Source organism: Vulpes vulpes, chromosome 9, assembly GCF_048418805.1.
Source record: "Vulpes vulpes isolate BD-2025 chromosome 9, VulVul3, whole genome shotgun sequence".
NCBI lineage: Eukaryota > Metazoa > Chordata > Mammalia > Carnivora > Canidae > Vulpes > Vulpes vulpes.
This window is the reverse complement of record NC_132788.1, coordinates 53,508,117-53,652,295: the sequence shown is the minus strand read 5'-3', so window position 1 is coordinate 53,652,295 and position 144,179 is coordinate 53,508,117. Positions and strand designations below refer to the sequence as shown.

Below are 144,179 nucleotides of genomic sequence, written 5' to 3'. Positions count from 1 at the left end.
AGTTGCTGGTCTTAAAAGTTGTGTTCCCAATGTGGGTACAAACCCTTTACTCCTCAGGGAGAAGCTTCAGGGAAATTCTTTCCTGATTGTGGGTCACCATGCTGAGGTTGGGACTTCTGGCAAGATTGTGTCTCAGCTTTTCCTATTCATCTTGATGTGGTTTCCCTCTTCTTGCCTGATGTAAAGAAGTTGCTTGCTTGCAGGTTTTCTTCTGAGGAAATTGCTCCACATATCGCTGATGATTTGATGTGTTAGTGGAAGATGAGTTCAGGATCTTCTTAAGTCGTCATCTTAAACTAGAGCCCTAAAGTCACTTTTATTATTTTTTATAAAATATTTTTAAATAATCTAAGGTGAAATTCACAACTATTAAATTATAAAGAAATGTTTATTTTATTTATTTTTATTTAAAAAATTAGTCGTTTTAAAGTGATCATTTCAGTGGCGTTTAGTACATTCACAATGCTGTGCGACCACCATCTCTCTTTTTTCAAGAAATACCATGGAAATTTTGATAGGGAGTACATTGAATCTGCACACAGTTTTAGGTAGTATCAACATTGTGTCAATATCAAGTCTTTTATCCCATGAACACTAGATATTTTCCCACTTATTTAGGTCTCATTTAATATCTTTCAGCAATGTCTTGTAGTTTTACTGTACAAGTCTTACATCTCCTTTGCTAAATTTATTACTAGGTATTTTATTCTTTTAAATACTCAGTAAATTATTCTATTAATTTCCTTTTTAGATTATTCATTGTTAGTTTATTGAAACACAACTGTATACGTTTGGGTGATGCTCTTGTATACACTACAACTTTGTTGAATTTGTTTATTAGTTCTTGCAGGGTTTTTTTGTGGATTCTTTGGAATTTTCTATATGTAATTTTCTATATGTGAGATCATGGCATCTGTAAATAGAAACATCTTCCTTTTCAGTATGGATAACCTTTCTTTTTCTTCTTTTCCTTTTTCTTGCATATTGCTCTGCCTAGAACTTCCAGTACAGTGTTGAATAGCAGTATTGCTTTCAAGTGAGAGTGTAAGTCAGGTTTATCTGGAGAAATAACCCCATCCAGATATATATGGAATTGGCAATTTGCTGTCTGTAAGTTGGAGACCTAAAAAAAGCTAGTAGTGTAATTCCAGTTTGAGTCCAAAGGCCTGAGAACCCAATGGTGCAAATTCCAGTCCAAGGGCAGGAGGAAACCAATATGCTGACTCACTAGGCAGATGAGAGGAAATGAATCCCTCTGTACTCCAAAGGTTCTATTTAGACCCTGAATGGATTGGATGATGCCCACCAACATCGGGTAGGGCAATCTACTTTATGGAGCTCACTGATTCAAATGCTAATTCTGTCTAAAAGCACAGATGAGAAGTGATGTTTAATCTGGCACCCTGTGGCCTAGTTAAGTTGACACATAAAATCAACTATCACAGCAGGCATCTTTATCTTGTTCCTGATTTTAAGGAGGAGTCTAATGGTCTCTTGAGTATGATGTTAGCTTTGTTTTTTCCTAAATTTCCTTTATTATGCTGTGGAAGTTCCCTTATGTTTCTAATTCTCTTACTATTTTTATCATGAAAGGGTATTGGATTTTGTCAAATGCATTTTCTGCACCAATTGAGATGTTCTTGTGAGTTTTTTTTCCTTTATTCTTTTATGTGGTGAATTACGTTGACTGATTTTGTTATACTGAACCACAGTTCAACATAAATCCCAATTGGTTATGATGTGTAATCCTTTTATTATGTTGTTGGATTTGGTTTGCTAGTATTTTGCAAATATATTTTGCATTTATATTCATAAAAGATATTGCTCTGTAATTTTCCTTTCCTGTGATGTCTTTCTGCACCTTTCTGCACCTTTGTTGTCAGAGAAACATTGGCAACAGAATGAGCTTAGAGGTGCCCCTCTGTCTTCAGTTTTTTGGAAGAGCTTGAGAAGGATTTAAATATTGATAGAATTCACCAGTGAAAGCATTCGGTCCTGGATTTTTCTTTGTTGGGAGGTTGTTTTTTTTTTTTTTATAAATTTATTTTTTATTGCTGTTCAATTTGCCAACATATAGAATAACACCCAGTGCTCATCCCATCAAGTGTGTTGGGAGGTTTTTGACTACTGATTCAGTCTCTTTACTTGTGATTTATGTTGGTCGATATAAAATTATGTTCTCAAATAAGCCATTTAAAAAATCTATGGAACCAGGAAAGGAAAATTAACACTTCGTGATTGCATCAGTTTTTTTTTTTTTTTTCACTATCTTGTTAAATGCGAGGTGAGGAGTCTGTTGAACAAGGTCTGTATCTATCTAGCTTTTGGGTTGGAATAATGACATAATGCATGTCTCCCTTGACAAGGATGAAGCCACAAAGATCCTATAAAAGGAAGCTCATCTTTATATACCAGCACCTCCAGGAAGTTTTTGATGTCCAACAAGCCAGGGAGGCAGCTGGAATGAAGGACTGGCAAAAGCAGTTTAACAGAATATTTAAGAGAATAGATGCTCAAAAATAGGGGCCAAGAAGAGATCTGATTGGGGCGCTTGGGTAGCTCAGCTGGTTGGGCGTCTGCCTTCGGCTAGGTCATGTTCCCAGGGTCCTGGGATTGAGCCCCATGTCAGGCTTCCTGCTCAGTGGAAAGTAAGCTTTCCTTCTGCCCCTCCCCTCCACTTGTGCTCTCTCTCTCTCTCTCTCTCTCTCTCTCTCAAATAAATAAATAAATAAATAAATCTTAAAAAAAAAAAGAAGAGATCTGATGGATAAGTGGTAAAAATTGATGTGGGTTTTATACTAAAGTTACCTTGTTACCAGGTTCTGATTCTGTTAACTGACCTTCAGTCCTTCTCCAGATAATCCCAATCCCTAGAGCTTTCATCTTGCTTTGGAGCTATTTCTGTATTACATTCATAGTTACCTTACCATTTTGCCTTTACTTTCTTGTTATAGAAGCATGCCTACATCACTGACTCACACTACAAGTCTCTGTTTCAGGTTCTTCTGTGATCAATCACCTAAAATGTAGGGCTTTTCTCAGCTTGCTGAATTCAAGGCTTTGCTCATCCCCAACTATCTCTTGATCACTTTGACCTACCATGTCTAACATTTGGAATGGAATGTGGTTGGTGAGATGGATGTCTTTTTTTTTCTTTAAGATTTTATTTATTTATTCCTGAGAGACATAGAGAGGCATAGAGAGAGACATAGGCAGAGGGAGAAGCAGACTCCCTGTGGGGAGGTCAATGCAGGATTTGATCCCAGGACCCTGGGATCACGACCTGAGGCAAGGCAGACATATGCTCAACCACTGAGCCACCCAGGTGCCCTGAGGTGGATCTGTTTTACAGGTATGTAGGTCCTGGGGATCTGCCACCATGTTTACTTTTCTGGAAAATAAGAAGAAATAATGTATCCCATTTTGAAACTTAAAGACCATTTTTCAGAACTGGGAACAGATTTTCAGGTCTATCTATAGCTTATTTCTTAAAAATGCACTGCACTTCATATATATGATTTAGTACACTTGCCATGCCAACCCTACGAATGAGGAAGCTGAAGTCCTGAGAGGCTGAATAACTTGGCAATGTTTCATCATTAGCCAACAAAGGCACTGGGCTTTGAGCTCAGGCAGTCTACTCTTAACCTCTTCACCTCTCCACCACACTGTGTCTGGTTGTACACTTCAACATAGGACTCAATCAAAACTTTTGGACCATTTTTCTACTTCCTGTGTTCTGGTAAACCTAAAATGCTGGGCAGACTGAGTATTTACCCCAAAGATGCAATGAAATGACAGGACACCTGCACCCCAATGTTCATAGCAGCAGTGTCCACAATGGCCAAACTGAAAGGAGCCATGATGTCCTTCAACACATGAGTGGATAGAGAAGATGTGGTCTATGTATACAGTGGAATATAACTCAGCCATCAGAAAGGATGAATACATACCATGTATTTTGACGTAGATGGAATTGGAGTGAATTATGCCTAGTGAAATAAGTCAGTCGGAGAAGGACAATCATCGTATGCTTTCACTCATACATAGACTATAAGCAATAGTGAAAAGGGTTATCAGGGAAAGGAGGGGAACCTGAGTGGGAAAAATTAGAGAGGGAGAGAAACCATGAGAGACTCCTAACTCTGGGAAACAAACCAAGGGTTGCAGAGGGGAGGAGGGTGGGTGGATAGGGTAACTGAGTGACAGGCACTAAAGATGGCACCTGATGGGATGAGCACTAGGTAGTATATATACTATATGTTGGCAAATTGAATTTAAATAAAATATTTTTTAAAATGCTGGCTAGATTCTGCTCCTGAGAAACAAGAGTTCAATGTAGTAAAGCAAGCAGCCCAGAAAAAGAGCTTAGTAGTCCTGACCATGACCAATGGAGGTTGTCAGACTTGGGCAGTGGACAAACATCTGTACAAATGTTGGTATCTCAGGGAGGCTTGAGAGGGAACAGCATGCCAAAAAGCCTTGCTCCAAGTGTGTTGGAGACCATGCTTCACCTCTGCTGTAACACCACTCCAGGGACCACCACAACGTGTCCTGTCAAATCTAGACATGGGGCTTTCAGTGATCTAATGCTGGATGTGTTACCTGACCAAGATGAAGAACAAACTCAGCAGACCTGAAAGACTATTGTTCCTACGTCAAGCTCCTTAACATCCTTATATTAGTTAGGATAGGCTAGGTTAGGCTGTGGTAACAAACAACCTCGAAGCAACATTGGTTTAACACAATAAGGCAGTGTTCTTCCCCATCCAGAGTCCACTGCAGGTGCAGGCAACTCTCCACACAAGGATCAGCTGTCTTGACCACCTTGATCATAGGATTTCATTGGGATTGCTGCTGTGGGGGGTCCTACAGAGGGACTGTTTGCCAAAAATGCAGGTACCGGAATGCTCATAGCTGGGTTATCCTTGATAGCCGTAGACAGATGTTCCTCGGTGGTTTAATGGGTAAATAAACTGTGGTTTATTTATGCAGTGGAATACTGTACAGTGGTGAGGTGCATGAATGGAAGTCAGACACAAGGGATATCTACCAGGTGATTCCATGGACATAAGGCCCCAAAGCAGGCAAAATGAACCTATGATGTGAGAAATCAGGAAAGGGTTTTCCCTTGGTGGTGGTAGGACGAGGACTAGGAGGGCTCTGGGGGCTTGTAAAGTTTGATTTGTTGACCTGGGTGATGGTTACATGGGAATGTTCATGTAAGAACCATCTAGCCATACACTTAAGGGATGCTTGTTTTCTGTATGCATATTGGATACCAAAAAGTAAAAAAAAGAAAAAAGATCTGGGCCTGGGGAGGCCCTCAGGGTGGGAGATGGTACCTTCCAAAGATAAGCCTCCTGGCTTCCTTCATGCCCTCTAATTATGCAAGCACTGGTGTGTGTGTGGGGGGGGGGGGGGGGGCGGGGAGAGTGGATGGAATCTTCCCAAGAACCACAAAGGCATTTTTCCCCCACTGTTGTCTTTAGACTCTGGGGCTCCCGGCAGGAAGGACCACATCCTGAGAGACAGCTCTTTTGAGTTCTGGACAAAATGCTTTTGGCTGCACTTCTGGAGACCTCTCTGGAATCATGGGCTGCATTGTCCACAGGCAGACATGAGAGAGAGGAGAGAGCAAAACTCATGGTGAGGATGATATGGGCAAACAAGACAGGGCTGTGTGGGGGACAGAGCTGTGGTCAGAAGCAGGGAGCAGCACTCTGGTCCCTCAAGCCACCCTCGATGGACAGGAGAGTGGGGGCCTACTTTGGCCCTCCATAACAATCTGGGCTCTGGCAGGCAGGCCAGGGTGGCAGCTGGGGGCACTGGCCGAGCCCCTCTCTGGAGCCAACTCCAGGTTTCCGGGCTTCTGTGTCCCCATTTGCAGCAGGACAAAGCTTGCTGTCCTCTCCTTCTCTGGGAGGGTGGCCATGGCCAGGCCTTCTGCCAGGAAAGCAGGATGCTCTTACCATACAAATTAGATGAGGCAGCATGGCCAAGGGCTGCTCTAAGTCTTCACGACCCCCACCCCAAGTGTGATTCCAGCCAGGAAAAGCAGAGTGCTCTGTGAAGTGCCAGAGGTGTGGGAGGAAAGCTGGGGTCGGGTGATGGCAGGTGTCCGTGGTCTCAAAGATTCATGGTCTGTGCTGGGGCATAGCTCTGTGCACTCTCATTTTTTCTAGTTAATTCATTTTTTAAAATCAGGTAATACGTTTATATGGTTCAAAAATCAAAATGAGAAAAAGCTTGCTTCTAAAGCTTGCTCTTCCATCCCGGTCTACCCTGCTTTTCTGTGCCCCCTGCAGGCATTTGATGAGTCTCTGTGTATTTAGTACAGTTCATGGGTATGTGAAATGCAAGAAAATAGAACATATAATCTATTCCACACTTTTCCCATTGTTCTTAAAAATAATAATAATAGGACGCCTGGGTGGCTCAGCGGTTGAGATTCTGCCTTTAGCCCCAGGCGTGATCCCAGGATCCAGGATCAAGTCCCACATCAGGCTTCTGGCAGGGAGCCTGCTTCTCCCTCAGCCTGTGTCTCTGCCTCTCTCTCTCTCATGAATAAATAAAATCTTTAAAAAAAAATAATAACAGCATGTACTAGAGCTCTCTCTCTATGCATGCATAGAGAGCTTCTTTTTTCTTTTTGAGAACTGTGCTGTGCTCTATTGTCTTTTTAACAAGAACTCAGTTGATAGGAAATTGTTGTGCATGTGTGCCATTTTCCATCCATGCAGTCATGTCTATAGGAATCTTTCTGGTTTCTGCCATCCAGACCTAAGACCCTACTGACCCCTGAGGCCCATGTGGTTGTGTACCAGTCCCAGGTACCCAAGACTGTGAGTCATCTGATCTTGATTCCTAAGCTCCTCTATTGTCTTTGCCTCTACCTTTATAAGACTCCAGTTGAGGGAAGATTTGACATGGCCCGATCCACCTCTATGGACATTCCCTTGCTTGGGACCCAACGTGAGCCCCTGGTTCCCAAGGACCAAGCCAGAGGAGGCTTAGAGCAACTGCTCCAGTCCTATTGATGCCCAGGCACTGTGAGAGCTTTCTGAAAGCCTTGGCAGTGAGCACAATGATGTGATAAGCCCCTTGGCCTGGTGCATTGCCCCTGAGGCCCCACAGACTGGGCTCTGATGTGGGAGCTTAGCTATGATCTAGAGGCCCAGGCCAGAATGGAGAGAGGGGGGCAAAAGGGGCTCAGAAGGTGGACCTGCCCACAGCACCACAGGCCTTCAGCCTTTTTGGACACAGAGGAGGAGTGAGGCAGGGTACCAGTGAGCTTGGGCAAGGACATGGAGGGGAAACAAAGTGACTTCTGGCTCCAGGACAGATCTGAGAAAGGAGGTGGGCTTTCTGGGTAGACCCCAGAGCGGGTTCCCAGGGGCAGTCAGGATGGGTGCTTGCTTGGCCTTTCCCACTGGCTTCTGGAAGGTCTATGGCTCAAGTAAGAACAACAGAGAAGCCAAGAGCTTACTCAGGGGTCTTTGTCATGGGACAAGTGATGAGGCTAGGGGGACTGAGCCAACAAGAAGGCTATAACAGGTGCCAGGAGGACTCATGATTTTAAGTTAACGATGACCATGGAAGAGAGGATGACCACTTCCTACACTGTGCTTTGCCTTAAAGCTGAGACTGAGAATTTTGTCTCAGGCTCATGTCGAGGCCAGCAGAGGGGCTGCTGCTTCAAACTTGGTGTTGGAATGAAGGTTACATAGAGTCCCAGCTAAGCTGAGAAAGAATAAGTATGCATGAGAAATAAACCTTTGTTGTCCCAAGTCACTAGGATTTGGAGTCATTTGTTACTGTCTATAGCCTGACAGCTTCAGCTGACCAATACAAGTGTCTACTCTGTGCCAGGCCATGCATTGTATGTTTTGGGGGGTACAGCTATGAACAGGACCTTGAGAGAGAGGATAACTCTGCCCTGACAGCCAAGGTTGGGGAAAAGCAGGTTTATGGCAGAGATCAAGAGTTCTGTTTTCAGTATAAATTGAATATCTATAAGATATCCAAGTGTAATTACCAAGCATGTAGCTGGATGTAGGAATCTGCACCTCAGAAAAAAAGTTTGGGATGTAAATTTGGGCCTCATTTGAACCTAGATTACCAGTTAGGAGCCAAACGCTGTCAAGAAAGCAGGTAGTCACACAGGCTTGGGAAATTGAAGCATTTTGGAGAGTAATTAAAGTATTGGTAGGGTAATGGTGAGAGCACAGGAGGAGTCTTGCCTTAATGCATGGAATGGGGATTCAGGCTGGATTTTCTCTCTTTCTCTCTTTCAATTAACAAAAGAGAGACCCTTAATAATTAAAGACTTCAATCGGAGAAGGACAAACATTATATGTTCTCATTCATTTGGGGAATATAAATAATAGTGAAAGGGAATAGAAGGGAAGGGAGAAGAAATGTGTGGGAAATATCAGAAAGGGAGATAGAACATAAAGACTCCTAACTCTGGGAAAGGAACTAGGGGTGGTGGAAGGGGAGGAGGGCGGGGGGTGGGGGTCAGTAGTTTTCCATCTTTGCATTACTCTGCTCAAGATTCAGATTCCCGGGTGACTCAGAGTCTTGTTCACTTGTGCTATGGATCTTTGGCCAGGAAATGTCTTGGTTGATTTCTCACCATATGGCATATGGGGGTGAGTGGGTGACGGGCACTGAGGGGGGCACTTGACGGGATGAGCACTGGGTGTTATTCTGTATGTTGGTAAATTGAACACCAATAAAAAATAAATTTATTAAAAAAAATAATTAGAAGACTTGGGCACATCCACACTGGAGACATTTAAGGTCATATCTCACATACCTTAGAGCAGTGTTTCCAAACCCAGGCCTGCATATCACTGGTGCTACAGAAGCTGGTGTTAGAGAAGATTACATTATATATTGTATTATATTTGTTATTTTATAGGTACGGTTTTTTTTTTTTCAGGTATGTTCTATTTATAGCATCTAATGCTGGTTTTCCATTTTCAGTGACGGCATACATCTATTTTTTGAAAACAGATTTAAACAAAGATATAATTTCATTCAAAGAAAACTTTTAATCATTGTACACATATAGTATACAAATATGCCACAAACACCGAGTAAGTCTGGGTTAGAGGAACACATGACAGATGAGAAAGGGACGTCAGCAAAGTGAAGTAGCTCAGCGGATCTCCCAGCTAGGCAGTGGTGCAGCTGGGTCTCATGCAAACTCTGGCATGATGGGCCGCCCCTCTGAGGAGGCCAGGAGGGGAGGGACAGAGGGCCCAGATCCCAGGGCTCCCCCCAGTGGCTGGTACTGCTCAACCCTCATGTCTCTGTCAGCCCCACATCTGCTGAGGGGGACATCCTCTAGGCCTGTGCCCTCCTCCTGGGCAGGATAGCCCTTAGAGTCCTCTAGCAGCTCATTTTCCAACACAGCCAACAAGCTCTTTGGCCTCCCTTGGAAATGTCTCTCGCCTACCTGACTTTAATTATCAGCAAAGAGCTGTGTTTGAGTCCTCTAGTTGGGAGGGCAGGGGTGGGAGTTGTGGCTTAAAAGTCAGACTTCCAAGTAGGAAACCATGCCACGGGAATCTGCTTAGGAAAGATAACAATCAGAAAGGAGAGATGTATGAAAATGAAACCATGGCCAAATTGTTTTTTGTCAAAATGCTGAATGATAAAATTCTTTCAAGAATAAGACCTGGCCAAGATTTTATGAAAACCAGATGCCCAAGGGCCTTCCAAGCTCTCTCTACAACACAGACCTTGTACCAGTGTGAGGGCAGGGTGGGGCTTGGCAGAGGATGGAGAAAGCCTGAACCAGCAGAGAAAGTCCAGTTGGTGAACAAGCATCTGCCTTCTTCTGGTGGCCTGGAGACCTGGTGATTTGGTGGTTCATGAGCACATGAGGCAGGATCTAGAGAACCTTGACTCAGACCTAGATTACAACTTTCTGTCACTTGCTGTGACATCGATTAATCAGTTTCTTCTCTGAGACTCAGTTTTCTCATCTGCAAAATACAGGCAACAATCCCTGCTTCATAGGGTTGTTGTGTAAAGGCAGTGGGATATATCTAGTCTATGGGCCACAGGCCTGGCATATGTTGTTCCCCATCTTTCCAGGACCCTTACCTCTCTGCTAACATTGACAGTTTTTTGCAAGCAACCAAAACAGTGTTTGGTTGACCAGAACAAGAGTTAAATAGGGACTTGGGTAACTCACAAAATCAAAGAAAAAGTGAAAAATCAATTATTCAGGACCAGAGTGAGGATTGTTCCCACAGAAGAACTTAAGAATACTTATCTCAGGGAGCAGCAACTGTGGGTCAGTAGTTTTCCATCTTTGCATTACTCTGCTCAAGATTCAGATTCCCAGGTGACTCAGAGTCTTGTTCACCTGTGCTATGGATCTTTGGCCAGGAAATGTCTTGGTTGATTTCTCACCATATGGCATGCAATATGGACTTGTGTTTTCCCAAAGCAAAATCAATAAATGCTATGAGAAGTGAGACTGGGTATCAAGAATGCAGGAGAAAAGGTGTGGAATGGGGAAGGGACACAACCATAAGTTCCTTCCACTGAGTGTCATACGTCTCAGCCCCATCTTCTCTTCTGACTGAATCCCTCTCTCCATCCTGTGTCTTTCCATCCCAGGCATTCTTTAAGGCCTAAGGCACCTACTTGATAGTGTTCACAGTGTCAAAGGCACATTAACTCCCCACCTTTACATTCCCCATATCCTCTCTCTCCCTGGATGTTCACAGCACATTTTTGACAAGGCAGGGGATCCCCCATTTTCAGAAGTCTCTGCAGAGATTCAGAAGGGAGAAGTGAGAGTGGCTGTTCCTAGGTCATAAAGCTTATGTCACTTAATAATAGTTTTTCTGTTTATTCTCTTGGTTGTTCTGTGGATCAAAATCACTATATCTGAAAATAGTAATAATTTCTCTCTTCTAATACATACATACTCTATTTTGTTATTTCTTTACACTATGCCAAATTTTACAATAAAAATAACAACTGATACTCCTATTTATTTCCTAAACTTAATGAACATGCCGTTTATCTCCATTAAGCATGATATTGGTTGACATGTAAAGTGCTTAAAATAGTGTTTGGCATGCAGTAAGTGCTACATAAGTATTATAGAGTAACTATCATTACTCTTTAATAAGATCACTACAAATTCTGTCTCCATCTGCCTCACATGCATAGGCAATATCCCCCTTACCCCATCATGCCTTAGATTTGGGTGTAGCTGAAGAGTGCCTTGGGTTGTGAGGCCATGCTCACATACATAGTGGGGATTCCATGAATATTTATTGGCTTAAAATGCATATCTAGTGAATCAGTTGAAGGAGTTCTAGTAACTTTTATCTGGGACATGCTGGCCTCATGAGAGAAGGGAGAGAGCATAGTGGAACCACATGATGATCCTTAAAGTTTGAAGTACAAATGGTCACCATCAAATCCTTCCCCCCTGCATGCATCCAATGCTTCTTACACCATGAGTGGATTATTACCTTATTCCTAGAATCTGGACTAGCCTTAGTGAATGGCTTGACCAATAGATTGTGGTAGAAGTAACTTTCAGAGGACTTCTGAGGCTAGGCCTATCATTGGTTTAGCAGCTTCCACCTGGATCTCTTAATGCACTCACTCTTGGAATATGCATCCTTGGAATGGTCCTTTGTGGAATTGAACTTCTCTTGGTGGCCTAAAGACCTGGTGATCTAGTGACAGTGCCCTGCACTGTCATTCTGTGAGAAGCCCAGGCCTCATGGAGATGCCATATGTGAATGTCCAGTCAAGAGCCCTAGGTGGGGTTCCAGGTGACAGCATTAACTGCCATCTCAGGTGTCCTGCCCACATGATCCCAGACAACAGCTGACCTTGGCCACATAAGAAACACCAAGAAAGAACTGCTGAACCCAGGCAATGAACAGGGCACATCCTAATGAAATGGAGCACACACCGCTTCCCTCTCAGTATCCAGCAATGAACCAATTCATTGACCAAGAACTGATGTTCACAGGGTAGAGAAGTGTAGTCCTTCCTCAAAAAGGGTAGCAAGTATTCAGGAGCAATAGTAAAAAAACAAAGGAAAGTGGCTGGATATAAGATAAACACAATTATAGCTTGCATTTGTATATACTAGCAAATAACCCTTTACAGTGTAAGCAAGGGCCCCATTCATAGCCACAGTAACAAAAACAAAATATATAGAAACAACAATAATGCCTTGGATACATCTGGTTTCTGGTATAAATCCCCAGGAACACTGTGAGAGGTTTTGTAATGAGCTCATTAGCAGAGATTGCATAATGGAAAATTTCCAGAGAATGTGCAAATAGGCATAATGCCTCTGCCAAATGACTAAAAATGTTCTTCTGAACTGTTAAAATTTTACTGTGTATGTGCTGAGGTTGGGATAAAATGGTAAAGTAGGATAGCTGGTCTGATTGGACTATAATTGAGAAATTCTTTCAAGTATGAGCCAACATAGAAAAGCATGATGTCAGCTGCAAGTGTGGGACTCATTAGGCCTGCATATCAGCTCCCATGAGTACAGTTGACCTGGCTGAGTGAGACCTCTCCCTCTCTGGGTGCCCAGTTGAGATCTGGGTAGATAACCCTCCAGGAAGTTGCAGGCAGCCCTCAGGGCAGAGTTCCTGACATAAGGTTTGGCAAGTGCTTCTGACCACCCCTTCCTCTAGAAAGGGATATTGTTTAACAAACCATTAGATATTCTTAGATATTCTTTGATAGACCATTGCATACATAAGTAACATGGAGTAAACACCCCAAGATTCTTAACCTTTCAGGGTGAGACTGTAACTAAAACTTCAAATGCTCTCTCTAGAAGAAAATCCCACTGTGCACAGTACACATAAAGTCCTGCATAGTACTCTAATGGTTGCTGCTTATATGAATCTTACCCCACAGCCTCAAGATGAGAAGAGCTTGTACTCTAGTAGTTTGTGTGATAAAGGGAAGAAAGTGATAGGTAGTAAGACAAAGGTAAAAGAGGAATTTTTGGCATAGAGGAAATCTAAACACCTATATGGTGTTGGACAATAATCACTGGAGGACGGTGAAGTGGAAAAAGGGTAAACAATGAAGGAAGGAGGCCCCTGAGGCTTCCAAGAGAATGGGATCCAGAGCCCTGGGAACTGGGAGCCCCTGAGAGGTGAAGGACACCTCTCCTCCAGAACAAAAGGAGAGAAGGAGGGAGAGAATCAGGGCTTCCTTGGTCTAGCCACAGTCAATCTTGTGTCTACACCAACCCTTACACACATAGGTTCTTAGGAATGAGTGTCAAAGTATAATACATCATTCCTTCCACATGTATTTACTGAACATTTACTGTGTGCCAAGTACTATTCCAGGACATAGTCCTTGATCTCATAGAGCTTGAATGGGACAAATAAGTGAGTAAAATTATGTTAATAAACAGTACAATTTCAGGCACTGCTCAGGGCTGGAAGGAACTGTTTCAGGAATGGGAAAGAAGATGACCGGAAAGCATTTCCAATCAGTACTTGGATGAAGGAGTTACTGAGGATAAGAGCACCACATGGGGGAGGGGGCAGTGAGTACAAAGGCCCTGCAAGGGGTTGTGCTTCAGGTATCCAGAGACAGGAGTTCTGTGCCTGCCTATGGCTGGACATTAGTGAATAAATGAATGAAAAAGGATAGTGTTCGCTCCGTGACCCCCCATGATCTGGGCCCTGGGGGCACCATGATTCTCATTTATCCCATGTGCCCCCTTGCTCACTCAGAAGCTAGACAGATGCAAATCCTCCCCAGATCCTATGTTCAGTGTGCCCTTCCCATTGGTATACTCTTCCACGAGGTGTGTCTTTCCTCTGGGGTGGTGGGGGGGTGGCTGCGAAGGGTGTGCGCAGAACTGCCCATGGCTCCCTCATGGACTTTGGGCCTCTGCTCAGTCATCACTGTATCATGAAGCTCCCCTCAACCCTGACCCTGCTTAAAAGACAACCTCTCCAACTCTCTTCTTCCTTTACTTAATTTTTCTCCAACTCACATACCCTACAATTCCCATGTTTATTTTGTTTATTGTCCATTCCCAATCACCTGATCTAAGCACCATGATGTCTGGTGTATTTTTAAGAACTGTTCTTTGCTGTATCCCCAGTCTGACTGATGCATAAATGGTGTTCAGTGTATACGTATCAAGAAAAAGAATGGATTTTAACATATCCATCTCCCTTCCCTGACTTTGAATTCCAGTAGTGAAGGGAACTTACCTTTTTTTTTTCTTTCTTTCTTTTAAATCAGGGCCAACAGGGATCCCTGGATGGCTCAGCCTTTTAGCGCCTGCCCTTGGCCCAGGACGTGATCCTGGAGTCCCGGGATCGATTCCCGCATCAAGCTCCCTACCTTGAGCCTGCTTCTCTCCTCCCTCTGCCTGTGCCTCTGCCTCTCTCTATATCTCTCATGAATAAATAAATAAAATATTTTAAAAATAATAAAAAATAAAAAAAATCAGGGCCAACACACAGTGAGCACTTGTTTAAATATTGGTTGAAGTCAGTGGCCCATCTGCCACAGTATGGAGACACCAATAATTTCATGAAACTTCAGAAAAACTCTTATAGGAAAGCTTCTTGTGCTGATTGTGAAGCCTTATGGCCCACTAGTAAGCATTTCATTAGAAGGTGACCTCACTGGGGCTTACTCAGGCTAATCACCAAAGAAATTTCATAAGCACACAATGTCACTACCATGGGGAACCTAAGAATACAGAAAATCAGGATCAGCCCTTCCTTGTCCAAACTCCAGCAACAAGGAACTAACTGCTTTAATCTAACTCGCCAGTAACCCTAGAAAAGCAGTGATAGCTGTCTGTGAGCTTAACTGGATCTGGCCTGACAAAGCAGCTTCCCAGAGGACTTGGGAGACCAGGGAAACAGTACCCAAGTGCTTATTTGCAGTGGGACTTTGTATGTGCAATAGTAGTTGCTTCAGAAAGGTCACTGGGGCCCCCACCTGGGATTGAAACCAGAGCCTGCATTCCCTGGGTCTCCTTCCTTCCCTTCCTGAGCCCATGTCCCTGATACCTGAGCTAGCAGCGCCTTCTAAGAGTGGCTGGCCTGGCCCTGCCTGACCTGGCCCTTCTGTGGTCTGAATGCCCCATTCACCTTCTGGTGTGCATGGCTGTCTTCAGGGCCTGGCAGGGTGGTCCAGCCTGGGTGCAGATGAAGACTGCAGCCAAACCACCTAGAGGTAGGATCTGAGTGTACAGATTCCTGTGCACCTAGGGTCCCAGAGGGATAACTCAGGGTCTATTAATTAGTTTACTCTAGAACTTATTTGAGTACTTCCTACTGCAGGCATGTGTTAGGTGCTAGAGATACAACAGTGAGCCAGCCGACATCCATTTTTAGACCTCACACTGGGGAGGGAGACTTGTTAACCAATATGCCTGCAAGTGCATGCTATTGTTCAAGTGGGTCCCTGCTACTGCCTGCATCTCCCTTCTAGTTCCTTCTGATCTTCCATGGTCCTCCGTTGCTCTCAAGAAGAGTAGAACTCAGCAAAGCTGTTGGTTTCTTGGCTTTTTAATTCAAAACCCTTATTTCAGATTTTGTCAGTTGGGAAGGGCTAGATTATGCAACACTGACATATTAACCCTCAAATTTCAGTGACTTGGTGCAGCAAAGGTTTATTTCCTCTTATTCTAAACATGCCAATAGCCTATGGCTCTCAGGACAGCCCTCTTGCAAGCAAAAGCTCAGGGACCCTATTGCTATGACCTGTGACTCCATCATTGCTCTCCTGGAGGACAAGGAGCTACAGAGTTGTGTATTCAAGAATAAATTCTTTAGTCTCCAAGTGATGTTTCTGTTCACAGTCATTGGCCAGAAGAGTGGGGCATACATGGGAGGTGGGAATTGCAAATGGGGTGGGGGGGGGCACACATGGATATTTGGAGTGTAGCACATGTCTCAGCCGCCACTTCCTCCTACAAAATAAATATTCCACAGCATGAGGGTGGGTGAGGAAGATGGGTAGAATTACACCGACCAGAGAAGTTCTCAAAGGTGACAATGAGCTGCCCCCAAACAGCACCTGAATCATCAGCCCCAGGGTGCCTCTGAGGAAGAGCCCAAGGAGAGACACTGTTGTTAGCCTTTGCGCTGTCCAGGAGCCATCCCCTGGCATGGCCAGCATGCTGTCCATAGATCTCCTAGCCAAGTAACTTCTTTGTGTGGGATCAGGCCCCCCCACCTGACCCCATACAACTGGCCAGTTCCTTTCAGCCTCCCAATTCTCCATGGATGGAAGTGTTGGCGGGTGGTAGGGAGCGCTCAGCACCTGAGTAAGGTGAGTCTGTGCTGAACCAACCTGAGGTGAGTTACTCTGCCTGGAGCAGACAGTGGTGGCAAACAGTTGCTGAGTGGGAATTGGGTGCATTGAGCCCAGCTCTGCAAAGGTAGGGGACATGGTGCTGTGAGAGGGAGAGTTCAAAGAAGGCCGCTGGAACCTGAAGGATGAGTAGGAGTTTAACAGAAAAAGTGGGCGAGGTGGTGGGAGAGTACACTCAAAGTTTGTGAGTGACATTCAAGGGACCAAGAGGAATATAAATTGAGGTTGACCATTCAACCAGAGCAAGTGCATTGTTGCCACACCCTGGACACAGACTCATGCATGAGTCCTTGATTTAGGAATGTGCTACTTGGAGTGGGACTGACAAACAAGGAGATAACAAGAAGGAGAGAAAGCATCAGAGCCTGCCCCACAGAACTGGCTTCTGGCTGCTTGATCCCAGGGAACTTTTGACAATGCATCTCAGATCTGTCTTTCAGAGGAGGGGAAGTCAAGAGTTGTCTCATGGGGCATGGAGATCTTTCACTTTTGGACTGCCCACCAACCCTAAGCCAGGTGTCTGGGAGCTCCCAAGGAGGCAGGAGGTGTTGACAGCCTTCCCTGGCTGTAACCCTGCCAGCACCCACAGAGACAAGTGGAGGCCAAGTTCACACAGGCAAATATTTCAACACTAGCTAAACAAAGCATTTTCTATTTCCTACCCTGACAAATATATTTCCAGAATAACCTGGAGGGCCAGGTTTGAGTGCAAGATCTGAGGCACTTGCTGGGCTAGCTTTGGCTTCCACAGGGACAGGGAGCTCCTGGGAGAAGTGTGGAGGTGATCTGCATGGAGCTGGGGCATTTCTGTGTGGACCTTTATTTTTGTTTTCCTTTATTTTAACTTTCAAAAGAAGTTGCAGAATACTTTGGTTGAAAGACATCCTTCCAATCCTCCATCCTTACTTGAGACCCTCTTTCACTGTTCTGGACTCAGTGTTCTGTGCCAGGCACCCATCTGGTTAAAGCATTCTCTGTTACTGTTACTATTTGGACATAATTTGGCTGTTTACATTTGTCAGTTATGTAAATTTATTCTGACTCATTAATTATTTTTAATCTCTTTCTCTTTATCCAACTTTAATTACTGGACAATACCTTAATTCTCCAATAGTTTCAGAATCCTCCTTGATTGCACATTGAATTGGAATGTTCTTGCCACCACGGTCTCCCCCATTGCTCTGCATGGGATTGAATAAATCTGCCAGGATCCCAGCCCACCCTCATGGCACCTGCAGTGCTCCAGTGGGTGATGTGGGGTTCACAGGGTCTGACGGAAGCTTGCTCCCACTAGCCCAGGTAGGGTCTCCTGTGACCAGAAAACACCATCTTTTCCCAACATGTGTCCACTCTGTTCTGCAAATACAAAAACTCATCTTCGTGAGTGTGTTACTACAAAGGAAATTTAGTGTAGGGAATGATGCACGTCATATATAGTGTTTGGGGCAAAACTGGAGACCTTAGGGTAGGGAAGGAGAGTGTCTTGGGGATACCTTCTGCTCAAAGGGCTACTTCTGCAAGAGCTTCCACCCCTATGTGTGGGGTAAGGAAACACCAAAAATAGCTCAAATCTGCTTTTGGAGATTTTCCGGGTCCTCAGTAAAGAGCAGATTCAGAACTGTCCCGCCTGCCTCTCTCAGCATTCCTGCTGAGGAACTGGCAACTGGCAAGGCTACGAATAATGCCCTTGGTTGCTGCAGCAACAGAGATTGGCCAGAAACAGAATCTTCAAGAGCCAGCATGGGTTTGCTTTGCTGCCCAAAACAGGTGACCGAACACCCAGCTTCTGCTGTACACTAGGTCACACCTAGCTGGTGGCCTCATTTCAGCTCCTGCCTGGACCCTGTCCTAGCCTTCCTTGCATCTTCACCTGCATGAGGCTGCAGATAACTTGAAAACATTGCAACTGCTGCTAAACTAAGGGATTTCTCTACCCCAGTCAGGACAAGGCCGGCCAGACAGCCCAGAGCTCACCATCATGGTCAGGAATCCTGCTCTGGCACCCCAAGCAGGCGCTCTGTCCTTCCTGGTGGACAGACAGCAATGATATCTGCAGGTGTAAGCCAGGGTCTGGGGCAGAATGTAGAGGAGCAGCCCTCTCCAAGGACATCTGTCACACCCCACCTGAATGGGCCACCTGAATGGCAAGATAGATGGGAAATCCTGTATTTTACTTTGGTCCCTGTAGAAGAGAAAAGGCAGAAAGAAGTAAGATTGAATGTTAGGTGAGCCGCTTAGAGTTTCTGCCACAATTATTAATGCTTGCTTTTACAAAAACAGTACATGCACAGAATTAAACATTCAAATAGCACTAAAAGCATAAGACAAAAAAGACCAGCTCCTCACACTGCACCTGTCCACTTGCTGACTCTGTGGTCCATAGGCAATCACATCTACTTCTTCAGGTGCCAGCTTTGCTCATCTGCATGTCCCCATTGCCTAGAACAGTGCCTGTCACATGGTAGGCATTTCACAACTATGAGCTGAATACCAAGCTGATCAATATTTCTAAATAATATGCTTATACTGTTATTGTTCAAGGAGCCATTTTTGACGTGAGCTATCAAGAGTCTGTTATGACAGATAAGGATTTAATCCTCATCAGTGACCCCCTTTCTCTGTAATGTTTCCTCTCCCTCAACAACCTCCCCTATCTCCCCTTATGGGTATAGAAAAATGTGGGTAAAGCAAATAGTCTGTTATAAAATTCATAACCCACTACGGTTATGTAATGCTGTGCACTGCAGAGGCAATGGCAGTATACTATGATGTTTTCCTGGTCCAACTTTTGTTCATCTTAGAGTTGGTTTAAAAATTTTCCCTAATTTCAGTGTATGGTAGTCCCTGCCTATCTTCGATGTTGCTTACCAGGATTTCAGTCACCCATGGTCAATGGTGGTCCAGGAAGTCCCAGTAACCTAGTGTTCCATCACAATGCATTCCCCTCACCTCATCTTATCACATGGATATTTTATCATCTCACATCATCACATATATATATATATATATATATATATATATATATATATATATATATATATATTGTTTTTAAAGATTTATTTATTTATTCATTCAGAGAGAGCGAGAGAGAGGCAGAGACACAGGCAGAGGGAGAAGCAGGCTCCATGCAGGAAGACCCATGTGGGACTCGATCCCGAGTCCCCAGGATCACACCCCGGGCTGCAGACGGCGCTAAACCGCTGCGCCACTGGGGCTGCCGGAGCATAGTATATTTTGAGAGAGAAAACATACTTAACTTTTATGATGGTACATTGTTATATTTGTTCTATTTTATTATTAGTTACTGTTGTCAGTCTGTTAAGGTTTATCAGAGGTATGCATGTATCGGAAAAACAAAGTATATGTAGGGCCCTATAGGGTCCCCTAGTGTCTGCGGTTTCAGGCATCCACTGGGAGACCTGGAACATATCTTGCCCTAGAGGGGAGTACTCTATACCTTATTTTTTGGCTTTTTAAAAATGCCTCATTGGACCTGTCATGTGCAGACAGACGTTCTTTCTAAGGTGCGTCATCCCCTTGGACGGTCCGTCAGTTCCTATCCTGGCGTCCCTAGCTCCCACTCTACGTGGACTCAGTGTTATCCAAGTTGGCCTGCCATCTGAGACCACCTTTAAGGTTAAGGGTGTACTGGGCCTCTGTTTCTGTGATCCAAATCTTACTGTTTCTTGCTTTATTTTGTTTGTTTTCCTGGCTTATGTACATCAATGACTTCTAGGAAAGAACCTGGTATGTTTGTGTGTAAATTTACTGCTTGTTTGTGTTCAAAGTGCTCCTTTCACTCTCTGTGTACTTCACTTGATTTAGGAATAAAATATGTGATTGAAATACATTTCCCCTCCTAATATTGAGCACGTTATTCTTGTTTGGGGGAAGATTACTCTATTTGCACCCCCATTTCTTTGTATCTGACCTGTTTGGACTTGGTTTTTAGTATCTCCTCTTTTTCCTGTGCTCTGAGGCTGCATGGACATGTGCTTTCCATCTGGATGTCATCGTCTTTCCATTCCTACATGAAAGCAGGCTGAACTTAACTTCTGAGGGCAAGAGGAGGGGTCATGGTTAAGAAGGCACACAGTTATCTGAGATGGTTTCAAGTTATTTTTTCATAGGAATCTTGTTTCAAAACATAAAAGCCTTTCTTATTTCTTGGCTGGTATTAATTTATGAATTGGAACTTTTTTGTCCTCTACAATGTCTCTAACTTCCTTGAGGTGTGTGTGCGTGCATTCACCTGTCTCCAAGTAAAAGACACAAAGCAGGGATGCCTGGGTGGCTCAGCGGTTAAGCGCCTGCTTTTGGCCCAGGGCATGATCCTGGAAGCCCTGGGATCAAGTCCCACATCAGGCTCCCTGCATGGAGTTTGCTTCTCTCTCTGCCTCTCTGTGTGTCTCTCATGAATAAATAAATAAAATCTTAAAAAAGTAAAAGACACAAAGCAAGCATAAGGTTCAACTTTTTTAAAAAGTATTTATTTATTTATTTGAGAGAGAGAGAAAGAGAGTGTGAGGAGAGGCAGAAGGAAAAGGAGAGACAGAATTTCAAGCAGACTCCCCAACGCAGGGTTCTATCCCAGGACCCTGAGATCATGACCTGAGCAGAAGGCAGATGCTTAACTGACTGAGCCACCCAGGTGCCCAAATGTTATATTTTTAAAAAGCTAATTTGTTAATATCTATGAAGATCAAAACTATCCATATCTTTTAACTCAGTAATTCAACTTTTGGAAAGCTATCCTGCAGAAACATTTTTAGCATATCAGGATATTTACTGCAATGTTATTGGTTGTTAGGAGGGTGGAATACTGCACCAGGGTGATGTGCATTACATTGGCTGACTACATCATTGCATGCCCATATGCATTCCTTGCCAAATGAGCTCAGGTCTCTCAGCTGTGAACTTGTATGTAAGTGATGGTGCACATGCTCAATGGAGTCTATGCAGATACACAGAATAGTAAAAGAAAGCATTTTAAAGATTTTCAGTCATCAGATCATCAGATGTAGAGTCAGTGCAGTTATTTGTACAGTGTTTTATGGTGTTGTGGGATAAAGAAAGTGGTTATGATGATTGGTATCCTCGGGATCAGGGATTTTCAGCACAGGAGGAAAGTGATACAGATATGAGATCAAAAGGGCTAAATAAAATGCTGCGAACCTAAATTTGAATGGAAAGTTTCAGTATGAACTTTTGATAAATTTTATCTTATTGAAAGTATTTCCTATGACTGCACAATAGGAAAGTATTGAAAGTATTTCCTATTTAATAAGTACATACTAATTTTGTAATTTCAGGGTGCAAGTCTTTGAGAAATAACTAATTCCTGGCCTGTGGTAGGAAATGCACAAAATGAACCTGCCACATCCTCTCAGATCAGAAAGCAAGGAACTTTCAAACACCATGGGAGGTATGGCAACAGTACTCAGGAGCCTCTCTGAATTGGTTCCACTGGCTGAAGATAGGACATTTGAACAATAGGAAATAATGAAAAGTAATCGCAAGAATAGGAGTACAGGAAATATACCAAATTCAATGAAGCTGTAATAGTGCCTAAGAAAAATTGTTGGTCATCATTAGAGATACTACTGAACCTCATAAAATGAAATAGTGGATCCTGGCTATCAACACTGATGACAACTCACATAAAAAAAGAGACACAATTAGCTATCACATGCCTCTTGATGAAAGTAACAATACTACTTAAGAAGTGTTCTCACCAACAAACACAGAAACAAATCAAACCTGAGTTTGACAATGCCTTTACCTCCAGCTGCAGATATACAGCAAAAGGATGCAACTTCAAGATCCAGTAAAAAACTCTACAGGACAATCCACTCTGTTTTTTCAACAATTAAATTGCAAAGAATTGACAGGATGGGGTTGGGGGAGAAACAGAGAGAAGAGGGAGAAAGAGGGAGAGGAGAAGGGAAGAGAGGGGAAGAGGAAAGGAAAAGAGGAAGGAGGGGCACTTGACGGGATGAGCACCAGGTGTTGTTCTGTGTGTTGGCAAATTGAACACCAATAAAAAATTTATTATTAAAAGAAAAAAAGAGGAAGGAGGAGGGGGAGGGGAACAGGAAGGGAGAGTTGAAAGGGACTTAAGAAACATACAAATGACAGTGTGTGTGGACCTGACCCAGACCTACTAAATGTACTGTATTTGATAAGTGGGGGGATTTTTTCACATATTAAATGTTTGATGATATTGAAAAAATTATTAAATTTTAGATATAATATGATGTGGCTGTTTCTTCAAAATAATTTTATCTTTCAGAGATGCATGTTGAATATGACAAATGGGATGACATGATATTTGGGTTTTGCTTTGAAATAAGCTAATGTTGGGGAAGATAAAATGGGTGCAAATACACAAGACTGGCCATGAACTGATTATTTTGAAGTGGGACAATAGGAACATGATATTTTATTATACTATTTTCTCTAATTTTGTATATATTTAAAATATTCCATTAAAAAATTTAACCAAAAGGAGGCAAATACATGTAATACACATTTAGTAAATATTGCTGAGGCCAATATTTTTTTAACTATTGAATCTCCTCAAAAGTAAGACTATTAAAGGGCCCTTGAAAAAGCAATACAATAAGCAGTAGCATTCTACAATATTTTCCTACAACTTATGAAAGTACACTTGCAGAAGGATTTTTTAAAAACCCATCAACGTGATGCAATGGATTCTTGTGGCTTAGGATAAATTTTCTAGTGACATCACAGATTTCAAGCCTGCGGTATTTCCCTTTGATTTGAAGATAATGAGCTCTGGAAAAATGTGTTAAGTATTTGACAATGGTGTTGTAATGATAATAAAGATACTCACATAGTTTTTATAAAATTGTTCTATGGGATAAAAATCAGTTAGATTCCCTATCTGCTTTCTAGGGGCATCTGTAAAACATTTTTAAATGAGACAAGGCATTGCAGAGTAACACATATAGTTATGGGACTGTGATTTTGTAAAATCAATGATAGTAATATTGGCTACATCGGAAAACTCCAAAGAGGATAGATGTGTGCATATGTGTGTGTGTGTGTATTATCGTTTAACCATCTTTGAGTTGTTTTGCATTTGAAACTGAGCCCACATTAATTTTGTGTTTTAGCCTTTTAAGAATTTCCTATGCACATATTTCATGTGTTCAGTTTAATAAGTTTTGGTAACTGCATGACTTGTGCAGCTGCCATTTACTATATCCCAGAGAGTTTCCTGGTGCCCCTTTCTAGTCAACTCCCCTCCCCCAACCCAGTCATCCTCTGTTGAACATGTACCACCAGACACTGGCTGTGTACATCTCAGACATCCAGCATGTACTTCTGTGACTCTGACTTTTTCCACTTAATATAAAATTGCTTCACATATTTCTTCCCTTTCATTGATCAGCCATGTACTACTGCACCAATATATCACTTACTCTTCCTCCTGTAGGTGGGCATTTGAGTTGTGTCCTGTTTGTTCTTAGCTATCAGGAATCAGGTAGCTGTGAACCTCTGAGTCTGTGTGGATGTATGTTTTCCTTCTCTTGGGCAAAATACCTAGGGGTGAAATGGCTGGGCCACAGGGTTGGTTTGTGATTAATTTTTAATAAAATAATCCAAATAATAAAGATAGAAAATGAAGGCAATTAGAAAGCTTGGCTGTTGACCCAGGAATAGGCAAACATCAATTACAGGGAATACAAAAATGGTGCTCTTTCAATTGCCAGCTTCAAATGGGCCTTCACTGCCATAACCTGTTCATGACACTTCGTAGAACTATGGTGCCCTGGGACCCCTCCACTTCAGGCCTCCCTCTCTTCCCATTCTCTGTCCACATGTTCTCTCACTCAGTTTCTGGTTTACCTGCTCCAGGACAACCATTCATTGACTTTAATGGGACCTCCAGTTCTCTGACCTCTTTAATTTCCTGCACCCACCAGCATTTTCTTTGTTCAGTGTAGACTCTGAAGTTCACTACTGCCCTTTGCTTTTCACTAAAACCATCTGGGCAAATTTCCAGCCCAGACAGATGGCCCTAAGGACCTGTTTTCTTTTCTTTAGTGCTTGCTCTTTAAGTAGCCTGGTGCTGCTGGCAGAGTGTCTCAAATAGTACTGATTGGTTCCTACTCATGACCACTAATATCAAATGAGCCTTCAGTACTGCCTGGGCTACTTACATTTGCCCAGACCCACCCCCTTTCCTCTAACCCACCTCAACAGATAGTTTCATCTTGTTCTTTAGAGAAAGAAAGAAAGCCATGAGGTGAGATCTACCATCTGATACCAATATGAAACAGTCAAATCCACCATCCATCTACTTACCCACCCATCCATCATCTATCCAGCTACATATCTGTCCTTCCCCTCTCCCTCCATCCATTTGTCTACCATCCATCCATCCAATCCATCCTGTCTACCTGCCTTGTTTCCCTCTGGTTACAGCATCACTGAAGGCCACCTCCAAATCTGTTTTTGGATGCCTTTCCTTCCCACCTTTTCAGGAAATTCAGACAATAATAATTCTTTTCTTTCTTTCTTTCTTTCTTTCTTTCTTTCTTTCTTTCTTTCCTATTTATTTATTTGAGACAGAGAGAGATAGAGAGATAGAGTGAGAGATACATGTCTCCTCTCCCAGGTGGCAGAGAGAGAGGTAGAAGCAGGCTCCCCACTGAGCAAGGAGTCCCACATGGGGCTCTATCCCAGGACCCAGGGCATGACCTGAGCTGAAGACAGATGCTTAACCTACTGAGCCACCCAGGTACCTCTCTCTTTCTTTTTACTCAATATTTCCTTCTTATCTGAATCCTTCCCTGGCCTTTTCCAATCTTAAGTCCCTCTCATTAAATACCTTTCCCTTGACTTCAGGTCTTTGTCAATCATGCGATCTCTCATTATCTTTCCCTTTATCTCATTATCTTTCCCATTATCTTTCCCTTTCCCTAACACTTAAAAAGTGCGTGTGTCTATGTCTTCACTGCACTCTAACTTCTTGTTCCCTCCATGCTGGCTCTGTCCTGCACTCTACGCAGTGCTCACTAAGGTCACCAATGACTTTTATGCTGTCAAACTTTATGCACATGCTTTCTTCCCCACTCTGACCTCTCCATAGCAGTCAATATCCTTGCCCCCCCATGTGTCAGCATGTGCCTGGTTGCTCTCAGGTCTGCTGCTTTTCTCTTCCTCCCTGCTCCACAGTGCAAGTGCCCAGCCCCCACAAAAACACATTTCTCAGGCCCTTACCAAGTGAGAGGCTTCCAGGTCATTCAGGCACTGAGAAGCTCTAGTGTGAGATAGGAAGAGAATGAGCTGAAGCCAAGGTATTTCCTTTCCTCCCCCTTCTCTCTGCTTCAGGCAGCATCTCCAGGAGTAGTTGTGTCTCCTCCTCGATCCCACTCCTCTAGGACAGCCCTACCAGTACCAGTTTCTGAGTGGTCCTCTTTTATGTTTTTTTCTTCTGCTGAGTGACTCCAACCTCAGAAGTCTACCATACAGAGCAGAACAGGACAAGGATTTGAGTGACCGAGGCCAGGACTGACATGGGCCAGCACTGTTGACTATAGTGAAGGGGTCAAGATGGGGACAAAGTGTGTGCATTAGGTTTGTCAACATAAAAGGCATTGGTGGCCACATCTGCCCTCTGTGGGTCCATCTGGCTTTGGGGTGGTGTCAGCTTCTTGTCTGCTGCTAATCTCTGGATTGCCTCACTATTTCTTGTTGGCACTCTCAGCTCTTCCAATGCTTTTGGTAACCATATATTAAGTTCCTGCCATTGAACTTGAGTAGGCTGTCTCCTAGCTGGACGGTACCAGCTCTTTCTAGGTCTACTCTCTGCCCTTCCTGACTGTTTGCTGCCCAGTGGAATGCATCCACTGGGTTCTTTGTCTTTGACTAAAAATGGATTTAACCATTAGAGGGTCCTGGAAGGAGATGGAGAAGAGAGGGAAGAGATTGAAACAGGTGCTTATTCCCTGGGCTCTGTTGGTGGTTGGCTGTGTCCTTGCCCAAGGTCACTGCTCTCAAACAGTCCTCTCTCCACAGCACCCTCCTCTGGATACAGCAAATGCTCCCTGGCCCTCTCTCTTAACACCTTAGGCCCTAGAGATGGTAACACCTCTGCTGTCACTGGCCCTGGGCACCACCCATGCTCCCTGGGACCAGAGTCATGTTATTCTCATTGATATCCTACCTTCTAGTCTCTCTTTCTCATGTTTCTTGAACATGGACACTGCTGCTCCTATAGTCAGAGGCTGCTTCCCAAATGCCAGGCCCAGGACCAGCATGAGCTGGGCAGTTTCCAACAAGGCCCATTATTCCTTTAAGCTTTTTGATCCTGAATGGGCTTTTTAATGAAATTAAGATGAAGGCCCATGGAAATTGACTTTTAAAAAATTAAAAGTTTACCATTTCAAGCATTTTTAAGTGTCATATTCAGTGGCATTAAGTACATTAATGTTGTTGTGCAACCATCCCCACCATCCATCTCTGGAACTCTTTGTTTTCCCAAACTGAAATACTATCCCCGTTAAACACTAATTCCAAAAAAAAAAAAAAAAAACAAAAAAAAACACTAATTCCCTGCTCCCCTCCCCCCAGCCCCTGCAATCACTACCCTATTTTCTTTATCTAGGAATCTGTTGACTCTAGGGACTTCAGATAAGTGGAATCACACAGTATTTGTCCTTTTGGGTCTGGCTTAACCAGCTGCATGGTGAGTAATGCTTTCTCATTGTTTCTTAGCAACTACTTACACTCAAACTTCCACTTCCACAATCCCTGCATTCACTCTTACTCTTCTCTCTAGCTGGAATCTTTCTCATTTTTTCCTAATTAAATTCATCCTAGCTGCCAGTCCATATCGTCACATCATTTTCTTACCTTTGATTTCTGCTGTGTCTGCACATTCATGTCTCTCACTAGGCTACAAGCACCTGCCTGTCCTCCATTCTCATTGTGCCATGAGCTCCTGGGGCTATCTTCAGGGTAGGGACTGTCCTGGGCACTGGGACACAACCACAAACCAACCCCAAGGTTTGATTTAACACAGGGACCCATAGGCTTTGCTGGAGGCTGGCAAGGTCCTCACAGTAGATAGCTATGAACCTCCTGACCATCAGCTTAGCTCTTCAGAAACATTTTTGTTTGTAATTCCGGGTTCTTAGTTTGGTCTTTATTAAAGGCTTAGAAATGTAGTAAAGCTAACTCATATTTTTGCCTCTATATAGTCTATGGTTTGTGTCCCTCCTGCAGATTCATATGTTGAAATTAAACACCCAAAGATGATAGGATTAGAAGGTAGGGCTTTGGGGGCCATTAGGTAATGAAGGTGGAGCACTCACCAAGGGGATTAGTGCCTTCATGAAAGAGATTCCACAGAACTCTCTGGCCCCTTCCACTATGTGAGGACACAGTGAGAAGTCCCTCAGAGGAAGGCCCTCACCTGATCATGCTGCCATGATCTCGGACTTCCAGCCTCCAGAACTGTGAGAAATATATTTTTTGTTGTTTATAAGCCATCTGGTTTGGCATTGTGTTATAGCAGCTGAAACAGACTAAGACAATATGTAAAATCACGGGTTGGCCATTTTAAGGGGGAATATCGAGGAAAATCCTCTTAAATTCTCAGTTCCCACTGGGGATAGATTCTAGGAGACAGGATACCAAGTGACACCATGAGCTATTCATAAGATGGAGTAGAAGTGTGGGATGGTCTCAGTTTGCATCTGAACAGTATACCTCAGGAGTTCAGCAAAGGGGAGCACTAGCCCCAGATTTGAAAAGACAGTTCAGGCCATGAACCCTGTCAGCTTCAATTTCCAAAAGGCTGCAGACCTTGGCAAGTTAATGTTTCCTTTGCAGTGTACACACAGCACTGAGTTACTGAGTTCCCAGAGGATAAGCTGAATCATCCTTACACAACAGAAAGAGAATCCATCTCATTATCCATCTGGTCACCTGTCCATGTGGCCCAGACTTATCTTCTAAATTGCCCCTGGATTAGAACAGTAGCTCCCATCCCTTTACCCTCAGTGTAAGGCGTGCAAACATCTTCTGTGTTCCCTGTCCCTCAGGGAACAACAGAAAGCTCAGGGAGAGGGTGTCTCTGTTGGGACACCCTCCATCCACACTCACACACTGGTGCCTTTTCTGAGTGAGGTCCTGTGCAAGGCTCTGGAGTACACAGATGAAGTAGACCCTGCCCCTGCTCTCAGAGGTCTTACAGTTGAGAGACAGAGACAGAGACAGACAGACAAACATAAGGGAAATTATATTAGAGTGTGACCTGGGCTACGAATGTGGGAATTCCCAAAGGGAAGAGGGCTAGGGAAGCCTTCCCAAAAGAGATAATGCACAGACCAATCCCCACCGGCTAAGAGAGATGAAGTGAAGGGGCATTCCTGGCACAGTAAACAGAACTGGCAGTGGTGGGCTCAGTATGACTCCTTCAGAGAATACCATCATTCTAGGACATAGAAGATCTGGCTCTGCCACTCTGAACTCAGGCCTCACTTCACTCTCTGGGAAAGGATAGATTTACAAGTCACATGCTATCACTTCCACTGTGCATTTTGCTTGTTAGAAGCAAGTCATTGAGTCCAGCCCACATTCCAGGGTTCAAGGAATTGCAGTCCTGTTGAATGCAGGGAGTGTCAAAGAGCTTTTAAACTATCACAGCCCCCCCAGTGGCCACAGATTATTTACAGACCTCCCACATGCAAAACATATGCGCCCTTCGAAACATCCCCCACCAAAAGTCCCATCCTACTACAGAATCAGCTCAGAGCCCAGACTCTGATCTAAATCAGATCCTGATGTGGAAGAAGCTCCTTGGGTGTATTTCCTTCCATGGAGCTCCTTGAGTACAGTACAATCAAAGCACAAGCTGTCTGCACCCTTTCCCCCCTGCCCACACCCAACATATGATGGTGGGACAGGCACAGCGTGACCACCATAGACATCCTTGTTCAAAGGGGATGGGGACAGGAGGCACACAGTTCTGAACCCCTGCGGGGCAGATGCTGGAAGCTCCCTGATTAGCACTCAAGCTGATTTGGCCTGGATGTGATTCTCTGTGCTCTTGCTTCTACCCTGTGGACTCTTCATTCTTCTGAGTTTCCTTTTGTTTCCATGAAATGTATCCTGTGTTTGCATCTGAGTGCTTTCTTCTTGCCAGTAGAATTTGAGAGGAGGGGGATCTAGAAGTTTCTTTTCATGTAGTACTATCTCTGATCCTTTTAGTCCGAGCTGGCACTATTTTATCAATGTGATTCTTTTGAAAACTTTGTGTCCTCTGTGAATCTTGTCGAGGTTTATTACTTTCGTCGACCGGCTGACCCACACATGTCTTTGAGATAAACCCTGCTCTACCTTGGGCTTCTGCTGAATGGCAACTTCAAATTTCTTGGAAGTCCTACTGTTTCACCAAATACTCTGAAGTACCACTTTTGATCTTTTTAAGGACTTAGCAAAGGATTTTATAGCCCCTGCCTTGCCTTATCTTTTCTTGGCATGGCCCTGCATTACATCTTTGCCTGGAAACTATTTGTTAATTTTAACATCATTTGACACCTGAAGAGATAGGGAATTTTCAAAATCAGCAAGTTCTGGTTCCTTTTTTAAAAAAACATTTTATTTATTTATTCATGAGAGACACACAGAGAGGCAGAGACACAGGCAGAGGGAGAAGCAGGTTCCATGAGGGGAAGGACTCCATCCCAGGACCCTGGGGTCACGCCCTGAGCCAAAGGGAGATGCTCCACCCCTGAGCCGCCTGGGTACCCCCTGGTTCCTTTTTATTTAATATTCTATCTTTTGGCTTATTTCTCTTCTCTCACATTTTAATATGAGCAGCGATAAAAAGCCAGGAAGCACCTTCAACATTCTGCCTGGAAATCCTAGCCAGACCATCCAGTTCATCTGGTACATTTTCTATTTTCCATGTGACTGTGTAAAATTTCTGTGTACACTTCCCTCCTCTCCAGCTCCATACACTGCTAATGCTATGGGTTCTTCTCTGACTTCCTCACACTCTTGGGGGTGTCCCATCTCCAAGCCATTTTTTTTTCCCCAGGAGTTCCTGTCACCTATCCTTCTGCATTCTCTGTTCTAGCCTCAAAGTTCCACTCGTGCTAGTTTCCCATCCCAGGCCTCTGACAACAGTGAATACATCATACAAGTTTCCTGCCCTCAGAGAGTTGGAGTAGCAGGATTAATAACAGATTAATAACCAAATAATGAACTAAAAAGATATCAGATATGCTGTAAGAGCTGTGAAGGAAATAAAACAGTGAAGTGATGGGACTCACTGAGAGGCTTCTTCAGATTATGCGACTGGGAAAAGCTTCTCTAGTAATAATGGGTATGTCAAGTACCATGTGAAGGCAAGAGAGGGGCATGCCTCGCTAGTATTTGAGAGAGGAATGTTCTGGCAGGGGCCAGTGTAGAGTTCCCGAGGCCCGGCACACTTGGGGTGTTCAGGCACTGGGCAGAGGTCCGCTGGCTGGCGCGCGGGTAGAGGGAACCTGAGAGGAAGGGAGTCCAGCAGCGGGAATGGCAGGCGGGCTTTTGGGTGGCTTGTCCAGAAGCCGCCGGACACAGGCTCACAGTCGGGACACAATGTGCAGATTTGTTTTCCTCTGTATTCTCTTTTCTGGACGTTGTCCCAGAGTGGGACAGATACCCCGGCCTGAGACAGAGGAGGCATCCGTGGCACCCGGACTGAGCGGAAAGAAGCAGGGAGAAGAGGACTTGTCTGCAGGGAAGCCTGTGGCTGTGCAAGGTGGGAAGGGCACTGGGCAGGCGGGAACCCCGATATTCACGCGTACACCCAGGTACTGTCTCTGCCAGGAGACTGCAAGTTTACAGGGGGCAGGTCTTGTTTGGCTGTGCCCGGTCCATGGCATAGGGTAGGAACTTGGCACGTTTTTCTTGAATGAGGGAGGGAGGGAGGGAGGGAATGGGTGAAGTTACCAGGGATGAGTCTCCTCCCACCAGCAGCCTTGCAGGCACCCCAATCACCCAACACTCGCGCCTTGGCAAAGCCCCGTGACTTGCGAAGGGTCCTTGGCACGTCTTCCGGCCAGGTGCAGGCCAGCCCAGGGAGGGTGAGTGCGCGGGGCCTGCCCGCACAGCCGCAGGGCACCCCCCCCCCGCCCCCCGCCTCGGCTGGCGCCCCTCCCCTCCGCGGCTCCGGCCGCAAACACGCCGCCCCGCCCCACGCTCCCGCGGCCTCGCCTGGCCCGCGGCTCCTCGCCTCCTCCCGCGCGTGGTGAGTGCCCCGGGCCCCGACCCCCGACCCCCGACGGAGGGAGGCTGTCCCAGCTCTCGCCTCCAGGGTCCAGGGGTTCTGGGCTCGGGTCCCCGACGGGGGCTCCTGGTGGACGCGCGCGTCTCCGCGGGGACGCCGGGCCTCGGGTCCGGGGCGGGGATGCTCCGGGCGGGGGTGCTCCGTGGGGCGGCGGCCCCTCCAGCCTAGCGGGGCGCGGGGAGACTGGGACAAAGCGAAGGTGACACCGCGGTCCTCCGCGGCGCCCCCCGCGCCAAGCCCCTCACCCCATGTCAGGGAGTGGACGAGGTTCCCCGGGATTGGCCGCCTCTGGGGCCAGGGCGCGGGCGCCTCTGCTGCTTGGACAGCTGTGCACGGGCGCGCGCACCCCGGGGCCCCCGGGGACCCCAACACGTGGTTCTTGGGGTCGCGCGACCTAGAACCCAGGGTCCGCTCCCCTCCCTGCACCTGTGCGGGCCCCTCATTTGTCACCTCCCTAGGAGAGGCAGGGAGGCACCTCCCTTAGGTGCAGATGGAGACAGAATTTTAAGGGGCATTCTCAGACGCGGGGTTCGGGGTGGGGGGCGTCGGCTTCAGGTGCCGCTTTTCTCCCGCCTCCCACGCTTCTCAGTGACCTTGAGCAAGTCTCTCAAACTTTGACTCTCTGAATGTTGGCTGCTGTCCCTCCTACGACTGTTAACCTTCAGGACAATGTTGGGAACAAACCCTGCGACGTGTCTCTTGGAGACCAGCGAACTGAGCCTTAGAAATGAGAGCGATTTACCCAGGTTGAAGACGGGTCTACAGGGCCAGGTGGTCTAGGGGGCCTGCCCCGCGTCCTGCGCCCGCGCAGCACAGTGGGACAGACAGCGGGTGACACCTGACCCCCCAGGGACCCGGGCGGTGGGAGGGACGCGGTATCCTCCCTGCCAGGTGCCAGACGGAGCCGACCGCTTGCAGCAGACGAGTCCGCTCTGCTTCCCGCCCGGCCCGGGCAGCGGGCGGAACGGGCAGCCTCGTGGCTGTGCCCCCCTCCCCCCAGCTGCATTCTTCCGGGGGTCCCAAGACCTCAGCTTGAGAACAGACGGTCCGGAGCTGCTGCTCCCGCACCTTGCCGCCCCCAGCGTGGGCGGGGTCGGGACTGTGAGGTTCTTGCCTCAGCCGAGAAGGAGTCTGGCAGACAAAGGAGAGTGAGGAAAGCAAGAGAGTTTTATTAAGCAGGGATACATCGGAGCTCTCGGAGTTAGAGTGGCTCCCACAGGGTTGCCCCTGAAGGCTTTTAGGGTTGGGTTTTTATGGAAGGCCAACCAGGGAACTTGAATCCTTTTAACATCTCTGCTGATAGCACTATTGAGTAAGGACTAGTGATAGCACCTTTAGTGGCTTACTGCCTTCTTAGACACTGGTAATTCTCCTCATTTTGGGGATTTCTGTGAGCTAATGCTGCAGCCCCCTACCTGTCTCTCCCTACCTAGCCCCGCCTGGCCCCTATTCCATGAGCTCCTTCAGATGTATATTGCTGGGTATACTTGGGGAATGATTGTCAACATGTATCTTGGTGGGGGGTGGTAGAGATAAAGGAAGTTTCCAAAGGAATTTTTATATGTTAAAGTAGACTTTACAGCATCCTGGAGGGCAGGCTAAGAATGCCTTTTGCCCTCAGCAAAGTGTCAGCATCCAGGCAGTTAAGTCCCTAGGGGGAAGGTCACTCTGCCTTTCTCAAGGACCTGTCAGTGGGCTACAAGTAGTAAGGAGATTTTATCATTTTTCTTTTGCCTTCGTTTCATGTCACTAGGGAGCCGGGTCTGAGCTGGGTGCTTGGGGTAGGAGGCCTGGGAAGCCCTGACAGTCCTGCTGCTGCCAGGGCAGCCCTAGAGTGGACTTAAGCACTGCTGGGGGCAAGGACGCTGAGCCGATTCAGAAAGGAGGTAGAGGCTTGCTGGCTGCCCAGGCAGCCGGCCCAGCTGCACACACTCTGGCTCTCCTTCCTTCCCTGGCTCCGCCCCCTGGCAGCTCCTGATCTTTTCTTAAGCCAAAGGTCAAGATTGGCTGAGGCCCCTCCCAGTGCACCTGTCCCTGCCACACTCAGTTTCCCTGAACTGTGACCACAGACCTACAGGTGGTTATGCTGACTCTGCTTCCCTGCTTCCAGAAGGATCTTGTTTTGTGCTGCTTTACTTTTCCACAAGTAATATATGCTTAGTATACAAAAAGCCAGAACATTCTGTTAAAGAAAAGATAATTACTGTCATCAAAAATCCCCCACACCCAAAACACTCTACCCAGTGACTTAACGTCTCTGAATCCTCCCAAGTTTTTATGCTGCAAGTACACAAACATCCATACACATAGCAGTTTTAAAAATTAGAGTGATTTATTGTCTGTTGGGGGGTTCTGGCCTACATATTCCAGGTGGTGAGACCAACTCTGTAGCCATTTCTGACTGGCTGCATGGTTTACACAGTGGGAATCATAATTTTACAGTACTCATGCTTTTATTTGCTCACCCAAACATAATTTAGAAGAGAAAATGCTGCGTCAGAAGAAAAGAAGCATTTCTAGGATTTTGATCTTTATTGCCAAATTTTCCTCCAGAGAATTTGCACCAGCATTATCCTTTAGTGCCACAGGAGAGTGTCCATTTTTCCATGACCTAGACAGCATCAGATATTTATATCATCTTAAGTGCCTTCCAATTTTATAGGAGAAAAACAGTCTCTTGTTTTAGTAGGCATTTATTCAATTAATTGTAATATGAACATGTTTTTATTCCTCTATTGGCAATAAGCTTTTATTCTTTTGGCAAATTGCTTCAGATACCTATAAAATCTTCCTGCATGAAAATTTATCATATGCTTTCTTTTACATATCTCCTTTAGTGTTAAGTCTCTAAAGCCCAATACTTACTGTTTTTTTCTCATATTTTGATGTTTTCTTCCTATATTTGATTTTTTAAGTATTTATTTTAATCCAATTGAACTGCATTTTGAAGTAAGATGTGAATAGACGTGGATTTATTTGTTGTTTGTTTAACTTAGTTTTTAGAACTTGAGTTTACAGAACAATTGGGCAGAATACCAAGAGTTCCCATTTACTCCCTCAGCCTCCACTCCCCTCTACTGTCCTGAATGCATTAAAAACTCCTTGCATTAGCACTAGTGTGGCACATTTGTTACTCCTGATGAGTGGATATTGATACAATATTCTTAATTAAAGTCCATACTTTAGGTTACTGTTTGTGTTACATATTCAGTGGGTTTTGACAAGTGACCCGCATCTGCCATTACAGTGGATAACTGAAAACAAATCTGTTACACCCATTCGTCCCTCTTTCCTTCTCCAAGCCCCTCTCAAATACTGATTTTGTTCTCTGTCTTTCTAGTTTTGAGATTGTCATTATAGTTAGAATAAAATACTATAGCTTAGCAATATGCATTAAAATTCCTCTGTATCTTTTCATGGCTCGATAGCTCATTTCTTCTTAGCATGGAATAAAATCCTGTTGTCCAGATTGACCGTTTATTTACCTAGTCACCTACTGAAAGATATCTTGGTGGCTTCCAAGTTTAGGTAATTATGAATAAAGCTGCTATAAACTTCTGTGTGCTGGTTTTTGTGTGGACCCAAACTGTCAGCTCACTTAGGTAAATACCATGGAGTGTGATTACTGAATCGTATGGTAAGAGTGTGGTTAGTTTTATAAGAAACTACTAACCTATTTTCCAAAGTGACTGTACCATTTTGCATTCCCACCAGCAATGAATGAGAGTCCCGATTGCTTCACCTCTTCACCAACATTTTGTGTTGTTAGTGTTTTGGACTTTAGTCATTCTAATAGATTTGCAGTGGTATCTCACTGTTGTTTTAATCTGCAATCCCTAGTGACTTGAGATGTTGAGCATCTTTTCATATATTCATTTCCCATTGGTATATCTTCTTTGCTAAGGTGTCTGTTCAGGTCTTTCCCCCATTTTTAAATTGAGTTGTTTTCTTACTGTTGAGTTGTAAGAATCCTTTGTATGTTTGGATATTGGTCCTTTATCAGATGTGTGTTTTGCAGATCTCCTCCCTGTCTGTGACTTGTCTTTTGCAGAGCAGAAGTTTTTAATTCTAATAAAATTAAGTTTATCACTTTTTTTTCTTCCATGGTTTTGTTGTATATAAAAAGTCAGACCCAAGGTTATCTGGATTTTCTCCTGTGTTCTAGGAGTTTTATAGTTTTATCTAAATGTAGATTTTACATAGGTCTGTGATTGATTTTTTTGAAGTTTTTTGTTTTGTTTTTTTTTCAGTGTGGATATCCAATTATTCAAGAATCATTTGTTGAAAAGTCTGTCTTTATTGCATTGCCTTTACTACTTTGTCAAAGATCAGGTGACTGTTTTTGTGTGAGTCTGTCTTCAATTTGTCTGCTCTTTTGCCAACATCATGCTGTCTTGAATACTGTAGTGTCATAGTACGTCCTGAAGTTGGGTAATATTAGTCCAGTATTTGGACTTTGGTCCTCTCCTTCAAAATTGTGTTGGATATTTCAAGTCTTTTGCCTTTAGTATAATCTTTAGAATCGGTTTGTTGATATCCACAAAATAACTTGCTGGGATTTTCATTGGGGTTATGTTGAATCCAAAGGTCAAATTGGAAAGAACTGATATCTTGACAATATTGAGTTTTCCTGGGACACCTGGGTGGCTCAGTGGTTGAGCATCTGCCTTTGGCTCAGGGTGTGATCCTGGGGTCCTGGGATTGAGTCCCACATTGGGCTCCCTGAAGGAAGCCTGCTTCTCCCTCTGCCTGCGTCTCTGCCTCTCTCCCTGTGTCTTTCATGAATGAATAAATAAAATCTTAAAAAAATATATTGAGTTTTCCTAACCATGTATATGGGATATCTCTACTTATTGAAGTTTTATTTGATTTTCTTCATTAGTCTTGGGGTTTTCCTCACCTAGGTCTTTTACATATTTTGTTATATGTACACACAAATAATTTTATTTTGGGGTGATAATGTAAATGGTACTGTGTTTTTAATTTCAAATTCCAATTGTTTATTACTGGCATATTAGAAGCAATTGATTTTTGCATATTAATCTTCTCTCCTATAACCTTCCTATAATTACTTATTAGTTTCCACAGTTTTTTGCTGATTGAGACTTTCTACATGGACAATCATGTTATCTATGAACACAAGATGGTTTTATTTCTTCCTTTCTAATCTGTATTTCTTTCCTTTTCTTGTCTTACTGCCTTGCTAGAATTTCCAATAGGCTGTTGAATAGAAGTAATGAAAGGGAACACCCTTGATTTGTTCCTGATCTTAGCTGGAAAGAAAGTTTTTAGTTTCTTACCATTAAGTGTGATATTAGTTATAGGATTTGTTTATTTGTAGATATTCTTTATCAGGTTAACTTCCTCTCCATTCCTAGTTTGCTGAGAATTTTTATTATGAATGGGTGTTGGATTTTGTCAAATACTTTTTTTGCATCTATTTATGTGTTTATATGATTTTCCTTTTTTGTCCTATTGGTGTCGTCTATTACATTAATTGATTTTTGAATGTTGAATCTGGAAATTCATTCTTTTGCCTGTGGCTGTCCAGTTTACTGACATTGTTTATCGAAGAAACTGTCCTTTTTCCACTGTATGTTCTTGGCTCTTTTGTTGTAAATTAATTGATCTTATATATGTGGGTTTATTTCTGAGCTGTCCTGTTCTTTTGAGCCAAGTGTCTACTTTGTGCCAATACCAAACTGCTTTGACTATGATAGCCGTGTAATATAGTTTCGTATCAGGGAATGTGATGCCTCTAGCTTTATTCTCTTTTTCAAGATTGTTTTAACTCTTTGTGGTTTCTTATGGTTCCATATAAATTATAGGATTGTTTGTTTTATTTCTGTGAAAAAGTGCCGTTGGAATTTTGCTAGGGATTTCATTGAATCTGATAAATTTTGGGGATAGTATGAACATTTTAACAATATTAATTCTTCCAATTCATGAGCATGGAACAGCTTTCCATTTATTTGTGTCTTCCTCAATTTCTTTTATTAATGTCTTACAGGTTTTAGTATACAGGTCTTTCACCTCTGTGGTGAAATTTATTCCTATATACTTTATTCTTTTTGACATAATCATAAATAGGATTATTTTCTTAGCTTCTTGTTCTGGAAGGTTATTATTAGAAACACAACAGATTTTTAAATTAATTTTGTACCCTGGAGCTTTACTGAATTTATTAGTTCTAATTTTTGCTTTTGGTGAAGTCTTTATAATACATATCCATACATATATTATACATATACATATATATATATAATATGTCATCTGCAAATAGTGACAGTTTTACTCCTTTCTTTTCAATCTGGATGGCCTTTATTTCTTTTTCTTGCCTAACTGCTATGGCTAGGACTTCCAATACTATGTTGAATAAAAGTCACAAAAGTGGACATCCTGTCTTGCTCCTGATTTTAGAGGAAAATCTTTTCAGTTTTTCATTATTGAGTATGGTGTTAGCTTGGGCTTGTCATATATGACCTTCATTATGTTGAAGTATGCTCCCTTACCCATTTTATTGAGGATTTTTTTTATCATAAATGGATGTTGATTTTTTTCAAATTATTTTTCTGTGTCTGTTGAGATGATTGTATACTTATCCTTCATTTTGTTAACATAGTGTAACGTGTTGATTGACTTGAAGATTTTGAACCATTTTTTATATCCCTGGAATAAATCCCACTTGATCATGGTATATGACCCTTTTAATATATTGTAGAATTCAGTTTGTTGAGGATTTCTGCATCTATGTTCATCCAGGTTATTTGCTTATTGTTTTATTTTCTTGTATTGTTCTTGTCTGATTTGGTACTAGGGTAATGCTAGCTTGCAAAATGCATTTGGGACTATTCTCACCTCTTCTATTTTTGGAAGATTTTGAGACAGATTGGTCTTAATTTTTCTTTGAATGTTGGGTAGAACTCACCAGTGAAGTCCTCTGTTTCTGGACTTTAGTTGTTGGGAGGCTTTTATTACTGATTTAGTCTTCTTACTAGTAATTGGTGTGTTCAGATATTCTATTTCTTCATGATCCAGTATTGGTAGGTTGTATGATCCTAGGAATTTACCATTTCTTCTAGGTTGTCAAATTCATTGATTTATAATTGTTCACAGTAGTCTTTTATAATATTTTGTAATTTTGTAATATCAGTTGTCATGTATCTTTTCATTTCTGATTTTGTCTACTTGAGCCTTCTTTCCTGTTTTCTTGGTGAGCCTAGCTAAAGGTTTGTCAATTTTTATTTATCTTTTCAAAGAACCAATTCTTAGGTTCATTGATCTTTTCTATTGTCTTTTAAATTTCTATTTAATTTACTTCTGCTCTGATTTGTTATTTCCTTTCCTTCTTTCTACTAATTTTGGTTTGCTCTTTTTCTAGTTGTTTGCTCTTTTTTCTAGTTCCTTGAGGTGTAATGTTACAATGTTTATTTATTTATTTTTTTAATAATAAATTTATTTTTTATTGGTGTTCAATTTGCCAACATACAGAATAACACCCAGTGCTCATCCCGTCAAGTGCCCCCCTCAGTACCCGTCACCCATTCACCCCCACACCCCGCCCTCCTCCCCTTCCACCACCCCTAGTTCATTTCCCAGAGTTAGGAGTCTTCATGTTCTGTCTCCCTTTCTGATATTTCCTACCGATTTCTTCTCCCTTCCCTTCTATTCCCTTTCACTATTTTTTATATTCCCCAAATGAATGAGAACATATAATGTTTGTCCTTCTCCTTCTGACTTACTTCACTCAGCATAATACCCTCCAGTTCCATCCACGTTGAAGCAAATGCTAGGTATTTGTCATTTCTAATGGCTGAGTGTTACAACGTTTACTTCAGATTTCTTCTTTTTTTTTCCATGTAGGTCTTTATCACCGAATTTCCTTTTTAGAATTGCTTTTGCTGTATCCCATACATTTGTTGTATGTTTTGTTTCCATTTTAATTTATCTCAAGGATTTTTAACATTTCTGTTTTGATTTCTTCTTTGAGTCATTGGTTATTCAGTAGTATGTGGTTCAATTTCCACATATTTGTGAATTTTCCAGTTTTCTTTTTGCAATTGACTTCTGGTTTTGTACCATTGTGGCCAGAAATAATGAATATGATTTCAGCCTTACCATTATTAAGACTTGTTTTGTGGCCTAACATGTGATCTATCCTGGAGAATGTTCTATGTGCACTTGAGAAGAATGTGTATTCTGTTCCTTGGATGGAATGTTCTGTATACGTCTGTTAAGTCTACCTGGTCTAGTGCGTTGTTTAATACTAATGTTTCCTTATTGATTTTCTGTCTGGATGATCTGTCCATTGATGAAAATGGGGTATTAAAGTCCTCTACTATTATCTTTTTACTCTCTATTTCTCCCTTTTAGTATGTTAATATTTGCTCTATATATTTTAGGTACTCCTATGTTGAGGGCATAAATATTTCCAATATATTATATCTTCTTGTTGGATTGACCCCTTTATCATTATGTAATGTTCTTCTTTGTCTCTTGCTACAATCTTTGTTTTAAAATCTATTTGGTCTGATGTAAGTATAGCTCCTCAGTTTTCTTTTGGTTTCCATTTGCATTAAATATATTTTCTATCCCTTTACTTACTGTATGTGTCCTTAGACGTGAAGTGAGTCTTTTGTAGGCATCATATACCTGTCTTTTTTATTTTTTATTTTTTATTCTTATTTACTTATATATATTATTATATATTATTTATATATTTTTTAAAAAGATTTTATTTATTCATGAAAGACAGAGAAAGAGAGAGAGAGAGAGAGAGAAACATAGACAGAGGGAAAAGCAGGCTCCATGCAGGGACCCCATGTGGGACTGAATCCTGGGACTGCAGGATCATGCCCTGAGCCTAAGGCAGATAGTCAACAGCTAAGCCTTTAAAAGTCTTTAAAAAGCCTTTAAGTCTTAAAAAAAATTTTTTTTTTGTTCAGCCACTGTATGTCTTTTGATTAAAGAATTCAATTCATTTACAGTTACCAATAACTACAAATAATTATTGATAAGAATGTACTCATTGCCATTTTGTTGATTATTTTCTGGTTGTTTTATAATTCATCTCTGTTTCTTTCTTCCTTTTTTGTTCTTTTCCTTTGTGGTTTGATGACTATCTCTAGTGGTATACTTAGATTCCTTTCTCTTTATCTTTTGTATATCTATTATAGGTTTTTGCTTTGTGATTATCATAAGATTTACATATAACAGTTGATATTCATAACAATCTTTTAAAAAGTTGATAACTTAGGGGCAGCCCCGGTAGTCCAGCGGTTTAACGCCGCCTTCAGCCCAGAGTGTGATCCTGGAGACCCAGGATCAAGTCCCACGTCGGGCTCCCTGCATGAAGCCTGCTTCTCCCTCTGCCTGTGTCTCTGCCTCTCTTTCTGTGTGTCTGTCATGAATAAATAAATAAAATCTTTTTTAAAAAGTTGATAACTAGGTTTGAATACATATTAATGCTCTACATTTTTACTCCTCCAACTCATTTTATGTTTTTGATATCACATTTTACATTGTTTTTTAGAGAGAGAGAGAGATTGAGAAAGAGAGAAAGAATGAGCACAAGACAGGGAGGAGTAGAGGGAGAGGGATAGAGAGATCCTAAGCAGACTCCATGCAGAGCATGGAGCCTGACACCAAGCTCTGTCTTATAACCCTGAGATCATGGCCTGAGCTGAAATCAAGATTCAGATACTCAACCAACTGAGCCATCAAGGCACTCTTCACATTTTACATTTTTTTGTCATGTATCCTTTAACTAACTGTGTAGTTATAGTTATTTTTACTGATTTTGTCTTTTAACCTTTATGCTGTCTTTAGAAGTGATTAATCCACTACCTTTACTGTATATTCACCTGTACAAGATTTATACTTTTATATATTTGTTCTTACTTTAGTTTTAGGTTGATGGGATTTTTCTTTTAATAAATACTTCATTTCACTCATTTTGCTTGCATGGTTTCTAAGCAGAAGTTTGTTGTAATTCTTATCCTTGTCTTTCTATAGGTAAGGTTTCTATTCCCTCTGACTTTCAAGATTTTTCTCTTTTATTTTCTGCAGCTTGAAATTGATATGCTAAGTGTAGACTTTTTGCAGGGTTATTATTTATCCTGCTTGGTTTTCTCTTTGTTTCCCAGATGTGTGTTTTGATATTTGTCTTTAATTTTAAGGAATTTTCAGTTATCATTACTTAATATATTTGTTCTATTCATTTCTCTCTTTCTTCTCCTTCTAATTTTTTTTTTTAATTTATTTATGATAGTCACAGAGAGAGAGAGAGAGAGGCAGAGACATAGGCAGAGGGAGAAGCAGGCTCCATGCACTGGGAGCCCGACGTGGGATTCGATCCCGGGTCTCCAGGATCGCGCCCTGGGCCAAAGGCAGGCGCCAAACCGCTGCGCCACTCAGGGATCCCTCTTTCTTCTCCTTCTAGTATTTCCAATACAAGTTTGTTAAGTTGTTGTAATAGTCCTACAGTTCTTTCATATTCTGTTCTTTTTCATTTTTTTCTCTTTGGATTTTTGTTTGGAAAATTTCTGTTGACCTATCTTCCAGCTCATTGATTGATCAGCCATGTCTAATCTATTGAACCTATTGAAGGTATTGTTCATATTTGTTACAGAGTTTTTTGTTTCTAGAATTTCCTTTTGATTTTTTTCTTAGCGTTTCCATCTCTCCTTTTACATAATCCATTTGTTTTTGTATGTTGTCCACTGTTTTCATTAGCCCTTAACAATTTGATCACAACTGTTTTAAATTCCTTGTCTGATAGTTCCAATGTTTTTGCCATATCTGGGTCTGGTTGGGATACTTTATTTGTCTCTTCAAAATGTGTTTTTTGCCTTTGAGTATGGCTTGTATTATTTTTGTTGAAAGTTAGACATGATGTGCTGGGTAAAAGAAACTGAGGTAGGTATGTTTTTAGTGTGTAGTTTTATATTCATATGACTAGGGGTTAGGATAAAGGAGTCAGAGTTCACTTGGATTCCCAGTTTTCATTCTTCTGTTGTCTTAGGGTTTTCCCAGAGACTACATAAATAGTCATAAATAGTCTACATAATAGACTACATAAATAATCTAACTCCTTGTAGTTTTTTTATGTAATCCTCTATTGTTTTAAAGGAGCCCCATTGATGTGGTGCTAAGGTATATGGGGAAAGAAAGTCTACTAAAGTACTATGGTTAGGTCTCAGTCTTTTAATAATCTTATATCCCCCAGACTGTGAGCTTTGCATGTGCTCCTCAATTCCTCACTCTCCACTAGGCATAACAAACATTGACCATTCTATCAAACGATAGCAGAATATACCTTCTCGAGTGCTCATGGGACATTCTCCAGGACAGACCAATGGTAAGTAGGCTTCAGGACCTAGTTTTAATAGATCTTTAAAAACTGAAATCATACCACATAATTTCTCTGACCACAGTGGAATCTAACTAGAAATCAATAATACAGGAAAACTGGAAAATTCACAAATATGTGGAAATTAAACAACACATCTTAAACAATGACTCAAAGACGGAATTACAAGGGAAATTGGCAACTTAGAGATGAATGAAAATGAAAAGACAACATACCAAAATTCATGGGATGCAGCAAAGGTAGTGCTCAGAGGGAAATTTATAGCCATAACTACCTACATTAAAAATAGAATTACCACAAATCAATAAACTAAATTTGCACCCTGAGAAACTAGACAAAAAAGAGCAAACTGAGCTAAAAACTATCAAAAGTAAGAAAATAATAAATATTGGAGTGGGTGTACATAAAATAAAGAATAGAAAAGCAGTAGAGAAAATGAAACAACATATTGGTTCTCTGAAAACAATGATATTGACAAACCTTTAGCTAGACTGGCAAAGAGAAATAGAAGATGCAAATCACTAAAATGAGAAATTAAAATGGGGATATTAGTACCAGTCTTATAGAAATAAGGATTATAAGAGTATACTATAAAAAATTGTATCCTAGATTAAATGAACAGATTCCTATGAACATATAAATTACATAAGCTGACTCAAGATGTAGAAAATCCAAACATAACTATAACAAGTAAAGAGATTGAATCAGTAATCAAAAATCTCCCAAGAGAAGTTCTGGACCAGATGGCTTCACTGTTGAATTCTACCAAATATTTTAAAAATTAACAATTATCTTCACACTTCCAAAAAATAGAAATGGAGGGAAGTCATTCTATGATTCTGTCATTTATCTGATACCAAAGACAGATAAAGACATCATGAGAAAAAAGTTATAGACAAATATCCCCTATGAGTATAGTTGTAAAAGTTCTCAACAAACTGCTAGCATACCGAACCTAATAACATAACATAACACTATAACTGAGTGAGATTTTTCTCGGAAATTCAAGAGTGGTTCAAGATAAAAAAATCAATCAGTGTAACATATTGCATTAATAGAATAAAGGAAAAAACCCACATGAATAACTCAATTGATGCAGAAAAGCATGTGACAAAATCCAATACCCATCCTTGATTTTTTAAAAAAATGTGAAAACTATAAGAAAAAAATACTAAGAAAAATGTAAGAACTTTTTCAATACAATAAAGAAAATTTATGAAATTTTATGAAAATTTATGAAGAACATAGCTAACCCCATACTCAATGTTGAGAGGCTGAACGTTCCTTCTAAGGTCAGGAATAAGACAATGATGTCCACTTTTATTAATGCTATTCAACATTGTACTGGAAGTCCTAGCCAGACCCAGGAAAAGAAATAAATGGCATCTAAATTGGAAAGGCCATGTAAAACTATTTCTATTCATAGATGACATGACCCTATATATAGATAATCCCAAATAATCTACTAAAAATTTTACTGGAGCTAATAAGTGAATCATCAGAGTTTCTGGGTATGAGATCAACATGAAAAAAACTCAGTTGTATTTCTATATATCAGCAATGAACACTCCAAAAGGGAAATTTAGAAAGCAGTTCTTTTTCCAGTAGTATCTAAAAGTAGAAATATCAATCTACTGAAAATGGCAGGAGAGTAGAAGGACCCTAGGCTTGTTTCATTCTACTAACACAACTAGGTAACTATCAAATCATCCTAAATGCCCCAGAAATTGATCTGAGAACAGATTTGGGGAAGTCAGTGACTCCATGAAATGTAATAACATTTGTACTATAGGAGCTCCAGAAGAAGATAGAGAAAAGGGAACTAATTTACTTGAGAAAATTATAGCTGAAAACTTCCCTAATCTGGGGAAGGAAACAGACATCCAGATCCAGAAGGCACAGAGAACCCCCATCAAAATCAACAAAAGCAGGCCAACACCAAAACATATTGTAATTAAATTTGCAAAGTACAGTGATACAGAAAAAAATAACAGCAGTAAGACAAAAAGAAGTCCTTAACTTGTAAGGAAAGACCCATAGGCTAGCTGCAGATTTCTCAGCAGAAACTCAGAAGCCAATAGTCAATGTGCTGATTGGGAAAAATCTGCAGCCAAGGATACTCTTAACCAGCAAGGCTATCATTCAGAAAGAAGGACAAAGAGTTTCCTAGACAAATAAAAACTAAAGGAGTTCGTGACCACTAAACCAGCCCTACAAGAAATAACAAAGAGGACTTTTTGAGTGTTGAAGAGGCATTCTTTTCCCATTGGATATTCTCTCCTCCTTTGTTGAAGACTAACTGATCATATACTTATGGGATCATTTCTGCGTTTCCTAATCTGTTCCATGGATTTAGGTGTCTAGTTTTGTGTCTCTACCATACTGTCTTGATCACTACAGCTTTGTAATATAAGTCAAAGCTCAGAAGTGTGATGCCTCCAGGTTTCCTCTCTTCTTCAAGGCTGCTTTGGCTATTCCGGGTCTTTTGTGGTCCATACAAATTTTAAGATTGTTTGTTCCAGCTCTGTGAAAAATGGTGATATTTTGATAGGATAGATTGCTTTGGGTAGCATGGATATTTTAATAATACTTTTTCTTCTAATCCATGAGCATGGAATATTTTTCCATTTATTTGTGTCATCTTCAAATTCTTTCTTATGAAAGAATTCTATAGTATGAAAGTATTCTATAATTTTTGGAGTACAAATATTTTACTCATTTGGTTAGAGTTATCTTATTATTTTTGGTGCAATTGTCAATGGGATTCCTGAATTTCTCTTTTTGCTGCTTCATTATTGGTGTAAGAAATGCAACAGATCCCTGTACATTGATTTTACATCCTGCAACTTTATTGAATTAGTGTATTAGTTCTAGCAATTTTTTGGTGGAGTCTTTTGGGTTTTCTACATAGAATATCATGTTGTCTGTAAGTAGTGAAAGTTTGACTTCTTCCTTGCCAATTTGGAGCCTTTTGTCTCTTTTTATTGTTTGATTGCTGAGGCTAGAACTTCCAGTACAATGTTAAATGCCCACCCATGGGCATTAGTGATTAGAGTGGGTATCCTTGTCTTGTTCCTGACTATAGAGGAAAAGCTCTCAGTTATTCCCTGTTGGGGATGATACTAGCTATGGGCCTTTCCTATGTGGCCTTGATGATGTTGAGGTATATTCCCTCTATCCCTGATTGTTCAGAGTTTTTATCAAGAATGGATGTTGAACTTTGTCACATGCTTTTTCTGCCTGTATTGAAATGATTATATGGTTCTTTTTCTTTCTTTCATTAATTTAAAGGGATACATGCATCCTGGTGTTTATAGTAGCATTTATCTACAATAGCCAAAATTATGGAAGCAGCCCAAGAATCCATTGATTGATGAATGGATAAAGAAGATGTGGCATATATATACAATGGAATATTATTCAGCCATAAAAGAGAATGAAATCTTGCCATTTGCAATGGTGTGGATGGAGCTAGCAAATGTTATCCTAAGCAATATAAGTCATTCAGAGAAAGACAAATACCATATAATTTCACTCATATGTGGAATTTAAGAAACAAAACAAATGACTATGGCAGAGGGAAGGAGAGGAAAACCATGAAACAGAGTCTTAACTATAGAGAACATAGTGAGGATTGCTGGAGAGGAGGTTGGTGGGGGGGATGGGTTAAAAAGGTGATGGGGATTAAGGAAAGCATTTGTTGTAATGAGTACTGGGTGTAGTATATATATAAGCAATGAATCACTAAATTCTACACCTGAAAGTAATATTACACTGTATGCTAACTAACTAGAATTTAAATAAAAACTTATAAAAATGTAGGAAATATCTAGGAATTAGAGAGACAAGACTTAAATGAATAAAGACATGCTCTGTTCATGGGTAGGAAGCTTTGATACATTGACAATACTACTCAAAGTGATCTAGTGATACAACACAATCCTTATCAAAATTTCAAGAGCCTTTTATGCAGAAATAGGAAAGCCAATCCTAAAACTCCTATGTAATTGCAAGAGGCCCTAACTAGTCAAAACAATCTTGAAAAAGAATACATTTGGAGAACTCACTTTCTAATTTCAAAACTTATTACGAAGCTATGGTAATCAAAAGGACATGATCCTGATCAATGGGTAGAATTGGGAATCCAGAAATAAATCCATACTTATCTGGCCAATTGATTCTTAACAAAGTCACTAAATGGGGAAAGATTAGTGTCTTCAATAAATGTTGCTAGGATAATTGTATTTCCACATGTAAAAGAATGAAGTGGGACCCCGTTCATAGAACACAGCATGTAGAAAAAGTAACTTAAAATTGGTCACTTAAATGTAAGAGCTAAAATCACAAAACCCCTAGAAGAAAGGATAGGGGTAAATTTTCATGATGTTGTATTTGACATTGGAATTCTAGATATATACCAAAAGTGACAAAAGAGAAATAGGTAAATTTGACTTCACCAAAATTAAAAACTTTTGTGCAGCAAAGGACATTATCCAGAAAATGAAAAGACCACTTTCAGAATGGGAGAAAATATTTGCAAATTATGTATGTGATAAGGTATTAATATTCAAAATTTATAAAGGGATATAATTCCTACAACTCAATGACAAAAAGACAACCCAATTATATAATGTACCTAGGAGTGGAATTGCTGAGGAATATGGTAATTTTATGTTTAGATTTTTGAAGATCTCCAAACTGTTTTCCACAATTACTGCACCATTTTACATTCTTACCAGTAATATAATAGTTCTGTATTTCATATCTTTGCCATCACTTGTTTTCCTTTATTAAAAAATTGTAGATGATATTATTCACACCAATAGTAGGTATGAAGTGTTATTTATTTTTTTCTTTTTTAAAGATTTTTAATTTATTCATTCATGAGAGACACCGAGAGAGAGGCAGAGACACAGGCAGAGGGAGAAGCAGGCTCCCTGTGGGAGCCTGATGTGGGACTCAATCGCAGGACCCCAAGATCATGGCCTGAGCCAAAGGCAGACGCTCAACCACTGAGCCACCCAGGCATCCCTGAAGGGATATTTCATTATAGTTTTGTTTTTTGTTTTTTGTAAAGATTTTATTTATCTATTCATGAGAGTCACAGAGAGAGAGGCAGAGAGACACAGGCGGAGGGAAAAGCAGGCTCCATGCAGGGAGCCCGATGTGGGACTCCAGGATCACACTCTGGGCTGAAGGCAGGTGCTAAACTGCTGAACCACCCAGGGATCCCCTTTTAAAAAAATTTTTATCGGGATCCCTGGGTGGCGCAGTGGTTTGGCGCCTGCCTTTGGCCCAGGGCGCGATCCTGGAGACCCGGGATCGAATCCCACGTCGGGCTCCCGGTGCATGGAGCCTGCTTCTCCCTCTGCCTGTGTCTCTGCCTCTCTCTCTCTCTCTGTGACTATCATAAATAAATAAAAATTTAAAAAAAAAAAAATTAAAAAAAAAATTTTTTTATCGTTTTTAAATTTTTATTTAAATTCAATTTAATTAATAGATACTGTAGTATTAGATTCAGAGGTAGAATTCATTGATTCATCAGTTGCTCACAACACCCAGTGCTCATTACTTCAAGTGCCCTCCTTAATGCCCATCACCCATTTACCCTATCCCTTCACCCACCTCCCCTTCAGCAACCCTCAGTTTGTTCCCTATAGTTAAGAGTCTTATGGTTTGCCTCCTTCTGTTTTCATCTTATTTTTCCTTCATTTTCCCTATGTTCATCTGTTTTGTTTCTTAAATTCCACATATGAGTGAAATCAGTGGTATTTGTCTTTTTTTGACTAACCTATTTCACTTAGCACAATACCCTCTAGTTCTGTCCACATCCTTGCAGATGGCAAGATTTCATTGTTTTTGATGGCTGAGTAATATTCCACTATATATATCCCATGTCTTCTTTATCCATTCATCTGTTGATGGACATCCAGACTCTCCATATTTTGTCAATTGTGGACATTGCTGCTATAAACACTGGAGTGCATGTACCCTTTTGGATCACTATGTTTGCATCTTTCAGATAAATACCCAGAAGTGCAATTGCTGGGCTGTAGAGTAGTTCTATTTTTTTGAGGAACTTTTTGAGGAACGTCTGTACAGTTTTCCAGAGAGGCTGCCCCAGTTTGCATTCCTACCAACAGTGTAAGTAAGAGGGTTCCCCTTTCTCCACATCCTTGCCAACATCTGTTGTTTCCTGAGTTCAAACAGAGATTTGTATACCAGTGTTCATTCCAGCATTATTCACAATAGCCAAAAGGTAGAAGCAGCCCAGTGTGCATCAACAGATGAATGGATATATACAGACAGACAGACACACACACACAGATAAAATTCCTTCATAAAAAGAAGTAAAGTTTGGATACATGCTACAACATGTTTAAACCTTGAGGACATTGCACTGAGTGGAATAAGCCAGATACAAAAGGACAAATATTTTTTATTTTTTATTGGTGTTCAATTTGCCAACATATAGAATAACACCCAGTGCTCATCCCATCAAGTGCCCCCCTCAGTGCCTGTCACCCAGTCACCCCCACCCCCTGCCCACCTCCCTTTCCACCACCCCTTGTTCGTTTCCCGGAGTTAGGAGTCTCTCATGTTCTGTCTCCCTTTCTGATATTTCTCACTCATTTTTTCTCCTTTCCCCTTTATTTCCTTTTACTATTTTTTACATTCCCCGAATGAATGAGACCATATAATGTTTGTCCTTCTCCGATTGACTTATTTCACTCAGCATAATACCCTCCAGTTCCACAAAAGGACAAATATTGTATGATTCCACTTATATGTGATACCAAGAATAGGCAAATTTATAGAGACAGAAAATAGATTAGAAGTTAACAGGGGCTACTTGGCTACTTGTAGTGGTTGGGAATGGGAAGTTATTGCTTAATGAACATAGAGTTTGGGGTGATGAAATAGTTGAGATGCTTACACAATACTGTGAATGTAAAAAAATGTTTTTGAACTGCACACTTAGAAATGATTAAAATGGCAAGTTCTATATTACATATCTTTTACCATTATAACAATTTTTTAAAACTATAATAAACACAAAGACAAACTAACAGTGAAACAGAACACAGGTCCAGAGACAGATTTACCCATATATAGTACTGGAAAAAATATTTCTGGACTTCTATGTCATAGACAAGTGTCAATTCCAGAAAGATTGCATGCAATGAAATATAAAAAGCAAAACAATAAAGTTTTTTCTAATATCTCTCTTTTCAAAATTAAGACTTTATTTTTTAGAGCAGTTTTAAGTGCATAGTAAAATTAAGGGGCAGGTACAGTGATTTCTTACATACCCAGTGCCTCCTGCCACACACAACATCCCTTGTTACCAACTACCCCCACCACAGTGATATATTTGTTACGACTGATGAATGTGCGCCAATACTTTGGTGAATGCATCACTCAGAGTCTATAGTTTACATTAGGGTTTACTCTTGGTGTTGTACCTTATATGGGTTTGGACAAAGCATAATATGTATCCATCATTCTGGTATCACAGAGTGTTTTCATTGCCTAAAAATCCTGTGCTCCATCTATCCGTCTATTTCTCTTCTCCAACGCTTGAGGCCACTGATCTTTTTACTGTCTCCATAGTTTTGCCTTTTCCAGAACATCATATAGTTAGAATTATACATCATATAGCCTTTCAAGATTGGCTTCTTTCACTTAATATGCATTTAAGCATAAGCCATTTTAATGGCTTGATAGCTCATTTCTTTTTAGGGCTAGTCTCTGAATGTACCACAGTTTAACAATCCATTCACCTACTGGAAGACGCCTTAGTTGCTTCCAAGTTTTGGTAATTATGAATAAAGGTGCTATAAACAGCCATGTGCAAATTTTTGTGTGCATGTAAGTTTTCAACCCCTTTGAGCAAATACCAAGAAATATGATTGTTAGATCATATGGTAACAATATGTTTAGTTTTGTAAGAAGCTGCCAAAATGTCTTCCAAAGTGACTGTCATTTTGCATTCCTATCAGCAATGTTTGAGAGTTCTCATTGCTCCACATTCTTAACAGCACTGGACATTGTCAGTGCTCTAGACTTCAGTCATTCTAATAGGTGTGTAGTAGTGATATTCCCCTGTTGTTTTAAGTTGAATTACTTAGTTACCATGATGTGGAGCATCTTTTCATATGCTTATTTGTCATCTGCATATCTTATTTGCTGAGTTGTCCATTCAGAAATTCAGCCTCCTTTTTATTCAGGTTCTTTGTTTTCTAATTGTTGAGTCTGCAGACTTCTTTGCGTGTTTTGGATAATAGTCCTTTATCAGATGCAAATGTTTTCTCCCAATCTGCAGTTTGTCTCCTCATTCTCTTGACTATGTCTTTTGCTGAATGGAAGTTTTAAATCTTAACGAAGTCCAGATTATCAATTTTTTTCTTTCATGAATTGTACTTTGATGTTGTATCAAAAGGTCACTGCATACCCACAGTCATTAAATTTTGTCCTGTGTTATCTTCTAGGAGTTATAATTTTGCATTTTACATTTAAATCTGTAAAGTATTCTGAGTAAACTTTTGAAACGGGTATAAAGTCTGTGACTAGATTCACATTTTTGCATGTGGATGTTCAGTTGTCTCAGCACCATTTGTTGAAAACCTGTCTTTGCTCCATTGTACACTTTGTTCCTCTGTCAAACAATAAAGATTTTAGAAGACAAGGGCATCTTCATGAATTAGCATAGTTAGCAATTTCTTAAATAGCTTATGAAAACCACTAACCATAAAGGCAAATTTTGATAAGTATACTATGTTAAGTTTAAGAACTTGCATTTATTAAAAAAACACCATAAGATAGTGAAAAAGTCAAGCCATGGAGTTTCATAAGCATGTGTGACAAATGATTCATAGTCTAGATCGTTAAAAAACAAAACAAAATAAACCAAAACAAACGAACTCCTGCAAATCAGTAAGGAAAAGACCGCCCAATGAAAAAAATAGACAAAAGGCTTAAAGAGGCAGTTCCCACAAACAGATGGTCAAGTGGCCAAGAAACATAGGAAAAGGTTCTCAATTTCAATAGTCATCAAGGAATTGCAAATTAAACCCCAGTGACGTGGCTAACATTTCATGTTAGCAAAATAGCTGAAAGGAAAAAGTCACAAGGCCTCGTGCTGAGTTCATGGGAGTGGAAATTGGTACACCCACGTTGGAAAACTGACAATCTGTTAAAGCCGAACGTTTTCATGCCTCTGACCCTAAAATTCCACAACTAGATACATGCCCAACAAAAATGTGTACCTATATGCAGTAAGAACCGTGTGCTCAAATCTTGATAGCATCCCTATCACAAAACTGGAAACTACCCAAATGCCCATCGACAGTAGAATGGATGAATAAATGTATTTATTTATATTCATGAAGTGAAATACCATGCAGCAATGAGAATGAGCACAGTACAACTACACGCGACAACGTGGATAATGTTGGTAGAAAAAGTCCACAGAACCTTATGCCATATGATTCTATTTGTATGAATACGAACATACATATATGGGAGCTGCTGGAATATTTCTTTCTCTGAGTCCCGATTACAGGGATGTGCTTGTTTGTGGAATTCACAGAGCTACATACCTATAATTTTGCATTTATCCATAAGTATGAAACATGTTAATACTTCAATAAAGTTTTCCAAAAGACATGTATATTTTTATAAATCGATAATTTAAAGAAATAAATCAAGTGAACAATATATGTTAGAGATGTGAGCATGGTGAATCAATAACCAAACTTTGTAGACATTTGCATGGTGTAACTACTCATTATTTCACATATCTTCCCTCTACTAGGCCAGACCAATTGCACCATTTCATTCTGCCTGGGTCCCGCCTTCAGTCCTCAGGGCCTGTATACCCAGGCATTTTTTTCTGTGGGGCTGAGATAAGCAGGCCCTCAGGCCCAGACACCCTTGCTGTTTCCTGGCTCAGGGAAAGAAGCCTGACACGCAGGCTGAAAGCTGTTTGAGGAACATAGCATCTGAGGAAACTGAGGCTTGATGTGGGTTGACTGAGGTAACAGAACTGGTTAGTTACAGAAATATGCTCAGATATATCTCAGAGGACTTGGCTTTCATTGTTCTGTGCCAATCTGGAGGGTTTCAAGGAGGAATCCCTAATTCCATAATCTCCATATGAATCACCCACAGTGGCATCTAAAATCCTCTCTTGCAGAACCTTCTCTAGCCCGTTCATGTTAGTGGCTCTGGGCAGAGGTGTGATGCTCAGGGAACCCCAGGGGTGAACACAAGTGGTTGAGGGGGCAGAGTAGGCAAGGTGCTATGCAGCTGGGGGCCGGTGAGCCCTGCCTAACGCTATGGTCTTATTCCATCCCCAGATCCTTCTGACCCATCCCTTCTGCCATGAAGATTGCGGTGATTGGGCAGAGCCTGTTCGGCCAGGAAGTTTACTGCCACCTGAGGAAAGAGGGCCATGAGGTCGTGGGTGTGTTCACTGTTCCAGACAAGGATGGAAAGGCAGATCCCCTGGGTGAGTGGGTGCCCCGGAACAGGAAAGGGGCCCAGGCAGGCAGGTAGCAGTGGGCACGGGGTGGTCACGGGCATCCCTGGCACCTTGAATCCTCAGGTGCCAACCAGCTGCCAGGAGCAAAATAGAGACCCCTTGCCCACATGATCATGGGGTGGGGTTGTGTCCTAGAGAAATGCAGTCTGCCCCCAGGGCCCTGCTATGTGACCATTTCAGGCTTCACTGACCCCAGCATCAGGCTCTGAAAGGGCTGCCAGGTGGGGGACACCACAGGTCAGTGTTCTCAGATGTGGAACGTGCAAGCTATCCCCATCAGTGGGAGTGCCTGTAGCACAAGGTGTTGAGCCCTGCCTTGGGAGTTTGTGTTCAGAGCGATGGGGTGCTTGACCTATGTCACTTAGCATAATACCCTCCAGGTCCATTCATATGTGGAATTTAAGAAGCAAAACAGAGTTCCATAGAGGAAGGGAGGGAAAAATAAGATCAGATGGAATCAGAGAGGGAGACAAACCATAAGAGACTCTTAGCTCTGGGAAACCAGCTGAGTGTTGCTGGAGGGGAGGTGGGGGGGAGATGGGGTAAAGGGGTGATGGGCATTAAGGAGGGCATGTGATGTGATGAGTGCTTGATATTATAAGCAACTATGGATAACTGAACTCTACACTAATGATATATGTTAATTGAATTTAAATAAAATAAGATGAAAAAAGAATGAAGGGATGGGGTGGAGTCTGAGAGTTTACATTTCTGATGAGCTCCCAGGTGATGGTGATACCTCTGGCTCTAGGAGGAGCACTAGCTCCTCTAGGCTCTAGGAGTTTAAGAATCACTAGCCCCTGGGCAGGGGCCCTCTGCTCAAGTGAACAGACCCTCCAGGGACATGCAGGTCCTCCTCAGGCCAGATGGAGGCAGAAAATAGAGCAGGGCTTAGAAATGGAAGGCCAGAGTGAGAAAGGAGCCTTGTGGGGCTAGCCAGGTGCCGGGCATAGGTCACAGGAGTAACGATCTCTCTAGACTGGGAAGCACAGCTGACCCCTGGATCCAGTTTCAGCACTGCTGAGATGCTAACCAGGCCTCAGTCTAGACTTGGTCCAGGTGTGACCCGTGACACAGCCTGACCTTTCCACAGCCTGAGCCCTGCCCTCAGCCACTGAGTGACCACTGATGCTAGTCTCTGGGACTAGACCCCAGATGGAGCTGCTGGGCCTTGACCCTGACCTTGGATGTGTTGCAGAGACATAATCCTTTGATCACAGTGTGGACAGCATTTGCAGGCACAGTGGAATCTGCTCAGTTTGATCCCATCCTCCCTCAACACCCCCAAACTCAGGGCAGAGGCAGAGGGGGTGAGAGAGCGGGTCGGGGCCACTCAGGGGCCAGCCATCATGCTGGCTGTGCTACCAGAATCCCATACAGGCATGTACTTGTTAGGTGCTGAAGATGGAAGGCAGAGGGAACTCCCAGCCACGGGGTAGTGGCTGCGGGTGGCGGCTGGGGAAACAGAAGCAGCTGTGACTCCCAACACGTGGAAGCTTGGGGCTGTGATCCAGACCTGTGGGGACTGAGCATGCTGCTCATCGGGGCTGGAACTGGGCGGAGTGGGGGGTGCCTGCAAGCCGGGCCCCAATCCTGGAGGGCAGACCTGGCAGGGGAAAGGTGAACCCTGGGTCTCCTTCTGCAGATACTGGGAAAACGCTACTCTGGGAAGGGGGAAGACTCTGCTGCCACTAGGGGGAGGAAACTGGGGGTGGGAGGGGGTGAGGGGGTGGTTTCAGTGGCTCAGGCCAGGAACCCTACAGAAAGGAGCGCATCCCCGCTTTCCCCTTACACTCAGTCTGTCGGTCTCCTCAGGCAGCCCTTACCAGCAGCCCTTGACAATAACCTGGGGACAGCACCATGAGGCAGCGGAAGGGGGTGGATGAGGAGCAAAGTCTGGGTGAGGGGTGAGCTCGGACGTCTTGGTGGTCAGCTGTAGCCAGTGCACACAGAGTGGTCCCCTGGGTGCTGTCCCTGGGTGCTGTCCCCTGTCTGCCATCCCCTGGGTGCTCTCCCCTGGGTCCTCTCCCCAGTGTACCGTCCCCTGGGTGCTGTCCCCTGTGTGCCGTCTGCTCTGTGCCACCTGGGAGAGTCCCGCTGTGCTTGGGGCAGGCCGGGAGGGACAGGCTGTGGGGATGATGCTGGAGCCACTTTCCTGGGAAGGCCGTGGTGGCTGTGGGTGAGTGCCTGCAGGGAAGGCCCGTTTCTCACCTGCTGTCCCACAGGCCTGGAAGCCGAGAAGGATGGAGTGCCGGTGTTCAAGTTCCCCCGCTGGCGGGTGAAAGGACAGGCTCTGCCTGAGGTGGTGGCGACATACCAGGCTTTGGGTGCAGAGCTCAACGTCCTGCCCTTCTGCAGCCAGTTCATCCCCATGGAGGTCATCAGAGCCCCCAGCCACGGCTCCATCATCTACCACCCAAGTCTGCTCCCCCGGCACCGAGGGGCCTCGGCCATCAACTGGTGAGACAGGGAGAGACACCCCGTCTGCCAGGAAGTCATCCTGCCCTAGCCCAGAGTTTGGCCCTGGGGCGCAGAGTAGGCGTCAGGCAAGGGTCTCTCCGGGGCTACCAGCTGGCATCCACACAGCAGACTGGTGAGGCGTGATTGTAGTCAAGTGTGCCAGAGAGGACTGGGGACAGGCCTTGGCAAGCACGCTGCCTTCCCACTGTAAACTGTGAAGTGGGCAGCAGTCTCACTGGGACACAGAGGGCTAAGATGCTCACCCCAGGGTACAAAGCCAGGCAGGATGGCCAGAGGCCACACCCACTGCCAGGACACAGTGGCACCCCACTCAGAAAGGAGAGACATGAAGTAAAGGGTTACCTGAATGAGATGGCTTGACATGATAAGTGCTCAGACGAAAGGGAAGCTCTGATGGATGCGTGGTGCAGTTTGGTTGGGTGGTAGCAAGGAGAAACATCTGAGCTGGGCAGAGTGGGGTTCAGGCTCCCTGACTTCTGGGTACACCTCTTCCCTTCTCTGGGTCTCCGTTTCCTCATCTGTAAAGAGACACCTATTGGGTGTCACATCACATCAGGGTGTCTACCATGACACCTAGCACGTGGTTGGTGTCAGTAAATACCTTCCCCTTCCAGGTCTCACCAGAGCAGGGTGGGGCATGAAGGGGGTTGTCAGAGGCTGACTGGGGGCACAGGAGCTGCCCTCAGTTTGCCCTTGTCCCTGGTCCTTCCTCCTGGACTCAGGCTTTCCCACATGTCCTTCCCAGGACCCTCATTCACGGAGACAAGAAAGGGGGTTTTACCATCTTCTGGGCAGATGATGGTCTGGACACGGGAGACCTCCTGCTCCAGAAGGAGTGTGAGATCCTCCCGGACGACACTGTGAGCACCCTGTACAACCGCTTCCTCTTCCCTGAAGGCATCAAAGGGATGGTAAGGGCTGGGGGCTGGCCATGCCCACGTGGGTCTCCTCGTTCTGGTACCCTCTCTAGGCCTAACTGTTTCCCCCCAGGTCCTGGGTTCTGCAGGGAGAGAGAGCTCTAATTTCAGAGTTCCAGAGAGGGAGGACTAGGACATGCAAGGTATTGTGTTAGGCAAGACTCATGTTTACAACGGACCCCAACCCCAATTCAAAAAGCTTAATTCCAAAAGGGGACATTTTTGGCTCAAAGGAGATAAAAGGCCAGGGTGGTGGCAAGCATGGCTGCATCTAGAGGCATAAGCTCTATCATAGGACTCTGTCCCCCTGTTGTCCTACTGGTTCTACTCATCTGTTTGATTAGCTTTATCTTCAGGTGGGCTGCTCTTAAAAGGGAGGAAAGGCAGTCCCTGGTGGCTCGAGACTTGTACCTCTGGATTATAGGGGAAGAAAAACTCTTTTCACAGAATTCATGAACGAGAAATTAGAGAAGCCCACCTGTGGTCTCACGCACACTAAGTTGTCTGCAGGAGAGTGTTCTGTTATCTGAACAGGCCCGACAGGAGGGAGTGAGGTCAGACACCACTGTGCTTGGCACAGCAGGCAGGCTCTGAGGGCATGACCCCCGAGGAGGCCAGCCAGGGTTGGCCAGAAGCAGACACATGTTCCAGACATGTGGACTTCCGTTCCATCCGTGCAGACATGGATTCCAGCAGCAGGAAGAGTCAGACAGAAGGAAGAGGAGAGCGTTCCCTGTTTGGACGAAGCAACGAGCACAGCAGTGACAGGAGTGTTCACTGCTGCCCTGACGTCAGACATCCCCTTCCCTCCTCTCCTGCTTCTTGCCAGCCACCTTTTATCCTTCACGTTGTGTCAAACAAGACGCCTCTTATATGCTCTCCCTTGGAGTCCCCCTTATCATAAGAGTGCCAAACAGAGTAGGCTTGTTGGAGATGTGATATGAGACAGAGAAAGGGATTATCTGGCACATTCCACTAAAAACATCCTTTTAGGGCTGCGCTGTCCAGTATGGCAGCCGTTAGTCACATGCAGCTATTACATTAATTACATTGAATTTTAATTAAAAATGGAGTTCTTCAGTCCCACTAGCTACCTTTGAAGTCCCTAGGACTGGAACTACACATGGCCGATGGCCATCGTATTGGACATTCTGATGATAGAACATGGCCATCACCACAGAACATTCTGCTGGCCAATTCTGTTTTAGACATTTCTGACACTCATCACTTCTTAGTTTAGGAGGCTTGGGGCTCTCCCGCAGGACCCATACAGGATGGGCCCAGGCTCCTGGGCTCTCCTCCCCATGTTCTTGATTCCTTCTACTACAACCTTCCCCTTTTCCTTAACAGAAACTGCTTCCTGCTTAATCTCAGACCTCCAAACACATCATGGGGCTCAGGAGGTATTGTCCTCAAGAGAAGGAAGGTTTAGATGAAACCATGGGAATCTGTGTTTGTTACATCTATACAGGGCTTTGTAGTTTATATAATCTTCTAAGATCTCAGAAGGTACAAGTTTTTTATTTTCTCATGTGTTTTTATTGAGGTTCAATATGCCAACATATAATATAACCCCCCAGTGTTCATCCCATAAAGTGCCCCCCTCAGGGCCCGACACCCAGTCACCCCATCCCCCCTGGCCACCTCCCCTTCTGTAACCCTTTGTTCATTTCCCGGAGTTAAGAGGCTCTCATGGTTTGTCACCCTTTCTAATTTTTCCCACTCAGTTCCCCTCCTTGCCCTTAAAATCCCTTTCACTACTGCTTATATTCCCTGTATGAGTGAAACAATATGATGACTGCCCTTCTCCAATTGACTTACTTCACTCAGCATAATACCCTCCAGTTCCATCCATGTTGAAAAAATGGTGGGTATTCGTCCTTTCTGAAGGCTGAGTAATATTCCACTGTATACATAGACCACATCTTCTTTACCCATTCATCTTTCTTTTTTAAAAATAAATTTATTTTTTATTGGTGTTCAAATTGTGAACATACAGAATAACACCCAGTGCTGATTTTGATCGATTCTTATCTCATATTTAGATCTTTCATCCATTTTGAGTTTATCTTTGTGTATGGTGCAAGAGAGTGGTCTAGTTTCCTTCCTCTGCATGTGGATGTCCAATTTTCTCAGCACCATTTATTGAAGAGACTGTCCTTTTTCCAGTGGAGAGTCTTTCCTGCTTTGTCGAATATTAGTTGACCATAAAGTTCAGGGTCCACTTCTGGGTTCTCTATTCTGTTCCATTGATCTATGGGTCTGTTTTTGGGGCAGTACCACACTGTCTTGATGACCACAGCTTTGTAGTACAACCTGAAATCTGGCATTGTGAAGCCCCTGGCATTGGTTTTCTTTTTTAATTTTTCCCTGGCTATTCGGGGTCTTTTCTGATTCCACACAAATCATAAGATGATTTGTTCCAACACTGAAGAAAGTCCATGGTATTTTGATAGGGATTGCATTGAACGTGTAAATTGCCCTGGGTAGCATTGACAATTTCACAATATTAATTCTGCCAATCCATGAGCATGGAATATTTTTCCATCTCTTTGTGTCTTCCTCAGTTTCTTTCAGAAGTGTTCCACAGTTTTTAGGGTATATATCCTTTACCTCTTTGGTTAGGTTTATTCCTAGGTATCTCATGCTTTTGGGTGCAATTGTTGTTTTTTTAATTAATAAATCTATTTTTTATTGGTGTTCAATTTACCAACATACAGAATAACACCCAGTGCTCATCCCGTCAAGTGCCCCCCTCACTGCCCGTCACCATTCACCCCCACCCCCTTACCCCCTCCCCTTCCACCACCCCTAGTTCATTTCTCAGAGTTAGGAGTCTTTATGTTCTGTCTCCCTGTCTGATATTTCCCACACATTTCTTTTCCCTTCCCTTATATTCCCTTTCATTATTATTTATATTCCCCAAATGAATGAGAAGATACACTGTTTGTCCTTCTCCAATAGACTTACTTCACTCAGCATAATACCTTCCAGTTCCATCCAGGTCGAAGCAAATGGTGGGTATTTGTAGTTTCTAATGGCTGAGTAATATTCCATTGTATACATAAACCACATCTTCTTTATCCATCATCTTTCGATGGACACCAAGGCTCCTTCGACAGTTTGGCTATTGTGGCCATTGCTGATAGAAACATCGGGGTGCAGGTGTCCCGACGTTTCATTGCATCTGAATCTTTGGGGTAAATCCCCAACAGTGCAATTGCTGGGTCGTAGGGCAGGTCTATTTTTAACTCTTTGAGGAACCTCCACACAGTTTTCCAGAGTGGCTGCACCAGTTCACATTCCCACCAACAGTGTAAGAGGGTTCCCTTTTCTCCGCATCCTCTCCAACATTTGTGGTTTCCTGCCTTGTTAATTTTCCCCATTCTCACTGGTGTGAGGTGGTATCTCATTGTGGTTTTGATTTGTATTTCCCTGATGGCAAGTGATGCAGAGCATTTTCTCATGTGCGTGTTGGCCATGTCTGTGTCTTCCTCTGTGAGATTTCTCCTCATGTCTTTTGCCCATTTCATGATTGGATTGTTTGTTTCTTTGGTGTTGAGTTTAATAAGTTCTTTATAGATCTTGGAAACTAGCCCTTTATCTGATACGTCATTTGCAAATATCTTCTCCCATGCTGTAGGTTGTCTTTTAGATTTGTTGACCGTATCCTTTGCTGTGCAAAAGCTTCTTATTTTTTTTTTATAAATTAATTTTTATTGGTGTTCAATTTACCAACATACAGAATAACACCCAGTGCTCATCCCGTCAAGTGCCCCCCTCAGTGCCCGTCACCCATTCACCCCCAACCCCCGCCCTCCTCCCCTTCCACCACCCCTAGTTCATTTCCCAGAGTTAGGAGTAAAAGCTTCTTATCTTGATGAAGTCCCAATAGTTCATTTTTGCTTTGGTTTCTTTTGCCTTCGTGGATGTATCTTCTAAGAAGTTACTGTGGCCGAGTTCAAAAAGGGTGTTGCCTGTGTTCTCTCTAGGATTTTGATGGAATCTTGTCTCACATTTAGATCTTTCATCCATTTTGAGTTTATCTTTGTGTCTGGTGCAAGAAAGTGGTCTAGTTTCATTCTTCTGCACGTGGATGTCCAATTTTCCCAGCACCATCTATTGAAGAGACTGTCTTTCTTCCAGTGGAGAGTCTTTCCTCCTTATCGAATATTAGTTGACCATAAAGTTCAGGGTCTACTTCTGGGTTCTCTATTCTGTTCCATTGATCTATGTGTCTGTTTTTGTGCCAGTACCACACTGTCTTGATGACCACAGCTTTGTAGTACAACCTGAAATCTGGCATTGTGATGCCCCCAGCTATGGTTTTCTTTTTAAAAATTCCCCTGGCTATTCAGGGTCTTTTCTGATTCCACACAAATCTTAAAATAATTTGTTCTAACTCTCTGAAGAAAGTCCATGGTATTTTGATAGGGATTGCATTAAACGTGTAAATTGCCCTGGGTACAATAGACATTTTCACAATATTAATTCTGCCAATCCGTGAGCATGGAATATTTTTCCATCTCTTTGTGTCTTCCTCAATTTTTTTCAGAAGTGTTCTGTAGTTTTTAGAGTATAGATCCTTTACCTCTTTCATTAGGTTTATTCCTAAGTATCATATGCTTTTGGGTGCAATTGTAAATGGGATTGAGTCCTTAATTTCTTTTTCTTCAGTCTCATTGTTAGTGTATAGATGCCAATGACTTCTGGGCAATGATTTTGTATCCTGCCACACTGCCAAATTGCTGTACGAGTTCTAGCAATCTTGGGGTGGAGGCTTTTGGGTTTTCTATGTAGAGTATCATGTCTTCAGCGAAGAGGGAGAGTTTGACTTCTTCTTTGCCAATTTGAATGCCTTTAATGTCTTTTTGTTGTCTGATTGCTGAGGCGAGGACTTCCAGAACTATGTTGAACAGCAGTGGTGAGAGTGGACATCCCTGTCTTGTTCCTGATCTTAGGGGAAAGGCCCCTAGTGCTTCCCCATTGAGAATGATATTTGCTGTGGGCTTTTCGTAGATGGCTTTTAAGATGTCGAGGAAAGTTCCCTCTATCCCAACACTCTGAAGGGTTTTGATCAGGAATGGATGCTGTATTTTGTCAAATGCTTTCTCTGCATCTAATGAGAGGATCATATGGTTCTTGGTTTTTCCCTTGCTGATATGATGAATCACATTGATTGTTTTACGAGTGTTGAACCAGCCTTGCATCCCGGGGATAAATCCCACTTGGTCATGGTGAGTAATCTTCTTAATGTACTGTTGGATCTATTGGCTAGTATCTTGTTGAGAATTTTTGCAGCTGTATTCATCAGGGATATTGGTCTGTAATTCTCCTTTTTGGTGGGGTCTTTGTCTGGTTTTGGAATTAAGGTGATGCTGGCCTCATAAAACAAGTTTGGAAGTATTCAATCCCTTTCTATCTTTCTGAACAGCTTTAGTAGAATAGGTATGGTTTCTTCTTTAAACATTTGATAGAATTCCCCTGGGAAGCCATCTGGCCCTGGACTTTTGTGTCTTGGGGAGGTTTTTGATGACTGCTTCAATTTCCTCTCTGGTTACTGACCTGTTTAGGTTTTCTATTTCTTCCTGTTCCAGTTTTGGTAGTTTGTGACTTTCCAGAAATGGGTCCATTCTAGATTGCCTAATTTATTGGCGTATAGCTGTTCATAATATGTTCTTAAAATCGTTTGTATTTCCTTGGTATTGGTTTGATCTCTCCTTTTTCTTTCATGATTTTATTAATTTGAGTCTTTTTTCTTTCTTTTTTTTTTAATAAGGCTTGCTAGGGGTTTATCTATCTTATTAATTCTTTCAAAGAAACAACTCCTGGTTTTGTTGACATGTTCTACAGTTCTTCTGGTCTCTATTTCATTGAGTTCTGCTCAAATCTTTATTATCTCCCGTCTTCTGCTTGGTGTAGGTTTTATTTGCCCTTCTTTCTCCAGTTCCTTTAGGTGCAAGCTTAGCTTGTGCATTTGAGTTTTTTCCAATTTTTTGAGGGGTGCTTGTTTTGGGATGTATTTCCCTCCTAGGACTGCTTTTGCTGTATCCCAAAGATTTTGAACGATGGTATCTTCATTTTCATTAGTTTCAAGGAATCTTTTTAATTCTTTTCTAATTTCCTGGTTGACCCTTTCATCTTTTATTTTTATTTATTTATTTATTTATTTTATTTTTATTTTTTTAAAGATTTTATTTATTTATTCATGAGAGACACAGAAAGAAAGCGAGAGGCAGAGACACAGGCAGAGGGAGAAGCAGGCTCCATGCAGGGTGCCTGACGTGGGACTCCAACTGGGGACTCCAGGAGCACTCGTTGGCCTAAAGGCGGGTGCTAAACTGCTGAACCACCCAGGGATCCCCTGACCCTTTCATCTTTTAGTAGGATGCTTTTTAACTTCCACGTGTTTGAGTTTCTTCCAAATTTTCTCGGTGATTGAGTTCTAGTTTCAAAGCTTTGTGGTTGAAAATATGCAGGGGACAATCCCAGTCTTTTGGTATTGGTTGAGACCTGATTTGTGACCCAGTATGTGGTCTATTCTGGAGAAAGTTCCATTTGCCTTTGAGAAGAATGTGTATTCAGTTGTGTTCAGATAGAAAGTTCTGTATATATCTGTGAAATCTGTCTGGTCCACTGTATCATTTAAAGCTCTTGTTTCTTTGCTGATGTTCTGCTTAGAAAATCTGTCATTTGCAAAAAGTGCTGTGTTGAAGTCTCCTACTATTGGTGTGTTATTATCTAAGTATCTCTTTGCTTTGGTTATTAAATGATTGATATACTTGGCAGCTCTCTCATGAGGGGTATAAATATTCATGATTGTTAGGTCTTCTTGTTGGATAGATCCTTTATGTATAATATAGTATCCCTCTTCATCTCTTACTACAGTCTTTGGGATAAACTCTAATTTATCTGATATGAGTTTTGCTATCCCAGCTTTCTTTTGAGGATCATTTGAGTGAAAAATTGTTCCCCACCCTTTCATTTTCAGGCTGGAGGTGTCCTTACATCTCAAACGAGTTTCTTGTAGACAGCAAATAGATGCGTCTTGCTTTTTTATCCAGTCCAATACCCTGTGTCTTTTGATGGGATCATTTAGCCCATTCACGTTCATAGAGTAACTATTAAAATATATGAATTTAGTGTCATCCTATTACTTATTCAGTCCCTGTTTTTGTGGATTGTTTCTTTGCACTTCCTCTTTCTTTTACAGGGTCCCCTTTAATATTTACAAGATCTTCTATATAATCATCTAAAGTTGTGTTGTGATAGAGGGGCTGGGGTTTTGTACTCATTGTTTAGATCAGAATTAGATTCAGGCCAACTGCACCCATTCCTCTAATGGATATTCCTTGGGAGCCCATTGTGTACAAGGTGTGGGGCCAGGCAAGTCTGGTCAGCATGGGGCTGGCCCCAGGCTCATGGTGAACCCAGGGCCTGGGAGGAAAAGGAGGGTTGTAATGCTGGGGACACCAACTGACCTGGTCTCCTTAGGTGCAGGCCGTGAGACTGATCGCTGAGGGCAAAGCCCCCAGACTCCCTCAGCCGGAGGAAGGAGCCACGTACGAGGGCATTCAGAAGAAAGAAACAGCCAAGGTCAGTGCAGGGCCCTGCCCACCCAAAGCCTGCCTGTGCATGGGCTATGGTGCAGATGGTATCCCAGGGAAGCTGGGATTCAGGCTGGATGGCCACGTTGTAATTATTTAAGGCCTGAAGAGAGAGCAGCCCAAGCAGGAGAAGCATGAGCAAAGCTCCTGTGGCACCTGGACAGGCAGCAAGCAAGAGTGTGTTCTGGGTTCTCTGGTCTTCTTAGGGAAGAGTGGGCAGGCAGGGTCCCCATGGAGAAGAGCTGGGGTGGAGCAGTGTGTGAGAAACCAGCCATAAGCTGGAAATCTCTAAGATGGGGTGTGAGAGGTAATTCAGTTTCTTGGAGCTATCACAGCCTTGCGGAGTGGGGGTAGGGGGCTATATGGGCTGTGCCTCTGCTTAAGGCTTATGGGGTACATAGGGATCTGTATGAGGCCTGCAGATGAAGAGAAGCTGAATGGCCCTGCACTCTGCTGGGAAGGCTGTGTGAAGCTTTGGCCGTCTTAACAGAGTGTTCTCTTCTCCAATCATCCTGAAGTTTACACAACCAGTGAAAGACTGGGGTCGAGAGCATCCAGAACCAGGGTCCCGGGGAGAGCACTATCCCAGCTCAGGGACTCAGACCAGTGTCCAATAGGAAGCCAGAGTTCCCCAGCTCCCTCCTCCACCCAGTCAGGGGTCATCAGGGCACAGGTGGTATGGGGGGCGGTAATTGGTTGTTGGGGGTTAGGGGAGGCGGGGGAGGGCAGAGGATGTCCAAAGAGTAGGGAAGAGACTGAGTATACACATGTTGCCCCACAGATCAACTGGGATCAGTCAGCAGAGGCCATTCATAACTGGATCCGAGGGAACGACAAGGTGCCGGGTGCCTGGACAGAGGCCTGTGGGCAGGTGTGTTCGTGCATGGCTGAGATTGGGCTAGAAGCACTGGTGTGCCCTGCTGGCTGCCAAACTATCAAAATATGTTTGATATTTTTGGCTAGCAAATAGCCATTGCCCTGACTCCTAACCCAACCCCACCCAAGTGCCCCCCTTGGCTCCTCCCCCACGACCATGAGACCTGTCCACCATCTGGTAGCTGAAGGATAAAGGTCCAGCACAGCTCAAGGCTTCCAGGCCCCTGCAGCAACTGTGGGTTCAAAGCTGTATTGCTTGTAAAGAATTTTGACTCCCCTCTCTGGGCTCACAGACATCCCGAGTCCAGCTCCAACGTTGACTTGATCTGAGTGGGGACAGGGATTGGGCAGTGGGCATTCTTCACATGCTGAAGATGGTGAGTCCTTGGTTCACAGGCTCTCCAGAGGCACTGGGAGTTGGCAGGGCTGGGAGTGGGGACCTTCATCTGCTCCCCACAGGGGGTAGTCCTGTCCCACCAAGCCTCAGACTGTCCAAACACCTGACTGCTGTTCAGCTGCCCAGACTCTGTCCAGGAGTCTCTCTCCTACCCTTATCACCATAAGATCCTTTGCAAAGTGAACAGTGTTTGGTGGCATCCCTAGGGCAGCCTGTGATGCCTTGCGGAGGTTATCTCCCAGTGTCTGTCCCCCTGAGGTCTGAGGCCCAGGGCCCATACATAGGGTCTAAGGGTGTGCAGGGCTTGAGGGTACCGTGAGGCCTCCCAGGCTCTTCAGGGAGGCAGAGTTCTTGGGCTGCAGCTGCCCTGGTCCCCTCCTTCCTTTCCCTGGCCCTGCCCAGCCCCCTTCACCCCCTTTGCCCTGCTCAGTCCTGCCTGGGCTGCCAGCAGTAGAGGCCTCTTTCATCCACCATCTTCTGGTTTTCCTGTCTTCAACAGAAGCTGACTTTCTTCAACTCAACGCTAAACACTGCAGGCTTGCTGCCTGAGGGAGAAGATTTGCCCATCCCAGGAGCCCATCGGCCGGGGATCGTCACCAAAGTGGGACTCATCCTTTTCGGGAATGATGACAGAATGGTAATGGTGCTACTGTCGTTGTGGGCACACACACATCCAGGCGCTCAGGCCTGGCATTTAGACCCCGTGCTGCTCTGGAGAAAATGGGGGAAAATGAGACTGCAAAAGTCTGGAAAACCTTATGCTTGTAATTCCCTGTTCTGGGAAGGCTGACTCCTTGCTTTTCATGACCAGGCTTCTCAACCAGAGCTGGGTGCCCTGTGAGGGTATTGGAATCGGGGAGGGGCTCTGTTCCAGGAGGCCTGAACTGGGAGCCTCATTCTACTCCAGCAGAGTGTCCAGGTGCCACTGGGTGTGTTCACTGAATCTCTGTGCCTCAGTTTCCTTCTTTCTGAATAGCGACATCACAGTGAAGAGTCCCTGGAGCCATGCTGGACACCCAACACACCCTGACTCATGTTAGCAGACTCTGCAACTCTGAGTAACAGCTAATATTTATGGAGTGCCTGCTGTGTGCCTGACCACTATTTTAAAACAGTTTATATCTATTAAGTTTGATTTTCCGAACAACTGTAAGAGATACATATTAATATTATACCCATTTTATAGAAGAGAAGACTGAAACAAAGAGGTTTAAGTAACCCTCCCAACATCACCGAGTTAGTTTGTGGCAGAGCTGGGATTCTGGCTCCAAGGCCCACCTCTTGGCCATCAGTACTCACTCCATGCAGTGGTTGGGAGATTGGGGACTTAAGATACTGAGGGCAGAGAAGGAGTACAGGGAGGGATCTCCAAGCACTTTGGGGGTTTCATCAAACCCCGTGGATGTTGAATCATTGGCTGCATCGGTGTGTATAGACCAGGTGGAGTGTGGAGCAGCTTTTATGGGGATTGGTGTGAGCTCACTCTGGGTGCCCATCCTGCTGTGCCCTGCCACTGGCAGGTCCGAGGCTGGCCTTAGTGTCTGCTACTTACAGTGCTTACGTGTTTTAGGTATTCGTGATTGATACGTGCAGTTGAAAGATGATACTTATCTTTGTCAAGTTTCCTGGAAGCAGTATCTGAGTCAAGAGTCCTTGTGCATGTGATTTATCGAGGTAGTGCTCTTAGAGAATCCCACACAACACAGGGCTGGGCTGGGGCACAGGACAAGGCTAGGCCTTCTGGAGTCTTCCAGCCTTTATCTGATCCCAGGCTCTGCAGTGTGAATTGCATCTGCTGATTATGTCCCTGCATGCTCCCATCACTAAGCCCTTGGTTTCTGCTGCCCATGAGGAAGGGGATTGGCAATGAGGCATAGCCCCTGGGCTCTGTGCATGGCTGTGCTTGTACAGCGACGGCCGTGGAGGGGAAGGTGCAGATGTAGGCTGCTAAGGGCCCATGCAGCAGCCGGAGGATGGGGACTGCAGCCACTGCGCCTTTCGTGATGTCCATAGAGCGAAGGAAGCAGCTTCAGCAGAGACCCTTGGTTACAGCATCTTTCAGGAGCTTCTGGCTGGGTTGAGCTAGGCATTAGCTCACAGAAAGCTCCAGCGTATCTCCAAAAGGCAAAAGGGTGGAGGTCAGGCAGGGGACCTGGCTCCAGGTATGACAGGGTGTCTGCAGAGTGTGCCATTCTTATCAACCGCTCTCATCAAACCCAGATGTCTTTGTTTGCTCCTCTTCCCACGGGGCATCTGATGACCTTCACCAGATGTTTCCATGGTGTTCCTGGCAGCTGGGCAATCAGTTGTTTTCTTGATTGATTTTCAAAGTCATGCTTGAATCATTTTTTTGTCTAACATGTAGGCATTTTTATAGAAACAATAAAATCCTTACACTTAAAAAGAAGCGAGAGCATGGTGGGGTGCGTCTGATGGGGGACTGCTCTGCCATCTCCTCCTTGTCCCTGAAGGAGCTGGCACCCGGCTCTGCTCGTGTTTCCTCCTCATTAATCCTGTGCCCTTCTCGTGGTGAGGGCTGGAGATGGAGCGTGTGGGGTGCCCAGCATGGTGCTCCGTGTGGAGCTGCTCTCCCTACCATGAGGACAACCTCAGGTGCTGTGAAGCCCTCTTCTTGCAGCTGCTGGTGAAGAACATCCAGCTGGAGGATGACAAGATGATCCCAGCCTCTCACTTCTTCACGGGAGCAGAGAGCAGTGCCCTTGAGCTGTCAGAGGAAGAACTGGTCATGGCAGAGGCTGTGAGGGTAAGAGACCCTTTCAGGGATTCTGGCCACTTGTGCAGGTTGTGTACTGCACATGTGTCTTATCGCTCAGACTCCCTGGAGCTGGGTGTGCACACCCTCTGGTACTGACCCCAGGCATAGTGTTGGTTCTGTCCTGTCTTCCTGTCCTAACTATTATACCATAGTGTTGGTCTATCTCTTCTGTTGCCCCCTTGCTCTCTCCCTCCATCACTGGGGCCCTGGAGTTTGGCTGGCTAGGTATGACTTTTCTAAGGACTCACTGTCAGCAGTGGACACATGAAGCAGAAGCCCCTGGAATACATGGCAAAGGCAGATGCCAAGTCCACGGCCCTTTGAGGAGAATGTGTGCACTGTAACCTTCCAGAAAAACTCCCTGAGAGGGAATATTGCACTGCGACCAGCATGGGCATCACAGTCAGGCAGACCTGGACTCCAGTCCAGCTGCCCGGCATGATGCCGGAGAGCACTCCCCTCTCTGAGGGTCAGTTCCTTCCACCACCAGTCCAATCAGTGGTCACCTCCTGGAGTTGTTCCTGGTCCTTCCTGCTCCTCCCACTCAGCTCCCTCTCCTTTGGAGGCATGGCATTAATGACAGCATTATTGAATGGAAGACATTGGATGAATTTCCACCCATTCACTCATCCAATCATGTACTCAGTGAGTCATTTAAGAAGGACATATGAGCTCCTATTAAATGCCAGGTGCTAAGCCAGACACTGGAATGTGACAATAAGCAATGTTCCCTGCTGTCATGAAGTGTCCCTTTCCAGGGGGAAGAGAATCAATGAACAGCCCAACATGAATAAGAGAATTTCAGGCAAAGAGAAGTGCCATGAGTGAAATAACAAGGTGATAGGAACAAGGAGGCTAGACAACTTTAGAAGGAATAATCAGGGCAGGCTACCCTGGGCAGGACGGGAGGTTTGCCCTGAGAGCTGAGTGGAGAGAGTTCTGGGATAAGGAGGGCTGTGGTGAGTGAAGGTAGGCCAGTTGGCAGTCACAGTGGTGTTTGTGGGTGTTGATGACAAGGGCAGGGGACAGGATTCAGCAAGGGAAGGACATGAGGAGCTGGCGCTGCTCCAGAGGGCACAGAGCTCTTCCTTAGTAGAAAGCTGAACATTTTGAATGTCTGTAAAAAAGGAGAGGAAAAAAAAAGCCTATTCATTTAAAAATATTCTTGGAGCCCTAGCTCTGGCCTCAGCCCTGCGCCTGCTGGGGTTAACAGGGCCAATTGGACAAACTGGTCTTCTGGAGCTTCCAGCTGAGTAGCACTGGGGGCGGGCTAAGGTTGTATGTTTGTGGAGCTAAGCCTGAGTCAACAGCTGCTACAGCTGTGTCCTTCATCTGTGCACTGGGAAGAGTAAACCCGAAGCCTGTGGGTGCTGTGAGTGGTAGAGGAGAGATCACAGATGGAGAGGGTCAGTTCAGCAGCACCTATGAGCATCTCAGTAAATGCTGGCAGGGAGCCTAACAGTCATCAAAAGAAGCACATACTTGCAGAGTGGGTATCTGTGCAGTGTTCTAAACACTTCAGGAATAGTGGTGTGGTTAAATACTCTAACAACTCCAAGAAGTAGATGCTATTATTACCTTCATTTTCCAGCCAAAGAGCCCGAAGCCTGAGGTGGGGTCACAGCAGATGAGCACAGGCCTGGGCTCAGAGCCCCGCTGGTGGAGCTGGAGCCCTGGCCTCCACCGCTGTGATGCTCCGTTGAATGGCCTCTCATCCTTTGCACTGTTATCATGACACCCGTTGGTCACAGCTGGGCTGGCCCTTTTAGAATGCCTCGTCTGGAGGCGACTGGAGTGGAGGGGAAGCAGCCGGGCAGGAGAGGCCAGTGGGGGGCATTGTTGGTGGAGAGAGCCCATACTGGTGGCCAGAACAGGAGTCAGTCGTGTTCTCCGCTCAGCAGAACTCACCAAGTGCTGTGAGTCCACGCTGTGGACTGGGGAGGCCATGGGCAACAAGCCTAGTCTCACACCCTCCTGAGCCAAGGCTATGCCACATTTTCTGAGCTCCTTTCTATACAGAACACCCAGTGCTCTGCCTGCCTCACGTGAGGAACCCTCCACAGCCATGTTCAGCCTCTTGCACAGATGAGGACACAGGCGTTGAGGGGCTGTCTGCATCCCCATGGCTTGTCAGGAGCCAAGCTGGGGCCTGAATGAGGCAGTGTGGCTTTGCGGTACACTGCCTCTCAGAGGTTCCACACGCATCTGATAACGGCTGGTGCATCTCTTAAGCACCATGTGGTGGTATGCCCATACCCAGCAGGTGACCCGTGGCCCCAAGCCACTTGAGTCTAGAGACAATAGCCCTGGCCAGCAGAGCAGTCAGTGAAGACTTCAGGGAAGAAGTAACATAGCAGTTGGCCCTGGAGGATGCCCAGGAGGATTCTTATTTAAACATGAGCTGGAATTCAGAGAAGAGCATCATCGGTGGGCAAAGGCCTGAGCAGAAACCTGAGGATAGGCTATAGTCAAGTGGGTATAGGGAATGGCTTGCCATAGCTGCTGATGGTCACGTTGAGGATGGAAAGGGCAAATCCACAACACCTTTCCAAGAATGAAAGAGGGAGCCAGGAAGAGGTTGGGTTAAGGGTGCTGGGGAGCTGGTCCTAGTTGAGCCTATTCCCCTCCATCTGTGGCAGTGACCAGCTGTGGCCTGAGGCCCAGACAGACGTGAGGCATCTTGGGACTCCTGTCCTGAGCAGCCCAAGTGAAAGCCGACCCAGAGAACAGCCATCCCGCTGGATAGCCTACTTAGAATTCTGGATGGCGCTGTGCCTCACACTGTACCATCCATGCTCATCCATGGGGCTGGCTGGTGGACACTGCTGCCCTCTGCAGGCCCTGAACGGAGGGGCACAGAACCAGCTAGCCCATCAGTGAGGACAAGACCCAGGCCTCCTGAGCCCCATCAGAATGCTTCATTTTTACCTTCAGAACTACCCCGCATTTTGCTTTCCCTTCCATGCTGCAACCTACTCAAACTCCAGTGTCACTCTTGGGACCTCACTCGGATGGGAGCACCCACATGAGGCTGGGCATGAAGTGGGCTTGGGAGCAGCTGGTCCCCAGCCACACCTTGAGCTCTGCATGTCGTCTTCCTGCTGCTTCTGCACTGGCGTGGGGATCCCAAAGAAGTTGGGTCAGGGTTAGGCGGGCAGGAGGACAGTAGCTGAGCTCCTTGGGCTCCTACTTCCCCAAGGAGGCAGTCGCGCTGGGAGCATCAGGCTCTTGGGAGCAGCAGCACCTTGGACAGAGAGCGCAGCCTGGTAGTGGGTGGTCCCAGTGCACATCAGGGGCTGCTCTCGCCAGGGAAGGTGCCCGGAAGGTGGCTGCTCCTAGCCCCCAGGAAGCCCTGTTCTCATTACACCTGTTTTTTAGAGTGCCTGGAAACGGATCCTTCCTAGTGTCCTGGAGGTGGAGGAGTCCACTGATTTCTTCAAGTCAGGGGCTGCATCAGTGGATGTTGTGAGGTAAGGGCCAGGAGTGCATGGGGTCTGGTCCCAGCTGTCTGTACCTGTGTCACAAACCACACCAACACCTTGTGGCAGGAAACAACCACCATTTGTTATGTTTGTGGATCATTCAGATCAGATCAGAAAGGACTCATGTGTGGCCCTTGGGGGAATCACCTTGGATGGTGGTGGGTCTGTAGACCGGCAGGACCTAGAAGAGCCAGGCAGGGGTATCCTCCTCCAAGGTGGCATCTCACTGCTGTGCCTGGCCGTTGAGCCTGGAGGGCTGGCATCTGCTGAGATGGCACTGCCAACCAGGCACCTATGTGTTGCAGCCCCAGAGTGGCTGCTCTGGGATCTGGTGGCATTGTAGGTGGTGGCTAATGGCTCTGAGCATGCTGGTACCAGCAAAGAAGGCAGATGCAGACCCAGCTGGAAGGCCATTGACCTGATTGTTCTCAGTGGTCACAAGCCTGCCCAGATTCAAGGGCAAGGGCTGGGTCACTGAGAGCCATGCCTCAAATGGGAGCAGGATCAAACCATGTGCAGCTGTTTTAACACTGCCACCAGCCCTGACATCCCCAGGGAAACCCAAGGTGTGTGGGGAAAGGGAATGGGCAGGTAGGAATCACCATAGACTAGGTTGCCTCTTCTTCTACTTCATATGAATTGTTCTGCTTTCCATTTAACTGTGGTAAGTTCTAATTTGAATAAAGGGAAGGAAGTGGGATATAGTAGAACATCTTTGGTTGCAAACAACTGTAACTTAGTTCATTCTGGTTTAAACAAAAGGAACAAAAAAGTCAAAAGGATCATGATAGCCTTCTTCAGGCTAATTACTTCAAAGACTCAAATTATGTCATTAACATAATTACTGTCTATCCATTTGGGGGCAGGATTTCTCTTCATAGTGACGAGGTGGCTGCACAGTAGTTTTGTTCTAATTTCTTATGTTATCAGCATTTCCAGTGGAAAGGTGGTTGGTCTCTGGTAGTCTTCACATAAGTCCTAGACTTGAATCTGACTGCTTCTGGTGGAGTCATGTGCCCCAGTAAGAATCCGTTGCTGACTAGGTGGAGGCATGCTCTGACTGGTCAACACTGGGTCATGTGCCCACCTCTGGAGCCAAGGATTGAGAGGACTGCATTCAACCCACATCTCTGGAAAGAGAGGGAGAAAATTGTTCCCTCAAAAAGTGTCAGTGCTGTTCCCAGAAGCAGATGAGGCAGGTGTTGTAAAGGCAGAAGCAAAGATGTGTACCACATGTGGGAAGAGGTTTCCTATACTTCAGGAAGATGCAAAGGAAACTCTGTGGAGCTCACTTACATAGAGAAAAATTCATGTGTGAAATTAAGGAAGTGTATTATCAATACAGTGTATTGAAGAGTGAGAAACACCTAGCTAGGCTCTGCATTTGGGTTCCTTCAGCAGAGCTGTAGAATGGGCAGTGCCAATCAGAGGCACTGATGAGGGAAAGGGATCCAGGGTGAGCGAGGGTGTGTGAAATCTAGTCCCCTGTGATTGAAAGGAGAGACTCACATATGTCCAAGATCTTTGGGGGAAAAAACAAGGATGAGCCTAACATTTGTGTTCTGGGGTGAGCCAAGAATGCAGCTGCTATCTGACCAAATCGAAAATCCACCTGAGTCTGAATTGAGTAAACACTCAACGACTTGAGTAAACCAAGTCATCCTGATGACAGGTCTCTCTCCTTGAATTTAATGATATTACAATAAAAAGCTTCCTATAAATAGTAGTTTGAGGAGGAGTTCCACGCTGTGCACCTGGAGGAGGTTCTGGGGAGGATCTTAAAAGGGGTTGATTCAGAGGAACAATTATGATCATGAGAATTGGGGATATGTAACCATCAGTTAGTTTTTGCTGTGTAACAAAACACCCCAGACATAGTGGCTTAAAAAAACCACCATTTTTTTTAAGCTCATGGTTCTGTGGGTCAACAGTTTGGGCTGGACTCAGTGATCTGGGCCAGATTGATGTCACTTAAGTGTTTGCAGTCAGCTATCAGGTCAGCTGGGGGCTTGTTGGTCTAGGATGACCCCTTCAGAGAGCCAGTGCAGGCTTGCGAGAGGGTCCTAGGAGCCAGGGGGTCCAAGGGAGCACATCATATCTGCTGAATTTATTGGCCAAAGCAAGTCATGGTGTTGGCCCAGCTTCAGAATGAATAAGGAAATGGACACCACTTCCTGATGGCAGGTGCTCTACAGGCTGGGACTACAGAAAAGGTGGAGCACTGTGGTCAGTTTTGCAACCTACCGCACTTATAAAAGGAGGGCTGAATTGGGCTTATGTGCTTGGAAACCTTGGACACTACAGATCTCTTATATCTCAGTCTGACTTATGTGTATGGTCAGTGTGAAGTATAAAATTAAGGTTTTTTTTTTTTTTAAATAATGCCCAGAAGAATTTTGGACACTTGAGAAAATGATGTCCTGAGGATGAGCCAGAGCTGCCTACAGCTTCTGAGCTGAGGTTGATGGAGGATGCAGATAAAACTGATTCCTTTTTTTGTTTTTTGAATACTTAAGAGCATGTATCTTTTTGTTTCTATTATGATGAAAAATATAGGAGATCTACCTCCTTAACAAATTTTTAAGTGCACATTCCAGTATTGTTAACTACAAGCACAATGGTGTACAACAGATATCCAGATATCCATGACTAAAATTTTATACCCATTCAATAGCAACTCCCTATTTCTCCCTCCCACCCAGTCCCTGGCAACCACCACTCTACTTTCTGCTTCAATGAGTTTGACTACTTGAGATACCTTATAGGAGTGGAATCATTTAGTATTTGTCCTTCTTTGACTGGCTTATTTCATTGGATAATCAGATTTAGCCATGTTGTAGTATGTGGCAGGACTTCCTTCTCTTTTAAGGCTGAATAATATTGCAGTGTATGTACATACCACGTTGTATCTACTCATCCGTTGGTGAACATTTAGGTTGTTTCTACCTTTTCACTCTTGTGAATAATGATATGGGAGTGCAGCTATCTCCTTGATCCTGATTTCAAAGTTACTGATTCACAATTCTTCTTTTTTATAAATTTATTTTTTATTGGTGTTTTTTTGCCAACATATAGAATAACACCCAGTGCTCATCCCATCAAGTGCCCCCCTCAGTGCCTGTCACCCAGTCACCCCCACCCCCCGCCCACCTCCCTTTCTACCACCCCTAGTTCGTTTCCCAGAGTTAGGAGTGTCTCATGTTCTGTCTCCCTTTCTGACATTTCCCACTCATCTTTTCTCCTTTGCCATTTATTCCCTTTCACTATTTTTTATTTTTTATTTTTATTTTTTATTTTTTTAAATTAATTTTTATTGGTGTTCAATTTACCAACATACAGAAAAACACCCAGTGCTCATCCCGTCAAGTGTCCGCCTCAGTGCCCATCACCCATTCCCCTCCACCCCCCGCCCTCCTCCCCATCCACCACCCCTAGTTTGTTTTCCAGAGTTAGGAGTCTTTATGTTCTGTCTCCCTTTCTGATATTTCCCAACATTTCTTTTCCCTTCCTTTATATTCCCTTTCACTATTTTTTATATTCCCCAAATGAATGAGACCATATAATGTTTGTCCTTCTCCGATTGCCTTATTTCACTCAGCATAATACCCTCCAGTTCCATCCATGTCAAAGCAAATGGTGGGTATTTGTCGTTTCTAATGGCTGAGGAATATTCCATTGTATACATAAACCACATCTTCTTTATCCATTCATCTTTCGATGGACACCGAGGCTCCTTCCACAGTTTGGCTATTGTGGACATTACTGCTAGAAACATCAGGGTGCAGCTGTCCCGGCGTTTCACTGCATCTGTATCTTTGGGGTAAATCCCCAGCAGTGCAATTGCTGGGTCATAGGGCAGGTCTATTTTTAACTCTTTGAGGAACCTCCACACAGTTTTCCAGAGGGGCTGCACCAGTTCACATTCCCACCAACAGTGCAAGAGGGTTCCCCTTTCTCCACATCCTCTCCAACATTTTTGGTTTCCTGCCTTATTAATTTTCCCCATTCTCACTGGTGTGAGGTGGTATCTCATTGTGGTTTTGATTTGTATTTCCCTGATGGCCAGTGATGCGGAGCATTTTCTCATGTGTTTGTTGGCCACGTGCATGTCTTCTTTGGAGAAATGTCTGTTCAAGTCTTCTATCCATTTCTTGATTAGATTGTTTTTTGGGTGTTGAGTTTGATAGGTCTTTATATAGATCTTGGATACTAGCCCTTTATCTGATATGTCATTTGCAAATATCTTCTCTCATTTGGTAGGTGCCTTTTGGTTTTGTTGACTGTTTCCTTTGCTGTGCAGAAGCTTTTATTTTCATGAAGTCCCAATAGTTCATTTTTGCTTTTTGCTTTTGTTTCCCTTGCCTTTAGAGACGTGTCTTACAGGAAGTTGCTGCAGCCAAGGTCAAAAAGGTTGCTGCCTGTGTTCTCCTCTAGGATTTTTTTAAAAAGATTTTCTTTATTTATTCATGAATGATGCGGAGAGAGATACATGCAGAGGGAGAAGCAGGCTCCCCTTAGGGAGCCTAATGAGGGATTTGATCTCAGACCCTGGGATCACGTCCTGAGCTGAAGGCAGATGCTCAAATGCTGAGCCACCCGGGTGTCCTGTCCTCTAGGATTTTGATCAATTCTTGTCTCACATATAGATTTTTCATCCATTTCATTTTGAATTTATCTTTGGATATGGTATAAGAAAATGGTCCAGTTTCATTCTTCTGCATGTGGCTGTCCAATTTTCCCAGCACCATTTATTGAAGAGACTGTCCTTTTCCATTGGATATTCTTTCCTGCTTTGTTGAAAGTTTGTGCCGGTACCATACTGTCTTGATGGTTACAGCTTTGTAATATAGCTTGAAGTCAGGTATTGTGATACCCCCCATCTTCTTTTTCAACATTCCTCTTAGTTTTCTGGGGTCTTTTCTAGTTCCTAAAAATCTTAGGATTATTTGTTCCAACTCTGTGAAAAAAAATTCCATGGTATTTTGATAGGGATTGCATTGAGTGTGTAAATTGCTCTGGGTAGCATAGACATTTTTCACAATATTAATTCTTCCAATCCATGAGCATAGCGTGTTTTTCCATCTCTTTGTGTCTTCCTCAATTTCTTTCAGAAGTGTTCTGTAGTTTTCACAGTACAGATCTCTTACCTCTTTGGTTAGGTTTATTCCTAGGTATCTCATGCTTTTGGGTGCAATTGTAAATGGGATCAATTCCTTGATTTCTCTTTCTTCAGTCTCATTGTTAGTGTATTGACATGCAACTGACTTTTTTGCATTGATTTTTATATCCTACCACTTTGCTGAATTCCTGTATCAGTTCTAGCAATTTTGGAGTAAAGTCTTTTGGATTCTCCATATATAGTGTCATGTCATCTGTGAAGAGTAAGAGTTTGAGTTCTTTGCCAATTTGAATGCCTTTTATTTCTTTTTTTGCCTGATTGCTGAGGCTAGGACATCTAGTACTATGTTGAATAGCAGTGGTGAGAGTGGACATCCCTGTCTTGTTCCTGATCTTAGGGGAAAGGCTCCCAGTGTTTCCCCATTGAGAATGATATTTGCTGTGGGCTTTTCATATATGGTTTTTATAATATTGAGGTATATTCCCTCTATCTCTACATGGTAGAGAGTTTTTTTTTAAAGATTTTATTTATTTATTCATTAGAGAGAGACACACACACACAGAGGCAGAAACAGGCAGAGAGAGAAGCAGACTCCATGCAGGAAGCCCAATGTGGGACTCGATCCCAGGATCCCAGGATCACATCCTGAGCCAAAGGCAGATACTCAACTGCTGAAGCACCCAGGCATCCCAGGGTAGAGAGTTTCAAGAAAGTATGCTTTATTTTCTCAAATGCTTTTTCTGCATCTATCGAGAGGATCATATGGTTTTTGTCTTTTCTTTTATTAGTGTGATCTATCACATTGGTTGATTTGCAAATGTTGAACCATCCTTGCATCCCAGGAATAAATCCCATTTGGTTGTGGTGGATAATCCTTTTAATGTACTGTTTGATCCTATTGGCTAGTATCTTGGTGGATATTTTGACATCCAAGTTCATTAGGGATATCAGTCTGTAATTCTCCTTTTTGGTGGGGTCTTAGGTTTAGAAATCAAAGTAATTCTGGCCTCATTGAATGAGTTTGGAAGTTTTCCTTCACTCCTATCTTTTGAAACAGCTTCAGTAGAATAGGTATGATTTCTTCTTTAAATGTTTGATAGAATTTCCTTGGGAAGCCATCTGGTCCTGGACTCTTGTGTCTTGGGAGGTTTTTGATGACTGCTTCAATTTCCTTGCTGGTTATTGATCTGTTCATGTCTTGTGTTTCTTCCTGTTTCAGTTTTGGAACTTTATAAGTTTCCAGGAATGCATCCATTTCTTCCTGATTGCCTAATTTGTTGTCATGGAGTTGCTCTTAATAAATTTCTAAAAATCATTTGTATTTCCTTGGTGTTGGTCATGATTTCTCCTCTTTCATTCATGATTTTAGTAATTTGAGCCTTTTTTTCTTTTTAATAAGTCTGGCTGGGGGTTTACCTATCTTATTAATTCTTTCAAAGTACCGGCTCCTGGTTTTGTTGATCTGTTCTCCTGTTCTTCTGGTTTCTATATCATTGAGTTATGCTCTAATCTTTATTATTTCTCTTCTCCTGTTTGGTTTAGGCTTCATTTGCTGTGCTTTCTCCAATTCCTTTTGGTGTGAGTTTAGCTTGTGTATTTGAGGTTTTTTCCAATTTTTTTTCAGAGAGGCTTGTATTGAAATGTACTTCAATACTTAGTACTTAGTACTGCCTCTGCTGTAACCCAAAGGTTTTGAACAGCTGCGCTTTCATTTTTGTTAGTTTGCATGAGTCTTTAATTCTTCTATAATTTCTTGGTTGACCCATTCATTCATTCTATGACCCATTCATAGGCTGCTCTTTAAGCATTGTTTGAGTTTCTTCCAAATTTCTTCTCGTGCTTGAGTTCTAGTTTCAAAGCATTGTGGTCTGAGAATATGCAAGGAATAATCTCAGAATTTTGGTATTGGTTGAGACCTGATTTGTGATCCAGTATGTGGTCTGTTCTGGAGAAAGTTCCACGTGTACTTGAGAGAATGTGTATTCAGTTGCATTAGGATGTAATGTTCTGTATATATCTGTGAAGTCCATATGGTCCAGTATGTCATTCAAAGCTCTTGTTTCTTTGTTCTGCTTAGATGATCTGTCCTTTGCTGAGAGTGGAGTGTATTATTATCTGTGTGTTTCTTTACTTTGGATATTAATTGGTTAATATAGTTGGCTGCTCCTACATTAGAGGCACGAATATTTATAATTGTTAGGTCTTCTTGTTGGATAGATCCTTTAAGTATGATATAGTGTCCCCCTTCATCTCTTACTACAGTCTTTGGTTTAAAATCTAATTTATCTGATATGAGAATTGCTACCGAAGCTTTCTTTTGAGGTCCATTTGCATGGTAAATTGTTCTCCATCCCCTCATTTTCAGTCTGAAGGTGTCTTTAGGTCTAAAATGAATCCCTTGTAGATAGCATTTGGATGAGTCTTGCTTTTTTATCCAGTCTGATCCCTGTATCTTTACTGGGACATTAACCTACTCACATTCAGAGTGATTATTGAAAGATATGAATTTGGTGTCATTGTATTTCCTGTACAGTCCCTGTTTCTGCAGATTGTCTCAGTTTCTTTAGGGCCCCTCTTTGCTTTACAGGGTCCTCCTTAATCTTTCTTGCAGGGCTGCCTTGGTGGTCACATATTTTTTCAGTTTCTGTCTATCCTGGTAGCTCTTTATCTCTCCTTCTATTCTGAATGAGAGCCTTGCGGGATAACATATTCTTGGCTGTATGTTTCTCTCATTTAGTACCCTGAATAGATCATGCCAGCCCTTTCTGGCCTGCCAGGTCTCTGTGGAGTGGTCTGCTATTAATCTTTCTCCCACTGTGTGTTAGGAATCTGTTGTCTCGAGTTGCTTTCAGGATTTTCTCTTTATCTCTGAGATTTGCAAGCTTCAGTATTATATGTCAGGGTGTTGATCTGCTTTTGTTGATTTGGAGAGAGGTCCTCTCTAACCCTTGGATATGAATGCCTGTTTCCTTCTCCAGATTAAGGATGTTCTCAGCTATGACTTGCTCAAATATACCTTCTGGTCCTCTCTCTGTCTCTCTCTCTGTGTCCTCAGGAATTCCAATAATATGGATGTTATTTTTTTTCAAAGTATCACTTAATTTTTTGAAGTCTCTCCTCATGGGCTATTAGTTGTTTTTTCTTTTTTTTTTTTATTAATTTTTATTGGTGTTCAATTTACCAACATACAGAAAAACACCCAGTGCTCATCCCTTCAAGTGTCCACCTCAGTGCCCGTCACTCATTCTTTTCCTCAGTTTCTTTCCTTTCCATCAACTTGTCATCTATGTCACTTATTCTCTCTTCTGCCTCTTTTACCCTAGCTGTTAGAGCATCCAGTTTAGACTGCATCTTAGAGTATTTTTAGTTTTTCCTAATCTCATTTCTGCACTAAGAGATTCTCTAGTGTCTTTTATGCTTTTTTCAAAACCTACTGGTAACCTTATAATTGTAATCTTGAACTCCATCCCCAGCATCTTACGTAAATCCATATCGATTAGATCTGTGGCAGAAGGTATTATCTCTGGTTCTTTTGTGGTGAATTCATCCTTCTATTCATTTTGTCTAATCCAGAATGGCTGTCTGAGTGAGCTAAGCCAAAAATATCAACCATGACACAAGCAAAATACACACTAGACAATTACGAAGAGGTCAGGAACTAGAAAATAGAAGAAAAAAGATAAAGAAAAAGAAAAATAATAATAAAGAGAAACAAAAAAAGAGGGAGGAAAAGGGTGAGGAGAGAGAATATAATCTCAGAGTGAATAAAACAGGGTTATCCACTTGGTTCTAAGTGTATTTTGGTTAGAAAATAGTAAATTCCAAAGTTATAAAAAATGCAAAACATATATATATAAATATATATATATAATTGAGTACAATAGAAAGAAGCCCTAAATGAAGAAAATATCTATAACATGTAGTTGTAAAATATTAAAGTTAAAAAAATAGTTAAAAAGGAAGAGTTGATAAAATAAGAAACTATTTGAGATGGAAAAAAAAGGAAAAGTATTGGAAGATTTTAACCTGAAAGATAAACAAATCATAGGAGAAAAACCTTGAGTTCTATACACTATTTTGCCCCAGTTCTAGAGCTTTCCAGTCCTGTCTGGTCAGTAAACTTGCTGTTCATCTGTTCTTCCAGCTAGCCTTCTAAGGGAGGGGACTGCTGTGCTGATTTTCAGGTGTCTACCTGGATGGATTTGCACTGCTGCTTGCCAGGGGGCTGGGCTCAGTGTGTTTGCTGTGTGAGATATTTTTTAATGAAGGCATCCTGCACCTCTTTTGAGGGTGAAAGAAAAAAAAATGACTGTACCCCAATCTCCAGCCCTGGAGCTGAGTGATATGTACGAAACTCTGTAGACCGCCAGTTGCCTGCCCGCTCAAGTCCTCCCTGGAGGCATGTGGGGGACACTGATTTGTGCAATTTGTAGAATTCTGACAGGGAGAGCTTTTGCCTGCTTGTGTGTGTACCTGCTCTACCCCTCCCAGAAAAAGCGGAGAGTCACCCTGTTTCTGTCCTTTGCTGGGCCCTGGCATGGAGAGCATTCACCTGGTAGAGTCAGTCTAGAGGAAGGGACCCAACACAGAGAGGGGTCAACACAGAGAGAGGTCCCTGATCTGGCCATGGATCCTCGTTAATGGCACGAGAATCTGAACCTGTTCCCAGGCTTATTGACCTAAGCCTGTCTCCCCACTCCAAGACTTGGCTCTTCTGGCTCAGGCACCCCTGTTCTTTCTGTGCCTCTGGCATATTGAGGCCCCTATGTCCCACCTGTGATCCTTCCCCTACTTTACCTTGAGTACCTTTCAGGCAGGGATGTCTCTCATAGGAGCAGATTTCTATAGGTCCTGATCTCAAGCTCCAGGACTGTATCAATTTTCTGCAGCCAGCTTACAAAGGCTTCCTCCCTCAGTCGTTTATCTTCTAACATATTCCCTCCATTTCCCTTTTCCACACTCCTACCTTGCAAAAAGTGGTTACTTTTCTATTTGTACAGTTCTAGCCATTCTTTCTGTACATCTCAGGTTGAATTCATAGGTGTTGAGGTTGGTTTGATAGTTTTCTGGTTAAATTTAGGGGACCAGATGAAATGAGGACCCCTACTCTTCTGCCATCTTACCTCTCTCCCCTAATTTTTTATTTATATTCAATTAGCCATCATATAGTAAGTACATCATTAGTTTCAGATGCAGTGTTCAATAATTTGTCAGTTGATAACACACCCAGTGCTCATCACACCATGTGCCCTATATTGGCCATTATTTCTTTAAATAAGCTTTCTGCTCCTTTCTCTCCTTTTTCTGAAACTCCCAATAATGTATATATTGGTCCATTGATGATCTCCCATAAATCCCTTAGTCTTTCTTCTTTCTTTTTAGTAATTTTCCTTTTTGCTTCACAGACTTGATCGTTTCAAATGAGCTGTCTACAAGTTAACTGAATCTCTAATTTCCAAGCTAAGAACTTGGAATTTCCTCCCAATCATGTAGTGCTGTTCCAGGGAGCAGAGACTATGGCAAGAAGGTGCCACAGATTTTCCTACTGGCTTCAAAGCAGCTGGTTTTACACTTGTCAGAGGTGCAAGAGTCTTTTAGCTGGTTTCTGGATTTCTCATAAAGGGAATTGGTCCATGTATGATTGAGTTGGTGTTTCTTTGGGAAGAAGAGGGTCTGAGGCATTGTCTTTTGCCATCTTATTGATGTTACTCTAAGAGCATTAAGAACACTGATTTCTCCACCTTCTATTCTGCCTCCATCTTTTCCACCACATAAGTATCCAGTTGATGGGGACAGAGACCCAGCTTATGAGCCAGAAGCTCATTCTCCTGAACTAGCAAGTTTGGCCTGTGATTTGGGGCTGGAATACTGGCAGATATCCCAATTCAAAAATAATGAGAAGAAACAGGAGGAGAGAGAGTAGGAGAAAGAAGATAAGGAGGAAAAGAAAAAGAATGAGAAGGAGAAATTAATGTAGATCATTCAGTTTGTAGACCAAGGAGCTTGTGGAGCCCTTTGGCATGCTTCCTAAATACTTTGTTAAGAACATAAGCAACAAAGTTAAGATATGCCTTGTTTCTTCTTTGAGCAGTCTCTAGACAGGCAGCTTAGGGGATGTCAGAGACCCATTGTGTTAGCCAGGGTCCCCACAGAATAGATGGCGCACTCTAGCTGGACAACTGAAGAGAGTTTAATTAGGGGTCTATACATGAAAGGAGGGGCAGGGAAGACCAACAAAGAATGTCAAGGTACCTTGGGACTCACAAGAGCTGGTAGCCTGGCTGTGAAGAGGCAATAAGAAGGAACCGGAACCTGGGGGCTTGGAGCTGTTAGGATAGGAACTGTGACCATTGGAATGGAAACACAACCTTTCCAGCCTATGGATCAGCAGTGAGAGAACAAGAGGATAAATACCCCAACCTCTTTTCTCTTATCCTCCAGTTTCCTACCATTATCTCCTATTGGCCAAATAAAGCCAGAAGTCCAAAGACTTGTGACTTTATAGTATATGCAACTTTAGTATATCCCACAAAATCCAGCCTCCCGAGATACAAGATAGAGGAGAATGAGAAGGGGACTACGGAGAGATAAAGAGAAAACACACATCTCATGAGAGAACTGGACAGCCTATGAAAAAAAAATACCTTGGCTGTCTTGTACCCAGGATGGAGAATTAAGAATTAAAGATCCACCACTGGTTGAGTAATACTACCAAAGGCATGTGAAGGAATGAATAGATGCCCCCTCTGTGCAAGGCTTGCTTGTGTCCTCTTGGCTCTGTCCTTGACACTTGGCTGTTCAACATTGCTACATATGAGTGCTATATAGCCAACTAATCACTTTGAGAATGCAGTAAAGCTGAGGGATGAGAGGGATGGGAAAGTCAGAGTGTAAAGGCTCTCTGTGAAGCTGGAAATTTGGCCCCTTTAAACCAGATGAAATGTATCAAAACCCAATGTATGATTCTCTTTGGAGCTCAGAAAAATCAAATCCCTGCTACAAGTGGAGGATTTAGGATGTGGCTCGGAATTTGTGTGAATTAGGGGCACAATGTGACGTCATGCATTCACTTGTGTCATCTATGAATATTTGTTGAGCACCTACTATTAGTAAGGCACTGTGCCTGAGTTAGGATTATAGTGGAACAAATAGATATAATTCCTAGACTGTATGTGCTTTGGGGAAAGACAAAGTAAATAGACAAAATTACACTTTGGATCTTGTACACCTTTAACATCCCATGTTCCTTTTATAAGCTCTTCCTTACTTTGTGGCACTACAGGATGTTCTTGTACCTTCCCTGCCATAGCCCTAGAATCAGGCATTTCTCCGAGAATCCTTGCTTGCTTTTATTTGAAGATGTGGGTGCTAGGTGTGCTTATTTCTACTTGTGTGTCATTGCTTCTTGGCCCTCCCAGCTGACAGGGCAGAAAATATATCTATAGCTGTCTCTCTGTATATCTATATACCCATCTGTATATCTATACAAAGAAGAATATATATATATATATTCTTGAGGAATACAGAGATATTTATATATAATATATATATATATATCTGTGTCTATAAGGATGAAGGTGTCAGGGGTCTCCAAGGCAAAGCAAATGTCAACAAATTTCCTCAATTTTTTGTTTTTCTGAGAAACTATTTTTCTTTCACTTTTGAAGAATAATTTTGCTGGATACAGAATTTTATGTTAACTTCTTCTTTTGATACTCTAAATAGTTGACTCCACCTCTTACTTGCATGGTTTCTGAAGAAAAGTCCAATGTAATTATCATACTTGTTTTTATATGAGTAAGGAATTTTTCCCTCTGATTTCTTACAAGATTTTCTCTTTGTCTTTTATTTTCTGCAGTTTGAATATGACATGCTTGTGTAGATATGTGGGTTTTTAAAAAATACTACTTAGTGTTCTTTGAGCCTCTGTTTCTATGAGTTAGTGTCTTTAGAAAATTCACAGTATTATTACTTCAAATATTTCTTCCATTTCCTTTTTTTTTAATAAATTTATTTTGTATTGGTGTTCAATTTACCAACATACAGAATAACACCCAGTGCTCATGCTGTCAAGTGCCCCCCTCAGTGCCTGGCACCCAGTCACCCCCACCACCCGCCCTCCTCCCCTTACACCACCCCTAGTTCCTTTCCCAGTTAGGAGTCTTTTAGGTTCTGTCTCCCTTTCTGATATTTCCCACACATTTCTTCTCCCTTCCCTTATATTCCCTTTCACTATTATTTATATTCCCCAAATGAATGAGAACATACAATGTTTGTCTTTCTCCGATTGACTTACTTCACTCAGCATAATCCCCTCCAGTTCCATCCACGTTGAAGCAAATGGTGGGTATTTGTCGTTTCTAATGGCTGAGGAATATTCCATTGTATACATAGACCACATCTTCTTTATCCATCATCTTTCGATGGACACCGAGGCTCCTTCTGCAGTTTGGCTATTGTGGACATTGCTGCTAGAAACATCAGGGTGCAGGTGTCCCGGCGTTTCATTACATCTGTATCTTTGGGGTAAATCCCCAACAGTGCAATTGCTGGGTCGTAGGGCAGATCTAGTTTTAACTCTTTGAGGAACCTCCACACAGTTTTCCAGAGTGGCTGCACCAGTTCACATTCCCACCAACAGTGTAAGAGTGTTCCCTTTTCTCCGTATCATTTTCCCCATTCTCACTGGTGTGAGGTGGTATCTCATTGTGGTTTTGATTTGTATTTCCCTGATGGCAAGTGATGCAGAGCATTTTCTCATGTGCGTGTTGGCCATGTCCATGTCTTCCTCTGTGAGATTTCTGTTCATGTCTTTTACCCATTTCATGATTGGATTGTTTGTTTCTTTGGTGTTGAGTTGAATAAGTTCTTTATAGATCTTGGAAACTAGCCCTTTATCTGATAGGTCATTTGCAAATATCTTCTCCCATTCTGTAGGTTGTCTTTTAGATTTGTTGACCGTATCCTTTGCTGTGCAAAAGCTTCTTATCTTGATGAAGTCCCAATAGTTCATTTTTGCTTTTGTTTCTTTTGACTTTGTGGATGTATCTTGCAAGAAGTTACTGTGGCCAAGTAAGATACCTAGGAATAAACCTAACCAAAGAGGTAAAGGATCTATACCCTAAAAACTATAGAACACTTCTGAAAGAAATTGAGGAAGACACAAAGAGATGGAAAAATATTCCATGCTCATGGATTGGAAGAATTAATATTGTGAAAATGTCTATGTTACCCAGGGCAATTTACACGTTTAATGCAATCCCTATCAAAATACCATGGACTTTCTTCAGAGAGTTAGAACAAATTATTTTAAGATTTGTGTAGAATCAGAAAAGATCCCGAATAGCCAGGGGAATTTTAAAAAAGAAAACCATAGCTGGGGGCATCACAATGCCAGATTTCAGGTTGTACTACAAAGCTGTGGTCATCAAGACAGTGTGGTACTGGCACAAAAACAGACACACAGATCAGTGGAACAGAATAGAGAACCTAGAAGTGGACCCTGAACTTTATGGTCAACTAACATTCGATAAAGGAGGAAAGACTATCCACTGGAAGAAAGACAGTCTCTTCAATAGATGGTGCTGGGAAAATTGGACATCCACATGCAGAAGAATGAACTAGACCACTCTCTTGCACCATACACAAAGATAAACTCAAAATGGATGAAAGATCTAAATGTGAGACAAGATTCCATCAAAATCATAGAGGAGAACACAGGCAACACCCTTTTTGAACTCGGCCACAGTACTTCTTCATACTGGATAATTTCAAGTTCACCAATGCTTTCTTCTGCTTGTTCAAAGCTAATGTTGAACCTCTCTAGTGAGTCTTTTGTTTTAGTTATTGTACTTGTCAGCTTCAGAATTTTTGCTTTTTTATTAAAATTTCTATCTTTATTGACATTCTCATTTTCTCATAAATCATTTTCCATATTTCCTTTAGTTCTTTGTTCATGGTTTCCTTTAAATCATTGTATATATTTAAAGACAGTTGACTTAACTAACATCTTTGACTAATAATTCTAATATCTGATCTTCCTAGAGAGTGATTTCTTCCAAAGTCTTTTATTTTTCCTGTCCATTAGCGATATTTGCCTATTTCCTTGTATGTTTTACATATTTTTGTTTAAAACTGGAGGGTTATGTTGTGGTAGTTCAGAGAATGTGATTGTCTCATTCTTCAGTGATTGCTAAATCTAGCTTGTGGAGGGTTAGAGCCATCCATTTGTGACTTTCCCAAACTGTTTCCCCCTTTTTTTGCTAAGTGTATATTCTTTGTTGTATGTAGAAATTAAAGTTTCTGTTCTGTTGTCTCTGTGGTCAGCCAGTAGCCTAACAAGGATTTTCTTAAATATCTGACTCCCAAAAGAGGGGAATGAGTACTGTGTCTTTTGCTGTCCTGCAGGCTGCCTCAGCCTTTGGAGTTAGGATGTAGCTGCCACCTTTGCACTGGCCCCTCGGTGACCAAAAGCAACATCAGCACTCAGAGCACACAGTCTAGATATGCAGGAGACAAGATCCTTATTGCCCACCCTGGCTCCAGAAAGCTGCATCGGGAATGAGGCCAGCTGCCCTCACTGCCTCCTACCACAGGGATGGGGAGTAATATGTCATGAAAGGCTGAAATTTACTGATGTTTACAGTCTCATCATGTCCTTTCCTGGATGCTGCACGTGTCTGACTCCTCTAGAGTTCAGAACATTGGAATCAGATGATTCCGCAAGTTCAATGGTTGTTTATGTGGAAGGATGGATCTTTGGAACTTCAGTTCCACCATTTTCTGTCTTATATATAAGGTTTCGTTTTTCTTGAGTAAATACCTAAGAGTGAAATGGGAAGTATATGTTTGATTTTTAAGAAACTGCCAACCACTACCCAAAACAGTTTCCAAAGTACCATTTTAAACAATCCCACCAGCAATGTAGGAGAGTTCAGTCGCTCTACATCTTTTTTTTTTTATGAAACATATTTTCTTTAATGTCATTAAAAATTGCCATTGTCTATGACTTTACAAAGAAAAAATTACTTTTAGAAACCTGTAGGCAAGGTCTTGTAGTATTATGAATTGGTAATACAAATTGAGGGGTGGAAACAAGTTATGGGCTTTTCACAAAGGGATTCTTTATAAATTTGGAAAAATGTAAAGCATAAAGAACAAATAAAATCACACATAATACCACTGTATCAGAAAGTGCTTACATTCAGTGGTGAGTATCAGAAACCTGAGAAACTGTGGCTTAAATTTGGAGTTTTATATACTTGGTAAAACTTTCACATATGGGCAGTCCCAAGCTGGCATGACATTCCATGATGCTATTAGACCCAAGATCCTCCTATCATTTTCCTTCATTAGGGCAAGATAACTGCCCCACCTTCAGCCTTGTCTACATATCCCAGGCAGGAAGAAAAGATATGTGCTCACTTTCCAAAATATGGTGGGAATAAATATAAATTATTGTGTATATGTTGCAAGCTAACCTGTCACTCCTGGTTTACAAATGCAGTCGCTCTACATCTTTACCAATAATTGATATTGTCAGATTTTAATTTAATTTGAATTTTGTGTTTAAATCCATTTTCGTTAACATATACTATTATTAGTTTCAGGAATAGAATTTAGTTATCATCAGTTGCATAGAACACCCAGTGCTCATTCCATCAAGTGCCCTCCCTAAAGCCTACACCAATTAGCCCACCCTCCTGCCCACCTTCTCTCCAGCAACTGTCAACTTGTTTCCTACAGTTAAGAGTCTCTTATGGTTTGCCTCCCTCCCTGCTTTTATTCTACTTTAGTTTTTCTTATCTTCTCCTATGTTCATCTGTTTTGTTTCTTAAATTCCACATTTGAGTGAAATCATATGGTATTTGTGTTTCTCTGACTGACTTATTTCGCTTACATAATACCCTATATTTCCATCCACATCACTGCATATGGCAAGATTTCATTCTTTCTTATGGCTGAATAATATTCCATCACACACACACACACACCACATCTTATTAATCCATTCATCTGTCTATGGAGATCTCTACTTGTTCCACATTTTGGCTATTTTGGACATTGCTGCTACAAACATTGGGGTACCTGTGCTGCTTCAAATCACTATGTTTGTATCCATTGGATAAACACCTAGTAGTGCAATTTCTGGGTTGTAGAATAGTTCTATTTTTAACTTCTTGAGAAACATCCATATTGCATTCCCACCAACAGTTTGCATTTCCCTTTCTCTGCATCTTCCTCAACATCTGTTGTTTCCTGAGTTGTTAATTTTAGCCATTCTAACCAGTGTGAGGTGGTATTTCATTGTGGTTTTGGATTGTATTTTCCTGATGACAAGTGATGTGGAGCATTTTTTCATCTGTCTATTGGCCATTTGTATGTCTTCTTTGGAAAATGTTTGTGTCTTCTGCCCATTTCTTGTCTGGATTGTTTGGGTTTTGCGAGGTGTTGAGTTTGATAAGTTCTTTATATATCTTGGATACTAACCCTTTATCTGATATGTCATTTGCATATATATTCTCCCGTTCTGTAGGTTGCATTTTAGTTTTATTGACTGTTTCCTTTGCTGTACATAAGCTTTTTATCTTGATGAAGTCCAATAGTTCATTTTTGCTTTTGTTTCCCTTGCCTTTGGAGACAGGTTTGGCAGAAGCTGCTGCAGCTGAAGTCAGAGAAGTTGCTGCCTGTGTTTTCCTCCAGGATTTTTCTGGATCCCTGTCTCACATCTAGTTTTTCATCCATTTTGAGTTATTTTTGTTTCATTCTTCTGCATGTGGCTGTCCAATTTTCCCAACATCTTCTGTTGAAGAGACATCTTTGCATTGGACATTCTTTCCTGCTTTGTCAAAGATTAGTAGATCATAGAGTTGAGGATCCATTTCTGGGTTCTCTATTCTGTTCAATTGATCTATGTGTCGGCTTTTGTGCCAGTGCTATGCTTTCTTGATGATTAGAGATTTGTAATACAGCTTGAAGTATGGAATTGTGATGCCTCCAGCTTTGGTTTTCTTTTTCAACATTACTTTGGTTATTTGGGGTCTTTTCTGGTTCCATACAAATTTTACCGTTTTCTGTTCCAGCTCTGTGAAAAATGTTGATGGTATTTTGATAGAGATTGCATTGAGCGTGTAGATTGCTCTGGGTAGCAGAGACATTTTCATAATATTCTTCCAATCCATGAGCATGGCGTGTTTTTCCGTCTCTTTGTGCCTTAATTTCTTTCATAACTGTTCTATAGTTTTCACAGTACAGATCCTTTACCTCTTTGGTTAGGTTTATTCCTAGGTATCTTACGGTTTTTAGTGCAATTATAAATGAGATAGATTCCTTGATTTCTCCTTCTTCAGTCTCGTTGTTAGTGTATAGACATGTAACTGATTTCTGTGCATTGATTTTTATATCCTGCCACTTTGCTGAATTCCTGTATCAGTTCTAGCAATCTTGGGGTGGAGTCTTTTGGGTTCTCTATGTACAATATCATGTCATCTGCAAAGAGGGAGAGTTTGACTTCTTCGTTGCCAATTTGAATGCCTTTTATTTCTTTTTGGTGTCTGATTGCTGAGGCTAGGACTTCTAGTACTATGTTGAGCAACAGTGGTGAGAGTGGACATCTCTGTTGTGTTCCTGACCTTAGGGTAAAAGTTCTCAGTTTTTCCCCATTGAGAATAATATTCACTGTGAGTCCTTCACATGGCTTTTATGATATTGAGGTATGTTCCCTCTATCCCTACATGGCAGAGCATTTTAATCAAGAAAGGATCCTGTATTTTATCAAATGCTGTTTTGCATCTATTGAGAGGATCATATGGTTCTTCTCTTTTCTTTTATTAATGTGATGTATCACAATGATTGATTTGTGGATGTTTAACCACACCTGCATCCCAAGAGTAAGCCTCACTTGGTCATGGTGAATAATCCTTTTATGGTATTGTTGGATCCTATTAGCTAGTATCTTGTTTAGAATTTTTGCATCCATATTCATCAGGGATATTGGTCTGTAATTCTCTTTTTTGATGAGGTCTTTGGTTTGGAGATCAAGGTAATATTGGCCTCATAGAATGAGTTTGGAATCTTTCCTTCCATTTCTAGTTTTTGAAACAGCTTAAGAAGAATAAATATTAATGCTTTATATATTCAATAGAATTTCCCTGGGAAGCCACCAGGCCCAGGACTCTTGTTTTTGGGGAGATTTTTGATTACTGATTCAAATTCTATGCTGGTTATGGGTTTGTTCAGGTTTTCTATTTCTTCCTGTTTCAGTTTTAGTAGTTTATATGTTTCTAGGAATGCATCCATTTCTTCCAGATTGCGTAATTTGTTTGCATATAATTGCTCATGATATTCTCTTATAATTGTTTGTATTTCTTTGATATTGGTTGTGAACGCTCCTCTTTCATTCATGATTTCATTTATTTGTGTGCCTTCTTTATTCTTTTTGATAAGTCTGGCTATGGGTTTATCAATCTTCTTAATTCTTTCAATGAACTAGCTCCTAATTTTGTTGATCTGTTCTACCATTCTTTGACTTCCATGTCATTGATTTCTTCTCTAATCTTTATTATTTCTCTTATCCTGCTGGATTTAGGTTTTATTTGCTGTTCTTTTTCCAGCTCCTTTAGGTGTAAGGTTATGTTGTATCTTTGAGACTTTTCTTGCTATTTGAGAAAGGGTTGTATTGCTATATATTTCCCTCTTAGGATTGCCTTTGCTACATCTCAAAGGTTCTTTGTTTTCATTTTCCTTTGCTTCCATGTATTTTTAACAATTACCCTTTGATTTCCTGGTCAACCCATTCATTTTTCAGTAGGATGTTCTTTAACTTCTGTGAATTTGTGGGCCTTCCAAATTTTTTCTTGTGGTTGATTCCATGTTTTATAGAATTGTACTCTGAAAATATGCATAGTTTCATTTCAATCCTTTGGTATGGGTTGAGACCTGATTTGTGACCCAATATGTGATCTCTTCTGGGGAATGTTCCATGTGCACTTAAGAAGAATATGTATTTTGCTGCTTTAAGGTGAAATGCTTTGAATATATTTGTGGAGTCCATCTGATCCAGTTTGTCATTCAAAGCCCTGTTTCTTTGTTGATCTTCTGCTTAGATGATCTGTCCATTGCTGTGAGTGGGGTGTTAAAGTCCCCTATTGTTGTACTATTATCAACGACTTCCTTTAATTTTGTTATTTTTAAATGATTTTAGTTGACAGAGAGAGAGAGGGGGTATACAAGCAGGGAGAGCAGCCGAGGGAGTGGGGGAAGTAGGCTCTCTGCTGAGCAAGGAGCCCAATGCGGGGCTCAATCCAAGGACCCTGGGATCATGACCTGAGCCCAAGGCAGATGCTTAATTGAGCTACCCAAGCACTCCTTTAATTTTGTTATTAATTGGTTTATATATTTGGCTGCTCCCAAGTTAGGGGAATAAATATTTAAAATTATTAGATCTTGTTGGATAGACACTCTTATTATGATGTACTGTCCTTCATCTCTTTTTAGTCTTTGATTTAAAATCTAGTTTGTCTGAAAGAACTATTGCTACTCCAGCTTTCTTTTGATGTCCATTAACATGATAAATGGTTCTCCACCTCCTCACTTTCAATCTGGTGGTGTCTTTGGATCTAAAATTAGTCTCTTATAGACAGCATGTCAGTGGGTCTAGGGTTTTTTTTTTTTTTTATCCATTCTGATATCCCATGTTTTTTCATTTGAGCATGAGTCCATTTACATACATAGTATTTATTGAAAGATATGAATATAGTGCCATTTTATTACCTGTAAAGTCTATTACTGTAGATTGTCTCTTTTCCTTTCTGGTCTTCATTACTTTTGGGATCACTCCTTGTTCAAAGGATCCCCTTTAATATTTCTTAATATTAAGAAATATTAAAGGGGATATTCTTGGTTTAGTATTCACAAATTCCCTACTTTCTGTTGGCCTTGGAAACTTTTAGCTCTCCTATTCTGAATGACAGCCTTGCTGGATAAAGTGTTCTTGGCTGCATATTTTTCCCATTCAGCATCTTGGATGTGTCATGTCTGTCCTTTCTGGCCTGCTAGGTCTCTGTTGACAGTTCTGCTGTCTGCCTTATATTTCTACTCTTGTGGGTTAAGGACTCGTTGCCCTGAGCTGCTTTCAGGATTTTGTCTGTATCTCTGAAATTTGTAAGCTTCAGTATTAAATGTTGATGTTTTGACCTATTTTTATTGATTTTTTAGGGGGTTCTCTGTGCCTCCTGGACTCGGGTACCTGTTTCCTTCCCTAGATTAAGGAAATTCTCAGCTATAATTTGTTCAAATAGACCTTCAGCCCCTTTCTCCTACTCCTCATCTTCTGGGACCCTTATTATTCAGATATTATTTTGCTTCATGTTCTCTCAGTCTCCCTTCATGATATAATAGTTTTCTTTCTCTCTTCTTTTCATTTTCCACATTTTCCGTTATTTTATCTTCTATATCACTGATCCTCTTTTCTGCTTTGTTCGTCCTCATTTTTGTTGCTTCCATTGGGACTGCGTCTCGATAGCATTTTTAATTTTGCCCTGACTAGGTTTTAATTCTTTTATCTCAACAGTAAGGGATTCTCTAGTGTCTTCACTACTTTTTTCAAGCCCAGCTAGTAACTTTATAATCGTCATTTTAAATTCTAGTTCAGACATCTTACTTATATTCATATTGACTAAGTACTAACTCCTGTTCTTTCTTTTGGGGTGAATAACTCTGCTTATCACTTTTGTCTAGAAAAGAAAAGAGAAAAAGAATAAACAACGACGACAAAAGAAAAAAACAAAAAGAACAAGAAACAAAACAAAAAACTAGTTCCTGGGGTATGTTTTGATGTGCTTATTAAAAGAAACTAGATTCCAAAATAGAAAAGAAAGAAACACACACACACACATATATATTCTGTGTGTTTCTTTCTTTTCTATTTTGGAATCTGTGTGTGTGTGTGTGTGTGTGTGTGTGTGTGTATAACAATGAAAGGAAACAAATATAATATATAGAACATATATAAACTAAAATTAAAAATATTTTTTAAAGAATTGAAATATTACTCAGCCATTAGAAATGACAAATACCCACCATTTGCTTTGACGTAGATGGAACTGGAGGGTATTATGCTGAGTGAAATAAGTCAATTGGAGAAGGACAAACATTATATGGTCTCATTCATTTGGGGAATATAAATAATAGTGAAAGGAAATAGAGGGGAAGGGAGAAGAAATGGGTAGGAAATATCAGAAAGGGAGACAGAACATGGAAGACTCTGGGAAGACTCTGGGAAACGAACTAGGGGTGGTGGAAGGGGAGGAGGGTGGGGGGTGGGGGTGACTGGGTGGCGGGCACTGAGGGGGGGCACTTGACGGGATGAGCACTGGGTGTTATTCTGTATGTTGGCAAATTGAACACCAATAAAAAATAAATTTATTATTAAAAAATAAACAAATAAAATAAAAAATTAAGGCAAGAAAAAAAAGAATTGAAAAAATAAGAAAAGTACTGAAAAAACCACTGAAAGACTAAATAATGAAAACCAAGAATGTTGTACACTGTTTTCCCCAAGAGCTGAAGCTTTGTAGCCCTCTTTAACCAGTCAACATTGGTGTGAGCCATTTGTTCATGCTGGGCTTCTGGGGGTGGAGCCTATTGTGCTAATTCTCAGGTGCCCCTGCTCTACTGCAGATGTGTCCCAGTTGTGCAGAGGCAAGGCTCAGTGTAAGTGGCTCTGGATTCCACTATGTGGTGCTCTTTTGCACCATGAATGGATGAATATTACTGCATTCTTCTTGCTAGCCCTGGAGCTGAAAGTTCACGTCCTCAAGTCTTCAGTGAGCCCTCACAGAAGAGCAGTCCATCAGTCTTTTCTCCCTGGTTTCAATCCAAACTCTGCGTTCACCAGGTCCATGACTTTTCATCTCAGGCATGCAACTGAATTTCAAAACTCTGAATTTTATGGATTCCTGCAGTGCCAACCCACACTGTTCCTCCTGAGGGATGAGGGTGGTCATGCTTCTGCCTTTTGCTGGACCCCTGCCAAAAAAGTGGTCACACAACTGTGCAGTAAGTAGTTCACAGTTTATGGCAACACAGAGCAGAAAGCTGACACCTAGACTCACTGTTTTCAGTCAGCTTCCCCACTCTTGTGCTTGGGAATTCTGCTGTGCTCAGGCACCCACATTCTTGTGACCCTGGGAATCCTGAGACCATGCTGTCCCACCTGAGCGCGTTTAAGTCAGGGACATATCCCATTGTAGCAGACTTCCAGTTCTGATTTTGCTCTCCATTGCTTGTACTTTGCAGTAGCCTCTTTAAACAGGCTCTGTCCCCTCTACTGTGTCCTCAGATATGTCATCCAGATTCAGGTCTCCACACCTTTTACCCTCCAGAAAGTGGTCACTTTTCTACTTGTAGAGTTGCAACATTTCTTTTCTCAGATCGCCAATCGCTTTCACAGGTGTTCAGAATGAACTGATAACTATCTAGCTGTATTGAAGGGACAAGGTAAGCTTAGGGTCTCCTACTCCTCTGCCACCTTAACTGCTCCCCCTGAGGTCAGACTTTAATATTAGATATTCTGGTACGTGTGTAGGCATATCTCATTGTTGTTTTAATCTTCATTTCCCTAATGACTAGTGATGTTGAACATATTTTCATATGTTTTTTGGCATCTGTATTTTTTCTTTGGTGAAGCATTTGTTCACTCTTTTGCCCAATTTTTACTTGTTTTTTCCTAGTATTGAAATTTGAGATTTCTTTATATATTCTGAATACAAGTCCTTTATCAGATATGTTGTTTGGAATTATTTCTCCCAAACTGTGGTTTGTCTTTTCATTCTCTTAACAATGTCTTTCAAAGATGGTTATTAATCTCATTTTGATTATTATTATCAACATATAGGTTGTGTCACTTATCAGAAACTAGTGAAGGAGCTATTACTATTCCAGTTTTGCAAGCAAAGAAACTAAGGCACAGAGGAGCTTTTCTTTTCTTTTTTTTTTTTTTTACAGAGGAGCTTTTCACTTGCCCAAGGTCACAAATTAATAAGTAGTGAAGCCAGAACTTGAAACTGGGAGCTTCTGAATCCATGGACTGGGTTCTGAACCCCAGTTCTAAATTGACACTCATACTTTAGGTGTCAAGATGAAGGTTCCTTCTGGGAAAATGGGTTCGGCACCATGACCTCTGCCACCACAATGATGCAGTTCTACCAAGCCTCTTCCCATGCTCTCACTTTTCCACTTTCTTTCCTCCAGACTGGTTGAGGAAGTAAAAGAGCTGTGTGATGGACTGGAATTAGAAAATGAAGATGTTTACATGGCAACCACCTTTGGGGACTTCATCCAACTACTAGTGAGAAAGCTACGAGGGGGCGACGAAGCCAGCGAGTGCATCATTGACTATGTGAGTCCTAAGTCTTCCATGTGGGCTTGGCCTTGCAGATAGATCCCTCAGACACCCACATCTGTGGATCCACAGTGACACATGGGGTAAACTTGGACACCAGGAAAGCAGTGCACCCAAGAGCCCACCTTCAGTCTCCCAAGCTCTCTCTGGTAACCCTGCATACCCTGAGGATGTCAGCACAGTTAGGCAAATGCAACAGAAATAATTGTTATCTATGGGACAAATTCTGGTCCCAAGACATGAGACTAGGATTTTTTTTTTATTTTAATTTTCTTTTGAGAGAGAGAATGACAGAGAGAGAGAGAGAGAAAGACTCAAGCAGGCTCCAAACTCAGCATAGAACCCAATGTGGGGTTTGGTCTCATGACCCTGAGATCATGACCTGAGCCAAAATCAAGAGTCGGACACTTAACCAAATGAGCCACTCAGAGGCCCTGATACTAGGGTATTAAGAGACTTTTACAGTGTACTTCTCACTCTCCTTCTCATTTGGTGGTTTTTCCCAGTAGTGACCTCATCTCTGCTGTGGTGCCAGCCCCTGCCAGATCACCCTGCCAGGACTCTAGTTCTTCTGGGGGACCCTAGGCCCTAGTTTTGGTACCACCACTTCCTCCACTTGTCCTTCTAGTCTAGTTGTGGCAGGGGCTTCCTGCTGTTGTCAATCTCTGGTTTGACTCATGGCCTCTCAGCTCTTTCACCACCTGTGCATCAAATTTCTTTTGTTGATGCCAAACAGGGAGAGAAAGAGAGAGGGAGAGGGAAGTAGAGGGGAGAAAGAGAGAGAATGGGGAATTGGGAATATTTTCCCAATAAGGAAAACAAATGATTCTATATGTTCAGCTTGTATATATGGAAGTGTGATGATGTAATTACAAATTTATTTTTAAAACAAACTCTTGAAAAATCATCCTGAGATGTCTTGGTAGACTACCAGTTCCCGTAGGAATTACAATTGGGATAGTTTGTTCGGAACAAAAGATGAAGAAAGTACAGATGGCCAGATGGACACCAGGTTGGCCTTGGGATTGTGGACAGATGACTGACAAATAGATTTCAGGAGAGGAATGGCACCCTAGAAGAAATTTCAGGCCTGAAGTGTGAAAATTCAGGTCTCTAGGGAAGTGAGCGATGGGGTTGGCCTCATGTCTGGTGACTCACAAGTGTCTCTCTACCAGCTGGCACTTCTTACGTGTGGAGGTCAGGCAACCACCCAAGGCCACACAGCAGGTAAATGGCAGGACTGGGGTTGCAGCCTAAGTAGTCTGGCCTCAGATTCTGTGTTGTTCATCTCTTCTTATCACAAAGCTCACACCACTGTGCATGTAATAGCTCCATGGGCCAAGGCAGAAAGACCAGATTGGGCAAAAGAGACCTGAGAAGGCTGAAGGACCTTGAGCCCTGGCGCCCTTGGAGCGTGTGCGTGCATGCACAAGTGGTTATCTATCTGTTTGTATTTCCTATGTCTCTCTGTGAGTTTGTATCCATCACTGATGCACCATGTAAAGAATCAACACTGCAACTGACACCTGCAAAAACTCCCTTCCCAGGTGGAAAAGGCAGTGAACAAGCTGACCCTCCAAATGCCCCACCAGCTCTTCATCGGGGGCATGTTTGTGGACGCCGAGGGTGCCAAGACCTATGAGACCATCAACCCAACAGATGGAAATGTGAGTGCAGGCTTAGCACTCCATCTTCCCTGCTCCCCCTGTGGCCTCTTTACCCACCTACTCCCCTACCTGGCATCTGGGGGTCCTGGCCCAAGGGGCCTCTGCTTGGATGCAAAAGGTTTGCAGTCAGTTTCCAGTCCTCCCTACAGGAAAGGCCCAGAGAGGATGAATGGCAGGGACTCAGGAGGACTCCAAAAGTCTGGAGCTTGCTTCAGAGAATGGGAAGAGTTAAGCCCTCCCCACACCCCACCAAAAAGGAAATGAAGCCATTCTCTCCTCCTCCACACTTCAACGATAACCCTAGCATGGCCTCTACTTTCTTGAATATGTGTACACCCCACAGTTGGAAAATTCTTCCTTAGATCCTGTGTTTGTTAGGTGGTCTTCACTGCGACCCTCTTATGTCATGACCCACCCAGTACATGCATGTTGTGTTCTCTTACGTGCACACCTACCTGAAAGGACACTTACTGCACAGGTGCATACTGATAGTTTTCCATTCTGCTCCACACTGTAGCATCCCTCAGGGCCTGCAGAAAACAGCACACTCAAAATGAGTCATTTGAAGAGTTTAAAGAAAGTGGTTGATGAAGGTGTGGACAAGGTGTGAGGACTTACACAAGGAGGTACAGTGCCCTCAGGCAGAAATTGGGAACTTTACAACTTTGAGGCTTCTTCTGAGGATCCCAGAAGGCAGGCTGTGTGGACTGGGCATGCTGGATGCTGGGTCCTTGGACAGGGAGGTGCACTGGGCCTGCGGTGACCAAGTGCTGGCCCCGCCCCCACTTCTGTCTCCTCCTGGGTTTGGCTCCGGCCAAGCCCAGGTGGCAGGTATGTGGGAGCCTGCCCTCTAGCGCACGTGGGCACTGTGAGGACACAGAGCAAGGATGGGCGATGGAATGGTTCTGCCATCAATGTCTAGACTATTTCCCTTAAGAAATAAACCTCCCACCTGGGACTCACTAAATTAATGAGCTGCTGCTCTTGGCTTGGAAACAGTAAGCTGATCCTCAGCCTTGTAACTGCAGCCTGAATCTGTTGCTGTGTTGGGGCTCTGTGGGCAAGTGGAAGGATCCTTATGTGTAGAAACACAAATAGGTCCCTCTGAAGGCCTTGCCTGTCCTCATTGTGCACACCCTTCCAGGGCCCTCCTATTGGCCGACCATCACCTCTGAGCCCTCCAGGTGGCTAGGGGAGCGGGTGGTGTGGAGCTTCTGTGTATGTGGAGTCCAGGGAGGGCCTCATGGCTCTGCTCCACCACAGGTCATCTGCCAGGTATCCTTGGCCCAGGTCAGTGATGTTGACAAGGCAGTGGCTGCAGCGAAGGATGCCTTTGAGAACGGATTGTGGGGGAAGATCAGTGCACGGGACCGGGGCCGGCTCCTGTACAGGTGAGAGCCCTGGGACCACCCACCAGCCACCCTACCTTCAGCTTGGGTTGGGGCTGCACTCTTAGGTCCTGCCAGGAGGAGGTGAGGTCCCAAACATGTTTGTGTGACCAAGGCCTGAGGCTCAGAAAATGCCACTCAGAGGAAGTGACTTGAGAGGCAGGAGGAATTTCACCAGACACAGCTAGCCTTGAAGGGAAAGATGTCCTGGGTGGAGGAGACAGTGTGATAGGAGACAAAGAGGTACAAAAGCAAAGGTGCTAGCCAGATTGGAGCAGCCAACTGGCAAAGCCAACAGATGTCCTGGGCAGACTCAGACAGGTACAGCATTTACCTGGAGTGAGTGGGATTGGGGTTACTTTATGCAAAAGCCAGCAACGGAAGTCTGGGGCCTGTTGTGTCTGCTGGTCCTTGCTCAGCTTGGCCCTGACTGCTGGCCTCTCACACTTTTTTGAAACCAGGGCAGAGGGACTCTCTCCCCTTAGTTCCATGAGAAATCTTAGAGAAAGGACTTGGGGTTGCTCCAGCTTGTAAGAACACGGTGGGACTGAGGCCTGCAGGAGAGATACTGCTCCCCTAGAACCAGGTGGTCCTAATGGGGGAGAAGCAGCGAGCCCCAATGGAGTGGGGTGATGTTTCCAAAACGGAGGGTACTGGGCAGACGAACTAAGCAGTGTTGAAAAGACTGGTGAACAAGCTGCTTTCAGGAACCTGGCTTTTATGCCCTGGGTCCTGGGAAAGCTGTCAGGCATAGAGCCCAGTCAGTCATGATGTGGTCCAGATGTACCTGTCATCTGGTGGGAGAGAGGCCCCATCTTGGCTTTGCAGTCAGAATGCCTTTTGTGTGTGTGTGTGTGTGTGTGTGTGTGTGTGTGTGTTCCAGAGGCCAGACATATCAGGACAGCCCCAGCACAGGGAACCAGACAGGGGAGCATGTATGGTTTCAAAATGGAATAGAGGGTGGGGTCTGGGGCAGGCAAAGGTGCACCCAGCCTGCCATAATTCAAGTTACTTCCAAGACCCCTTGAAGAGCCATCAATTTTAGGAATCCATTGGACCTAGAGCCCCCAGATTAGGCAAAACTGAACCATGCAGACCCAGGTTTGGGTGCAGAAACCTCTAGCCCTGAAGCAGAGACTCCCGGGGAAGTGTACACTGGCCCAGAAGAGGGCCTTTCCCTAGAGGTGCTCTGCTGCCATCTACTGCCATGTGTCACAATGACAGCACCAGCAAGGCTCCCGCGGGGGTTGGTCCTGCACAGCTGAGGTATTAGAGACCTGCACTGCTTGGGCCAGGCCTGAGAGCTCCTGTAACCTGGCCCCGACCTCATGCAGTGTCCCAGTCCCCGTGGTGGAGGTGTGCCCAGTGCTGGCCTAGGAGGGAGCAGCCCCTTCGTTCAACGGGGAAAGTAGGAACACCATGGATAGGTATTCTGGAATACAGAATGCATTGTAGAGATAAGCTGGGAAGAAGGATCTGGAAAGGAGAGTTAGAGAAAGCACTAGACAGCCCCCAAGGACCCCGAAGGGACAAGATAGAGCCTCTTAGGAACCTGGTCACCAATTGCTGGAGCAGGACACCAAGAGCCGGTGGCGGGTCTGTGGGGAAGCCGTCCCTGCGTTCAGACATTCCTTAGGTCCACAGCCAAGAATGTGGTGGTGGCCCTGGCTGCTGTTGGGAAGCCAGGGGAAGCAAGGCTGAGCCTGCCCAGGACCCCACGCTTGCCCCATACCACTGCGATTGATGGTGGTCGCCTCCATGGTCTTCCCCACTGCCACATCCTCCACAGACAGGACTCTGGGCTGCAGAGCTGCAGCTTAACAAAGTTGACAATCCCACTCGGCTCTCTTGAAAAGCCTCCCAAATGATGTGCTCAGGTGATAGTTATTTTGGGGATTTTTGACGTGGCCACACGACATGCATGTAACACTGTGGTGGAATTGGAGTGAGTTGGCCAATCAAGGGAGAAGATATGACCGTGAGAAGTGGTAACGTGTAACTGGCTTCGTGGCATGGTGCTCCCATGGGGGGCCATCCACAGATTGTGGTGGGGAGTCCCTACTCAACAGGAGGGGTGCAAGGGAACTCCTGGGGGCTCGGGTCAGAGAGAGGGTCTTCTGTCCCGGCAGCCCTGCTCCATAGCAGACAGGCGTCTGGGTCAGAGGGCTGGGAAGGGCAGTGTTACAACTGAGCTTCCTGGAGGATGCAAAGCAACAAGGCTCTAAAAGGCTAAAAGTCTGCTTGTTTGGACAATTTTTAAAACAATTGGCTACGTAAATGTGTATCTAGTGAGCTTCTGAGCTGACAGGTCTCCCCTGCAGTGAGGACACGAACGGCAAGGGGGATACATAGAGGCCATCTCTGGTTTGTTTATAACAGAGATTTGTACTTTGGCACATCTGTTTTTCTAGTTGATGAAACCCTGGCCGTCGAAATGCCACAAGATGGTGTTTTCATTATTTGGTCTAGAATAGTTCTCAAAAAGTGATTTACACCCTTGCTATTCTCCACTAGAGAATTACGTGGGTATGTCAGTGTCTCTGAGGTAACAGTTGGCTCTGGCACTAAGTTGCTTATGTCTGTTGGGTCCAGTTTCAGTCACCAGCCTTCTGCTGCATGCTGACTGTGTACCCAGTGGGTGCAGGGAGTCCAGTAGGGAGCAGGAGACCAAGACTATCCCAGCCCTCAGGGAGGGCAGACAGTTCTGGAATACTCATCCAAGTGGATGACTATAATAGGCAAAGTGTGAAGAAAGGTGGAGGGTGCTGTCAGGACGCTGCAGGGAGATGTGACTGATGTGGAGTGGGCAGGAATTAGGGTTGGCTTCCCAGAGTGTGAGTGTGTGCTTGGGAGTTTAAGACCTGCCATGGCTGTGTACAGAGGGGCTTAGGCTCAGCAGGCTTTGGTCCCAGACTCGTCTCTGCCAGAGCTCCCCCCATAAGAGATTGAGAGCTGCTCTAGGCCTCTGGTCTCCACCTTCTCTCGTCCTCCCAGCCCCTTGGGCATCCTGCTCCCTGAGCTCTCACATCAGGGAAGGGAGCTAACTCCCAGGCTGCCCACAGCAGCTCACCCACCAGCTCATGGGAGGCAACTGGATGTCAGAGTGCTCACACTTAAGTAGGACTGTGTAGATGCTCCTTCCCTTCAATCTCTCCCATTGCTCCCCACCCCACAGATGCCATCCCTGGGGGTGCATTCCACTGGGTCGGCTGGTGCTTGAAGCCAGACAGGCCTTCCCCTGGGCAAGGCAGTCGACACTGAGAGGGTGGCTGAATGGGGAATGGTGACCTCATTGCTACAGGAGGCAGAGGGCTGCTTTGTAGGATCATTCACGAGCATTATTACAAAGTAGTTAATCCATCAGTATTTTAGGAAGAAAGAAAGGAAAAGAGAGGAGAGGAAAGAGGTACAGAAAGGCACCATCCTCACATCCATCCAGAGAAGAAACCTTGCTGTGCCATCTCGCAGATGGGGAGGCCGAGGTCAGCACATCTGAGTGTGGCAGAGCTGGGAGTGCAGGGGAGACCCTGACTCCTTGAGGAAGGGCCTCCGAAGACACGCAAGGCTGCTCCAGGCCCAAGCCCATCTCCCTCCTCGTCCCTCCCCCACCCCTGGCAGGTTGGCGGACCTCATGGAACAGCATCAGGAGGAGCTGGCCACCATCGAAGCTCTAGATGCAGGCGCTGTCTACACGCTGGCCCTGAAGACCCACGTGGGCATGTCCATCCAGACCTTCCGCTACTTTGCTGGCTGGTGCGACAAAATTCAGGTAGGACCAGGGCTCCTGCAAACCAAGTGAGAGCCCACATGGGCAGGCTGACCCAGCAGCAAGCGCCGGGGGCAGTGCATTAGCCTGCGTGCTGCTTAACAAACGACCACAGCTCATGGCTTAAACCCCAGGTATCAGCTCACATTTCTGCAGGTGGGAAGTCCAGGCAGGCTGGGCTGGGTTCCATGCCAAGGACTCACAAGCCCTTGTCAGAGCCCTCAGACCTTGACACAAGGTCAGTGTCAAGGTGTGACCAGGCTGGGCTTTATCTGGAGGCTCTGGAGAGACCGTGCAGTGGGCCGGTTCAGGTGCTGACAGACTTCAGTTCCTGTTGTTGCCGGAACTGAGGCCCGGGTCCTTGCCGGCTGTTGGCCAGGGCTGCTCTCAGATACTGCAGGCCTTGCTCTGGCCCTTGCCCCAGCCCGCCATCCCCTGGCCCTTCTCAGCCTTGGCATCTCTCTGACTCTCTTCAGCCATGAACTGGAGACAACTTTGCCTTTACGAGGCTCCTGAGGTTCTGCTGGGGCCACCTGCCTCTTCCCCCTTCCTCAGATCAACCGTGCCAATGCACATCTTTGCAGAAAGGGGAGCTCACCATCTCTCAGGTCCCAGGGATAAGAATGTGACCTTGGGAGCCATTTTCAGAGGTTTGCCCACGAGAGGCAGTGATGGGACAGCAGCCACCCAGGGGCTCCTGGGGTATCCGCCACATCTGGGCTCCACACCTTCTGTCCTCTCCACGGATGGGGGTGCAGGTGTGATGGAAGGCTCATCTGCTCCTCCTGCTGCTGCGTTACTGCTGGCTGCAGCTGGCCCTCACCCGGGGTCTCCTGGGCCAGCATGGCCTCTAGAGGCAACTCGGCCCCTGACCCCTTCCCTTCCTGGCCCAGGGCAAAGCCGGAGGTCTTACCTCTCCTGGGACCAGCTTCCCACCCCAGGACTCCTCCCCACTTGGTGCAGCAGGCACCTTGCCCCTGTTGGCTCCCCGCTTGACCTGTGTCTGGAATCCTCAGAGCCCCTGTCATACATAATCTGGAAAGTTTGTGTCTCTCACCCATCTGGTTCCTGGGGGCTTCAGGACACAGACAAGACCCCGTTCCTTTCTGAGCTCCAGGCACAGTCTGGCTGCCCAGGGGGAGGGGTGAGGAAACAAGGAGCCTCCTCCCAGTGACCACTCACTGCTGTGCTTCTTCCAGGGCTCCACCATCCCCATCAACCACGCCAGACCAAACCGCAACCTGACCTTGACCAAGAAGGAGCCTATCGGGTGAGTCACAGCACAGGGTGAAGATTTGCCACACACTGGGTGCTTTTCATGTGGTACGTCCATGGGCGCTCAGCCCCTTGTACACACTTATTGAACATCTATGTATTCACCAATTACTACATGCCAGACATTTCAGGTTCTAGAGATACAACAAGGATCAGAGCTGATGAGAAGGCCTGTCTTCAGGGGGCTTACCTTCTAGCAAATAAAATAGCTTTCACTTCCAAAATATCTGCTCTGTGCCAGGCACTGTTTTAATGACTTTGTAAAGTATAATTTTGCTTAATTCCCTCAATAACCCTGTAGCAGTCAGGCTTGTAATGGGAAACAGAGGGTGCACCTGAAAAATTTTATCTGAAAAGAGTGGAATGATGAATGTGCATAAAAACAAAGAACTACACAGCACCAAGGAACAGGGAAAAAATAAGAGCAATACACAAAGGATAGGAGCAGGTGCTCAACAAGAGAAAGACAGATGTCCAGTCAACACAGAACAGACTAGGGATTGGGGAAGTGATTCACACCCAGCAGTAAGGGGCCTCCCCTCACCATCAGAGGGCCCACCAGGAGGGAGAAAAAAGCCCCCTTGCACTGCCTGGGGTGGTGGATGGGGTCTGCCATTGTGAAAGGCAGACTGGCAGGGATGTGCTCCAGATGCACCCCTGTACAAGGCACAACTGACACAGACCCATTGGGAGACAAAACCCAGAGCACTCACAGCAGCCGACCTGGGCCCTAACAGCAAAACTGAGCACGGCCCATGCTGAACTCTGCACGTCCTCACCAGGGTGTGATGTGCAGCTGTGTGACAATGTGCAGCAGAGCTACGCGGACTGCACAGAGCAGCTCCAAGAGAAACTCGCGTGAGGCAAGCACACTGAGGAAGGCCCTCTAAAATCATCTAACGTGCATCCGAGGCCCAGTGTGGTTGGCACCCAGCAGGCATTCCCACCTGCTCTGTGCCCCTTACATGTGGGGACACCGTGACCCACCCACAGCGACCTCACGTTCCCGTGGATGGTGGTCAAAGGCACTCAGCTGCCTCGAGAACTGGGAGCATTTCAGAAGCAGGATGTGTTCAAATGTGGATCAATAGCAACGAGTACAGTTGGACACACCAGGTCCTGGAGCACAGGCCTGCTGCGGAGGGAGGCTCCCGTCGGGAGTGTGGGCTGTGGACACAGGTAAAGCCTGTCCTGCAGCCCACGGAGAAGGGTGAGGCTGCGGGGAGATGGCACTGGCTCCAGGGCAGGGGTTCCCACCCAGCCTGTCCCACAGAGGATGCGATATGGACGCAGCGCTCCAGGACAGCCCCCACCACAGGCCAAGGTGTCAAAGTGTGGAGCGAGAGCCCTGCAGGACCCGAGTGCTTGGGGCCCCTTCCTCGGGCACAGGCCATGAGAGTGGCTGGGCAGGGAGACCGAGCCCACCTGGCTGCCAGTCACATGAGTCTATAAAGGTCACTGACCTTCCAGATGCCTCTCAGAGAGTCTGTCCCGTCAGATTGAGGAGAACACTGATGCTGAGCCTCCCAGTGAGCTGGGGGAGCAGGGAGGTTTTCTCTACACCAGTAGGTATATGAGTTGGCCAGGGCAGTCATAACAAGTGCCCGAAACCAAGAGGCTCAAACAGTACACATTTGGTGTCTCAGCATTCTGGAGCTGGAAGTTCCAGTTTAGATGTCAGATGGTTGGTCTCTCCTTTTTTATAAAGTTTTTTTTTATAGATTTTATTTATTTATGCATGAGACACACACACACACACACACACACACACACACACACAGAGGCAGAGACACAGGCAGAGGGAGAGGCAGGCTCCATGCAGGAAGCCCGACGTGGGACTCGATCCCGGGTCTCCAGGATCAGGCCCTGGGCCAAAGGCAGGCGCTAAGCCGCTGAGCCACCGGGGCTGCCTGGTTGGTCTCTCCTGAGGGTGTGAGCGAGAATCTGCTCCAGGCCTCTCCCCTAGCTTCTGCTGATTTAGGCAGTCATTGGTGATTCCTGGTCACTGTCCTCACGTTCATGTGGTATCTTCCTCCTGCATGGCTATCTCTGCACATGGCCCCGTTTTCATAAACACATCAGTTGTGTTGGGTTAGGCACCCATCCTATTCCAATAAGACCTCATCTTCACTAATTCCATCTGGAGTAGCCTTAATTCCAAACCAGGAGGTTCTGAAGTTAGGATTGGGATCTATGGACTTTGGGGAGTACGGTTCAGCCCTGGCAGTGGGAATTCCCTGACATCTTTTTTTGCTTGGAGCCCCCACTACCCTGATGACCTCACCCCCTTCCCTGGGAACACTCAGTGTGCTCCAACTGCTGTCTCATCCCCCTGGGTCTGCTGGGTCAGCTGGGTGTACTGGGGGTGAGGGAGTGGAATGCACCCCGTTACTCCCAGGATGGTATGCCAGTCCCCAGTCTGTCCTGCCTTCAGCCTTTATACACGTTCTTCCCCCTGCCTGGGTTTAGCTAGGAAGTCATCTTTTTGGGAAACCTTCTGATGGGGATGATGATCATGAGTATATTGATGGTGAAGAAAACAAGTCTCGTTGCCTCTGTGGAGCTCTTGTGTCGATGGGCTCTTTGTCTGACACTGATGAAAATAGTGCCCTGCATTTTGCAGGAATCAGGGCAAAGCAGGGCCACATGCCTGCTAGGACCACAGATGTCATCATTAGGCCCTCCGGGACTGTGGGGGCCCTCCTCCTGTTGGAGACACTGTTCAGCAGAGCCTTTCCCTGGGGCCGAGGGGCACCCTAACACTGGGTGTCATCTCTTAATGCAAAGCAGACAAGCCTTCTCAGGCCTCCCAGGCTGACTGCTTCATTCTCTCCATGCTACTGACCCCTGGCCTTATGCCCAGGAAGACCCTCGCCTACTTCCTTCTGGCCCACCCTTGTGATCCCAACCCTCTCTCATACATACCCTCTCAGTCCACCATGCGATCCTTGGCCTTCTCCCAGGCCCTGCCTGCTGTCACCTCCCTCACTGCCTGGTGTCATGCCATGGCATGTCCCTAGACACGTCTCACAGCTCCTATTGGAAACTGGGTTCCCTGCCTTTATGCCCTTCTGGAAAGAGGGGCTACTGGCAGAATGGACATCTTGCCCCATCAGAGACTGGGAAGGCAAGTATGAGCTATCTCTTAGGGAGAACTTTGGCTCCATATCAGGAAGCCCAGAATGGAGTGGAGTGGAGTGGAGTGGAGTGGAGTGGGTGTCATACTTGGGAGAGAGGACACAGTTGGCAGGTGCATTCTGGCACCCAGGCTGAATAGAGAGACTAAGTCCCCCTTGTTTTGTATGGCAGGGTCTGTGGCATTGTCATCCCCTGGAACTACCCATTGATGATGCTCTCCTGGAAGACAGCTGCCTGCCTGGCTGCTGGGAACACAGTGGTGATCAAGCCTGCCCAGGTGGGTGTGGGTGTGTTCCAGGCCGGGCCTGTGGGCTGCAGAGGGTATTGATAAGCACCCTGTAAAGGAGGAGACAGATGGCCTGTTGGCCCCTTTGCCCATGTGGGACTGGTTTCTCCTCAAGGAAGGAAGGGTACTGTTGATGAAGGCTGGCCTTCTGGGGCCCTGCTCAGAGGTGGCATGCATCAGGGGCCAGTGTGGGCTATAGGCAGAGTCAAGTCAGCTGTCCGTGGACCTGCAGCTGCTTTGTGAGCAGTTGGGGATTTTTCCACACATGCCAGCCCTCTGGTTTTGGGGGAGCAGAAACCCTGTTCGGTACCCCTTTTGTTCAAGCCCTATGCTCTGAGACTAAAGCCCAGTCCCTCCTAGAAAGGCTACAGAGGTAGGACGTTGGGCTCACTCAGGCAGGCTGGAAGGACCTGAGCAGGGTCCCCTGGGGATGAGGACACCTCTGCATGAGCCTCAGCTTCTTTCTCTGTACAGCAGCAGTAGCAACCCCTCCCCTGCTGGCCCCTAGAGGTGTGAGGAACTGAAGGCAAGATGCTCCATGTGAAGGCAAGATGCTCCATCACTTGGCTCTGAACAGTGTGCCTAGGAGGTCTCTTGCTCCCCTGGCTGCTTTGGGGCAATTTGGCTCCAGAAGTATTATAATAAAAACCAACAATAATCATAGTTGAATTTACAGTATTCACCCTGAGTCAGGCACTCCTCAAGCATTTTAATAATACAACAAATTACATTAAAATTTGCATATATTTGCTTATTGAGCATCACAACAACCCTCTGAGATGGTCTGTGACACCCCCCCCACTATTAGTATGGGGGTGCTGTGCACAGATCCAAGCACTTGTCCCTGGAAGAGCCCCTGACAGGCCTGCACCCTCCCAGGGCCAGTACCCCACAGATGTGGCACAGCTAGAGGCCTGTGGGGGGTGAGGCACAGTCCACCCTTAATGAGGAAGATTACCTGGTCCAGATAGGAACAGCTGCTTGTAGGTCAAGGGGAGGGGACGGCCTCTGGCAGTGAGGTGGTAATCGGAATCTTGCACAGACCACTGCCTGGCACCGAGGTGCTTCCAGGCAGTCCTGGGACTCCACACTCTCTGAGTGAAGAAGGTATGAACATTCAGGAAGGGGCCAGGTCTGGCCACACGGCTGGAGCCTGTGAGGAGAAGGCGCTAGAAGGTACGTGAGGTTCTCCCAGCTGTCCACTGGAGCTGTGGGGGAAGCTGGCTAGGTTGGCAGTACCCGCATGATGGGCTTCTGCCCCTGGAGGGTCTTCCTGCCATGACTGCTTCTCCCTGCTTGCTACCTTGGCTTCTGGGAGAGGAAGGCAGGAACCCTACTTCCCAATCCCTCCAGACCCAGTCTTTTTTCCTGCCTCCGCAGGTGACCCCACTCACAGCCTTGAAGTTTGCAGAGTTGACCATGAAGGCTGGCATTCCCAAGGGGGTGGTCAACATCCTCCCGGGATCTGGTAAGGGATGTGGACATGGGAATCTGGGGGTGCCAGGGCTCTAGGCAGCCAGAGATGCACTTGGTCAGAACAGGGTTGCTGCATGATGCACGTTGGGTGGAGCAAAGTGGGGCACAGTGATCCAGTGGGGGTGGCCAGCCTGATAGGGAGATGGCCCTCTCCCATGGTAGGGGAGACTCACACCTGGAAGGGTTCTAGCTTTCAAATGCTTCCCTGAATGTTTTCCATTTTTTTGTACGTATATATGTGCTCTAAAATAAATTATGTAACTTGGGAATTATCTGCCCTTGGAGGTTTGAGAGAATTTATCTGTAGAACATTCTAGGCTTAGAGCATCTGGGGAGATATTATTACATGAATTGCTTTTTTAGTTTCTTCTGTGGTTAGTAGTCTAGTTTATCGGAAAACTTCTTGCACACATTTAAAATGTATTGACATAGAGTTGTATTAATAATTTCTTATAATTAATTCCTTTTTTTGATTCTCCCTTTGATTGTTAGAATATCAAACTATATTTTTTCTTTTTTTATAAATTTATTTTTTATTGGTGTTCAATTTGCCAACATACAGAATAACACCCAGTGCTCATCCCGTCAAGTGCCCCCCTCAGTGCCCGTCACCCGGTCACTCCCACCCCCCGCCCACCTCCCTTTCTACCACCCCTAGTTCGTTTCCCAGAGTTAGGAGTCTTTCATGTTCTGTCTCCCTTTCTGATATTTCCCACTCATTTTTTTCTCCTTTCCCCTTTATTCCCTTTCACTATTTTTTATATTCCCCAAATGAATAAAACTTTATATTTTAGATTCTGTAATCTCTAACCATCCTCAAATTCTTTCCTTTGCCAGTTTAAACCTACTGTTGAGCCACTCTACTCAATTTTTTATTTCAGTTACTATATTTTTTAGTTCCGGAATTTCCACCTAATTCTTAAAGAAAAAATTTTTATTGATATTATCCACTTGGTGAGACATTGCCATCATAGCTTCCTTTATGCATGGCTTCCTTTAGTACTTTGAACATATTCATAATGGCTGGTTTGAAGTCTTTGTCTGTTAAGTATAATATCTGAGCCCTCTCAGCTTATGGTGTCTGTTTCTTTCTTCCTTTTTTTTCCTCCTGATGGGTTACAATTTTCTATTTCTTTGCATGCATCATAGCCTTCTTTGTTAAAAGCTAGATAATTTAGGTAATATATGGTACCAACTCTGGATCCTGATCCTCTTCTTCCCTTTCTAAAGCTTGTTTTCATTATTTGCTTGTTCGTGTCTTTAGTGGCTTGGCTAGGCTATTTGACTTAGGTATGTTTTCCCTGTGGTGTGTAGCCACTGCTGCCACTCCTCAGGGAGCACAGCCTTGAGCACAAGATGACAGGAGTTTTAGCAGGACTCTCTGACTCTTCTTCCCCTGGTCTCCCTGTTAAGCTGCTTGCCTCCTTTGGTATCACGCTCAACAGTTCAGCTCCATTAACTACAGTTGGCTTGCTCTCCTGTTTTCAGCAATGCTGGAGGGCATGAATTCCTTGACAATCTGATTCAATTAACTTTGGGACCCTTTGCAGGGGTACTTTTAGAGGCCATCCTTTGAGATTTGTTCTTACCCAGGGGGCTCTCTCCCAGTTCTCTCTGCTAAACTAATTGACCTGCGGCTGACCTCATTGCTGTCATAGAGCTGTGCTTTCTCTTAATTGCTCACCCCCAAAATCTCTAATGTTTTTGAGAATGCCCTTAGAATTGAATTTCCCCACACAGCTTCAAATAAAGTCAGTCAGTACCTTTGGGAAGCTCTCTGTTCTTATAGAAAGCTCCTCCCTCTGCCCAATATTTCTGAACCACTGCATCAGGTGATGGGCCCTGTGAGGAAGCTAGGGCTAGGTGGATAAGGGCCCAACACCATCAACCTGCCACACCCCAGTTAGTCTTCACTTTATGAGTAGGGACTGTGTGGAAGCCATATTCAACCAGGAAGCTAGCCTCTAAAACTCAGAATTGGAGGAGATGCAAATGGTGATAGACTGCCCCTCCTGGTAAGATGTCATATCCCTGGCCTGGACACTGGAGTAGAGGAACCCTACCTTCCTGACCACACTCACCTGGGGTGGAGTTTCCATCAATTGGAGGGAGAGGGGAGATGCAGAGGAGAGAATTGTTCATGGCTCAGGTACCACACAGACTCTCATTGTTCTTACTGAGATTTAGCAGATTTACTTGCATAAATGTTTCTTCACTTGCTATATGGAAATTTAGGAAAATTTCCAGAAACTTAATTTTTCCTTTTTTTAGTAATTTTCGCCAGTTAGGGGCACCTGGGTGGCTCAGTTAGTTGAGCATCTGCCCTCGGCTCAGGTCATGATCTCAGGGTCCTGGATCAAGTGCTGCATCAGGCTCCCTGCTCAATGGGGAATCTGCTTCTCCCTCTCCCTCTGCAGCTCCCCTGTTCATGCTCTCTCTCTCTCTCTCTCTCTCTCTCTCTCTCTCAAATAAATAAATAAAACATTTTAAATAAAAAAATAATTTTCACCAGTTATATTTCCTTGGGAATCATCAACAGGGCTCCTCATGCTAGCCTTCCGAAGTGACTTCAACCTCATAGCTTTTGAATTTATTGTGTTCATATTTTCATTATTCTTAAATAACATGCAACTGTTGTTTTAATATATTCTCTGACCCAGTAAGTAAAAAGACTTTTAAAAAAATTTCCAAGTGTTTTTTTTCCTAAAATTCTGTTCTTATATTTCTAGTTTTAATATGTCATGATCACAGAATATGGCCTGTGTATTTGTTTGCTAGTGCTGCCATAGTAAAGTACCACAAACTAGATAGCTTAAGCAACAGAACCTTACTGATTAAGGAGACTAGAAATAAAGGTGAAGGTGTTGGCAAGGCTGTGGTCCCTCTAGCTTTTGGGAAGATCCTTCCTTGCCTCATCCTAGCTTTAGAGACATCACCCCCATCTTTCCTTCTGTGTGTGTCTGTATTCAAATTTTCCACTTTATAAGGACACCATTGACCTAATAAATCCATTACTGGATTAAGGCCAACCCTAATGATGTCATTTTAACTGATTATATCTGCAACAACCTATTCCCAAATAAAGTCACATTCTGAGGTACTGGGGTTGGGATAGCAGCATATAAATCGGGGGAAGACACAATCTAACCCACAATAACTTATAAACATTCTGCTTTCTAAAATGGAGAATTTCTGGAGCACCTGCCCAACTCAGTCAGTGGGAGCATGCAACTCTTGATCTCAGAGTTGTGAATTCTAGCCCTATGCTGGGTGTAGAGATTACTTAAAAACAAAATCTTTAAAATGGAGAATTTATTTGTGATCTGATATATGACACCTTCTTGTAAGTATTTCTTCAGTAGCCTAAAATAGTGATTTTATTATTATTATTACTATTATTACTAAATACACTTTATTTTTCAGAGCACTTTAAGGTTCACAGAAAAACTGAGTTGAAAGTGTAGAGAGTTCTCATATACTCCATATCCCCTTAAGTGCACAGCAGCTTCCCTCACTATGAACATCCTACACCAGAGTAGTTTTGCATTTGTTGCAATTGACAGACTTACAATGACACAGCATTATCATCCAAAGTTCATAGACTTCATTAGGATTCACTCTTGGTGTTGTACATAATATGACAAATGTATAATGACAAACCTCCACCATTGTGATATCATATAGAATAGTGTCACAGGCCTAAAACTCCTCTGATCTCCACCTTTTTATCCCTCCCTCCCTCCTTCCCTCCCTCCAATCCCTGGCAACCACTAATCTTTTACTATCTCCATAGTTTTGCCTTTTCCACAATGTCATATAGTGGGGCTCATACAGTATATAGTCTTTTCAGATCGGTTTCTTTCATTTAGTAATATGCATTTAAGCTTCACGTCTTTTCATGGCTAGATAACTCATTTATTTTTATTATTTATTTATTTATTTATTTATTTATTTATTTATTTATTTAATAATAAATTTATTTTTTATTGGTGTTCAATTTGCCAACATACAGAATAACACCCAGTGCTCATCCCGTCAAGTGCTCCCCTCAGTGCCCATCACCCATTCACCCCCACCCCCTGCCCTCCTCCCCTTCCACCACCCCTAGTTCGTTTCCCAGAGTCAGGAGTCTTTACGTTCTGTCTCCCTTTCTGATATTTCCCACACATTTCTTCTCCCTTCCCTTATATTCCCTTTCACTATTATTTATATTCCCCAAATGAATGAGAACATACAATGTTTGTCCTCCGATTGACTTCCTTCACTCAGCATAATCCCCTCCAGTGCCATCCATGTCAAAGCAAATGGTGGGTATTTCTCGTTTCTAATGGCTGAGGAATATTCCATTGTATACATAGACCACATCTTTTTTATACATTCATCTTTCGATGGACACCGAGGTTCCTTCTGCAGTTTGGCTATTGTGGACATTGCTGCTAGAAACATCGGGGTGCAGGTGTCCCGGCGATTCACTGCATCTGTATCTTTGGGGTAAATCCCCAACAGTGCAATTGCTGGGTCGTAGGGCAGGTCTATTTTTAAGACTTTGAGGAACCTCCACACAGTTTTCCAGAGTGGCGGCAACAGTTCACATTCCCACCAACAGTGTAAGAGCGTTCCCCTTTCTCCACATCCTCTGCAACATTTGTGGTTTCCTGCCTTGTTAATTTTCCCCATTCTCACTGGCCTGAGGTGGGATCTCATTGTGGTTTGGATTTGTATTTCCCTGATGGCAAGTGATGCAGAGCATTTTCTCATGTGCTTGTTGGCCATGTCTATGTCTTCCTCCGTGAGATTTCTCTTCATGTCTTTTGCCTATTTCATGATAGGATCGTTTGTTTCTTTGGTGTTGAGTTTAATAAGTTCTTTATAGATCTTGGAAACTAGCCCTTTATCTGATACACCATTTGCAAATATCTTCTCCCAGGCTGTAGGTTGTCTTTGAGTTTTGTTGACTGTATCCTTTGCTGTGCAAAAGCTTCTTATCTTGATGAAGTCCCAATAGTTCATTTTTGCTTTTGTTTCTTTTGCCTTCGTGGATGTATCTTCCAAGAAATTACTGTGGCTGCGTTCAAAAAGGCTGTTGCCTGTGTTCTCCTCTAGGATTTTGATGGAATCTTGTCTCACATTTACATCTTTCATCCATTTTTAGTTTATCGTTTTGTATGGTGCAAGGGAGTGGTCTAGTTCATTCTTCTGCATGTGGATGTCCAATTTTCCCAGCACCATTTATTGAAGAGACTGTCTTTCTTCCAGTGGATAGTCTTTTCTCTTTTATCGAATATTAGTTGACCGTAAAGTTGAGGGTCCACTTCTGGGTTCTCTATTCTGTTCCATTGATCTATGTGTCTGTTTTTGTGTCAGTACCACACTGTCGTGATGACCACAGCTTTGTAGTACAACCTGAAATCTGGCATTGTGATGCCCCCAGATATGGTTTTCTTTTTTAAAATTTCCCTGGCTATTCGGGGTCTTTTCTGATTCCACACAAATCTTAAAATAATTTGTTCTAACTCTCTGAAGAAAGTCCAGGGTATTTTGATAGGGATTGCATTAAATGTGTAAATTGTCGTGGGTAACATAGACATTTTCACTATATTAATTCTGCCAATCCATGAGCATAGACTATTTTTCCATCTCTTTGTGTCTTCCTCAATTTCTTTCAGAAGTGTTCTATAGTTTCTAGGGTATAGATCCTTTCCCTCTTTGGTTAGGTTTATTCCTAGGTATCTTATGCTTTTGGGTGCAATTGTAAATGGGATTGACTCCTTAATTTCTCTTTCTTCAGTCTCATTGTTAGTGTATAGAAATGCCACTGACTTCTGGGCATTGATTTTGTATCCTGCCACACTGCCAAATTGCTGTATGAGTTCTAGCAATCTAGGGGTGGAGGTTTTTGGGTTTTCTATGTAGAGTATCATGTCATCGGCAAAGAGGGAGAGTTTGACTTCTTCTTTGCCAATTTGAATGCCTTTAATGTCTTTTTGTTGTCTGATTGCTGAGGCGAGGACTTCCAGAACTATGTTGAACAGCAGTGGTGAGAGTGGACATCCCTGTCTTGTTCCTGATCTTAGGGGAAAGGCTCCCAGTGCTTCCCCATTGAGAATGATATTTGCTGTGGGCTTTTCGTAGATGGCTTTTAGGATGCTGAGGGATGTTCCTGCTATCCCTACACTCTGAAGAGTTTTGATCAGGAATGGATGCTGTATTTTGTCAAATGCTTTCTCTGCATCTATTGAGAGGATCATATGGTTCTTGGTTTTTCTCTTGCTGATATGATGAATCACATTGATTGTTTTTCGAGTGTTGAACCAGCCTTGCATCCCGGGGATAAATCCTACTTGGTCATGGTGAATAATTTTCTTAATGTGTTGTTGGATCGTATTGGCTAGTATCTTGTTGAGAATTTTTGCATCCATGTTCATCAGGGATATTGGTCTGTAATTCTCCTTTTTGGTGGGGTCTTTGTCTGGTTTTGGAATTAAGGTGATGCTGGCCTCATAGAACCAGTTTGGAAGTTCTCCATCTCTTTCTATCTTTCTGAACAGCTTTAGTGGAATAGGTATGGTTTCTTCTTTAAACGTTTGATAGAATTCCCTTGGGAAGCCATCTGGCCCTGGACTGTTGTGTCTTGGGAGGTTTTTGATGACTGCTTCAATTTCCTCCCTGATTATCGGCCTGTTCAGGTTTTCTATTTCTTCCTGTTCCAGTTTTGGTAGTGTGGCTTTCCAGGAATGCGTCCATTTCTTCTAGATTGCCTAATTTATTGGCATAGAGCTGTTCATAATGTGCTTTTAAAATCGTTTGTATTTCCTTGGTGTTGGTAGTGACCTCTCCTTTCTCATTCATGATTTTATTAATTTGAGTCTTCTCTCTCTTCCTTTTAATAAGGCTGGCTAATGGTTTATCTCTCTTATTAATTCTTTCAAAGAACCATCTCCTGGTTTTGTTGATCTGTTCCACAGTTCTTCTGGTCTCGATTTCGTTGAGTTCTTTATGAACTCTCTTCTTCTGCTGGGCGTAGGATCTCTTTGCTGTTTTTTCTCTAGCTCCTTTAGGTGCAAGATTAGCTTTTGTATTTGAATGCTTTCCAGTTTTTGGACGGATGTTTGTATTACGATGTATTTCCCCCTCAGGACTGCTTTTGCTGTATCCCAACGATTTTGAACGGTTGTATCTTCACTCTCATTAGTTTCCATGAATCTTTTAATTCTTCCTTAATTTCCTGGTTGACTCTTTCATCTTTCAGCAGGATGGTCCTTAACCTCCACGTGTTTCAGGTCCTTCCGAACTTATTATTGTTATTTAGTTCTAATTTCAAGGCATTATGGTCTGAGAATAAGCAGGGGACGATCCCAATCTTTTGGTATCGGTTCAGACCTGATTTGTGACCCAGTATGTGGTCTATTCTGGAGAAAGTTCCATGTGCACTTGAGAAGAATGTGTATTCAGTAGAGTTTGGACATAATGTTCTGTAGATATCTGTGAAATCCATCTGATCCAGTGTATCATTTAAAGCTCTCGTTTCTTTGGAGATGTTGTGCTTAGAGACCTATCGAGTGTAGAAAGCGCTAGATTGAAGTCACCGAGTATAAGTCTATTATTATCTAAGTATGTCTTAACTTTGGTTATTAATTGATTGATATATTTGGCAGCTCCCACATTCAGGGCATATATAATGAGGATTGTTAACCCCTCTTGTTGGATAGATTCTTTAAGTATGATATAGTGTCCCTCTTCATCTCTCACTACAGTCTTCGGGGTAAATTTTAGTTTATCTGATAGAAGGATGGCTACCCCTGCTTTCTTTTGAGGACCATTTGAATGGTAAATGGTTCTCCAACCTTTTATTTTCAGGCTGTAGGTGTCCTTCTGTCTAAAATGAGTCTCTGGTAGACAGCAAATAGATGGGTCCTGCTTTTTTTTTTTTTAATTTTTATTTATTTATGATAGTCACAGAGAGAGAGAGAGAGAGGCAGAGACACAGGCAGAGGAAGAAGCAGGCTCCATGCACCGGGAGCCCGACGTGGGATTCGATCCAGGGTCTTCCGGATCGCGCCCTGGGCCAAAGGCAGGCGCCAAACCGCTGCGCCACCCAGGGATCCCGGGTCCTGCTTTTTTATCCAGTCTGACACCCTGTGCCTTTTGATGGGGTCATTAAGCCCATTCACGTTCAGAGTTACTATTGAAAGATATGAGTTTAGTATCATCATGATATCTATTCAGTCCTTGTTTTTGTGGATTTTTCCACTGGACTTTTTCTTAAAGGGGAATTTTAAGAGTCCTTAAAATTTCTTGCAGAGCTGGTTTGGAGGTCACATATTCATTCTTTCAGTTCCTGCCTTCTTGGAAGCTCTTTATCTCTCCTTCCATTCTGAATAAGAGCCTTGCTGGATAAAGTATTCTTGGTTGCGTGTTTTTCTCATTTAGGACCCTGAATATATCCTGCCAGCCCTTTCTGGCCTGCCAGGTCTCTGTGGAGAGGTCTGCTATTACCCTAATACTTCTCCCCATAAAAGTCAGGGATTTCTTTTTTTTTTCTTTTTGAATTTATATCCTCTAGATCTTTAGAAATCTAAAATTTTCAAATCATATTTCTTTTTTCCTAAATTAAACGTGTTTTCTAAGAAAAATTGAAAAATACAGAAAAATATAAAACAGAAAACATCTACAACACTCATATCATGGTAGCATATATTGTATCATGGCAGCTTTCTCATGTAGTCATGGTACATATGGTTATTTATTTATTTATTTAACGATAAATTTATTTTTTATTGGTTTTCAATTTGCCAAAATACAGAATAACACCCAGTGCTCATCCTGTCAAGTGCCCCCCTCAGTGCCCATCACCCATTCACCCCCACCCCCGCACTCCTCCCCTTCCACCTCCCCTAGTTCGTTTCCCAGAGTTAGGAGTCTTATTGTTCTGTCTCCCTTTCTGATATTTCCTACCCATTTCTTCTCCCTTCCCTTCTATTCCCTTCACTATTATTTATATTCCCTAAATGATTGAGAACATATAATGTTTGTCCTTCTCCGATTGAAATACCCACCATTTGCTTCAACATTGATGGAACTGGAGAGTATTATGCTGAGTGAAATAGGTCAGGGATTTCTTGTCTCTTGCTGCTTTAAGGATCTTCTATTTATCTTTGGAATTTGCAAGCTTAACTATTAAATGTCAAGGTGTTGAACAGTTTTTATTGATTTTTGGGCGGGATCTCTCTATTTCCTGGATCTGAATGCCTGTTTCCCTCCCAGATTAGGAAAGTTTTCAGCTGGGATTTGTTCAAATACATATTCTGGCCCTCTGGCACTTTCGGCGCCCTCGGGAACCCCAATTAAATGTAGGTTTTTCTTCCTCAGGCTGTCGTTTATTTCCCTTAATCTATCTTCATGGTCTTTTTTTTTAAAATTTTTATTTATTTATGATACTCACAGAGAGAGAGAGAGAGGCAGAGACACAGGCAGAGGGAGAAGCAGGCTCCATGCACCGGGAGCCCGATGTGGGATTCGATCCCGGGTCTCCAGGATTGCGCCCTGGGCCAAAGGCAGGCGCCAAACCGCTGTGCCACCCAGGGATCCCTATCTTCATGGTCTTTAATTGTTTGTCTCTTTTTTCCTCAGTTTCCCTCTCTGCCATCAACTTGTCTTCTATGTCACTCACTCGTTCTTCCACCTCGTTAACCCCTGTCGTTAGGACCTCTAGTTTGGATTGCATCTCATTCAATTGACTTTTAATTTCTGCATCATTAGATCTAAATTCTGCAGTCATGAAGTCTCTTCTGTTCTTTATGCTTTTATCTAGAGCCACCAATAGCTTTATAATAGTGCTTCTGAATTGGCTTTCTGACATTGAACTGTAACCCAGATTTTGTAACTTTGTGGGAGAGAGGACTGTTTCTGATTCTTTCTTTTGAGGTGAGGTTTTCCTTCTAGTCATTTTGCTCAGTGCAGAGTGGCCAAAAACAAGTAGTATTGGGAAAAGGAGAAAAAGAGAGGAGAAAAAGAAGGAAAGAAAAGAGAAAAAAAAAAGGAAGAAAAAATGAAAAAAAAAGAAGAAAAAGAGAAAGAAAGGGAAAGAAAGGAAAAAAAGGGTGGGGGAAGCAAACAGAAATCAAAAATAAAAAACAAAAACAAAAGCAAAAACAAAACACAGGGGAGTATCTTCTGATTCTGTATACTTTAAGTCCCTTGACTTCCCCTGGAACTTGTCCGACTAGCTGGTCTTCTGGGGGAGGGGCCTGTTGTGCTGATTTTCAGGTGTTAGCACTTGGGGGTGCTGCTCTGCCCCCTGTCTGGTGCAGGGCTCAGTGAGTAATGTTTATCCTGTTTATCCGGTGAGGCCACCGTGAGGCTCAGTGGGGGTTGTTTACTCCGTGAGGCCCCAGGAGGAACAACCACAGTGGCGGCGGCCACTCTGAAGCCCTGAATTCAGCTCCCACAGTAACTATGGAGCTCTCAGGCTGCAGAGGCCTGGATGCTCCAGGGGCGGGGACGCTGATCTGCAGCTCATTTCTTTTTAATGCTGAATACTATTCCATAGTCTGGATGTACCACAGGTTATTTAGCTGTCCACCTACTGAAGGACATCTCAGTTGCTTCCACGTTTTTGCAGCTATGAATAAAGCTGCTAGAAATATCTTTGTGCAGTGTGTCATGTAGACATAAGTTTTCAACTCATTTGGTGAATACCAAGGAGTGTGGTTGATTACGATATGGCTATTTTTACTTTTGTAAGAAATGGCCAAACTGTCTTCCAAATCAGTCACACCATTTTGCATTCTTACCAGCCATGAATGAGGATTTCTGTTGTTCTAAACCTCTTCAACATTTGGTATTGTCAACATTTAGGATATTGGACATTTTGATAAGAATGTAGTGATTGTTTTATTTTTTTTTTGTAGTGATTGTTTTAATTTGCAATCTCTAGTGATATATGTTAAGCATCTTTACATATACTCATTTTTCATCTGTATATCTTCTATGATGAGGTGTGTGTACAGATCCTTCACCCATTTTAAAAATTGGGTTGTTTATTTTCTTTTCTTTTTTTTTAATTTTTTTATTTTATTTATTTATGATAGGCACACAGTGAGAGAGAGAGAGAGAGAGAGAGGCAGAGACATAGGCAGAGGGAGAAGCAGGCTCCATGCACCGGGAGCCCGATGTGGGATTCGATCCCGAGTCTCCAGGATCACGCCCTGGGCCAAAGGCAGGCGCCAAACCGCTGCGCCACCCAGGGATCCCTGTTTATTTTCTTATTATTGAACTCTGTATATTTTGGATAACAAGCCTTTATCAGATATATCTTTTGCAAATATTTACTTTCCCAGTTATCTTCTTTTTGACAAGGATGGTGGAATGGAATTAGTATCAAAGTCACTTGTAGAGCTGGAGCCTCTGGGGGGCTCAGCCCATTAAGCATCTGACTCTTGGTTTTGGCTCAGGTCATGATTTCATGTGTTGTGGGATTGAGCCCAGGATTGTGCTCCATGCTCAGTGGGAAGTCTGCTTGAAGATTCTCTCCCTCTGCCTCTCTTCCTACTCATGTTCTTGTTTCTCTCTCTCTCTCTCTCTCTCTCTCTCTCTCAAATAAATAAATAAAACTTAAAAATAAATCACTTATAGAGCTTTAACTATATATAGAGAATGTAAATGTTGCACTCCAAACCTATTGAACCAGAATCTCCACAAGTGCACCTGGGCATATGCAGTTTTATGAACTTAGAGGCAGGGGAGCAGTGGAAATGGAAGGACAGTTCTCCTCCTCCAGGATTGGGCAGTTGATGAAGTGGGGAAGGGAAGTGTCAAGACTGACTCCCAGGTTCTTGGCTTCAACAACTTGCTGCAAGGAGAGGTTGTTTACTGAAATGGAGAACCTGTAGGAGGAACACTTCTGGGGAAAGATTAAGAGTTCAGTTTCAAATATATTGAATTTGAGAGGCTGTTAGACATCCAAGTGGAGGTGCCGAGCAGTCAGAGGAATCACAAGTGGATCCAGATCCTAGACAGATTTAGAGGATGATGTATCAGGAGGTGGCATTTGAAGAGGTGAGCCGAGGTGAGATCAGCTGAGGAGACAGCATGTGTTGAAGAAAGAAGATGGTTTTGTCTTAACCACCCCTTTAAAGACCCTCTCTCTAAATACAGTCAGATCTGAGGTGCTGGGGGTAAGGATTTCAAAATAATTAAGTCTGAGGGAACACAGTTCTGCCTGTGGCAGGCAATGAGACCCATCGAGCCCTGGGCACTGAGGGCGCTAAGCAATTGGGGGCACATCCCACAGCTCTGGCTTCAAGATGTAAGTGTGAAGGGTGGTGGAACTTGTACCTCCTGCTCAGCACCCAGCGGCCGCCCTGACCCCCTTGCCCACTCTCATCCGCAGGCTCGCTGGTTGGCCAGAGACTCTCAGACCATCCTGATGTGCGGAAAATTGGGTTTACGGGTTCTACAGAGGTGGGGAAACACATCATGAAGAGGTAGGTGGTTGGGTACCTCTGGTCACAGTGTTGGGTTGTGGGCAGTGCCATATGTGAGCCTGTTGCAGGTTCTGACCTTGTGTCTGGGTTCTGACAAGCCCTTGGTGAGGCTGCTGTGGCTGCTCTGTGGAGCACACTCAGACCAGCGGGTGCGGAAGCCTCAGTGCGATTTGGGGCCATGAGTACATGTGGCTGCCTGGGATAGAGCTGCTATGAACTGAGATGTGCTCCAAGTGTAAAAGGCCCACCAGATTTTGAAAACTTACTGCACAGAGTAGTACTAACTTCTTCTATTTATTGCAAGTGGAAATAATATTTTTTATTAATTGGGTTAAATAAAATATATTAGAATTAATTTCATTGGTTTCTTTTTAGTTTTCTTTCAAAACTAAAAGAAATTTATTTTTTTAGTGGCACCAAAAAATTGCCATTATGCAATTTGCCTGAATGCAATTTGCCATTATGCAAAAGCCTGAAGGGCACAGAAGATGTGGCAGGTGCTGTGCCTCAGGATTACTGAGGCTGGTATTTGAGGCTTTTGTTCTATTCTATTGGACTGACCTGTTCTAGAACATCCTCTCATCTCTTATTCCTTGGACTTGCCTCAGCCAGCTAGGGTTTTATTCCTGGGTCTGTCATTAATTTATGATATGACTGTGGCCAAGCCCTGACCCTTCCAGACCTCAGTTTCCCCATCAGTTCAGCGAGGGTGTTTGCATGCTCCATGGTGCTGGTCTATGTAGCTGATGAGCTTGGAGAGGGCTGGACCACAACTCAGTACCCCAAGACAACCACAGGATGCCTGAGCCCCACCCCACTGAAGCTGAACTCTGGGAGTGGGTTTCAGACAACTGTACTTGATTGAAAGGTACAAACAGAAAGAAGCTGGGGCTTCTGTTGGGTATACTGACACCTTTCTCTGAGGCCATGTGACCACCCACCTCTGTCTCTGTTGCAAGGCTCATGCGTGGACCTCCCAGGTAGTCTAGCCATGATGTGACAATTCCACGGGGAGAAAGGCTTCTCTTGTGTTAAAATAACATCTCATCTCAATGCAGAGCAGTGTTTTTTCTTCCTAGACTCTTCTGCAGCCTCTGGCCCTGCTCTCCATGGGCTCTCTGTGCCCCACAAGATGAGATTTTCACCTTTTGGCCCCACATACCCACTCTGTGAGCCAGGGTGCAGTCTGGACCCTGTTCCTTTCCTTGAGTGATACCATGCTGGATCACAGCAGCTTTACATGACGTCGTCTTCTGGGTCAGGAGCCACAGCCAATGTGGCTGTTGGAGTGTGCCTTCAGGGTCAGTAGAGGCTGTTATCATAGCCTGTCAGTGGACCAGGTGGAGCTGCTCTGATGCATTTTGAGGTACAGGAGGGCAAGCCTCAGCACTTGAAGAGGGGGAGGCAGGGAGTGATGCAGGACAAATGGACGGATGAGGGAGTGGGCAGGGTAGCTGCAAAAGCTAGCTAGTCTCCCCTGTGCTGTGTAGGTGATAGCCATATGTAAGCCCATGTGTGCTAAGGTCCGAGTCAGGGCTCAGTGAATGTCAGCTCTGAGGACTCCAGGGCAGGAGGGTATGGGTAGCATCCTGTGGCTCTGGGACTGCCATCTTCTGGGGGCTTTCCAAGACCCCTATGACTGGCACCTGAGATGGAAGCCCCCTTGCTGTGTCAGTCCTGAGTGAGGAGATCCCCGACTCCCACCCTGCGCCATGCCTGTGTTTCACCGGCCCAGTGCTTTGAGCGTCCCTCTGAGGACAGTATCAATAGGTCCACTTTGTGCACACTGAGGCAGTGTGCACAGGATCCCCAGCTTCTCTCTGCACCTGTCACTAAAAATCCAAGGTGTCGAAGCCCCTATGGCATTGCAGCTGTCCCAACTGGGGAATGGTTCTGTGTTTGGTTTATTTGTTGGATATCCACCAAACAGCCATATGACCTGACAAATGCCTGCCTGCCCAGTGGGACTTATGCTTTGATGACCAGGGTCAGACACAAATAAAACATGCAGCAAAGCACAGCAGGCACGGAGCACAAGGGTGTGCAAATTATAGGGAGCACTTGGGGCAGGCACCCCAACAAGGGGATGGAGCAGAGACCGAAGGAAGTGATGAATGAGCTTCAATAATATCTGAAGGAGGAGTGAGCCAGAGGGGGCTATGAGAGCAAAGGCCCTGTGGTGGGCATGGGCCTGGGTATGGAAGAGGAAGGCAGCAGAGTGGCAAGGGGAGGGAAAGGGGAGAGCTGATGCACGTGGGGCTGGGGAGAAGCTTGCCCTCTTTCCCTTGGCCCCTCCACCTGGAGCCCCCATGTCTCAATACCCCAGGCACCCAGCCTTACCAACCTCTGTCCCTTTCAGCTGCGCCCTGAGTAACGTGAAGAAGGTGTCCCTGGAGCTGGGAGGGAAGTCGCCCCTCATCATCTTTGCTGACTGTGATCTCAGCAAGGCTGTGCAGATGGTGAGGGCCTGCCTGGGGGGTGGAGGTGGGGCACCCATCTCTGACTCTACAGTCAAACTCACACATTTGGCCTAGACTGGCAGGAAGGGACCTAGAGGGCAAGGAATGACATATGCCTTCCAGAAAACAAGCATACTGAGAAGTTTCATAATGGTCAGGATTACTGAGATCAGCTTCACAGAATGGGAAATGTAAGCCATAGTTCCATCTGTCCATCTGTTCTGAAATCAGCAGATGGCTTTTCCTTTTTGCTGTGCCTACTTGTCCATCCCCACCATTGACTCATGGGGCAGCCTCATGAGTCTCATGAGAGACTCATGGGGCTAACTATTTCATGTTTCTGGGCCTCGTGCTTTCACCTGTACCAGGGGGGAGAATACTCCTATACTCCAGGGGTTCAACAAGCTATTAATAAGCCTGAAGGGCACAGAAGATGTGGCAGGTGCTGTGTGTCAGTTGTTCTTATGTTCATATTGTCATTGTCGTTGTTATGCCTTGGTCCCCCTCTCCACACCTCTGTCCCCCACTCCACAACTGAGCAAGCCATTTCAACCAGGTATCCATTCCATCCAGGTATGCCCCATTCCATCCAAGTCTCACTGTGCCTTGGAGGTCAGTGTGATGCCCAGCATGAACATGAAAGGGAGTGGGCCTCAGATAGGGAAACTGAGGGAGGCAAGTCCATAAGCGCAGGCTCTTGGTCCCAGTGCCAAGGCCACTACTGTAGGGCCAGAGGCCTAGGCCATGTCACTGGGCAGTTAAATCCCAGCTGCCAGGAGAGCCAAGCTCTCCCTCCTCCCCTAGCCCCCCACATAGGGCTACCAGGTCTAACATTTATTCTGGACTCCTAGGAGTTCTCTCAAGCCTGGGCTGGCACCCTGTCCCTCCCACAACATGGGGCTGCCTGCCTGCCTTTGCCTGCCAACTGCTGCCCACTCCAAGTGAATAGACTCTCCAGGCTCAGCCCCAAGAGAGTGGGCTATGACCCCTCCTACATCACCCCAGGAAACACACTTGTATATAGTGTCTCCACGCACACTCCACTCCACTCCACTCCCTCTTGTCCTCCACTCTCTGCAGTGTGAACACAGGTGTCCCCCAGGGGATGGGACTCATCTGTTCTCTTAAGATGATCAAAGAATGAATAGAACCTGTGTGCCCATTGCTGGCTGGGCCTGGCCCACCATCCCATCGGAGATTGGAACACACACATTCCTCCCCTTCCCTATAAGAAGGGCTGGTGGGATATAGGGGGCTGGCACCCTGGGAGCGGCTCTAAGCTCGCATTCTTATCCATTCTCCGAAGGGGATGAGCTCTGTCTTCTTCAACAAAGGGGAAAACTGCATTGCAGCGGGCCGGCTTTTTGTAGAGGACTCAATTCATGACCAGTTTGTGCAGAAGGTGGTAAGTTCTACTGCAGAGTCTTCACTGGGGCAGCCACATGTGCTGCAGGGGGCTGGGGACAGAGAGGCAGGGCTGGGCCACGTGGCTTCAGGCACTGTCCACCTGAGTGAGGAAACCATTGGGCAAAGCTGTATCCTTTTTCGCTTGTTTTTAACTGTTTCAGGAAGACATAGTAACCCTGCAGCTCAAACTGACATAACCAAAAAGGGTCTGTCCTAGGTCAGCTCCCTAGCAGAGAAGCCTAAGCCAGGAATTCAGGTGTATGTGGCTCACTGTGGGCAAGCTGTCAGGTGAAGCCCAGGAGGTGGGAGTGACCAGGAGAGGACAGAGACAAGACATGGTCTCGAGTGACATCCAGCCCTAGACTGACCCACAGATAGGAGCTCTGGAGATACCCCTGGGGTCCATGGGCCAAGCTTTTGTCCTCTGTCAACAGCTGTTGGCTATGAGTGTCCATGGGCTGGAGGAGGTCTCCCTTGGACCTGCGACCATCAGCAGCCACCTCTCATGGCTGCTGCAGGGTGGGTGCTTACATAATGAGCTACTCCCCAAACTTAGTAGCTCAGGATAACAGATATTTATGCAGGCACAGCCCTGCGGGTTGGCTGTGTGGGCACCAGCCCAGGTTCAGCTGAGCTTGCTCATGCATCTGCGGTCATGGGGGCACTTGGTGGCTGTGTTGGGATGGTTCATTGTTGTCCCTGTGGACATCCTGCAGCATGTGCTTGGACACATGCAAGGCCAATGGCAGGGCTCCTATGAGAATAGGAGTGTAAATGCCTCTTGGGACCTCCAAAGTTTGTTTCTCCCACATTCTACCTGCCAAAGCAAGGCACAGCCCAGCCCAGATTCAGGAGGTGGGAAACGAAGCCTACCCCGATGGGAAATGAGTGTAATGCATAACCCATTGTAGTTTGGGAGTTGGGCAGCCTGGCAGGACTAGCTGAACCTGGAGCACAGATGAGGAGTCATGATGAAGGACCCACTAGGGGGCAGCTCACTGAGTGGGTGTAGTTGTGGGGAACACAGAGCTAAGCAAGCCCCAGTCCCTTCTAGGAGTCTGCAAGAGAGTCATCAACCCCCACAGAGTGATAGCAAAGGTCACAATCCCAGCAGAACTGTCAGGATAGTGTCAGTTCCCAAATACAGGAAGTGAGCTGCACAACCAGAACACTCAGCATTACTGCTCTTGGCATCCTAGGGACAGATGGGGCTAGGGGTCGTCGGTGGCCAGGTGGGAGCAAAGAAGGGGCGCAACAGCCTACTGTGCTAAGAGGTCCTTGGTGAGAGGGTGTCTTCTGCATCCAATTAGGCCTGGCTGGGGGGCGGGGTGCAGAGCCTGAATGGAGGGGTGAAGTAGCCCTGGCCTCCGAGGAGGAGGCGGCCAGTCAGGCCTGACTTTGACGCAGCTATGGGGAGGGCGGCATTGGCTTTGTTTGGTTTTAAGAAACTAGGGAAGAAGCCTGAAGAGATGTGACAAAAATGAGAGGGGCGAGCCCCAGCCTGGAGCCCGGAAGGTCTGATGTCTACCTCTCACTGGTTATGCCCCCGAGTTCTCTTCTGTAGCACAGCACCCATATTCAAAGGCTTTTCTGACTCTGCACCCAGCCTCAGAATCTGGCAGATGCCGCCTGACACGTCTTGTACGAGACCCAAATCCACGTCTCAGTGGGCAAAGCCTAGACCTACTTGTAGCTTGGCTGAGGCAACAAGGAAGGCTTCCCAGAGGAGGGGTCTTGGGACTGGCCTTGGAGGCAGGCAGAGGTTGGGGCAAGAGTGGTGGCCTCAAAGCTGGCCCTCCACTCCGCTTAGAGTCTGTCACCGTGGCGCTCCAGCAGGACCAGAGCTGCCCTGCCCCACTCCCATCCACATTCTGGAGCTCAGACAAGCATTCTCTCAGCTTCTCAGCACTTGAAGCTGGGTGCAGGACCGCGATAGTGACACGCTCCTTGCGGGCCCATCTCCAGCACTCCCCTGTGTCCCTGGACACCTCTCTTTTCCCAGCTTGTCTGACACTAGGCTTTGCGCATAGGGTACATTTGGGATTTCACTCTGAAAGGCAGGCTTGGAACCAGAATATGGAACATCCTTAGGGCGTGTGGACTTTCTTTAGCGGCCAGTGGCTGGTCACCAACATGCAGACATGTTAGGCGCATCAGGTTTGGAGCATTGGCAGATGCTGAGCAGGACCTAACTGGAAGGACTTTCCACAGGTAGAAGAGGTGAAGAAGATGAAAATTGGCAACCCTCTAGACCGGGACACCAACCATGGGCCACAGAACCACCAAGCCCACCTACGGAAGCTGGTGGAGTACTGCCAACATGGTGTGGAGGAGGGAGCCACCCTGGTCTGTGGTGGGCATCAGGTCCCTCGGCCAGGTCAGTCAGAGCGCTGGTGAACTGCAGGGCAGGCAGCATGGCCTCTGGCTTCCTGCCCAGCTCTATCTGGAGGCATGTGAAGGCCATGGTTAGGCTCCCAGGCCTCCGGGTTCATCCGGGACATTAGATATGGTGCCCTTGGCTGTTTGCACACCTGCCAGACCAGGTGTGGTCCCAGCAAGGTGAAGACACCAGAGCTGAAATCCAGTCAGTGCTGGTTTAATGTGTATCATAGTGGACTTTGATTCACCATAAACATCTCCGAATCCTTGAAATTCTTTCCTCCCGTGGATTCCATGGCACTGGCTTTCGTGGCTTTCTGGCTTTGGCATTACTTTTCAGTGGTCACTTTTCACTAAACCTCCTTCTCCACCTTACCTTGAATGGAAGTATATCCCCAAGTCTTCTCTGCGCTTGGAAAGCTTCCCATGGCAGACCATTTCCCTGGAGGATCTCACCCCTGCAGTGGTTCACACCATCCCAAATATCTGTCTCCAGGTTCCTCCTCATCCGGAAATCCTGACCACCTAGACACACCCACCTGCAGGACCCCAGGCCCTTCAGACTGAATGGGTACTAAATCCATTGCATTATCTGAGTGTCCTGACCCAGACATACACTTGCCTCTCTGGAATCTTCCATCTGGTCAAGTCACTGGAGCCAAGGGCTTTGGCACAGACTGTTTGAGCTGCTTCCCTGTTAGACTGCCTGCCATATGGGGATAGGTGTGGTGTCTGTCTTCTATACTATTAGGTCCTTCATGCCAGCACGGAGACTCACACCAAACCTGAATTAATTTGATGGAATGAAAGAGGGAAGGAAACGATGAATTCTTGACTCTCTTTTCTTGACCATCTATTATAAATGAATTGCCTGATTCTCTCAAATTAAAAATCTTTCTTGCCTTCCCTGCTACCATACTGCTGACCCTCTGCAGCTTGTTTTACCTGGACCATCACGTCTGCTTCCTGAGGAATGTCTTGTGCCATGCTAACCCTTTGTTTATGGTAGCTGCCAGGAGTCTTATTACGTCTCCGCCAACACTGAAGCAACTTCTACAGTGACCCGTCCCCCTGCAGCAGCAAGCTCCAACTCCTCACTTCACACCAGGGTCTTCCATGGTCTTTTGCTAACTGGCTTGCCCATGATCTATGCTCCAGCCACATTTTACTCTCTCTGAATACACCTCACGTTTTCCTGCTCCCTGGGCTTCTGCTGCTCCTCTGATTAGCAAACACCTCTCCATTTCCTCAATTGGTGAATTCATCAACCAGCTCAAATAACATCCAGGCACAGACCATAGGTGCTTCTGTGTCACAGAGCTCCCTGGCCACTGATAACCACTGTCTGCCTAACCCCTTCCCTGACTCAGTAGACTAGGGGTCCATAAGACCAGAGTTCAGGGTGTGATGGGAGAGAGTGAAGCAAAGGCATGGTTTGCAGAACAGTCAGAGGGTGCAGCATGCAGAAACCAGGATACTGGGCAGCTGCCATTACTACCCACTGGCTTGAGGGCCAAGAGGAGGGAGCAGAATTCTTGGAACCCAATGAGGAGAAGAGTTGCAAGATATAAACCCAACTAGAAATCAGAAGATGAGGGATGCTAGGCATGCAGTCCCCCTCACAGAGTCCAGAGAGGCAGAGAAGAGTACAGAAAGAACAAGAAAGGGACAGCTCCTGCCCAGCCCAGGGCCTCCAGCGCCTGGCAGCCAGCAGTCTGTAGGCTGAGAGAATACAGGCCATAACACATGAGTCAACACGTGTTCATACCTAACTTAGGTTTCAAAAATTGTGATTAACGTTAAAATATAATTTATAGGGACGTCTGGGTGGCTCAGTGGTTGAGCATCTCCTTCAGCTCAGGGCGTGATCCCTGGGTCCTGGGATCGAGTCCCCCATTGGGGTCCCTGCGGGGAGCCTGCTTCTCCCTCCTCCTGTGTCTCTGCCTCTCTCTGTGTATCTCATGAATGAATAAAAAAATCTTTAAATATATATGTAATTTGTAAATGTATGAAAAATATGGAATATTTTAAGTTGTTTTTAAAGTTAGTTTTTTTTGTTGTTTTTCTAAAAACTAGAAAGAAAAAATTTCAAATCTGTCAATTTCCCTCAGTCAGGCTAAATTACATCTCAGTCCAGTAGGGTCTCAGGGTCCCAAGACTCTGTGTCTAGAGGAGAAATAGAGGAGGCATTTCTGCTGTCAGAGGTGGCTCCATCTACAACTAGGGCCTGTAGGGGCAGCAGTCTGGATGGGAGTAGGGGGTGGTCATGTGTTGACAGGAGAGCAGGTGGCTGGATCCTGGTGGAGAGCATTTGCCCCTGAACCTAAAGCATCAGCACCTGCACCGAGGGGCTGGGAAGCCGGGAGGCAGTCCTGGGAGGTCCTGTCCATCAGAACCTGTCTGTGTGCGAGGCTTCCCCCACTCAACCTACTGCACGGGGACTGATGGGGAGTCATGTGAGGGGCTGCACTAGGTAAAAAAATCCCCACTCTATCACAGACCAACACTGAGCTGCTCATTTTCCTCAGCAGCATTTCATTGATCCACCGCAGGTCACTGCGAGGATCCTGTGAACTCGTATGTCTGGGCAGGAAAGCCACTCACAGTATGTAGCATCCAGCACAGTGTCACGAATGGCAGTGCTGGAGTGGGATGTGTGTGTGGTAGCTGGCGGGGCCGGGCCTGGCTGGGGAGAGGACCGCCCACCCGCAGACCGGCTCGCTGTCTCTCCCCTCAGGTTTCTTCTTCGAGCCGACTGTTTTCACAGACGTGGAGGACCACATGTTCATAGCCAAGGAAGAGTCCTTTGGGCCCATCATGATCATCTCTCGGTTTGCTGACGGGTAGGGAGTCCTGCTTCTGTCTCTTGAGAACCTGACCTTTTCCGTGCCTCACTGCAGTCTTCACTTGAGCTTTGCGGAGGGGAGCTGCAGAAGGGGAATGTAGCTGGATGGAGCCGAGCTTCCTGCCAAGCCTTCCTCAACCAATGAAGTTAGGAGAGCCCCAGGGGACCAGCAGGGCTGGGTCCCACTGAGTGTCCTCTTGGACTCTGGTGCCTCACAGCATGCTGGGTTCTGCTCTTATCCACTGCTGCATAATAACCACCCCAAGCCCCAGTGACTTGGAATAACAAGTTACTTATTTCACTTGTGAGTCTTCAGTTTGGTGAGGATTCCATGGAGCTGGCCACCTCTGCTCTGTGGTCTGTCAGGCTGCTGCTGCCCGGCACCCAACTCCCCCAGAGGCCAGGTGGAAGGTGCAAGTCTTCTCAAGAACCATCAGTGGCCTCAGAGAGCTGAGAACCTCATTTATACCAGTCCCATTGGTCCAGCAAGTCATGGAGGCCGGACCCAGCTTAATGGGAGAGGAATCGGCCTGGCCGTAATTGCTCTACCATGGGCTCTTTTCCCATGATCTTTCAGAGTAGCACCTTTGGGATGATTGCAGAGTGGCACCTCATCTCCGATACATTATACTTCCAACCGTCAAACAATTATCAAAAATTTCGTCACATGCTGATGGCACTAGAATGAGATTCTTTTCTCCCATCTACTAAGCATACAGTGTGCTAAGTCTTCAAGTCTGATGTCTGTGGGTGCCCCCGGTCTAGCTCCCAGAGGAATGCCTGATGTGTGTGGTGGTGCCCAGCCTGCCCCTGTCCCTGGGCTCCCATCCCCCTGTCTGTACAGCATGGGGCTTGCCCATGATGACAGGACCCTGCTCCGCTCTGTCATCCTCTGCTCTTCGCTTGGCTGCCCTACCCTTCCACACTTGCTGTGGGCCTGGCACCTTAGGCCGGGCCTCCCTTGGAGGCAGGTGCAGGTCTTTCTACAAGCAGTGCCCAGAGGGGCCCTGTGACCCTCCTCACGGAGTTCTTGCTGGGTTTTCCATGCAGCGATGTGGACACTGTGCTGTCTCGGGCCAACGCCACAGAGTTTGGCCTGGCCTCCGGCGTCTTCACCAGAGACCTCAACAGAGCCCTGTATGTCAGCGACAGGCTGGAGGCAGGCACCGTGTTTGTCAACACATACAACAAGACGGATGTGGCCGCTCCCTTCGGAGGCTTCAAGCAGTCCGGCTTTGGCAAAGACCTCGGTAACCTAATCCTGGACATCTGTTAAGGCCCCTTTATGCCAGGCCCTGTCCTGGAGGCCGGGGCTCGCTTCTTACTGGGATGGGAGGGGGTGCAGGTGAAAATGAAGACAGAAAACAAGATCCTGCTAGGGAGTTTAGGCAACGGGCAAGTCTGTGCGATCCGGCTAGGAGGACTGGGAGGGTAATTTTAGTGGGGACTAGGGTGGGCCTCTCCAAGGGGGTGGCACCTGCCCTGAGGTGTGAGTGGCTGGAGGAGGCTGTATAAAGACCTGAGGGTGTGTGTTCCTGGCAGAGGAGACAGCAGCTTTGGTCCTGGAGCTTCAGAGAGAGGCCTGAGTGCAGGGATGGGGAGGACTGATGGAGGGAGGAAGCTGGGGAGGCAGACAGGGGGCCACATAGCAGGACCCTGGGGGGGCCGCAGTCAGAACTTCACTCACAGAAACCGGAGAAGCTGTGGAAGCCGAGTGTGGAGGCCAGTGGGGCAGTGTGAGTCCCTAGCATAGAGACGGTGTCACCCAGGTGGGTAGCCAAGCACAAGGCCCGCCTGACCTGCCAGGGGAAGGGTTTCTGGTCTGGCACTCCTCTTTCCATGGCTCTTGCGTGATTTAGCATGAACACTGCTCTCTCAGTCCTGCCACTATGGAATCCAGCCGCTGAGGACCACCTCCAGTTGGGGATCCCAGCTCTAACACCCAGGAGTGGGGGCGGGGCAGTGGGGACAGCGTCTGGAGAGCAGCTGTCTCCTAGAGCCTCTATCCTTGAACCCAGCTCAGGATCCTCAGGGAAGTTGGAGGGGAGGCTTGACCATGGAGAGGTTGCTGTTCCACTTTCTCCCCACTCCTTTTACACCCTGCAGAAAACCCCAGGGATGCTTGTGAAAGGAGCCCCATCAACACCCCAAGGCCCAACACTGTGCCCACAGAGGTGGGGTTCACGCATACACGCACAGGCACACACACGCACAGGCACACACATGCGCACACACACACCATGTTGGACAGTACTGCTCCCTTCGTCCCTGCCTGCCGCTCCTTCCCGCTTCCCCATCTCGGTTCTTCCACTGGAATCTACAAGGACCACTGTCATCCAGGAGGCTGTGGGTGCCAAGTCCTCAGGATCTGATCTCTGTCACTTACAGCTCTGCCCCCGAGCTCTTGCAGTCTGTCCTCTCTGCCGCTACCTTGTCCTGTGTCCTGTGCACATAAACCAGGCATCCCCAGTAACCCACTGGGTTTGGCCCAGAGACCTCTGCAGGCCTGGCTGGTGAAGTATGGCTCCTGGGGCCAACCTTAGTGAGTGGGGGAGATGCCAGGCACTGCAGGCCCCAGGCACTGGTTGTGAGGCCGAGCACACCAGCAGCAGAACACAGCCAAATTCTGGGTGCTTGCGACTCTTGTTCCCCATAGTAGCACGACCTGCGATTAGCTAGGGGGCGGCCATGGGGACAGGGGATGGGCTGGTACCTCTGGGTAGCAGGAGGCCACCAGAAAGCCCCTTGACTGCCCTCGGGCTGATGGGGCTGCCGAGCCTCACGAGGCGGCAGTCAGGGCAGGGAAGTTTCTGGAATAGTTGCCCAGAGTAGTCTGTATCCCGACACCCACAGCGGGATCCTCAGCTTCCCCACCCCACGACAGCTGCCTCACCTGCTGGGTCTGGGTTTCTCATCTGTAACTAGGGCTGAGCCTCCACTGACCCCACATGGTTGCCGCAGGGATCTGTGAGGTCAGAGGGCTGCAGCACTAGCAACAGGGTGAGGCCCACCCAAGTTGCTGCTGTGAGGGTGACCTTCCCCATGGCACCTACTGTCTTGCAGGAGAGGTGGCCCTGAACGAGTACCTGCGCGTCAAGACGGTTACTTTTGAGTACTGAAGAAAGGTCTCCTGAGAGAAAGCCCCTTCCCCACGATGTGTTCTTGCCCCCTACAACCCAGCCTGCCTGCCCAGGGGTGGCCTGGGCTGCCCCCTGAGTCTCGGTCTCTCACCCCTTCCTGTGCATGTGGCACCTCCATGTGGAAGCCCTCCCACCTGCACACCCTGTCTGATCACAGTGGCCCCAGGGTGAATAAAGATTCTGACCAGTGGCTGCAGGACCCCCGTGTCTCTCAGCTTCACCCGTGGGGATGCTGGGCGGCCCTGCAAGTCCTGACACTCGAGTGCATTGCTCAAAGAAGGTGCCCTGGGGAGAGGTGCAGCACTGGCAACTGGGTGTGCATCCACTGCAGCCTGAGGAAGCAGGTGCTGAGATGAAGGGAGGCACGGGAGGCACGGGAGCCTCTGATGGCACGACTCTTGGGAAGTGCAGAGCAGAGGAAGCAGGACAGACAGCCCTCCCTGCCCAGAAAGGCCCTTGTCCTGCCTGCAGCTCCTCGGGCAGGCCTCACACTGTTGCCAGCGCTGCAGCCTCCCAGGAGCTGACCTCAGTTGACCCAAGGGCACTGTGGGGGGGAGGGGCGCTGTGCTGCCCCAGACCGGGGTTTCAGAGCTCACTCTATCATGTGTTCTGTGTATCTCTGCGGATTCTTGTCCCTCCACTTTGTTCTCTCTTTCTTCTCTCACCCTGCAGGACTCTGGGCCTACCCCCTAGGTCCCAAACATCACACCTCCACTTACCTGTTCTTGCCTCAGTTTACCCCACATGGCACTCTCTTCTTGGCATTCCAGCCCCCTGCCGCCCCCCAGCTCTGCCCCTCTGGGCTCTGCAGCATCTGAAGTTCTCTTTGCCTTGCAGGCTCCCTGGCTGTGCTAGGAGTGTCCTGGCCCAGCCTTTGCTCATCTGGGAGCAGCTTCAATCCTCCCCCTGTGGCCGACTCTGCCCCTTGGGGCCTATGACACCGTCCCTAACCCACAAAGGTCCCCATGCCTGGCTTCCTTCCATTAAGCCTTCTCTTCCATTCAGGATATACTTCTACAGAAGGCCCGTACAGCCCCCCTTGTGAGTGGTAGTAATCATGAGAAGCAGTGGTTCACTGAGCGCTAACTGGAGGTCTGGGGGTTCTAAGGCCATCTCTATGTATCTACCTCATTTAATCCTTCCATTAGCCCAACTATTTTTGTTCCCATTTGTAGGCAAGAAACTTGAGGCAGAAACGTTATTAGGCCCTTTGGTACTGAGTCCCCAGCTCCTTCATTGCTGGGGCCAGGCCTTAGCTGTGGTGGTCTGGGGGAGCAAGCCACCCCACTGGGCACTGCTGCCGCCTTGGGGGGGCACCTGTACCTCCACGTCTACTCTGCCCCAAGCATGGAGCGATCCCTTCTCTCAACGCCCCATGAACCACTGCCATCAGGTTGCAACTTCTCACAAAACCTTCTTAGAGGGTCAGGAAGAGCAAACAAATCTGACTCAGAGCCCTGAAGCCCTGACCCACTCCAGGCTCCATGGGAAGTGCTGAGGCCGGTTTTGCCTGCCTGCCTGCTGCCCCAGGACCATCTCACCCCAGCCCTGGAACTGTGATCTCAATTCTTGTGCCCACAGAAGGGAAGAAATGTGTTTTTCAGCTCAGCCTAAGCCTTTTGGACTCTGTTTCCTACCTGGGAATTGATTGTGATGGCTGATGGTGGAGAACCACCTCCCTGAGAGAAGACCTTTCTTGTCCAAAGGCAGACCTGCCTTAACACACATCCAACCAGATGAGTCCTACACCTGCCCCTTTCCCAGGCCCCTTTGTTTCACCTCAAACACCCCAGGGCCAGGGCACCAACAGTGGCGTCCAGCTAATGCAGCTGGAAGTCTGCCCCACATCCAGAGGGGTCAGCCCTGGCTTCCCTGCAAAAAGCCCTTCACAGCAGAGGAGCAGACAACAGGTGGAGCACAGGCTCATCTGAACCCAAATAGAACCAAGACAGCCTTTTCTTCCCTCTTCAGATACACACACAGAGCTTGGTTTCAGCCAGGTGGCCCCCCTACAGTTCCACTTGACACCTCTGTTTAGATGTGCCTGGCTGGGCTCCTACCTTTCTAGCTTCCCCTCTCTTCAAGAATTCTCCTGAAACTGTAAAGTAAGTATACAAGAGAAACCACCTGCTTTCCCCTCCTATGTATTTTTTTTCCTGAGGTGACTCCTTTACTTTTACATGGAACACTTCACTTTTGACACTTCTGGTCACCAAATGTGAGGGGTGTTTCCCACATCAAGCAATTCTCTGTGTCACCAGCTGTGTGTCTAACAATTTAAATCAATGTGACGCTATCCACCCAGACATAGTGTCAGGTCCCACAGATTAAGAGCTCAGTCCCACAAAACTGTTCCCACGCACTTTAGATGCCAGTCACAAAGAGCAGGTCTCCAGGTTACCCCACAGCTTCTACCTAATTTGGAGATTCCCATGACTCCCACCTTACATTAATTTTCTGGAGAAGCTCACAGAACTCAGAGAAATACTTATGTTTGCCAGTGTAATAAGGGTATGATAAAGAGCCAGATGAAGAGCATACAGATGAAGAGCCAGATGAAGAGATGCATTGGGTGACATCTGGGAGAGTCCTGAGCCCAGGACTTTTCGTCCTTGTGAAGTTGGGGTGGATCATCTCTCTAACAAACAGTGTGGATGTCTTTGCCAACCTGGAAGCTCTCCAAACCCCATACTACTGGGATTTTTATGGGCTTTTCCACACATAGTCATGTTCAATCATTGACTCCGTTTCTAGCCCCTGTCCCCTCTCTGGAGATTGGTTGGAGGTGGGGGGCTGAAGATGCCAAACTTCTAATGATGGCTTGGTCTTTCTGGTGACAGCCACCATCTAGGGGCCTACCCAGTCATCTAGATAGAATAAAGATGCTCCTAGTGCTCTTCTCACCTAGGAATTTACACGGGTTTGGGGAGCCTGTGTCACGGTGGCAGGCGAACCCCCAGCACAATGGAGGTGTGTATCAACCAAGATGACTTGCCAGCAGTCACTGGTACACGGGACAAATAAGCATGTCTTTTCATAATTTTAAATGCATTTATCTTTCTCCACATTAACAGAAGAGTTCAAGGGATTTTAGAAACATAATAAAATTTATTTATTTCTTAATAATAAATTTATATTTTATTGGTGTTCAATTTGCCAACATACAGAATAACACCCAGTGCTCATCCCATCAAGTGCCCACCTCAGTGTCCACCACCCCTTCACCCCCACCCCCCGCCCTCCTCCCCTTCCACCACCCCTAGTTCATTTCCCAGAGTTAGGAGTCTTCCATGTTCTGTCTCCCTTTCTGATATTTCCCACTTATTTTTTTCTCCTTTCCCCTTTATTCCCTTTCACTATTATTTATATTCCCCAAATGAATGAGACCATACAATGTTTGTCCTTCTCCGATTGACTTACTTCACTCAGCATAATACCCTCCAGTTCCATCCACGTTGAAGCAAATGGTGGGTATTTGTTGCTTCTAATGGCTGAGTAATATTCCATTGTATACATAGACCACATCTTCTTTATTCATTCATTTTTTGATGGACACCGAGGCTCCTTCCACAGTTTGGCTATTGTGGACTGTGGACTGCTATAAACATCGGGGTGCAGGTGTCCCGGCGTTTCATTGCATCTGAAATGCATGAGCGAATTGGAGCAAAGAGGAATACAGCAGAAGGATAAAATCAGGAGTGTGGTTGGTATCAAAAGTGTGAACTTTTATACCATTTTAAAGGTGGACCACAGGGATGCCTGGGTGGCTCAGAGGTTCAGCGTTTGCCTTTGGCTCAGGGCATGATCCTGGGGTCCTGGGATCGAGTCCCTCATCAGGCTCCCTGCAGGAAGCCTGCTTCTCCCTCTGCCTGTGTCTCTGCCTCTCTCTCTGTGTCTCTCATGAATAAATAAATAAATTCTTGAAAAAAAAATTGGACCACAATTTAGCTCAGAGCTTTCTAACTGACAAGAGTGTGAGGGAACCTGACCTGTGACCTAATTCACAGTGTCCATATGAGAGAAGAAGCAAACTAGTTTTTCTGGAGTACAGAAAGAAACCCATCTTGTGAGTCCTCCTCAGGAAAAAAAAAAAATTATGATGTGATGACCACTGCCTTCTCCTATTTTATAGTAGGGTGTTAAGGTGTAGACTGCTGTTTCTTATGACCTTCCCCAAGGTAGGCTGAGCACATGTAGGCCCACTGGCTGCACAAGGGACGAGCCTGGTAGCATGGTTGGAACACTACACTCTCCAAATACAGTGGGGAGGAGGATGGACTCTGAGGCCCAGCTGTAGCTCTCTGTCGATCTGACTTGATCTAAACATGATGATCCAGAGGAGATAGAATTTACCATAAGCCATTTCAGGCAGAGCTTTGCATTTCTTCAGAAGAAATGTTCTGATGAGGTAAAAAGGGGCTGCTGCGGGATGTTCAGGATCTGAAGATGACCCCGGCTTTCTCTATGTAATACAAGGGAGAGGACTTTGAAAGGTGTACAAGAATGAGGTGGAGAAGGGAAGAGGTGGACATGGCAGGTGCTGCAAAGGGGAAGGTGGGGAAGGTGATCCCTTCATGGCAGAGGCAAATGGTCTTTGGGGGATATGTGGGATTGTATGGTGGAAACTCCTTTCCCTTCTCCCTCTAAGCTCAACAATTCCTCATTGTTCCGTATGCTTTCCTGTGAACTGCTTCTCTTGGGCAAACCCCAAAGAAAAGATGGTTTGTGTATCCAAAGAGACACAGGCAGAGGAAAGCATAGGAGCAAAGAATGTTCCAGAGAATATCTGATTATGTGAGTGCATACTTAGATGCCTGATTTGGTTGCACATCCATCAGTAATCCTCCAAAAGTGCTGCTTCTCCCATGGGAATGTGTAAGGTGCATTGGGTGGCAAGTCTCTGCAGGGTACTCTAACCACAATCCCAGTGTTGTGGGGTCTTCTGAGCGGGGGCCAAAGAGTGAAGTGTCCTTATAAACTGTATTTCAAACAAATACAGGGGTTTAATAGTAGATACGTTAAAGACATGAGGACATACATCACTCTACAAAGAGCATCAAATTATAATCCTTCCATACAGTAAGCAGTCCTACCCAGAACACATGCATGAGACCAATTCACTTAGAAATACAATCTTGGTACATAGTAGAGATTTGATAAAGACCTAGGAATGAATGACATGATAAATGTGTCTCATCCTGGCCTTAGGTGAGTTACTGAACTTTCTTCATGCTTCAATCCATAAAAGGTTTTGAAAATTGCCTAACAGTGAGGACAAATGTTAGCTTCCATATGATTCATTGAGTGGGTTAGATTAATTTCAAGGTCTGGTTTATATTAAAGTCATATTTGTTCATCGAACAAATGCTGAGTGCCTACTGAAAAAAAATGAGGGCAGGATGCATAGCTTTTTTACTTCATAATTCCCAGTGCTTAGGACAGGCTTCATGTATAATAGGGGCTCAATAAATATGTATTGACCAAATGGATAAAGTTGTATGCTGATCATTCTAAATTCTCACTGCAATGGGTTATCTTCTAGAAAAAAAAAAACACATTACTACAATTCTTTCAAGAAGTAGTAAAGAACCTGACAAGATTTGTTTACTTTTGAAAAAACATGGAAGAGACACCAAGGAGTTATTTCTGTATCATTCAGGACTGGCTAGCTTAACAACTCAATGAGTTTGCTTCTCACTTATGTTATATGTCCATCACAGATTGTCAGGGGCTGTGTTCCAGTGCTTCTTGTTCCAAGATAATGACCTTTGCCATGGCAGAGGGAAAGACACCTTGGAGAGTCTGTATGAGCACTTAGATGCTCTTCACTGGAAATGACATGTCACTTCTGCTCCTAACCAACTACCCCAGGCTAGCCACCAGAGATCCACTCAACCAAGGGTGCAGGAGGTTCAGTCTCCCATGTGCCTAGAAATGGGGGAACTGAAGACCAGGAGGCAGCATTAGGCTCTCAGCTCAGACCAGGAAAGTTTTTCTTTAACTGTTAAGAAATAGAAAATTTTCATACCTATGTTCAGTGCATAGAAAAAGATAAACGTTTTCTAATTCTTTATACAGAGCTATCACATATCTAGTGTCCAAACTTGACAAAGACAGCATAAAACTAAATGAAATGGAACGAACACACAAGTGGCAAGATAGTTAAAATCTGTGGTGACATGCTCATAAATTGAATCAGTCTATATGTGGAGAATAATTCATTATGGCCAAATTGTGTGCATCCTTGGAACACAAGGATGATTTAAAGAAAAACAGAATCACCTCCACTGACCATGAAAGGGCATTTTCATGTACCTGCATTCAAATATTCACTCTGTCACTTAATAACTCTGTGACATTGGATAAGTATATAACTTCCTCCCTGATCCTTAGTTTTTCACATCTATAGAGTGCAATCTTCATAGTCCTTACTTCCCAGGGTAATTGCAAGAGTTAGAAGACAATGAATAATAATAAAAAAAAAGACAATGAACCTGATGTGTTCAGCATGTTTATCTGTGATGTCAGTGCTCAGTGTCAGCAGATTCTGTTACTATTATTATCAGATTGAATCAGTAGCTGATTCAGATATCTATCCATTTCTTTATTCCACAATTAGATTGAGTACCTACTATGTGCCTGATACTTTCCAAGAGGAAGTTTCTGCCCTGGCAAATTCTGGTAGATGAAAAACAGGAAACCAACAGTAAATAAGTCTAGTATATATCCTGTAGTGGTAAGTATTTGGATAAAAATACAGCAGTGAGGGAATTGGGAATGCTGTCTTTGGGCGAGAGTGGAATGGGAGAGGTACTATTTGTATAGATATTTGGGAAAGATCCTTCTGATTAGGTGGGATTTGAGTAGAGATCTGAAGGGAATGGAAAGACATAGGACATTGTTCAATATGTGACACTGCTTCCATCAAGAAATGGAGTTTATTTCTCCATCTCTTAAATTTGGTTGGCCTTGTGACTTTCTTTGACCAGTAAGATGTGACAGATGTGACGTTGCACCAGATCCAAGGCTTGGCCTCAAGAAGACATGAAGATGTCACTCCCTCTGCTTGGAAGCACCTCCTACCCTGTAAACAAGCTTGAGCCAGCCTGGTGGAGGTTAAGAGACATGTGGCTCAGCACTGATGGGCCCCAGAGGCATAGCCACCTAGATGGTCAGCAGCTGACTACAGGCATGTGCATAAGCCCCAGAGGAGACCAGCAGATAGGCCACTCAACTGGGCTCAATCCAAATTATTGGCCCACAGAATCATGAGATAAATAAATGAATGTTGTTTCTAGTCATGCAGTTTTGGTGTGGTTTTTTATGCAGCCAAAGCTAACTGATAGAGATGATTTTAAGAAATGTAGTATCTGAATCAATGTTTAAGTGTGGCAATTAGACTCTAAGGGACATATGTAGAAGCAAGAACACCATTAGAAGCCTACTCCTCTACTTTAGATGACAAGAGAAGGTAGTGGTGGAAGTGAGGGGGATTGACTTTTTTTTTTGACAATTTTTGAAAGTAGAACTAATAAGATTTGCTGATAGATTGAGTATGGGAGTGTGAAAGAAAGAAGAGTTGAGAATAATGTCAAGATGTTTGGTTTGCACTACTGAAGCCTGTAAGTGCCATTTAGTCAGATGCAAAGGACATAGAAGCAAGTTGGGAAGGAAGGTTTAGTGAGCTGGTTTTGGATGTGTGAAATTTGAAATGCCTATTAAGCATCTGCACTAGAGATGCCAAGGAGACAGATTACACAAGTGAAATTAAGGGGAGTGGTCCTGGTTGAAGATGTGGATTAGGGCATCATCGCCATTGGAACGGTGGGGTTGCTTGTTGACCCAGTTTATTCTGAGGGCTACAGTGATACATGGGTATTCCCCTGGCCCTAATACATAATAAAACTCTATTACATATATTTTAGAGCAACCAAAATGTCAAATGGTGGGGGAAGACTTGAATTAATGATTCTCAACCCTGCTTGTTCCATTATCTTTATTTTCTATGACAAATATTTTCTATCACTTTTTCATATCCCCCAAGATGGACAGATCATATTTCCAATCTATACATGTGACCTCAATGAAATTATTATTTTGCCCTCACTTTACTATAACTGAGAAATAAAGGAAAGGCATTTTAAAATAAATCATAAATGCTTCCCTGTATTGGTGTTGGGAGAGCTGGGGTTCCACCTAGGCTCTCGGCACCATCCTTAATGCGAATTTTACTCACAGCGATTGCAGACCGGTATCTGACCAAGGAGACCCGTGTGCCTTTGGCTTTGACCATTCGTGGAAGTCTCCAAGCACTGACTTTTTAAAAAGTTGCGGGGAAGGCAGGGCAAGATGTTGGAAGAGTAGGGTCCCCAAGTCACCTGTCCCCACCAAATTACCTAGATAACTTTCAAATGATCCTGAAAACCTATGAATTCGGCCTGAGATTTAAAGAGAGAACAGCTGGAATGTTACAGTGAGAAGAGTTCGCGCTTCTATCAAGGTAGGAAGACAGAAAAAAACTAAATAAATAAAAAAGCATCCAAGGGGGAGGGGCCCCACGAGGACCCAGGCTAAGGCTGCCCGGCCAGTGCCCCCAGGACAGGAAAGCCCAGGCCCGGAGAAGCAGGAGCTTTACCAACCTTACCGGACAGAAAGGCGCTCACAGGGAGCTCGGGCAGGACCCCAGGAGGGGCAGGGTTGCCCGCAGGCTCCCAGGGACACGAACAGAGGATCTGCGCCCCGAGGGAGAGCGCACCAGACCCCGCAGCCGAGCTCCCTAAAGGACTGCAGCCCCCGCCTGGTGGGGACCCGGGAGCAGCTGGGGGGGCGGCTCAGGCAGCGGCTCCACGCGGGGGTGCTGCGCGGCCCCGGGAGCGCGATTCCAGCAGCGCAGGCCCCAGAGCCCAGGGCGCCAGGGGACAGAGCCCAAATCCAGCTCTCCCCCCAGGATGGGCAGAGGCTGGGAGGGCCCAGGACAGCGAGGACGCTCCTGCCCCCAGCTGTGCAGATCGGCGCCCCCCGCCCCTGGAGCATCCAGGTCCCTGCAGACTGAGAGCTGCGGTAGTTACTGCGGGAGCTGAATTCAGGGCTGAAGAGCTGGCAGCCGCCACTGTTGTTCCTCCTGGTGTCACCTGTGCCTGGGACTGAGCAGGGGCCTCACAGGATAAACAACCCCCACTGAGCCCTGCACTTGGCAGGGGGCTGGGCAGCTCCCCCAGGTGCACACACCTGAGAATCAGCACAGCAGGCCACTCGCCTAGAAGACCAGCTGGAAGGACAGGGGAAAAGCAAGTTATTGACCAAGCAGCACTGGAAAATTCCAGGGGAAGTTGAGGGATTTACAGCATATAGAATCAGAGGATACTCCCCCTTGTTTTTTGTTTTCTGTTTGCTTCCCACCAACTTTTTTTCTTTTTTTCTTCTTATTTTTTTTCTTTCTCTTTTTTTCTCTTCTCTCTTTCTCTCCTTTTTCCAGTACAACTTGTTTTTGGCTACTCTACACTAAGCAAAATGACTAGAAGGAAAAACTCATCTAAAAAGAAGGAATCAGAAACAGTCCTCTCTCCCACAGAGTTACAAAATTTGGATTACAATTCAATGTCAGAAAGCCAATTCAGAAGCACAAAGAAAGCATAAAGGATTCAAGAGACTTCACGACTGCAGAATTTAGATCTAATCAGGCAGAAATTAAAAATCAATTAATTGAGATGCAATCCAAACTAGAGGTCCTAACGACGAGGGTTAATGAGGTAGAAGAATGAGTGAGTTACATAGAAAACAAGTTGATGGCAAGGAGGG

The 144,179-nt window shown here is 44.7% G+C and overlaps 1 protein-coding gene across 4 annotated transcripts; it reads left to right on the top strand.

Annotated features, from left to right (window-relative positions):
• The first annotated feature begins 27,034 nt into the window (after positions 1–27,034).
• ALDH1L1 (aldehyde dehydrogenase 1 family member L1) lies at positions 27,035–134,571 on the top strand. 4 transcript variants are annotated; one of them, XM_072720121.1, is made up of 24 exons: positions 27,035–27,100; positions 31,056–31,168; positions 53,429–53,580; positions 55,839–56,073; positions 56,840–57,005; positions 64,506–64,607; positions 65,400–65,489; positions 66,391–66,528; positions 68,530–68,655; positions 72,046–72,137; positions 96,520–96,667; positions 98,218–98,337; positions 99,601–99,728; positions 103,344–103,494; positions 104,691–104,761; positions 108,076–108,181; positions 109,571–109,658; positions 122,058–122,151; positions 124,511–124,610; positions 125,917–126,015; positions 128,229–128,394; positions 131,134–131,239; positions 132,292–132,491; positions 134,305–134,571. In XM_072720121.1, exons 3-24 carry the CDS (start codon positions 53,454–53,456, stop codon positions 134,358–134,360), a joined length of 2,709 nt encoding a protein of 902 aa, XP_072576222.1. In that variant the 5' UTR covers positions 27,035–27,100; positions 31,056–31,168; positions 53,429–53,453; the 3' UTR covers positions 134,361–134,571. The 4 variants fall into 4 exon arrangements, with proteins under 4 accessions (XP_072576222.1, XP_025847400.2, XP_025847399.2 ...); XM_025991615.2 differs by lacking the exon at positions 27,035–27,100 and having other exon boundaries at positions 30,851–31,168; XM_025991614.2 differs by lacking the exons at positions 27,035–27,100; positions 31,056–31,168 and adding an exon at positions 31,330–31,493.
• Positions 134,572–144,179: the final 9,608 nt, after the last annotated feature.

Excerpts from the sequence above, each read along its gene's own strand:
- ALDH1L1 (XM_072720121.1), top strand. The coding sequence starts at position 53,454 with ATGAAGATTGCGGTGATTGGGCAGAGCCTGTTCGGCCAGGAAGTTTAC. Across the intron at positions 57,006-64,505 it reads CTGAAGGCATCAAAGGGATG|GTGCAGGCCGTGAGACTGAT; the intron begins GTAAGGGCTGGG and ends TGGTCTCCTTAG. Across the intron at positions 65,490-66,390 it reads GGACAGAGGCCTGTGGGCAG|AAGCTGACTTTCTTCAACTC; the intron begins GTGTGTTCGTGC and ends TGTCTTCAACAG.